The sequence below is a fragment of the Macaca thibetana genome, chromosome 3 (assembly GCF_024542745.1).
Source record: "Macaca thibetana thibetana isolate TM-01 chromosome 3, ASM2454274v1, whole genome shotgun sequence".
NCBI classification, from domain to species: domain Eukaryota; kingdom Metazoa; phylum Chordata; class Mammalia; order Primates; family Cercopithecidae; genus Macaca; species Macaca thibetana.
The window spans coordinates 60,783,204-60,927,382 of NC_065580.1; the positions used below are offsets into that span (position 1 = coordinate 60,783,204).

At 35.9% G+C, this 144,179-nt stretch overlaps 2 protein-coding genes and 2 long non-coding RNA genes across 5 annotated transcripts in view; all 4 read right to left on the reverse strand.

Moving 5' to 3' along the window:
- Positions 1 to 23,104: 23,104 nt before the first annotated feature.
- LOC126951247 (uncharacterized) lies at positions 23,105 to 88,902 on the reverse strand. 2 transcript variants are annotated; one of them, XR_007724403.1, is made up of 8 exons: positions 88,797 to 88,902; positions 87,821 to 88,042; positions 87,208 to 87,353; positions 54,234 to 54,393; positions 41,426 to 41,567; positions 40,993 to 41,246; positions 24,932 to 25,062; positions 23,105 to 23,201 (listed from the first exon to the last, which is right to left on the reverse strand). It is a non-coding gene; the product is annotated as an uncharacterized LOC126951247 (long non-coding RNA). The 2 variants fall into 2 exon arrangements; XR_007724402.1 differs by lacking the exons at positions 54,234 to 54,393; positions 87,208 to 87,353; positions 87,821 to 88,042; positions 88,797 to 88,902 and adding an exon at positions 42,022 to 42,326.
- A 16,944-nt stretch (positions 88,903 to 105,846) lies between these two features.
- On the reverse strand, positions 105,847 to 110,702 carry LOC126951248 (keratin, type I cytoskeletal 18-like). Its single transcript, XM_050785239.1, has 2 exons — positions 110,525 to 110,702; positions 105,847 to 107,218 (listed from the first exon to the last, which is right to left on the reverse strand). Exons 1-2 carry the CDS (start codon positions 110,611 to 110,613, stop codon positions 105,925 to 105,927), a joined length of 1,383 nt encoding a protein of 460 aa, XP_050641196.1. The 5' UTR covers positions 110,614 to 110,702; the 3' UTR covers positions 105,847 to 105,924.
- An 11,751-nt stretch (positions 110,703 to 122,453) lies between these two features.
- On the reverse strand, positions 122,454 to 127,265 carry LOC126949903 (uncharacterized). The gene is made up of 3 exons (XR_007723992.1): positions 127,169 to 127,265; positions 124,606 to 124,751; positions 122,454 to 122,871 (listed from the first exon to the last, which is right to left on the reverse strand). It is a non-coding gene; the product is annotated as an uncharacterized LOC126949903 (long non-coding RNA).
- Positions 127,266 to 128,998: 1,733 nt separating this feature from the next.
- Positions 128,999 to 144,179, reverse strand: part of LOC126949901 (protocadherin Fat 2-like) — a 19,963-nt gene continuing 4,782 nt past the window's right edge. Inside the window, exons 3-5 of the mRNA XM_050782813.1 lie at positions 137,827 to 137,994; positions 131,147 to 131,241; positions 128,999 to 129,196 (exon numbers count right to left, since the gene is read on the reverse strand). Of these exons, the coding sequence (XP_050638770.1) occupies positions 129,014 to 129,196; positions 131,147 to 131,241; positions 137,827 to 137,994 (446 nt within the window). The 3' untranslated portion in view covers positions 128,999 to 129,013. The remainder of the gene's footprint in view (positions 129,197 to 131,146; positions 131,242 to 137,826; positions 137,995 to 144,179) is intronic.

Genomic DNA, 144,179 nt, shown 5'->3' on the forward strand with positions numbered 1-144,179 from the left:
AAATAGTTTCCTCTATGACCTCTTCCCACATCTTAGTCCCTCATGGCCTTACTTCCCTGATTCCTATACTTCTGTGTTAGAGGATAGTATAATCTCCCAGTGGCTATGGCTATAGCCCCTGACCAGTATAGTTAAACACTTTGGTCTATGCGCTTGAGGAGTAAAAATGTACTTGGACTCAACTAATAGATTTAGGAAAATTGCAGTGGAAAAGGAAAATTAAAGCGACCTCAGGGAGGGGAGGGGGCAGCCTTTGGGGCTATTCAATGTACGTTGTAGTTTCCACTATTGGATGTATAATTGGAATTAATGTGCTATGTGCTTGTACTGTAAGTGCTCATAAAATCTAGAGTTAATTTTTCTATGCAGGTACTGTGCCATGTAGAGTGGTGATTCCTGTTTCCCCCTATGTGGTCCAACAAAAACAAAATAGAATCTAGGAGGGAGAAGAAAAGAGGAAAATCACAGCCTTCATGATCATTTAGCTGACAGTTGCTGTGGGAACACTAGGAGTGGCAATTTCTCAGTACAAGGGCGCCACCTGCTTGAAGCAAGTAAATTCCTTCTAAATAGAAGAGAGCGTTTGTCCTAATGAAACTGAGCAGCAGCAAGCTGGAGGGGCTGAGCCCTCCCATATTAGGGTGGATCAATCAGACTCCATGACTGACAAGAAAAGAGACCAGCAATCCTTGCTAATCAAATGTAAATGATATAGCTGGCTTGGCCCTCGTGGCATCTCGGTTTTACATGAAGTGGTTGCACCTACCCTTTTAGGGGAAATTTCATTTCTCATCCTGCTGTCTGGATCAAAGCTGCAAGCTCAATGGGGGCCTTGATTTATGGAGTTTCCTTTAAAGGCTTGGACCTGATTCCTTGATGATTCAGCTGAGTTAATAGCTGATGGTGTCCACTTGGCGGCATCCCCAGTCTTTCCCCAACAATAACTCTGGAAGACCAACTGCAGTAAGTTTCAGAACGCAGGACTGAATTGAAAGCCATCACATCACCCTTGCCTTAGATAATACTTTTAAAGACTATATAATACTTTAAAATAATAATTTTAAAGTCAAAATGTTTGATTTTGACTTTCTCTTAGACAATTGCCAATAGCATACCCATCTCCACTGCCACTTGGAGAACTGGCGAACTATGGCAATAAACCACAGCTGCCTATCGGATGTATGAGTTAGTTAAATACCCATATTAATAACCTGTTCTCTGATAAGACCAGCTGAAATCCAGCTCCTAATCAAACCTGCACTGCCTAGACTACCGTGACTGCCAACTAAGCATTAAACTGCAGCATTAAACAGCACATGACAATTCATCCAACATTAGAGACTGGGCACAAAAGAAGACTTTATGTTTTGATATGTTACTGTTGCTTATCAGACTTCCGACTCCTGCTGAAAGATAGCCATTGGTCCAGTGGTAAAGAAGGCCACAGGATGTACAGCCTACAGTGACCCCACCTGCTCCTGACAGATTGACTACATTGGACTTTGACCTCCTCTCAGGGTTATCAATGATGCCTCACTCATTGCTGTTGACACTTTATCAAGTTACATTATTGTTCTTCTAGTCCAATTGGCCAATTCCAGCCACACTACTACGGCCCTTGAAACTAATCTGTGTCACCTTTTCAGGTTTCTGGGCCATTTGCATCAGAAAATACAGTGTATTTTATCATAAAAGCCAGTTAACAATGGACCAGTGGTCAAGAAATGTCACAGATATTCCATATTCCCTACCTTCCATAGACATCTGATATTACCAGGTGTGGAAACAGCCTCCTCAAAATCCAGCTCAAAAATTTCTGACTCTATCTCCTTCTTCCCCTATGAGTCCATATACTTAGTAAGGCAGTTTGGGCATAAAATAGTCATCTTTTTCAATGGATCATCTCCTCTTAGCTATTTCGTGAGTAATGCTCAGGACAAATGGGGTGGACGGTTATACAGACCTATATTAAAGATTCAGGTTCTGCACTGACAGTACTTGGGTTTGATGCCTTCTTCATTCCCTTGACAACCACCTCTTAAGGTTGGTAAATCTCTGGGTGGGAGCTGAGCCAAAACGGGGTTTGAGCACTCAAACTTAATTCTAATTGAGCTATTTCGATTCTTGGAACAAAATAAATATCATGACCACTTTCGTGAGCAACCTCGTCTTCCTGCATTCAGTCTCCCTTAGTGACCCATGCAGGCCAATGTGGGAGATAAAATAGATACAATGCCCTTGTCCTTTATGTGCCTGACCCTTCTAGATAAAGATCTGGGTGTGAATAGGAGATGACTGGAGAAAAGTTGAATGTATAGCCATTGAAATGGGCCATGTGGATTTTTTAGTAGTGGAGGAAGAAAAATCCTGGCACATAGGGAACACCTGAGCTCCAGGAGATTCAGGAAACAGCAGAACAATTAATGGTCCCTTTTCCCCATAGGTCTACCACCACCGTGTGGTTAATCAAGAGGCAACTACACCTGACAATCTGACTCACTTCTGTGTTTGTCCGGGGCATCCATGTGCTCTGAAAACAGAAAAACTCACGTGTATATGGTTTGTCCTCTACCACTCTGCTGTTCTTGATGCCCTAATAGCAGCTCTGGAGCATGGAGCCTCATTATCTATACACAAACCTATGGATCTGCACAAACTTGCCTTAATCTGAATGCTACAAAACCGTATGTTTCTCCTGAGGCCCAACCAGCCCTGCATAACACCATGTATGATCATCAAGACTGAAGCTTCTTGGTGATTCTGCCTATTTACTTACCCAAATCAAGGTTATGTGATCCAAGTCAAGTTTAACAACAAATCCTGAAATGGAATAACCAGTGTCCCTTTATGGCCCATCTATTGCTTGCTGTAACTATTGACAATGACAGCAAAGATCAACAAGTCAATCTTAAGTCCCCTGCAGGGCTCTCCATGTGTTGAAATTTATATCATATTCTGTAACCCTTCTTCTAAGGCTTTACAGTATGAGCCTTTTTGTTTCCAGGTGTAACCTTTGTATCAAAAAAAAAAAAAATGATACAAGTTCAAATCTACTCTTTTCAGAAATCTAATTTGAAAATCATAGTTGAACATTTAATTTTTTGTTCTATCACAGTATTCCCTGTCCTGGGAAATTAAGCAAACCTTTCAAGAAGTAAATTAGTGCATCACATCACTGATTCATTGATGGAGCACTGCAGGGCAAAATGATTTACAGAGATTTTTGTTTTAAGGCGTGAGTTTTCTCCCTTCTGTCAGTATTGCTGATTAGATTTTCAGAGGGAACCTCTCCTTCAGAACAACTGAGACAGGCTTTTTGAGCCACTGCTATCTTCAAGCAACCCATTAAAAGGATTAGGGGAGATAACTGTAGGGATCTGGGGACTGGGTAATAGGATAACACTCAGGGTATATGTGCCCAGAAGCACAACTACCAAGGTGCTGGTGTCCTGGACCCTGCCCCAGCAGTAAAAATGGAGCACAGTATCCACTCTGTGCAGCATAACAAATCAAATTCAGTAGATAAAATTACTTTGGGAAAACTGATTAACAATATGATGACAAATAAAGTTGCTTGTTTACCCTCTTACCTTTGAGAAAGTTATTCCAAGATTGTTTAAAATCAAATGAGAGATAAATGATAAGTAAAATAAATAAAAGAGGAAGTATTTTTTAAACATGTCAGAAACCACCAACCAGGCCAGGTGCGGTGGCTCACATCTGTAGTCCCAGCACTTTGGGAGGCCGAGGTAGGCAGATTGCTTGAGGCCAGGATTTCAAGAACAGCCTGGCAAAAAAAAAAAAAAAAAAAAAAAAAAAAAACTGTATATATATATATATAAATTAGCTGGGCATGGTGATGTGTGCCTGTAATCCCAGTTACCTGAGAGGCTGAGGCACGGGAATCACTTGAACCCGGGAGGCGGAGGTTGCAGTGAGCCAAGACTGTGCCACTGCACTCCAGCCCAGAGGACAGAGTGAGACTCTGTCTCAAAAAAAAAAAAAAAAAAGATTATTGCCAGAATCGAGTTAATTCAACACGGGTATCTAGCATATAAGGTGAAGTACTGAAAATCAATATAAAAATTTAAAAACCTATTTGGAAAAATATAGATAAAAATATAAATCTATTTTTCATGGAAGAGAAAATAAGGATTGCCAAGAAGTATGTTTAGGGTGCTCAACTTCACTGGTAATGATAAAAATGAAAGTAAAGAAACAAGGAAAAATCACCTGACACACATTATGTAGGCAAAGAATACAATACTGGTTAAGCCAATGTTTATGAGGATGAAGTGTAAACTTGGGAACATTCTAGAGTGCAGTCTTGAACTAAAGTTGTGTATATCCCATGGTCCTATAATATCTCTTCTAAAAAAGATTTCACCAGAGAAATATTTGGATAGATGCATTAAAAGACATGTATAGACACTTTATTCAGTATGGTGTGTGTTTAATTGCAGGATCTGTTGCTGTCTATTGCCAGGCATTTATGAATACAATTTGGTGAATGCATAAGAAAGAATATTATATAGCCACAATATTAAAAGCATCAATGTGGGTATACATAAAGCAATATGGATGGCTCTCAGAAGAATTTTGAGTCTGAAAATAGCAACAGAATATGATTCATAACTATTTATGGAAATTGAAACATATACACAATACATCATTGTTTCTTTTTCAGGGTAAGTACTATATCAATCACATTATAATGAGCCCCTATTGCAGGAAGAAGAGAAGGCATGAGCAATGGGAGGAAATGAAATAATATAAAATAAGAAAAAGGCCCAGTACAGACCAACAATAATTGCTTTTTATGAACCAATGAGTTGTGAACTAAATTCAACTCTACTTGAGACCCAGATATGGGTGGCGATAGGTCCCCATCCAAAAGCCTCTCCAAAATTCTTAAATTTTTAAGAGATATGTTAACAGAAGCATTCAATGAGTTAATTCAAATGGTTGACTAATTTGGGGACTTTAGGATACTAAAGTGAACCAAGCGAGGAAGTCTTTTTGTTTGTTTGTTTGTTTGTTGAGACAGAGTCTCGCTCTGTTGCCCAGGCTGGAGTGCAGTGGTGCCATCTTGGCTCACTGCAACCTCTGCCTCCCGGGTTCAAGCCATTCTCCTGCCTCAGTTTCTTGAGTAGCTGGTATCACAGGCATCCACCACTATGCTTGGCTAATTTTTGTATTTTTAGTAGAGACAGGATTTCACCAAGTTGTCCAGGTTGGTCTCGAACTCCTGACCTCTGGTCATCCACCCACTTCTGCTTCCCAAAGTGCTGGGATTACAGGCGTGAGCCACCACGCCTGGCCAGGAGGAAATTTTTTAGTGTTTTCAAGCATATAACTCTCTCAGAGCTGACAAATCAATACTCATTAAGTGGCAAGTTCTGTTCCAGTGAGCTCTGGAATATTTTAAAAGATGCCTTAGAGGCTAAGTGAATGAAGCTTTGGTCTCCTCTTTCAAGAAGGCAATTTTTTATATATTTGCTTTAGTAACATTTAATTTGGCACAAGAATCTATCATAAAAAATTATTTCCATTTTATATTTCATTAAAAACAACCTTGAACCATAACTGAATTTAATACTCTGACTGGATTACATATAATGCTTTTGCTATACATAAATGTTACCTTTATAATATCTTCCTATTTTATTTCATCAAGAAAATAATGGCAGATGTAAGCAGTTATTCTTTGATTTGTGCTAAAAATGGAACACAACTTAGTACTACTTATTTTAAAAAGCAAAGAATTATGCAAGGAAGTTATGTTTGAATATTATGATAATTTTGTTTTAATGTTTTAGCATTTCATGCAGAAATATGAATCATCTGATCTGATTAAAAACATAGTTAAAATCATTACATTTTAAAATCATTTTTAGATTTTTAATATGGCAAATAACAAATTTAGATAGTAATTCAATTTTATTACATTATTTCCTTTTAGTACATGTACTATAACTCTTATCATGTCTTTCTTTTCTTTGATGATAATACTGAAATTGGAAAAGTTGTTTCAATAGAAATATAGTGAAAGATATATAAAAACTTTAAAAATTAAATTATTAAATTTAAGATATAGATGGTGGGGATGATCAATTTTATCATTGAGAATGGTGAGTATTCATTAAACTGACCCAGCAAAATTCTTGCTAAAACTGGACTAAGTGTGCCAAGGACAGAGGCCAAGGTTGAAACCTCGTTGAGAAGAGGGCTCAGAGGAACCTGACTCGAGTTTGGTCAAGGATAGAATCTTTGTCAGTGATAAGCGATTAGAAACTGATTTGTTTTATGGTGTCCAGGTAAAATGGAACAGTGACTCATTCATGCAAAGAAAGTTTTCTGCTTAGAAAACAGAAACTTAATGCTGCAGTCTTCGCAAGACAGTCTTGGTGCCAGCATGGTCAAGCGTGAGGACCCTTTTCTGGGTTGCGGACTGCCAGCTTCTTGTTCCTCGTGTGGTGGGCAGCAGAGCACATCAAGCTCTTTCCTGACTCTAATGTGGGCATAATACCATTTCTGGCGTGTCTGCCCTCAAGATCTCATCTAATACTAACGATCATCCAAAGGCCCTACCTCCTAATAGCATCACATTGGGAGAAGAGTTTGAACTATGAATTTTAGGGAGACACAAATATTCAGTCCATAACAGAAATGAAATATACTGTAGCTCCTACAACACAGGTCCTGCTGCTTTGGATAAAATAGTCCTCATATATTAATTCCTTTTCTGGTTCTGGCAAATCACTTCTATGTTCATCTATCAAAAAGACAATTTCCATTGAGGTTTTTTTTAGCTAAAAAAATTTAGGTAGAAAACATTAGATTGAACCCTATGAAGTTTCCAGTAATTGACACATTTTGGCCTATATATAACAAGAAATTTTATAGGTTTCAATTTAATACACATGTCCATTGTATAAAACTGGGAAAATAAGGACATGTGGACAACAATATTGTTCAGTAATTTTATCTTTTGGTTATAATCACTAAAAATATTTAAGTATATCTCTTCAGACTCTTTTTATAGATTTGAGATTATAAGTTACATTATAAACTACTTTTTCTAGTTCATAAATATCTTACATATCTTTTTAAAAGTGTCCCTGAATGCTTCTAGATAGTGAGAAAATATTCCACTGATAGATGTAATTTTGGAGGTTTAGGTTGTTTCCAATATTTTTGCCATTGTCAATGATGCTTCTATAAATCATTTTTATATAAACTGCTTAATGATTATCCATATTATTGATCAAATTACTTTTTATATGGTGTCAATTTAAGCTCTCAGGAACAAGATTTCAGAAAATTCAACTTATTGTACTTATACAACATGAAATGCTACTTGTAACTTGGTAAAATGTTAAGTGATATTAGAACCTAATTGATGCTTGAATATGCATTGTCATAATTTCTAATGAAAATAAACTTTTGCCGGGAATGGTGGCTCACGCCTGTAATCCCAGCACTTTGAGAGGCAAGGCTGAGGTGGGTGGATCATGAAGTCAGGAGATTGAGACTATTCTGTCCAACATAGTGAAACCCTGCCTCTCCTGAAAATACAAAAATTAGCTGGGCATGGTGACACAAGCCTGTAGTCCCAGCTACTTGGGAGGCTGAGGCAGGAGAATCACATGAACCCAGGAGGTGGAGGTTACAGTGAGCCGAGATTGTGCCACTGCACTCCAGCTTGGTGACAGAGTGAGACTCCATCTCAAAAAATAAAAAATAAAGAGCAATATGGTATAGTAGAGGGAAAGAAAATAGATTTTGGAATTAAACTGGCCTATGTTTAAACTGGTCGTATGACCTCAAGTAAGTTAATGAAGGTCTTTAAGACTCAATTTTATGTATCTATAAAATCCTGTCTCCAGGATTGTTATGAAAATTTTTAGAACAATGTAAACTTTATACCAATAATTATTAATTAAAGAAGTTCAAGCCTTTCTATGTAAATATCCTGCTCACTTTATCCTAGAGTGCTCACAGCAACATTTTTCCCCCAGTTTATGCTTGTTCAAAGTGTTAAGGTGTCCAAGTGCGTGCTGAAGTTAGAAAGACAAAAGCATGAAGATACAGTGGGTGAACCTAGGGGAAGACTGCCAAGACTGTGCTGGCTTCATGTTATCCCACGCTCTGAGATCTGGCCCTTGGCCTCCCAGTCCAGCAATAACTTCATTGCAACACTCAGAAATGGGGAGACATGTAGTAATGAACTCCTATGAAGTTCACATGCAACTGAGACATGAAGTGAATGTCAATGTGTTTTTTTCTTGAAGGTGGGTATAGATCTCCAGCTGGAACTATTTACATCCTTAAACCAAGGCAACTCATTCTCAATATCAGAGGGTTCAAGAAACTGCAGACATCTCATTTGGCCTCCCTTGTGCTACATCTGGTTGATTATAGTTTTTACTTGCTTTAAATTTTTAAAAAATATATGTATACCTTTGTGAAGGAAAAAATAAAAACAAGAAGAAAAAAATAAAAATAAATAAAAAATAAACTTCAAACAATGTGCTTACATTTACTGAAATCTTTGAACATTTATGTTTTCGGTTATGATTTTTAAATATCCAAATGGTAAAACAGGACATTTTTATCAGTTTCTGTATTCTGTGTTTTAAAATTATATTCGTTAAAATAATAATTCATATCATCCAAGTCCAAATTTATTTCTTTAATTGCTAACAAAAATACAAGAAATATCTGTACAAGTCCATTATAGTGTGGTAGAAAACACTGTTTTGGCTTTTCCTAAATGCTGTCTTCTCTGACACTGTCATTTGGTTCTGGTTATAATCAGCAACCATTCCTTGAGTGTCTGCTACCTGCAAAGCACATCTTCTGACTGCAGCTCCATGAGATAAATGTAGGGTAAATGGACAACAAAATTTCAACTGCAATTCCAATTTTGAAGTATCACAAAATAAGCATACCTCTAACTACCTATTAAAAAGTAATTGAGGGACTGAGTGCAGTGGCTCATGCTTGTAATCCCAGAACTTTGGGAGGCTGAGGTGGGTGGATCACCTTGAGTCCAGGAATTAGACAGCCTGGGCAACATGGTGAAACCCATCTCTACAAAAATACAAAAACTAGCTGGGTGTGGTGGCGGGCACCTGTAATCCCAGCTACTCAGGAGGCTGAGGCAGGAGAATCACTTCAACGGGGTAGGCAGAGGTTGCAGTGAGCCGAGATCGTGCCACTGCACTACATCCTGGGTGACAGAGTGAGACTCCATCTCAAAAAAAACAAAACAAAACAAAACAAAAAACAAAACAAAAAACGTAGGGGTTGCTTCCAAGATGGCTGAACAGGAACAGCTCTGATCTACAGCTCCCAGCAAGATGGACACAGAAGACGGGTGATTTCTGCATTTCCAACTGAAACTGAGGTACCTGGTTCATCTGAGGTACCTGGTTTTCCAAACTGAGGTACCTGGTTCATCTCATTGGGACTGGTTGGACAGTGGGTGCAGCCCACAGAAGGCAAGCCAAAGCAGGGCAGGGTGTCGCCTCACCCAGGAAGCACAACAGGCCAGGGGATTTCCCTTTCCTAGCCAAAGGAAGCTGTGAGTCACTGTACCTGGAAGAATGGTACACTGCTGCCCAAATATTACACTATTCCCACAGCCTTCGCAACCAGTAGACCAGGAGATTCCCTCCCGTGCTTGGCTCCACAGGTCCCACGCATATGGAGCCTTGCTTGCTGCTAGTTCAGCAGTCTGAGATAGACCTGGGAAGTTGGAGCTTGGCGGGGCGAGGGACTTCTGCCATTGCTGAGGCTTGAGTAGGTGGTTCTATGCTCACAGTGTAAACAAAGCGGCAGGGAAGCTTGAACTGAGCAGAACCCACGGCAGCTCAGCAAGGCCTACTGCCTCTCTACATTCCACCCCTGGGGGCAGGGCATATCTGAACAAAAGGCAGCAGACAGCTTCTGTAGACTTAAACGCCTCTGCCTGACAGCTCTGAAGAGAGCAGTGGTTCTCCCAGCACAGTGTTTGAGCTCTGATAACGGACGGACTGCCTCCTCAAGTGGATCCCTGATCCCCATGTAGCCTGACTGGGAGACACCTCCCAGTAGCTTCCAGAAAGAAGTAAGCTTCCAGAGGAAGGATCAGGCAGCAATAACTGCTGTTCTACAGTCTCTGCTGGTGATACCCAGGCAAACAAGGTCTGGAGTGGACCTCCAGCAAACTCCAACAGATCTCCAGCTGCTCCTGAATGACTACTGGCTAAATAACGAAATGAAGGCAGAAATAAAGACGTTCTTTGAAACCAATGAGAACAAAGATGTAACGTACTAAATATCTCTAGGACACATGTAAAGCAGTGTATAGAGGGAAATTTATAGCACTAAATGCCCACAAGAGAAAGCAGGAAAAATCTAAAATCGACACCCTAATATGACAATTAAAAGAACTACAGAAGCAAGAGCAAACAAATTCAAAAGCTATGAGAAGACAAGAAATAACTAAGATCAGAGCAGAAATGGAGGAGATAGAGGCACATGCAAAAAAAGTAAATCACAAATTCACAATTTCTTTTTTCTTTTCTTTATTTTTTGGCTAACTACAAGCTCCGCCTCCCAGGTTCACGCCCTCCTTTCTTCTGCCTCAGCCTCCCGAGTAGCTGGGACTACAGGTGCCCGCCACCACGCCCTGCTAATGTTTTGTATTTTTAGTAGAGACGAGGTTTCACCATGTTAACCAAGATAGTTTTGATCTCCTGACCTTGTGATCCGCCTGCCTTGGCCTCCCAACACAATTTCTTTAGCACCAGTCTTTAGAAATGACTGTGGGAATAGTACAATTTATTGAGAAGTACCTTTACCCTCTTGCTTTATTTGGTGTTGTAACTCCTTCTTCTACTTTAGTTATTTCTATGCGGAGGTAATTTTCTAGTTGTAGAGTTAGTGACTGATGGATGCCACCTGATAATAGCAAGGGAAGGACTAGAATCATCATGTTCACTAGCACGAGGTTCTGGTGTCAGAGCACAGGACCAGGTTTCTGGAGGCTTCTATTCTGCCAGCAGAGCACAACATTTTCAGTCACCAATGTGAGGTACAAAGAACGGGGATAATCAATGCCTTAATTCAAAGGTGTGATACATGTTAGGCAATTAACAATGTATAGGTTGGAAAAAAAAAGACGTGGCAAGAAGTTCCATGTAATGAAACCTGAAAGCTTTTAAACATGCTACTTTATAAAAACAGAAACATGAATCATGTATAAACTGAACTAGTTTTAGATATTTCTTAATATAAAATTTTCAAGATAATGTATTTAGTGCATCAGTCTAAGTGTATATTTACATTAACATATAGAAAAAAGGGGATCGGGCTTGATCATCTTGTAAAGACTTATGTTGGTGGTTGGAGGCGTGGAATTCAGACAAATGGATTACATTACGATTTAATAACAACTTGTTACTTTTCTGATGACACTTTATGCATAAAAATATGCATTATAAAAAATGTATGAAAAACCAGGGGACTTCATTTCAACAGAATTTCTCCCTTAGGGTGGCATATATAAAGATTCATAAGCATAAACAAAAGTATAGTATACTAAGAAATGGAGAATGTTATGAAGTTGTAAGTGAAGTTTCTTTAGTGCCACGAGATGGCATATGTTAGCTGTAAATCTCACTTGAATAAAGTTTAAGATTTAACGTGACTTGTTTCCTCAGAGTATCCAACACATTTTATTTTAAATATTAATGGATTTTTATATGTTTTCCCAAATATATAAAACTCAATACAATTAATAAATAATTGGAAAAATATCACATTTTTCATATCAACTTAAAATAAAGAAGAATTATGTCATTTGCAAACAGTTTTGTGTCTTCCTTTCTAATTTGAATGTATTTTAGTTCTTTTTCTTGCCTAATGGTTCTAGCTAGGATTTCCAGGACTATGCTGAATAGAGGTGGTGTGAAGAAGCATTTTTGTTTTGTTTCTGGTGGTAGAGGAAAAGCTTTCAATTTTTAACCATTGAGTATGATGTTAGCTATGGGTTTGTCACATATAGCCTTTATTAGGTTGAGGCAAATTCCTTCTATACCTAGTCTGTTAAGGGTTTTTATCATCATGAGGATGGCTGTAATATGGTGGAGTAAAGTCTCTACTACACACACTCCCCCAACCCCTTGAAAGTTTATCTAGCAACTATCCATAGACAAGAACATCTTCTTCAAAAGCCCAATATTGGAAACGAGCCTGAGACACCATGTGGTATATATACCTGAGTGAAAACTGAGTGAGAAGGGTCAGAAGAATGGTCTCCCCCTCCCCCCTACACACCAAGTTGGCGCAACACTGGTTGAAGAGCACTACCCTGGACCCACAGTTTCTACAGTGATGAAAGAGAACTGGAGGCAGTCATTCAGCTTCCCTAGCATTTTGAGATGCTTTCTTTTCAGGAATCTCACCTGTCTCACCTCATGGGGAAAGAAAAGGGTAAAGGCATGGCTAGACCACCTGTGGTCAAGTAGAAACAAAGAAAGAAGGCAGAGCCCAAGTGACTAGCATATGGATCTGTGTGGTACCTCTGTGTTCACACCAGATGCGGTGCCCAATCAGAGTTACCAGTCAACTTCATAGCCCACCCACAAAGCTGAACTGATCTTTTTCAGAAGCACAGTTGGAAGTTCAACCTGGCTTGAGTCCCTAGATGTCTAGTCTCCATGCCCAGGCACACAGCCTACTCCAGAAACCCCGCCCTCATAGGGCAATGCCCACCTCTGCCCATTTTGAGAATCACAGGGGCTAGATATCTTGGGTCAAGCAGCGGCTCCACTCAGCCAAAAAGCTTGCCTTATAATCCTGTTGAGGCAGGGAGACATCCACCTGCATACATTTCTGAGAGGCACAAGGGTTAGACTTGTAAGACCTAGCAGTCCAAAGACTAAGTAGCTTAGCTCAGCCAAAAAGCCTGCCCAACAACCTGCCATGTGCATTTTGCAGAAGTGTAGGGACTAAACCTGCTTGACCTCGGAGGTCAAGTAGTGTCTTGACTCAGGCAAAAGTCCACCCTACAGCTCTGACCTAACGGAGGCAACCCTTAATCATACATTTTTAAGGAGCATAGCCTCTTGTCTTGCCCATCCCAAGCAGCAACTTTCAGAGCCCAGCCTGAAGCCCTGCCCCAGTGCAGATTCCGAATAGCAAAACTGCCCAGCCAGGGAATACATCACGTGACTAGCCTGACCAGAGAGCATCACAGTACCAAGCCTTCAACACTTCCTAATAGTGGAGCCCAACCAGTAGCTTCCTCTAATAGCAGAGCCCAACCATTGGTCTCTCTGGACAGCAGAGCCCAGCCATCAGAGCAAAGGCAGTGTGGCCCAACCAACTAGAGAAACCACAGCAAGTTCTCCCTGGAGCTGTCAGCCCTTTCAGAATCACAGGCTAGACTATTAGTGAAGGTCTGTTCCTACAATGAACACCTGAAAGGCTGAAAGAGTGAACCATTTCTTCAAATGCACAGAAAATGCAAGGACACAAGTATTATAAAGAATCAAGGAAACATGACAACTCTACAGAAACTAATAAAACTGCAACAGCCAGAGGTCAGAAAAAGCTAAGCTCGAGTCCAGGACATGTAAGTATAGTGGAGCTCCATTGAAAATTTAATTCTCATGCAGGTCAGCTCCACCATGGTCAGGACCTTCATTACAAAGAAGTAAATCCTGGAATCGAGACATCTGAAATGACACACTTGATAAACTTGAAACTCAGACTTCTCTGAACTTTGTGGGCCTACAGAAGTGGCCTATTCCTCCCTGTTAAGAACTAGTGCTACCCACTGGCTTGAAGACAATCTCTTGCAATTTTACTTTCAGGTCATTCAGGATGAACCTCCAACTCCTCTCCTGGATATCAGACCAATAACTCGGATCAAGTCAAAACATAACCCAACTGACAAAGAGCTGATTCTATGGGGGAAGGAGAGCTGTCCACCAAAGAAGCTGCAAAACTTAGCTAGGGTGTACCAGCAGAAGCTGGGAGAGTACATATGGGACTAAATCCTAAGGGTGTCCAGGTTGTGGGATCTAGAGTTCTGGAACATAAAATTAATAAGGAAGAGTTTATCAATATGAATATTGATTAATACCCTAGCACTAACCACAAGAAACACTGGAATCTTGGAAAAACGAAAAGGCCACACTAAATGAAGAATTATAGAATTTTCATAGCAGGTGGTCAAGAAGAGATCAAACAGCTCACAAAAAATGAGATGCTAGAGTAAATACACCATATAAGGGTAGAATACCCACCTCCAAGCTGTGCTCCCCAAGAGGACCCAGGGAACACTGCACTTACTAAATCAATAAGAAATTCATTGGTGAGAGTGGCATCACCATTGAGAACCTCAGTGGTCGCTGTTTTCTGTAGGCCAGGGCTGATAGTAGGAGGGGTCATTATAGAAACTGGGCACAATGATTGCAATGGGGATATTAAGATGCTAAAATGAGAGAAGCCATGCACTTAAGAGTCATAAATAAGAAACATCATAATGAGAAACATGGTCAGAGTAGCAGGTGGAAGTGCCTGATCCAGAGTTATGGAGATTGTTACTAGGACATGTTGTTCTGTGTACGAGATTGATGGACATCCAGTTAGCATATTTCATAATTATTACAACCAAAAAGTAACTCAAAGATTCATGCTCTAAAGTTTTAGGACAGCCACTCCAATAAAAAGCCATACCCAATAAAATCCCATGCCCAGTACCCACAGCTGAGATAATTTGCAGACCAAGAGCCCACTAACCGAATGAGCAACTTCCTCGTGAGGAAGAAAAATATCCTTCACCATCACAGCGTGTGTATAAAGCAGTAATTGCCCCAGTGTTTCTTTCTTTCTCCAAGGGAATCAGAGGCCATTTAATTCTATAAGCGATCAGTGTAAAAGGGGAATACCAAACATTTTAAGAACTATTGGACACAGTGCTCAAATTGACATTGATTCCTATGGTCTGAAGTATCACCCTGGCCTCAGATTTAGGGCTCATGGAAGCCAGGTAAAATAAACGGAGTCCCAGCCCAAATCTAGTTCACTGCTGGCCTGCTCAGCTCATTCCCCATCTGATGAATATCTCCGTAGTGCCCAGATGTGTAATTACATATGTGCATGTGGATATACTTGATTGTTGGCAAAATCATGTTAACTCCTTGGCCTGTGGCAAAGATCAAATGTACATCTTCAAAACTGCCCCCTCCATGGAAAAGATAGTACATCTAATACAATATCACATTCTGGGGGTAGGTGGTGCATAACAGAGATTTGTGCTGCCTGTAGTATGTAAAGAATGATGGTGGTGCCCGTTCAAGCCCCATTTAAACTGCAAGTCTTTCCTCTACAAAAATTAAATGGCTCCTAGTGGATGAGAGTGCACTACCTCTCACTCAACCAAAAGGTAGCCCAAATTTTAGTTGTTGAGCAGAGTATAGGAACTCTGCTAGAGATAGCATCAATATCAATATTGATGAAGTTGCTATCGATATCAATACTGCCTCAGGTAAATGGTATAACTATGGACATTGATTTTGTGAGTGCATTATTTTTATCCATGTGAAAAATGCATTCACATTCATGGAATAAACAATAATATATATTTGTGATCTTGCTCAAGTTTGGGGTTAATTCTCTCACCTTCTGTCACAATGTAGTCCAAAGGGACCATGATTGGACATAACATCACATTGTTCCATTATATCTATGCCATCAAATTAATTGTAGAGATGAGCAAAAGGTAATAAGAAAGTTGGAGGCTTTGGTAAGACATACGGACATCAGAGGGTGGGAGATGAATCCTACAAATATTCAGGGGTCTGCCACCTTCGGATGCTTCTTATTGTCATTCCCATAGTTTGGAATATGCTGTGTGACATACCCTCTATAGTAAAGGAAATTTTTACTTTATACTTCCCACCCACTAAGATGGAAACATGACACCTTGTAATCTTACACTGTATTTGTCTGTTCTCACACTGCTATAAAGATACTGAGACGAAGTAATTTATAATGGAAAGAGTTTTAATTGACTCACAGTTCTACATGGCTGGGGAGGCCTCAGGAAACTTATAATCATGGTGGAAGGGGAAGCAGGCACTTCTTACATGATGGCAGGCAAGAGAGAAGTGAACGAAGGAGGAACTTGCCAAACACTTATAAAACAATCAGATTTCCTGAGAACTCACTCACTATCACAAGAACAGCATGGGGGAAACTGTCCCCATGATCCAATCACATCCCACTATGTTCCTCCCTCAACACGTGGGGATTACAATTCAAGATGAGATTTGGGTAGGGACACAAAGCCAAACTATATCATGCACTCATCTATTTACCAGGTGACATTAAAAGCTAACAACTTTGAGCAGGGCTTAGAGCAAGAAAGGGCTCTGTACTAGGTCTAGACTGTAGAGTACGCATTCCTACCTCCTGGACCATATGACCCAGCAGGATTCTATACCACTATACGAATCCACGGCAAAAAAAAGAATTGTGAAGTTTACAAAAAACCTTAATAAAAGAATGACCATGTAAACCCATAAAGCTTAAAGGTAATGGCAAGTCCATGCAATCTGCAGCAGAAAGCCCTCCACCACTGAAAATAAATTTTAATGTTTTTTTAAATCCCAGTGTGCTAAAAATAAGGAATTTAATCTTATCATAGAATATTAAGTGACCATCTGGCCACAGCTACCTATCATGAGCTGCATTCTATCAGAACAACTAAGTCAAAAGTTGGGTGAAGCCAACAACAACTCATGGTAAAACAGAAGTACATCTGGGATCAGGCCTGAGCAGAGCCAGAGGGCACACGCCAGCTGCATGCTCTTATGGCTCACACCTCCAGGTTTGCACTAACACCTCTCCCTCAACCTAAGGTTACATTGGGTGTCCCAGCTAACAGAGGAGGGAAAAGACTGAGTCTGTTTAATGGGTGAGCTAGCTCAGTATATGGAATACAAACATAAAAAGGACTTTTGCTGCTATAGCTACGCTGGAAAATCACGACAACTATTTAGTATCTCCCTCCATTAGTCTGCTTTGGATTACTTATACTCTAGGCTAGAACCTCTGATAAGTCCTCTTTGCCACTATACCACAGTTCTACTTCTGCCCAATCCTGCTTCTCTCACAGCCTAGATGTTATTATACCAAACAGACTTCCAGTAAACCTCCTGCAAGCAAGTGTCTGCCTAAGCACTGCATTTTCAGAGACGCTGACTTAAGATACTATCTGACTTGAGATGTACACTTAGGAAAAATTTGAGCAAGTTTGTTCTTTTTTTTCAATATTGCTACTCAAAGTAGCACCAATTTTGCAGCAGAACTCTAAAGTTTCTGAGGTATGTTGGGAAATTGGAATTAAGTAAGCACATGATAGTTTCAAAATTTATCAAAGGTCATCATTAAAATGGTACAGAATTGTTTATCACTGACTGTGCCTTTTGAAAATGAGAATCAAATCCAGTTTCTGAGTGGTCTAATAAAAAAATCAATCATTTTATATCATATTTTTATTTTATAAACTATTTTATATGACTATCTATTTAAATACCTTAATTTAATATTAGTTATTGAAATACAATCACAATCTAAACACAGTTGGAATCCTCAACTTATTTTCTGTTGGTGATTGTCTAGCACTGTAAATGTTTTAACCAAAACAAGAACATCTCTGCGGCATATAAACCTTAGCATAATTGCAGCAGTAAAATTCAGACCCATCAAAATATGTGACATATTACACAAAAATATTCAGCTATGTGAAAAAAATTGATATAGTTTTATTGTTAAAAGCTGTGGTTTTAAAAGACCTTTTCAAAGAAAGCAAGTGACATGAAGATATGGTGACCTTTATGCTGCTTAAAGTCAAATGTCTTCCATTGGCATCACATTCTTTTCTTAATTGTTCAACATCTTGACTTCTCCTGTCTTACTGTTAAACAGCTATTGTATTTCTGTCACTGAAGAAAAAAATATAATTTTTTCTATGTTATAAAATTTATTAAAACATATTTATTAAAAGTTAAAATGTTTAAAATATTTTAAAACTGTCAAAATTTAAATATTTAAAGTTAAATATTTTTATAAATATGAAATATTTATAAATTAATGTAATTAATTATATTAAATTAAAATATTTATAACAACTTGAATGTCTGTTAAGTATTAGAAGTATAAAGTTCACCAATAAAAAGTAACCGAAGTTAAAATATTTCATAATGGTAATATTTTGGGCAGATAAATTTTATACTTAATCATTAAGTGTAAAAGCAGTATATATGCTTCAAAGAAACCTGATTATGATAAAAACCAGAATAAATCTTTGGCACCACTTTCATCAATAATTAACAATATCACAAATTCTTTATAACACATGAACAAGGAGAGAGGGTGCTTATCATTCTACTGTACTAATGAATTTTCTTGACTCTCCCCCAAGAAATCTGACAAAGTTACCCCATGCTCTTGAAGGTGTAGCTTATTATTATTATTGTTATTATTATTATTTTTTGAGAAATTCCTCTCTACTGTCAGTAGCATCTGCCGACTCCATCTCCCAAGACCTTGCAGAATTTTCTCATTCAAAGATTAGGAAAGAGGTGAAATCTTCAAGATGATACAAAGCATACACATAGTAGATACACCCAAACAATGTGATGAATCATTAAAAATAGCTTAATCCCTGTTCACTCATTCATTCAACATATAGCTATTGAAAACATTCAACATATCCAACAATCTCTGAGTAGCTGGGATTTCAAAGTTCTGGAGTCAAACTACTGGAATTTGAATTGTCTCTATATTTGCCATCCAGGTAACCTCATTCAAGTTACTAGACTTTGCTCTGTCTCAAATCCTTACAGGCAAAATGGTACTGGTAAATACATTACTTATCTCCCAGGATGGAAGTGATCATTAAATGAGTTTATGCATATGCCTAGCAAGTTAAATTTGCTCAGTAGTCGAGAAATGTTTGTCAACTGCTGATAGAAGAGAAGGAGAGAACTTGTGTATAATGCCTCTCGGGTATAATGCAACATGAAAAAATATTATGTAGGAATGGAATTGACATTTTGATGAATTTTCTGTGGCATACATGATGTTTCTCTAGGTTTGTTTGGTAGCATGTAATAATAGTAAGATGATGTTTTTAATTATACATATTTATATTCAAAGTATACCATAAATAATGAGCAGATATACTTTATGTGCTTTATTTTGTTTTATTTACATTTTATTTCTAAACTCATCCAATGTAATGCTTCTCTTCATCTACATAATAAACTTTTTGATGTTTTACTTCAGCTATCTTTCCACTCAAGGAACAAAAAACTCATTCTTCCTATTGGATCCTTCACCCTCATCCTTTCTATTAGCTCCTGCTTCACTAATTTTATCTGTACCTTTTAGAGTTCCTCTTACTTGTACCTTCTGATGGGTTCCATCTATGCCAATGATAAACCTATTATCGGCACTTGAAAAGGAAGGACATTAACAGAGTCAATCCCTCTGCATAGTGCAGTGTTTCTCAAGCCTGCTTGCATATTAGAGTCACCTGCAGGGAAAATGGTCTTTTTAACACATCCCAGTCCCACTCAATAAATACGTCTGTTAGTAGTACACAGGCATCAGTATTTCTTAATAACACTCATACATCCCATTTACATATGAGGAAACTGAGGTTCAGTCAGACTAAATGGATACCTCATGATTATGTAGAAATTAAAGGATGAGCTATGACTCCAATTGAGCTCTATCTTATTCTTAAACCCTAATTGTTACCTCTGCACGTTTATGCCTAAAACAAACCTTATCTATTGTTTACTTCATCTACGGTTCCAGTAAAATTTTCCCCTTAGCTTATTGTACACACATGTGCACACACTCACACATGTACGTGCGAGAGATACCACATCTCTCCTCTACTCTAGAGCAAAAAATATTTTTAGAACTACTGCTTAAAATTATATTGTATCATCCTACTGTCCCGTATCTTCCTTCCCTTCTGCAAGAAACTCTCTGGAAAGGACAACTTACACCTGATTACTTATTTCCATTAAGTCATTAATCCCTTGTACCATGATATTTACCTTCTTAAAGGTTATTAGCAAGCTCTTAAACAGCAAGTCCTCTCTTAAATAAACATGATTTGAGTGCCTAGTATTTTCTTTGCACTGGAGCTAAACATTCAATTAATATATCTTACTGTCTTCCAAGAAGTTTACAGTAAGAATGACAAAGAGGCCAATGATATTACAGATGGTGATAAGTGTTTGAGGAGTACAGTGGAGACATGCCCATTCAAGTAAGCTTATACAGGGGATGTGATGTCTGAGGCACCTTGCTTTGCAAGTAGAAGTTAGCTATTTAAAGAAGAGTGAAAGAGGTCAGAGACGATATAAAGAAAACATATGCAATAAAGTTCTATGCAAAAGAATAAAGGCATGGCATTGTGACAAGCTTTGTAAGCTACAAATGGTGCTATATTCCCAGGATTAACGTATCTGTGATTGTATAGGTCTTAGGGATAATAAAGAACATGCTTGTTTTCATCAGCTAAGAATTTGGAATTTGGGCAATGGGAAGTTGGCCCAACTATCTATTTTCTTATAGGTAAAAATTGGAATAATATTACCTTCCTCCTCATGGTTTCATGAGTATTACATGTTAGGGTGCTTTTTGCTCATGGGCACTTAGCACCTACTCACACAGTGTGGCTCATAAATATTTTGTGTCATTACATAGGAGCAGTGTAGGCACTATTTGAAGCTTTTTAAGAAAATGTAGAACAGAAACCCTGAGGTCAATTAGGAGCCTACTGCCTTGGCAGGCAAAAGTGATTAATGAGGGCTATTCAAGTGGTAATGGAGATTAATGGGAGATAACAGAATGCAGTTAAATCTACTTAGGAGGGGGTTTGTGAACTTTCAGAATATAGTTTCAAGAAAAAGTATTTCAAGAATTTATGAATTATTGTGATTAAGAAAAATTAAATAATGGATTTTTGAATAGTAGAACTTATTAGACCTTTAAATGAAAGTATTTATAATTCCTTTAATTGGGCATCTTTCATGTAACTAAAACTGAACAATACATTAATTAATCACACCATAATTCTTCTCTCAGTATGGTGAAACTTTTTCCATGCTTTGGGGATACTTTTTTAGACATAAGAACATTGATATTATAATGTGCTTCTTACCAGGGTCAGTTGTGCATCCATCACGAACTAGTCATGGCTAGAGGAAATACTTTACAATTATTATTCCATTTTAAATTGGTTTTCCTATATAGAGAGGCTGACATTATCAATGACTTTACAATTCCTAATAGGATTACCACTTTGATATTCACAGGCCCACTATACTAGAATCATTTACATAACAAGAAATCTGACAACTGATCCAAATGATTGTCTTGTTTACTCCCATTACTCATGTTTTAAGTAAATACACTTACAACATAGAGGATGTTTCCTTATAGTTTCATAGCAATTTACTTGTTGATATTAAAGCTTTACTCACGCCATATCCAAGACACTCGTCACTATTATACTATGTCTCCAGGGCAGCTAAGAAACATGCGCACTGTTACCTTTTTATTGACTCCATAAAAATAGATTTAGAGAAATCAGGCTTGGGCCACATCTCCCCTAAATTGTAGGTCATTGCAGATATGGATAAGGTCTTTTCAATGAAATGTTGGAGCATAACCCCCTTTGGAGTGGGATGAATAGCTATTAGAAGGCAAAACAAATTGTATATAACTAGTCTAGACAATTCTTTTAAAGGGTATTTGCTACAAAAATAACAGAAATGGGTTGGTTGCTGAAGGAAGGAATGGGACAGAGAAGGTATTTTGAAAGTAGGATATTTTAAGTCATGTCAAGCAATGTGAATAATCCCGTAGAGAGAGTAGAATTTTCCATGAGAAGATCAGAGGGATGGGTGCCCAAAGCATAACCAGAGAGAACAACCTTAGAAAGGAGCAAGGAGTCTTCTGGAATGAGAAAGGTCAGGCTTTGTAGTACTGATGCAGACATGTTTGTAGAGTTGGTTTTAGGAGTCAGGGAGAGTTTGTGAAGCCAACTGTGTCTTTTTTGTTTAGGAAATGTGTGGAGATACCGCAGATCAGAGTGAGAAGAGATGGAAGTGTTAGAAAGCTGTGAAATTGTTATTACTGTAAGGGGTAAAGTGAATTTATGAAGGACATAAGGTTAGGTGTGTCTGTATTGAGCTGCCAGTTGAAGCCATGGTCATCAATCTGAAATGAGTTCAGAAGGCATAACCATGTTATGTTCAACAGGAACACACTGATGCTTGGGTGCAGTCATAGAGCAGACTGCACCTAGCTGGATTTCATCAGGATTGAGATTTTTTTCTTAAGTTTTAAGGAGGCTGTTGGGACAAACTAGTTAAGTGTTTGCAGAGAGTAATTGTGCTGGACAATGGAATCCAAACCATGTAAGAAAGGTGACACATGAAAGAAGTAATGGATAAAGAAAAAGTAATAGGGTCATCAGCTTAGATCCTTAAATAAGCACAGAAATATTTTGGATTTAGTTGGGTAATAGAGAATGGGCTCCTTTGTAATCTAGATTTGTTGACAGTGTTGCAATTACTGATGATGACAAAGTCTTGAGTGAGACCATGCAAATGGATGTTTGGAATAGGGAGAAGGACCAAAGAGTAGGAACAAAGGAGTTAAAAGAACTGATCGGCCATTATATTGGCAGGAGCAGATCTGTTGTCTGGTGAGGGCCTGCTTCCTCACAGACAGAGCCTTCTTACTACAACCTCACATGCTGAAGGGGCCATTATATTGGTTGGTAGTTTTTGTGGAGGTTCAACATGCCAAAAAAAACATGCCAGGAAAAGTAGTAGCAAAAAATCCCTGTGAGCCAGAAATTAAAGTTATTGATGATTTTGAGGATAACAGTAATAGCAATTAATGGCTGTTAAAATCTGAGCCCTTGTGAATGGAATTAGTGTCCCTTATAAAGGAGGTCCCTGAGAAACCTCTCGCCCCTTCTTTCCTTAAAGCATCAGCCCTACTTTTACCTTGGTACCAGTCCAGTCCCTTTGGGTGTGAGACTTGGTTGACTCTGGTGATGTTTGTGACAGTGGGGAAATAATCTTGAACAAACGGGAGAACTACAGTAAAAGAACAAAAAACAGGGGTGCAGTATGTTTGAAAAAAGAAACTGAATGCTTATTTTTTGATCAAAATTGTCAAAATTTATCAAAATCAGCTCCCTGCTTTGATCTTAACCAAATAGCCTTAAACTTCTAGTTAACCCTCCACATGCAAAAAATAAAACAGTTGCACATAATGCCAATAATATTTCTTTTGAATGTGAAAGTAAAAATAATGTCCTTAAACTGTTTTAACAAAATCAAATAAAAACACCAGCTCCTTCAACATAAAAATATTTCAGATTACTCTGCCATTTCTACATTCAGAAAAAAAAGTATGAACATGGTAGATGACATTGAAATATCTGGGGAGAAGTTTCCAGTGTAATAGATTCCATTCTAGTGGAATATCTGGGAAGAAGTTTCTAGTGTATATGGTAGCACTATTATTCTGTTATATTCTTCCATGATACATCTGAATCAGATTTCATTCAGGAGTTAGTTATAGGGAAAAGGAGGAAATGGGTGCAACACTTACTTTTAAACCTACTTATTACACTTTAATTCACTGTATTTTTTGGACAATTGGTTCCTTTTTAAAATTCAGTAATAAATTGCTTATTTATTCAGGCACTTGATATCACCATTATAAATCCAAATATTGTGCTAAGGTATATATCACCTTCAAAACAAAAATTCAAATTTACTATACTATCTCCATTTTACATAAAAGTGGTAGCTTCTCAGTTGTCCTTAATACATTTTTACTTTCATGCTAATACAACTATTATCTTTAGGTTTTATTACTTTACCTTGTAGAATCTATACTCCATATTCCAGGATAAAAGTCAGACTTTTGTTAGTGAGGAAATATAGTAGTGTTCATATAATCCTGTTTCCATTTTTATGCCTCTCAAAAGAAAAATCACCCTTAAATATAAACTAAACTATATTTTATGTATTTCCTTTATATTTTCCTCCATTCATTCTTCTACTGCCAGTTTCAGTGGCATGTTCTCTGTGAAACATTCCCTGCCCAATCTCTCCGAGTCAGAGTTAAGTATGCCATAGAAAGATATTTAAATTTCAATTACCCTCTCTTTTTACTCTCTCTTTTAATCTATTGCAACCATTCATTCTCCTGAGCCCTTTCTAGTCAAGGCTGTGCTCCTGGAGGGCGGGTACTGCTTGTTATCATCTCTGTATTCTGCTCACCTGGCACAATCTGAGCTGTGAAAGCTCAGGAGATATTTCCTGAATTAATTCACTCCTTCTATAATTACTGTTGAAATTCTTTCATCTTACCTTTTTGAGACTTCTGTCTATCCTTTGACAGGAAAATACAGGCAGAGGACTTGATCTTATTTAAATATGTACCAACTAAATTTCATCTGTTCCTTTTCTATGGGAAATTTAAAAATCTCATTTCCTTTTTTTTTTTTCAGACGAATGGTTTTAGCTTGAATCATTTGATTGATCACTTAGCGAAAGAACAGTAGCTTTAGAACCAAAAGATCTTGGTTAAAATCATTTATGTAAATCTAAAACACTGATGCTGTTACCTATCTCTCAGCATTGTTGTGATTATCAGCAAGGATAACATCTGTAAAGCACTTAAAGTAATAGATGCTCAATGACATTTTCTCCAATTTCTTCTTTCTACTTTCATCCTGCTCTTTTTAAGCCATTGCTGATGGACTTTATGAGCAATGAACAAATTCAAATAGAAACAGCAATTAAAATCTTACTCTTTAAAGAGGCACCATGCAACAGCGTAGAGGCACATCACAAAAAGAGCTCCTGTTAGAGTTAATAACGCAGGAATCCAGTTATCAGGGATCCAATAATACGAAATCTTTATTAAGACAGAAGTAGTAATCTGAGAAATATAATAAATATGAAGTATTAATAGCAGTTCAATGGACAAAACTATAAAGATGTATATGCTGTGTAGAATATCTCACACATTTCACTTTACTTCTTCTCTTTGAATAATTAAAAATAAATATAGCAAGTAACAAGGCATAATAACATCTCTTAATGCCACAAAAAACAAATATCATTTTTTCTAGAAACAAATGTCTTTGTTTATAATATTTCTTCTGGCCAGAATTCTTTCTCCCGTCTTGCCTTCTTGGTGAATATTTGTTCATTATCATGGTTATCCTCTACCATCGCTCTTGCAAAAAGCCTGACTTTGGGGTAGAAATTACCATACCCACACCCTCTTTTCTCATGTTTCTACTGTAATATCTAGAATACTTTGCCACATTTACTTCCTTTGTGATTCTTCCTACTAGGAAATAAACTCCTATTAAACAGAACCATTTCTTGCTCATCTTTGTGGATTCTCTGTAGTTCTTGGCACAGAAGACAATAATTAGTGTTGGCTAAATGACAGATAGAATGAATCAGCAAGTTTTTTATAGGGCAAAGCATTATTTCAAAAATGGGTCAGATCACTGTTGCCCTTTCCTGCTTCCTATTGTAAAAGCACAAAAAGTTTTTACCCAAGTAATTTTCCATTACTATCTAAAGTATGACCATTTAAGAAGCTAGCAATACAAAGTTCAACACAGATTTTAATGTAAAGTCCATGACCAAGCAACATTACCTTCCCAGCAGATGGCAGCATATGACAGGATAAGTTTTGTGAACACTCAAGTATTAAGGTGTCTTTTTTTCTTCTTCTTCTTCTTCTTTTTTTTTTTTTTTGTTGAGACGAAGTCTCGTTCTGTCACCCAGGCTGGAGTTCAGTGGCAGGATCTCTGCTCACTGCAACCTCCGCCTCCCGGGTTCAAGCGATTCTCCTGCCTCAGCCTCCCGAGTAGCTGGGATTACAGGCATATACCTCCACACTCAGCTAATTTTTTGTATTTTTGGTAGAGACGGAGTTTCACCATGTTGGCCAGCCTGGTCTAGAACTCCAGACCTCAGGTGATCCGCCCACCTCAGCCTCCCAAAGCTTTGTCATTTCTTAAGGCAATATAATTCATGAGGCTGATTTCACAGAAATAATAAAAGGAGAAAGCAGACCTCTGCAAAGAAGATCAGTCCACAATGGTAGTAACAGAAATAACACTACTTATACAATTGAGTGAGAGGACTCCTGGTTACTTTGTTGAATTTCGATAGTTGCAGAGATCAAGTATTATAGGACTGAACATTCTGCTTTATACAACAACAACAAGGGCATGTCTGGACAAAGAAAGAACAAGAAAGGTTCCAGTAGTGTCAGCTGAAGTATTGTGGCATTGTTTTCTTAAATAAATACTATGCTGTATTTCCAGATCATAGACTAAAAGAATGACAGACAATTTGATTACCACACTTAATCACCTAGCTCTATTTACAACTCGTTAAGAAATAATACCTGTGCTAAGCACCGGTATGGGGAAGAATGTCGCAACTAATGTAAGTAAAGATACCACAGCCCACACCTGTTTAACTTGCTTTCTCATTCCTTCTTCCATCCTTCCTTATCTCCCTCCCGACTTCCTTCCTTCCTTTTTTTCCTTCTTCCCTTCCTTTCTCTTTAACAAATGTTTATTGAGCAGTTACCATATTTCAAGAATCGCCATATGAAGGAAATATAGAGCCTGACAAAAGTGTTTGTGAGAAAACATTGAAAACATATTCTTAGAACATGTTTCTTTCTTTATTGGGCACATTTGGTGACAGCATGGCAGATTAAAACAAAAAGGGTAGGGGTAGCATTAATTTAAAAGCAACTGTTTGTCATGGTTGGTGCTGAGCCTTTTAGCTATATTATTTAGTTATATTATTAGCATAGCCTTTAAAAACTATATTACTTGCCCATTCTAAGAGAGATGTGTTCAGAACCACCAATTTATGAAGGAGGAACTAAAGCTCTGTATGTTAACAAAAGTTCCATAGCTACTAAGTGGCAGAATTTGTATTCAGATAAAAATTCATGTGTCTCCACTAAGTGGCAGAATTGGTATTCAGATAAAAATTCATATATCTCCAAGACCATGTTCTTTTCAATGGACTAGGCAACGTCCCCCAAAATGAGGATATGAGAGCTCTGAGAAAACAATCCAATTCCTATACCAAGGCGTGTAGGCATCATTTTGTAAATCACAATTATATTCATATAAAAGTAATTACAAATTTTCATCCATGAGAACTTAACTGTATAGAGCCAGTTCGAGGCATCTGAAAATTGTGTAGAGGTTAGTTGAAGGAATCATCCTAACTTTCTACACTTTCCTGGCCTGACAAAAAAGAGTAGATTTCCTGATTTCTGTTTTCTCTGTCTTTTATTTCCCCCTCTCTCTCATATATGCACACAAAGAAACTACTAAAGCTTTTATATTAAATAATTCACATTTTTTCATATTTCAAAATCTAAGATAAGTAGGAATATTACTTTTTTCACTAGCAATGTAAAAGCAAAATCTTTGTATAGGGATTAAATATAATAGTAATGGTTTATATATACATAACATTTATTACAAGAGCTTTCATATCCCTTGTTTCATTTAATCCTCACAAAATTCTTTGTACAATACATATAGCTATTCTAATCTAATAGCCATAGTAATCCATGTACACAGAGTAAATATTGAAGTGTATATTATGTGCAAGCTGGACCCTGTCAGCAATATACTTTTTCAATTGGTGAGTCAAAACATTTTTAAAGAGCCAAATTTGGGGATTAGTATTTGATCCTCTCAGCACTTCCATAGCTTATTCCTTTATCCCCTTATGTTTTCATTGTTTGTAAACTCTTTGGAGGCCCCAGTAGGTAGTAACCATGAGGGTAAAGGCAAATGCCTGGTCTTATTTCTGGCAATTGCATTCTGCCTGAACCTGCTGCCTCCAGTCTTCTCTTCTGCATTCTATCTTTCACTCGGCTGGTTTAGTTTCAATGATTCATTTGCACTTCCTAGGAATCTAACATGGCTTTGTATTAACTACAAAACAAAGTCTAAAACCCATAGCATTGACTCTAGGCCTTTGTCAGTCTCCCTACTATCTACCTTTCTGGCCTTGCCTCTGGCCAGTGCTCCTCACATGCTCCAGACATGCTTGGTTTCTCTCCTTTCAAGAAAAGACTGTGCAATCCCATATCCATACTCCTCAATTTCCACCATTTTGAAATGTCTTTGCTTCTCATTCTATCCATCAAAGACCTACATAAAATACAAATATCTCTTCTGGGAGTTTCTCAATATTCTTCAAGTCAGAATTTGCCATGTTATCTGTCCTCCATTTATTTACACTTCCTTTATAGCACTTGTCAAAATAACTTGTAATTTGATTAATTGGAAATCAATCTCTATACTTACTATGGCTTTTAAGTCTTTGCATAATACGATCCCTGTCAATCTCTTCACCTCATTTCATTATCTTTTGTCCAAGTCACTTGCCTTACAAGCCAGGAGATTCCTCAAGCCTTGACCATTTCTCTCTTTGCCAGTCTTTCTGGTTCTACCACTCACTATGTCTCTGACCTTGATAAAGTTATTTAAACTTCTGGTGTCTTCATTTTCCCCTTTCTAACATGTACAAAAACAGCTGACACTAAATATGATTTAATCAAATGATTTTTTTATGTGGAAATTTTACATATAAATAGATTATAAAGATCCTTTCCATGACTAGGAAGTTTTTGTCAGATATTAATTAAATTAAAATAATAAAATTTGATTTGATTATTGCATCTTAAAATTTCTGAAAATTATTTTAGATTATGTATATATAATTGTGCAAAGTGTACCTTTTTATATTTACTTTTAAAATGTAACTTAAAACTTTTTTTCCACAGTTTACAGTTTTGCCTAAGCAGAAAATATGAAGATACTTATACTTGGACAATTGACCAGTTACTCCTCCCTGTCAGGAACATGATGAGTGATGAAATAAATGGCTAAGGATTGACAGGACCCTGGTTTTTGTATGTCATCGGACATTTATCTCACCATTAGATCACGAGTGAAAACAAAAGAATTTCTCATCTGTCATGTGGTCATGCACTAAGCTTCTTACAGCTGTGCACAGTTAATTTGGTTTGATTCATAACCTTAATTACTTAACTTGTTATATTTTACAGAAAAGACAATAATAATAATCTTCCCTATCATGAAATCTTTCGTCAATGGGCATTATAGTCTCAGCAGATGTGCAAGGCTATGACCTAGATGAGTAAAATTTATACTATTTCTACTGGCTTTCAAATTATTTCATTTAATGCTCACTGGAAGAAGATTATTTAAAAGGTTGCAATTCAGAAATTCTCATTCAGTGTGTCTAATGGATGCTTCTTATGATCTGTTTCAAATAGTGGTAAAACTTCCAATTTAAGAAGAAATGCTGGTCCTGCCCATTTGCTAAGAAAATTACTATAAAATTTAATAAATATTAGAAAATACTTTTTAAAATATCAGTATAAATAATATATAAATATAAAGTAAATAAGTAAAATAATAAAATAAATACAATTATAAAATAAAATATAACATTTTTTTTCCTTAAGGAGAACTGTAAATGAGAACTGGCGGTTTGGTAACTATATCGGCAATCACTTACACTTGATGTTTGCAAACAATCTTTCTGTGTTTATAATCAATTAATACACATTTATAAAATAATTAATAAACATTAATATAATGCTACTAGCTATTAATGACTTTCTATATTCCAGGCACTGCACCAGGAGAGGCTTCTAAAATAATTTAATAATTTCTATTGAAAATTGGAAATGGGGGTTCAAAGGTGGTAAATAACTCAACCCAGTTTTACAGGATGATCTAGTCAAAGAGCTGGAATTCAAACCAAAACCTGTCTTATTCCTAAGGCCATACTCTTTCTATTGCACTATTTGGACCTTAGGATTGCTTACTATAAATGTAAAAACTGTTTGGATACAATCTATGTGAAATTATGTTGTTTACATTTAATTTCAAAATTTCATTTGAAAACTTTACTTCCCTTTGATGAGAAGGCCTGGTCATATTATAAATTATTGAATATGATTAAAATTTAAAAATTAGTGTTGTCAAAATTGTTTTCTGAGCCTTGTTAGTATAAAAAAGTTAAGTGCTTTTTTCTTTTACTATAATATTACTTCTTGAGCTTCTTATTCATTCTTAATCCTAGGTACTAATTCAATTAATATATGTCATACAAATTAGAATGCATGAAAAGAAAAAAAGGAAAAAGGATTTAAAAATATAAAGACAGAAATTTTAAGGGATTGACTGCACAACTATTATTTTTCTTGAGTGAAAGGTCATTATTTAGGAGATCAAAACAAAATGATCCAAACCTAAAAAATTGTTTAAATCTCTTTAATCAGTGACTTGTCTCACTTTGACTATCCATATCATTACACAGGAATGCCATGTGGCTTCCTTTATATTGTGTAAAATATTAAGTACAATATTAGCTTCTAGCTCATAGGTAATCTTTAAAAATAAGTCAACTATGCTAATAAAAACTAGCATATGTAGTGTTCTCTTTTTAATAAGGTAAGACATTATTTTCCTTAAAAATAAACTTTAGCTCTTATGTTGAATGGCCTAGGAAGACTTCATTGAGCATCTTTAGGCAGCAGAGTCATCAAGTGGAATCAGAAAAGGAAATGTATATCAATTGTACAGGATGTAATCTGCTTATGGAATAACAGGCAGATATATGTCATGCTGGTTTTCCTTAACTGTGTCTACACCCTTTTAAATTGCTCCTTCCACAACTTTTCTCATTTTTTTGTTTCCTTTTGAGAGTCAGATGGACACAAAGACCAATAAATAAATTAATGTAAAATGTGATTCTCACTATTTATTCATGCAGTTTGTTTTTTTATAGAGTGATTAAATGTGAAATAATACATACAGAAATAGTAAAACAGTTGCATAACTTATGTCCCTTATCGAATAGCAGAAAGTGAAATGTTTTGAGGGTCACCAAGAGACTTTGCTCCAAATCCACAAATAGAAGGGTGACTGAGCCCCTTAGTTCCCATATTCATAATTTAAGAAGAATAATTACATAGTTTGTAGGTTGACTATCAGAGTGTTCCAAGATAAGCAGCAAAAATTTCCCCAGTAGGTCTAAGGGATCTTTTATTGTTGTTTCACACAGGGGTAAATACATACATTGTATCTCATCATGCATCTGTCCTGTATGCTTGGCCAGACCAGATAAAAATGGGCATGCTTTCTTTTTAATATGTTTTGCCACAGCCTCTCCAATTTCTGGCATACCATAAAGGTATTATTTTCATCGTCATCAACTCATTACATCAATGCTTCTTTACTAGTTCTTTCTTAGAAACAATTTGAGGTAAGAAATGCAGATTTGTTATCATTCTCCCACTGCATTTAAAGGTATATAATCTAATAGATATATTTTTGTCCCTCTTACAAAAATAATATAAATCAATATTGGATGTCTAGGGGATTCATTTTTATTTAAAAAGCATGCATAAATTAATCAAATTTGAAAAATATAGCAATACTAGTATAATGGAGCAAACACGTTCTCTGGAAATAGACATATCTGGGCTAAAATTATTACTTTCACTTAATTTGAGCAAGTTAATTTTTTTGTTTGGAACAATGTTGCCTAGTTTGTAGAGTTTCTATGGGGAAGAAAATACCTTATGGAAGTTTATAGCATTCAGTAGGCAAACAATTTGTGACCATTATTACCACTACTATTATTTTGCAATTTAAGTCTTCATATTAGGAGAAGACAAAGAACAAGAAAACCTTAGTTGATGGGTTAGAGACATCAGGTGATCATTGAAATATCACAGTGAGCTCCACTTCCTAGGATGATAAGGCAGGGTGGATATTAAAGCATAGTTGACAGCAAGTAATATATATCTCTAATCTCTACAGGCATTTTGGATAGAGTCTAGTGAATATTAGACTCAGGCTAGCAGGTAGTGCTGGTGGCTTCCTTGGGTACTCTGGCTTCAAAAAAATATCCATATCATATACAAACATTGCTAATTTCTCTTAAACTTTCTTCCTATTCACCATAAATTTTTCTGCCTTTCTATGTCTACTAAAGAATAAAATAGGTCCAATAATGTGCTGGTAAACCAACTTTTAAAAGGTAAAACAAAACCAAAAACATGGTATGCATTTGCCAATTTTTGTGATATAAATATTCCCACCATTACCTATTTCAGGCTACCAAATGCTTAGCAACAAGACTACAAAATTTCTGCATGCTTAACAATGGGCTGTCTCAGCTGGGATAAGCCAGCTCCAGCATATGACTGTTTCAAACTATCAGCTGAAAACAAAGTTCCAAGAGTATTTGGTTGTAAATTATCTTATGAGGTGTATGTAGTAAGGGTTTGGTCTTTGACGAGTCAAATCAGCCTTGGAAAAGTAATGTGCCTGTGCAATGAGCACAATAGAAGAAAAAACACATGAGATTACAAAGATATAAGTCTCCGGTGTGTCTAAGCAGCCATAATATCCCCAGGATTCATCTTTAATGTCCAAATTAAGTGAAAAGCACTGAAAAATTCCAGTTTTGTCACTCTATGCAGCTCTTAAATTTTTTTTAGTTCTTCACTGATTGTTTAAAACATTTTCATTACTGATTTGCATCATGAAATATGAATGGTTGAAATGATGAAAATATTGGACAGAGTTATTTATAGACCTTCTCCTTCCTAGTCTTCTGTTTATACACTGTTTATGTTGAAATCAGATTAAATAACATAGTTATAAATTTTGATGATTTAAATCTACCTTTCTTTCATTTTGTCAAAGTAGACATTAGTTCTGGAATTTTTATTATGGGCTCAATTTGCTACATGCAGATAGTTTCAGAAATTTTGATTCATAATTCCTTGGGGATCAGATTTGCAGGAAATGGTGTCTAGCCAGTTACCTCATTGTCTCTTTAGCCAATCTGGACTCAAATTGGAAGGGTTTAATTCAGTTCATGAAACATGGCTTAATGTCTTCTCTACCTGCCCTGAGAGAGACCTCTGAATAATCAGGTATGGGTTCAAAGACTAAGGTGAATCAGAAGACAATATACAACAATTTTGTTTATTTTATTTAATTTAGGGTTGGGTTTATTTATCATTACCTTATTTAACTAAGTTATTCTACACTTAAGATAAAAGGATTTCTTTCTATTCTCCTTCCTAAGTTTCAAGGTATTATTTTACTCATTCTAATGTCTATAAGTGCACACCAAATATTGATATATTTAAGGAATATATTATGTAAAATTTCCCTGTAGCTATGTTAGTGACTTCCACTGTATACTAATAGAAACATATTTTGCTCATGAAAACATTTTTTTTTACAAATTAAAAAGCACAGATAAACTCTTGTTTTTAGTATTTTGTAACCTGGATTCCATGGATGGGTTTTACAGGCTCTAAAACTGAATATAAAATTGTGTACACACATGTATATATGTATGTGTTATTCTGGAGAGAGGAGCCATAAGATTTCATCAGATTCTAACATGGTTCATGAACCTCCCCTCCTCCCAATTATGAACTATCACATACCTTTCTGATAACGTATGGCATTGGTCTTTGATTTATCAAGTACCATATTTGGCACTGTAAAAGATGCAAAGATCTTTATTGAATGCTTTCAGTAGATTACAGTTTATGGGATGTTCTAATTTTTTTCTAAAGAACATAGAATGAAGTTTTCCTTTAAAAATCTGCATTTATAATGAATTTCATGCTGAAAGGGTCTCCTATAATATTTGTAATGTAATTGAATTTGTTCTTAATTACTTTGAACTTTTTATCATTAGGCCTTTTTGTTCCTCTAAAATTCATAGACATTGTTAGCAATCTGGCTTTAAGAATGTTCTATTTCTGAAATAGACTTTTATAGTTACATTTTAGAAGCAGATAAAATTCTGGCATTATATTCTAACCACTTAGAAATGTTTTTAAGTTTTCATATCTCATCCAATATTCTAAATAGAAAGATCTGCTTTGTATTAATAATAATAAAATATATAGTCTATAATAATAATGGCTAGGTCCTAAGAGAAATTCTCTTTCCCATGATATATCATAATATATATATTCTAATGCACAAACTTTAAATACAATAGATGGTGAATTCTACTAATTATGTATATTTTAGATGTAGCGGTTCATCTTCACATAAAGTACTATTGCCTTGGTTTAGAGCCTAAGTCTTTCATCTGGATTATTAAAAGAAGCTTCTAGCTGGTTTTGTGAGTACTTTATCTGCATCCACCAATCTTCCTTTCATATTTTCGCATCCTTAGTCTAAAATCATTCATACTTAGAAATATCTGATACCGTCACGGTATCTTTCTTTAGATCCTCTATGATTGGAAGACAAAGTGCATCTTCCTTAGGATGTTGTACAGGTATCTTCAAATTTACGCTGTAATAATCCTCCACTTTCTGAACATGAATGTTTATTATTTAAACCAGTTATAGTTTTATATTCCACCATTTATAGTAAAAAGGATTTCTCTGACTTTCTTAACTTTGTTCACCAATACCTGGCACAAGGTTTGACCATACAGTTGGGAAATAGACAGATAGTTGGCAATACAGGTGACCTTTATAACATACTGATATGGTTTGGCGGTGTCCCCACCCAAATCTCAACTTCATATGTTTTGTATCTCCCAGAAGTCCCACATATTGTGGGGAGGACCCAGGGAGTGCTAACTGAATCTTGGGGTCCCGTCTTTCCCGTACTATTCCCCTGATAGTGAATAAGTCTCACGAAATCTGATGGGTTTATCAGGGGTTTCCACTTTTGCTTCTTCCTTGTTTTCTCTTGCCACTGCCATGTAAGAAGTGGCCATGACTCTGAGGCCTCTCCAGTCATGTGGAACTGTAAGTCCAACTAAAACCCTTTTTCTTCCCAGTCTAGGGTATGTCTTTATACCCTAGCAGCATGGAAACGGACTAATAGAGTAAATTGGTACCACTAGAGTAGGGCATTGCTGATAAATACCCGAAAATGTGGAAGCGACTTTTGAAGTGGGTAATAGGGCAGAGGTTGGAACAGTTTGGAGGGCTCAGAAGAAAACAGGTAAATGAGGGAAGGTTTGGAACTTCATAGAGACTTGGTGAATGGCTTTGCCCAAAATGCTGATAGTGATATGGACAATAAGGTCCAGGCTGAGGTGGTCTCAGATGGAGATGAGGAACTTGTTGGTAAATGGAGTAAAGGTGACTCTTGTTATGTGTTAGCAAAGAGACTGGCGTCATTTTGCCCCTGCCCTAACAATTTGTGGAACTTTGAACTTGAGAAAGATGATTTAGGGTATAAGGCGGAAGAAATTTCTAAGCAGAAACGCATCCAAGGGGTGACTTAGGTACTGTTAAAGGCATTCAGTTTTATAAGGGAAGCAGAGCATAAAAGTTTGGAAAATTTGCAGCCTGACTATGCCATGGAAAAGAAAATCCCATTTTCTGGGGAGAGATTCAAGCTGGCTACAGAAATTTGCATAAGTAGCAAGGAGCCTAATGTTAACCTCCAAGACCAAGGGGGAAAAAAGCTCCAGGCCTTGTTGGAGACATTCACGGCAGCCCCTCCCATCACAGGCCAGGAGGCCCAGGAAGAAAACGTGGTTTTGTGGGCTGTGCCCAGGGATCCTGTGCTGTGTGCAGCCTAGGGATCCGGTGCCCTGTGTCCCAGCTGCTGCAGCCGTGGCAGAAAGGGGTCAATATAGAGCTCGGACTGTGGCTTCCGTGGGTGGAAGCCCCAAGCCTTGGCAGCTTTCACCTGTTGTTGAGCCTGCAGGTACACAGAAGTCAAAAATCGAGATTTGAGAGCCTTTGCCTAGATTTCAGAAAATGTATGGAAATGCCTGGATGCCTAGGCAAAAGTTTGCTGCAGTGGCAGGGCCCTCACGGAGAACCTCTGCTAAGGCAGTGCAGAAGGAAAATGTGGAGTCAGAGCCCCCACACAGAGTCTCTGCTGGGGCACTGCCTAGTGGAGCTGTGAGAAGAGGGCCACCATCCTCCAGACCCCAGAATGTTAGATCCACAGACAACTTGCACTGTGCACCTGGAAAAGGCACAGACACTCAATACCAGCCCGTGAAAACAGCCAGGAGGGAGGCTGTACCCAGCAAAATCACAGGGGTGGAGCTGCCAAAGACCATGAGAACCCACCTCTTGGATCAGTGTGACTTGGACGTGAGACCTGGAGTCAAAAGAGATCATTTTGGAGCTTTAAAATTTGACTGCCCCAAGGCCGGGCGCAGTGGCTCACGCCTGTAATCCCAGTACTTTGGGAGGCCGAGGCAGGCGGATCATGAGGTCAGGAGATGGAGACCACTCTGGCTAACACGGTGAAACCCCGTCTCTACTAAAAATACAAACAATTAGCGGGGGCGTGGTGGTGGGCGCCTGTAGTCCAAGCTACTCGGGAGGCTGAGGCAGGAGAATGGCATGAACCCAGGAGGCGGAGCTTGCAGTGAGCTGGGATCGCGTCACTGCACTCCAGCCTGGGTGACAGAACGAGACTCTGTCCCCCCTCCAAAAAAAAAAATTGACTGCCCCACTGGATTTCGGACTTGGATGGGCCTTGTAACCCCTTTGTTTTGGCCAATTTCTCCCATGTGGAATGGCTGTATTTACCCAGTACCTATACCCCCATTATATCTAGGAAGTAACTAGCTTGCTTTTGATTTTACAGGCTCATAGGCTGAAAGGGACTTGCTTTGTCTCAGATGAGACTTTGGACTATGGAATTTTGGATTAATGCTGAAATGAGCTAAGACTTTAGGGGACAGTTGGGAAGGCATGATTGGTTTTGAAATGTGAAAAGATGAGATTTGGTGGGTCCAGGGGCAGAATTATATGGTTTGGCTCTGTTGCCACCCAAATCTCAACTTGAATTGTATCTCCCAGAATTCCCACTTGTTGTGGGAGGAGCCCAGGGGGAGATAATTGAATCATGGGGCCTGGTCTTTCCTGTGCTATTCTTGTGATAGTGAATAATTCTCACGATATCTGATGGGTTTATCAGGGGCTTCCGCTTTTGCTGCCCACACGTAAGAAGTGCCTTTCACCTCCTGCCATGATTCTGAGACCTCCACAGCCACGCGGAACTGTAAGTCCATTAAACCTCTTTTTCTTCCCAGTCTGCGGTATGTCTTTATCAGCAGCATGAAAACAGACTAATACACATACCCAAATATAAATAATGGCTAGTCAGTGCTGCATTTAACAAATGTTTAGAAATATTAGTTTTTTAAAGGCTATTATAAAATATACAGGTGTGTTTGTATATTTACTCACTCTCAAGCAAATGTAAGTGACAACCTATCTGCATATCATTTTCCCTTCTTACACAATGAATTAGTTGAAACACAGAATTTCGAAGGTTACTTCTGGTTTGGTTACACGTTTTGCACATATGTCTCCCTGCAGAGATGTGTGTATTACATTAGTACACATATAAATATAAAAGCTGATACTGGTTATGGAGAAAAGATGGACCATTTGCTACAGTCTGTGGCAATAAATTCATAAGTCACAGGTTGGTAATCATTTGAGGACAGTATTAATTGGTTTGCCTCTTTTAGCAAGCCTAATGTAGATTACCAAAGGAAGTACATAGATTAGAATACCCCTTAGCTCAACTACAAATTTTAAAATCCTTTCCCACCTTGCTGCAAAATTTGTCTGTTACGTTTTATTACAATGTCTTCTGCTTTGCTAGATTTTGCTTTACTAATTGGGAAACTGAATGGTGGAAAGCCATGTGTTAACATAAATTAGGAGCTTTTTTTTCTTTGATGATACAGGCTAAATATGATCTCTCCCAAAGAAGCAAGATTTTAGCAGAGAAAATTGACTCAGAATTAAAGAGGTGAGTTTCATGTTGAGCCAGAAATGAAAAACAACACTTTTTAACTGTTTGAAATTCTACCATAATACCTTGCAATATCACTGACAATATAACTTAGTCTTAGGCAATATTTACCTGACTTATCAAACAATTTTAATATATATTTGTGGAATATGAAAGAAAGTTCTATTGTCATATGCCATGGAGTGGGGAGAGGGACTCAGAAGCAATTTGCTGATGACCAGGAGAATATTCATGATTTAAATAATAAATTATAGAGTTTATATAAAATATATGACTAAAAGCTCTAAAGCAGATAACAAAGTTTTAATGAAGCGCTAAATAAGTGAGAGTATTTTATCTGTGAGGGTAATTTGAGGAGCACTTTGCCATGTTAAATACTAATAGTTTAGCAAAATTCATGGGCATCTCAGATTATTTTCCTTTCCATTATTTTACAGCTACTTTATATGATACTTAACACATACACAAAAGTATAAAAATATTACAATAATCCACCAGGTACCCATCATACAATACCAATAATTGTCAATGTATACTGTTTTATTTAATCTTTTTTCTTTCTTACTTCTCTCCATCCCAACTTATTTTAATCCAAAAGTTAGACATCCTATCCTTTCATCTATAAGAAGTTCCTAATTCTAAAGTATTCAATTTTCTCAATTTTTTTCTTATTCTAGTTTTGTTTTATTTATGAAATCTTTCCCTATTACAAAGTTAATAAGGTAGTCTCTTAAATTCTTTCTAAAGTATAGTTATTTTATTTATTATTGCCATTTTATGTCTATAATGCATTTAGACTTGATTTATAGGGGATTGTTTCTACTCCGTCTATATGCATATCAGTTGCCCAGTATAATTTCTTGAAACTGTCATCCTTTTACTATTGCCTTGTAGTTTTATTTTGATAAACATCATATGACCACATGAACATTTACAAAACTGGATCATATATCAGACTGTAAAGCAATTCCCCATCTATTTCAGTTGACTGAAGTCAAGAAGGTTATAATCTCTGATCCTAAATAATTATACTACAAATTGAAACAGATAACTAGAAAATTCTCCATATCTTTAGAAGTTAAGGGAATAGAGAATATTTTGGAATGAATGAATAAAAATACTATGAGATCCAGTTAAAGACAAATTGAAAGCTTATATATTTGACCCTAAATGTATTTTTTGCTGGGTATAGAATTCTAGGTGGAGTTATTTTCTTTTGGTTACTCGAACATTTCAATTTTTCTAGCTTCCATTATTTTTATCATAAAGCCAGCTGTCTTGTGAACACTCATTTGAAGGAAATCTTTCTTTTTTTTCACAACTGATTTTAATATTTCTTATTATATTTGGATTTTATGTAGATTTTCCATGTTCTGTTTAAGTATAAATTTCTTTTCATTTTTTCCTCTAGGGAATCATGAGACTTCTTCAATTTACTATCTTTAATCAATTTTGAAAATATTTAGACACTGCTTCTTTTCCTTTCCCTGTCTCATCTCTCAAGTTAAAATAAACCAGCTCTTCTCTTTCTCATTTTTATGTCCTTCCTCTCCCTTAGTAATTCCCATCATTTTTGTCTTTCCATATCTCATTCTAGATAGTTTCTTCTGACATATCTTCCGTTCTTAATTGTCTCTTTGGCTGTTTCTAACCAGCCATTAAATCCATCTGTCAAGTTGTAATTCGTTATTGTATTTCAATTTCTAGATATATTTGAACTATTTTAACATATTCTATTACCTTTATAGTCTCCAACACCCTAACCAAATTTCATACTTGGTTTACATTTCATGAACTTAATAATAATTGAGTTTATGTTTGATAATCCATTACTTATAGCTACTGTGTTTCTGCTTTTTGTGGTTCTGTTGCTTCTCAGTTGGTTATAGTATCTTATCTTCTCATGTGCCTGGTTATATTTAATCATGTGGTGTGTCAGTTGGATTGAAAAATGATTAGACTAATTGGAAGGCTAGACTACTGTTACTGTGTCACAGGGAAAATTTTAATTTGCTTCTTTGAGACACTTGGTAGAATGACCAGTCCTATACCACCCCAATCAATTTTTTTCCCCGTGGATCAAGAATATTCAAATTTATATTATAGTGATTTTGTATAACTAATGCAAAACTTCTTGACTCTTAAGCAATGGGAAGACTTTTCTGTAACTTCTTAAATAAATGTGTTATGGACAAAATGTTTGTGTTCCCTCAAAATTAACATGTTGAAATCCTTACCCCTCAATATGATGGTATCAGGAGGTGGGACATTTTTGAGGTGAATAGGTCACGAGGGTGGGGCCCTCATGAATGACATTAGAGTCCTTATAAAAAAGACCCCAGAGAGTTGTCTATCCCTCTTTCCACTGTATGGGAACATAGTGAGAAGACAGCCATCTATGAACTAGAAAAAGCACTAAATGTGCTGATACCTTAACATTGGACTTCCCAGCTTCCAGAACCATGAGAAATATGTGTCTGTTGTTTATACCACCCAGTCTATGGCATTTTTTAAAAGCAGCTTGAACTGACTCAGCCAAAGTGTATATCTTGTTTTTCCGTCAGACTGCATATTTTTCAAAAAAACAAGCTTGTTAAATATTTTATGAGCTCAATATGGTGTTATTTACATTAAAAACCTTTATAAGTTCTAATTTAAATAGAGCAAAGTACACTGTGATGAGACTCAACAGAATTACTAAGACTTCTAAACTAAATCTTGAAAGGGCCCATAAAAATGATTACCATTGATGTGTTTACTTTGTTTCAAAAGTAGTGTTTAACAGCCTCAATAATTTCTCCTTACATTGATGAGGAGAATCCAAATGTATTAAAATAACTGTTTTATTGATGTCTTTCATTGCCAAAACACAAGGTTAACTCCTGTGAGACTTTCCAGGCACTTTCTATGTTTATGACTAATTCAGATGACTTTAGAATTATATTTCATCACTAAGTACTTACTGTAGTTGTAGTTGTTTTTGTGGAAGAAGTTGGCTGTGTTGTGGTCCAGGGAAGGACATGAATTATGACTGTTGTAGTGGCTGACAGCTGACTAGGCTTATTCCCACCTAATTCATCAGTGACTTCAATAAGTAGCTGGAAAGTCACAGGGCTCTGAACCCCTTGAAATACATCATACTGGAAATTCTGCGTGATGGCCAGAGAAGGAGGATCACCACCTAGTCTCTGAAGTGTGAATTGATTATTTGTATTTCCTGAGAATGATTAGGTAATAAAAAGGAAATAAAATTACATTATGTATTGTGATTTATATTGTCTTACATTTTTATTTTAAAATATGTTTCATAATATATTTCCAATGGTTACAAAATATCTCATATGAGTATCTTGTAAAACAGCAGAGAAATAACATTTTTGAAATTATACGTCTTACCTCCTACAATTGTATAGCTCAGATGTTCCTGTGGAGAATCTTTGTCTGAACCGTGGAGCTGAATGAAAGGACTCTTAACAGTGGAATAAATTTGAGTTTCCAAATGTGGTGGATTGCATACAGGAGGCTCATCATTTATATTCTATAAAACATAAATATATTCTATTTCAGGTTATGTCTTAACAATCTTGCTGTATTTCATAAATTATTTGCCTAATTTTTAGATGCATTATTTTCAGCTTTATAACTGCTCATTATTGCTCATCATTTACCATTCATCCTGAATAATCTATTTTAGTGTTTCATCACAGATACTTTCTAGTTTGGGGTTACTGAGAAGTAAATTCTACATCTTATTTTTAATTTTATGAATGAGGAATTAATTTTTATTTAATAGATGTCTATTTCCTATGTAATAAGGCTAGGACGGATAATCATGACATTCACGAGATTATTGAATTTTAAAGTTAGATTGGAAATTCAATGGTATAGACATTATTCATCTTTTAATTATTATAGACAATATTAATAATTTCCCTTTATTCCAGAAGATATATGACATCAAGTCTCTTAAACAATACCTCAGGAGCACTCACCACCTAAAAGGGAGCATATTTCACTATTAGACAATCTTGTTTGTTAGAAACATTCACTTTTAATGATTTCAAGTACTTTTTTTTGCGTGTAAACTCAGGATAGATTCTGTTGTAAAGAAATTCACAATCTAGTAGATCATGTGACTTGTTTCAAACATGCTGATGATTTCAGCAATTAGATTGACAGGGGAATTATATTATCTTTGGGAATGTTTAAATTATTTGACTCTAGATTATAGAGTCAAAGAGCCTAAGCTTTGACTTTGATACAAACTGTCTGATAAGCTACTTGCCACCATCTTTCTTCCTCCCTGTAACGGATATTCTAGTCTATTAAAGTAACGGTTTTATTGATATCTGTCATTGCCAAAACATATGGATAACTCCGTGAGTGTTCCCAGGCATTTTTATGCTTACAACTAATTCAGACTATCTAGAATTATGGTTCATTCCTAAATTCTTACTGTAGTTATGGATCCTGAAGAATATACACAGTCTCCGAGTTATTTTCAAAGTAATACTCAAGGAAGACACTACTAATGTTTCAGAATGAAACGTAAAAGCAATCCAATTTATGCCCTTGATTTAAGAAAATGAAGTGCCTACTTCAACTTATACTTTCCTTATTTTCCTTAGTAATACTTGAGCATCTTCCTCGTCTTTGAGCAGTTAGTTTCTTAGAAGCCCACCTGAGAGTGCAGAGCAAATTCCACTATATTTTTCTCTCCACTGCAGATGCAGCTTGGTTTGCTGGATTGTCTGCTGGAGGCCATAAAGGACATTTGCTAATATTTAAACTCAATTTCACTATTGAAGTACTGATTCCTTTAAAATTAAGCCATTGTTAACCATATTTCCCAGGAAATGACACATCGTTAGTCTCCCTCTCTCCTTCCAAGTATAGCTTAAAAAAGGGAAAGATAGCATGTGTTCATTCACAATATTTTTCACAGCTGCTGTAGTAATAGTACATAATAATAAAACAACTAATATTTATTGAATATCTACCTACATTAATACATACACCACACAATAACCCCGTGTAAAATATACTGTAATAGAAAGTGAAAACAGGCAAAATAAAATGTTCAAGCTCACATATAAATAAACTGAGAGAACCTGAGCTCAAAACACATAACTCCACGGTCCAAATTTTAACTGGTATGCCATACTGCCTCTCTACTTAATATTGCTTTCTATTTCACCATTATCAGAGTTTAAACTATTACCAAATGTCCTGCTTCTGTTATGTGCTCTCAGAAAAAGTCTCTTTTATATCTTAAAAGATATTCTGAATTGTGTCAATTCATTGAAAGAGGGGCATATCTCAGTCTTTTAAATGATAGATCAGTTTCCATGCTCTCAAAGCTGTTTCACATCTAACAAACTATGGTTTTTCTGTTTTATAATTTATGTTTAATTTTTTTTTTTTTGAGACAGAGTCTTACTCTGCCATCCAGGCTGGAGTGCAGTGGTGTGACCACTGCTTACTGCAATCTGGACCTCCTGGGCTCAAGTTGTTCTCCCACCTCAGCCTCCCAAGCAGCTGGCAGCATGCTGTATACCCAATCAATTAAAAAAGCTAAAATTTGTAGAGATGAGGTCTATATTGCCAAGGCTAGTCTTGAACTCCTAGGCTCAAATGATCCACCTCCCTTGGTCTTCCAAAGTCCTGGGATTACAGGCATGAGTCGCCATGCCAGGCCGTAAGTGTACATTTTAAATAGAATTCTAAACACTTTCCCCTTGCTGATCAAATATTTCTTAAATCAACCGGCCATACTTACAACATTTTAAACGGAAATGTTGGTTATAAAACACTTTCAAATCAAACACAGGTATCTAGGTTTGTCTATGAAAAGAAAAATTATTGCTCAGTATTTAAACTTTCATTTCTTCCTATTTGTTTCTTTCCATTTTATAAGAAAGGAAAAATATGTACATATATATTTCAAGAAAATGCCTGTATAAAACCAGATGTAGAAAAGTTATTGAGCGCACAAACAGAAAAACATTGCAGAAATCAATGATCAACAGCTATAAGAAGATGGAGGTGGAAGTTATTGTTAAAATATATTTGTTTATTATATGATCTTATATTCTGATTTTCCCTGGAGTAAAATAAAAATTTCAGAAACACTGTTTTCCTTTGAGTTAGAGAAAATTTCCTATTAATATGAACACACACTGAAATCCACTCCACTACTTAAATAACTCTCATGTCCTATAATACTGTTATTTAATTTTATATTATCCTTAAGATGCCCCTCCCCATTAAGAAAATGATATTTCTTCCATGTAAGGAATGCTTAGTAACCTTTTCTGGAGTAAGTTGAGAGTTCTTCAGGGAACTATTTTTTTTTTTTTTTTTGATCTACTGATGTGATCTACACAGCTCTCTTGCTTTGCAGAGTGTGTGTGTGCTAAGTTATAGAGTTTTATGCTATAGATACGTTCATACAAACTACAGATACATTTCAGATACATACACACACACACATCTATACATTTCACATACATACACACACACACATCTATCTAATGGCTGAGATCCTATCATTACAGAATAATCAGGCTGTTTTAAATCCTCAAAACTGGACATTGGCAGAGTTCCTCACCTCTACAACTTTGCATGATGTGTCTCTTCACAGAAAATTCATTTTACCACTTATTTGCCCACTGGACTTACTCATTCCTTTACCTTTTCCTCTCTCCTCAAGTATTCATTTGTGAAATAAAGCAGATATACTGTATTAGTAAATACTACTGATTGGAATATGCAGCAGGTCTTCCATAAACAATATATAAGACAATATATTATTTCAATTTCAATTGTCTCACTAAAAAGTCATCGAATAGCACCTATGACCTCTAATGGCTTTATTATAGAGGTTCTAGCATAGTACCATCACTGTAAGCATAGTGTCAATTTATAAAGAAGCAATGAGAATTGTTTAAGAGCAAGCACTTTATGGTTATAAGAACAAGAATTATTAAATGGGAAGAGCATGAGTTAGTTAATTGAATTGAAATTATCCATGGATTTTCTTATGAAGCTTGTTACCTTTAAAACTGAATCCATATCAATACTATGCAGACATAAAAAAGAATGAGTTAATGTCCTTTGCAGAAACATCGTTGTAGCTGGAAGCCATCATTCTCAGCAAACTAACACAGGAAGAGAAAACCAAACACTGCACGTTCTCACTCATAAGTGGAAGTTGAACAGTGAGAACACATGGACACAGGGAGGGCAACATCACATACCCGGGCCTGTTGGGGGTTGGGGAGCTATGGGAGCGAGAGCATTAAGACACATACCTAATGCATGCAGGGCTTAAAACCTAGATGACGAGTTGATAGGTGCAGCAAACCACCGTGGCACATGTATACCTATGTAACGAACCTGCATGTTCTGCACATGTATCTCAGACCTTAAAGTAAATTTTTTAAAAAAAGGGAATCCATATCTTTAATGAGGAATTAACAAGCCTAAATAGAGTAAAAACATTATTAAAAAGGATAAAGTATAAGGACAATATCCTTAGTGAGTATAATAATATTCATTATCCAGAAATTGTCAAAAGACTTCCAAAAATATTTATATGATTATTTATGGCTTTTATTTATTGGTGGCTTCCAAGTTCATCTCGTGACCTAATTTTCTAGAGCTGTAATTTTTCAACAATCTTTTTGCCATCTCCTCTATATTTTTGGACTCTGAGAACATGTTGGAAGGAAGAATTATTCCTTTTCCAATATCATTATGACTAGCCTTTAAGCTAGTTCTTAACATTAAGCACTAGGAGACTGCCAATCTTGAATCCTCAGTTCCCATTTCTGAGGTGCTGTTTCTATGACATGGGTTTTAATATATTATTCCAGTGTTGCTTGCCAGAATTAATCTTGGAAAAAGACCGTGATTTCTCTAACTGAATCTCCAGTTACAACACAATATAGCACACCCATGTTTCTAAATGTTCCCAATTAAAATATTAGAACTATTGGTCTATGTAAAATTGTTCGATACAAAATCTATGAGAGAGAGAGAAACTAAAGTTTTTTTTAGGTATTTACAACCTTTAAATAATTGGAATTATTAAACTTCTGGAATGCTCATACTCTATAATTTTGTTACATATATTTATTAAGTAAATTTCAATAACTAAAATAAATAGCCAATTTATCTGGGACTTTTTTAAAACCTGTTCCCAATTAAAGAGAAATAAATTAAGTTGGAATTATCTTTAATAAGAAAAAGACATTTTAATTTCTGTATTGTTATATACTTAGATAATATATTATAAATTTTTAAATATAAATAAATCAAAGCTATCTATATTTTCTGTATCTCAATATAGAAATTATAATTTTAACATTATTTCTTATTATTTTCTTCTTGTATTCTGGAGATAGGATAGACCTTTTAACTGTAAAATTTGTGTCAATTATTAGAATACAAATAAGAAACTTCTGGACAATTTGGACAGCTAAGAGCCATTTCCTTAATATAAATTTCAGTTAAATGAATTATTTTACATGAACACTGAGTAAAGTTGAGCCAATTTTTAAATAATAACATACCAAGTGAAAATGGACACTATATACTCTTTCCTATTACCTAAAGGAGAGAAGTAGTCATAAAATTATGAAGCTGAGAACTCACTCTACAAGAGGAAATTAAGAGCCTGAGTACCTGTAAATAAGGCATTCTTTTGCAGAAATGTTTAGAGAAAGTGTGAAATTTTTGTATCTCTTTTAACATGATAGCTAATTATTTGTACGAATATTAATGCCTATTGGGAATTCATGGACTGTTTAAACAGGTTTATATATTACCCTTAGTGTTTTAAAATTTTGGTTCTCATAGATTAATAGACTAAATGGTGATAATTTTGGCAAAACTCTTTGAATGTAATATTCTTTTTTTTATATCACATATAAGTTGGTGACAAGTTCTTGAAGTTTTTATTTTGGTCTCTACCTATATATTTACCAACCATAAAAAACAAAATGGAATTCTAAATTTCCCAAATCAGGTAAAATTAGTAAATTTTTCAGTTCATAAAATAATCAACTCTATTAAAGAATCCCATTGTATTTCATGTTATTTTTAATTATATTTGACACAAAATCTCTCAAAAACAAACCCATCTTCAAAAATGAAGAATACTTATTATATATTATAAAGATTACAAACACCATCACTTTTAAATTTATACATTACTAATTTTACATAAAATGATTCTTTACATTCTTATTAACATAAACTAGTTTGCTTATATTCTTGTTGAAATTAGTACTTAACCTGGGCAACTTCTATTATTTAAAGTGATACAATGTTTTAGTTTTAACTAGAACTTTAATAATCAACATTAGTGTATACCATAGTGGTTAAACTCAAGGAGCTTGTTTCTATTTGATAAGATAGAACTGGAAACATGAAACAAAAACGATGTGCTAACCCCAATGTTACTGTTAAAGTTCAGAAGACACAGTGATAACAGTTAAGAAACAGTTTATGGAAGACTAACAGGAAGGAACATTCAGAAATTTACTATAATCTCATATAAATATTTTTGGCTTGTTTACGTTTTGAATAATCAGATAAAATTCTCTAAATTTAGGATTTTATTATACATATTTAAGAATAAATGTAATGTAGTTATTAATTAATGTAAACTCAAATTATTTTATTGACTTTGAAAGTTAGAAGAAATTTAGAGATTATCTAGATTAGAAGTCATCAACTGGTCTGTACAACAAAATTTGAGGGGCTTTTAAAAACGTAGGTACTCAAATCTTTTCTAACTATTCATGTCTTCTTCCCTACTAAATTTATATATATGGAATTAAAGCCTCATCATTTCCAAACACAGTTCAAGTAAATGTGTTTAACACCGAAAGACGTTTCTTTTTCTATTGGCATTTATGCTCTTGCACCTATAGATGTCTCTCTCTATCTTTTGGTACGTATATATGCATATATATGTATTTATATACATATCTATGTATATATATTGTACCTGTTATATTCAGATATATATTTGTATGTCTATATTTATATGTTTATTTATACTTATACAAATATATATTTGCACATATATAATTGTATATATTTATAATTGTGTGTGTGTTTGTGGTTATAGATACATATGCACATGGGGGGATACTTGGGGATACCAGAGAATAAAATACTAATTATAAAAAGCTAATTATGTATTTTTAAGACATGGACAGAAGAGTGATAGTAATAAATGTACTATATTGTTCTCCATTTGTTTTGAAACAAATGGAGAACAATATAGTACATTTATTATTCCTATAAATGAGAATAGCTATGATCTCTGGTGAAGAGCATAAGCTGTGACTTGGAAAGGAAGGAGATCCCAGAAGGCATTTCTGGTACAGTGGTGCACAATCAATCAAACCAAAGAATTCCCAAGTTCCTAAACTGGACAATAGTAGCTTGATTGTTTTTGTTCGTAAATGTAACATGCTCTCTGCTAAATAAAAAAATCATATTTAAATATAATTGCAGTATTACATATGTAAGTAATTGTACATATAATCCATAATATAAAACTACTGTACATTAATAATGTGTTTGTACACTTTTTAAATATTGTTCTAGAAATTGTGGAAAAACAATACCATATGGCAATATGCCTGACTCCAAAAAGTGAACATTCTAGTTGTGAGATAAAACATTTATATATTAAATCTTTAAAAAATTCTGTATGCTAAATCAATCACCTGAGTGTTTTTAGAGCACAGAAAGAGACAGCAGTTAGAAATTAATTCTTACAGGAAGTAGGGGAGAAATACAGTACAGAAATTCATCTTCAGCTAGAAACAAATTACCATTTATTATTCTTTGCTTTTTTGCCATTATAAATGGCCAAATGAGAAATCCTCAAATCCTTTCAATAATTATGTTTCTATTTTAATTTTACTAAATAAATATATGTCCAATTGTTGGTTAATGTAAGATCCAATTTATTTCACATAATTTGAGTATAAGAATTAAGTTAGAGATTATCTAGTCTACTGTTTTTGAATTGTCTGTTCTGGAATTTTCTTACATTCTTAAAAATTAAAAATACCAGCTTTCCAAGGATTCTAATTTTATAGGCCTATGATGGGTTCCAACAATTTGTTTTGAGCAAGCTACTCATCTGATTGTGATGTGCAGGATGTGTAAGGTCACTGTTTCAATGAATTGTCCAATAAATACTAGAAAATATGGTTGAGGATTTGATGGAAAATTCTAAGTCTTTGCAGTAGAATTCAAGATGCAAAATGATAGTTATGGATTCCTAAATTGCTCCAATTTCCCAATTAGATTTTTGTTCAAGTATTTCTATTTGTTATATGAATTTTGTATTTGCCTTTTGTAAAGTGACAGATTTTTCACTCTAAGTATATTTTGTGAGTGCTTTATGGCTTTATTTTTTCTAACACTAGTATGATGGATAATGTATGATACATAATATGATACAAGTCATGATTCAACTTTGCAGACTAATAATCTAAATCAACAAGAGCTATATTAGCACTACTATTCATATGATAAGTTTCATTTAGTTTACATGAAATTTCAGTAGAGGTCTAAAGTCAACAATTTATTGTCCACATCAATGTAGCTCTTGGATTTGGGTTCCCATTTTTACTAAGTTAGTGAGAACAAAATTTTTTATCTGCATGGAGAAAATATTTAGGTAGCAATTAAAACAAATCATCTGGAACATGCACTCAAGTATCTCTTTAAATTTTATATATCAATATTTTTTTAAGAAAAACCTTTAAAAATCTCAAATGGAAACTCAGAAAAAAATGATGATGCTCATCAGATAAAAAGTTAAGAAGAGTGGGGGATAATTCTTTAAAATTTGTAATCAAAATACATAATTTTCACTCTAAAATATTCTTAAGTACGTTGACTGTGTTCACCAATGATTTCCAAACAGCAGGTTGTAGTACTATCACCAGTATATATTAATTGAATTAAAGTAATCAAAAAGTCTATTTGAGAATTTTGCTTTTGATGGTAATCAGATCAGCAGCTCTGAATGGCTGTACTGCTACAAATAAAGAGGTTCTAGATAAAATATAATGATTAATGCATACCATGGGATATATAGTATTGATATTTTATGGTCAGGTGGAATTTTTTTAAAAAGAGAGAGAGAGAAATTGCAACTCAAATTTGTAAGTAAATGATAAAGCTGGCCAGTGACTTTATCAGCACTTCGATCCTGAGGTTCAGATTTGAAGCAGCAGGAAATGAGAGAGCTGAAAACCAGGTACAGAAGGCTTCTTGAAGAAGATTACAGTAGTTTTTAATGGGTAGTGAGCCCTGTTTCAAAACAGAAGCAAAAAGTAAGCTCTTTTTGGAAGAAAGCATCCTTAACTTTCACTCCAGGATTCCCATTAGATCACTCATATATGAATCAAAACAAAAGATCTCATAGAGGAGAATGTCCCATTAAATGAGCATTTGCTAACACAACCAATAGGATTTTAGGCCTCTAAGTGCTTCATATATTTAAATTATTAAGAGATAAATATAAAATTATTAAAAGGTAAAACATAGACTATCAGGAAAATGAAGCAGAGACTATAAAAAATGATCCAAGCATATTTAAAAAGAAATGTAACTTTTGGAAATTAAAAAAATGGTTTAACACAATGAATAGGTTAACAGTAGACAAAACATAGTCAATGAAATAATCATTACATTGAAATGTAAATGTAAAGAAATTGCAGAGAATGCAGTACAAAGGAAATACAAATAAAGAGGAATGATTAAGAGAAATGGAGAGCCAAATGAGAGTGTCTCATATCTAACTGGTATCCAAGTTCTACAGAACAAAAAGGAAGGAAAATATGTACTGTTCGAAAGCATGGTGACCATATATTTTTAAGAACAGATAAATTCACAGATATAGAAAGCAGAAGGTAGTTGAAGCAGTATATCTAAAAAAGAATCGATATCAGGATACATCATAAAACTAACACTAAAGAAGAAAAGATATTAACAGAAGTAGTATTTGCAGACTTCTCAATGATTGCTACTATTAATTTGTGTTAATTACATTATCTTTCAAGAATATTTAAAATGAAATGAAAAAAGTTTATCATACTATTCCTACATTCTAAAGGCATTTATAAATATTTATTTGAAGAAAAGAAAAAATCATCACAGAAGGAATGTCTGAACTTGAAGAAAGAATGAAAAGCAAAGAAACGGGGCAATGTGTTGGTACATCTAAACATACAACTTTCCATTTCTGCTTACAATCAATGATAATAAAAATAAGTAAATAGTGTTACTAAAACTACAAACATTGAAATACATATTAATCATATGTATATCAAAGAGACAAATGTAATTTAACTATTGTAAGATTTTGAAGTTGACCGGGAGAAGTTTTCAATATTTAATACGAATGTTTGTTAAGCTTTTATACCAGTTTTCCAATTATTGTCTTTCAGCTTCAAATCACTCTTTTTGCCCTAATTGTGAAGCTGGAGCGCTCTAACTTTTGAACATTTCTCTTTACTAACTGATATAGTTCTAGGCTTTGTGAAAAGAGAGTTCTGGAGTTACAGTACCAAGAAAAACCCTTAGAAGTATGCCTCTCTTCCCAGTTAAAATCCTCCATTTATTATAATCATATATATATATATATATATATATTTATTTATTTTTTATCATGGGATTCCAGTAATCCTCAGACTGTGTCCTACCCACTATCAGCTCACATTCTCCACCTAGCAGCTTCCAAGCAACTCCAGGAAATGACTTCCACTGGTAGTTTGACCTACAACCTCAGGCATGGTCTCAGAGCAGCATTGGTGGACTACTTTCCTGGCAATGCCAGCTGTGTCTTCAAGGTACTCTGTCTGTTTCTAAAGATCAGTTTGGGCCAGAACCTTCTGGCAGTTTTCTTTACCATTAAGAGGCTGCGTGTTCTTGTAGTAGCTACACCCTCCTCCAGAGGTAATATTCTCAGCGTTAGAGAGGGAGGCCCTCTCCTAATCTTTTAGTGCTTTCACTGTCGTTTCTTCCTGAGCCTAGAGTTAGTAGCTATTCTTTTATACTTGCTATTTTTGAAACACTTAGTGTTTTCTTATAGCACCTTTGTAATTAACTACCATTTATTAGTTAAAACATCTTTATATTGAATTTTAAACTGTATATTATTTTATGGTCTGCATTTTTAAATTGGCAAGTTTCATTTATTTACATTCATTGTGGTTCTCAATATATTTGAATTGACTTGTATAATCTTACTTGTACTTTTTATGTAAAATTCTTTATATTAAATTTTGCCTGTTCAAATGAGTAAGGTTTTTATCTATTCAATGGATTCATTCTGACTGGTTCAAGAAAATTTTTCAGGGTGGCCACTAACTGATAAAAATATAATGTATTATTTTGAAACCAGTGGAGGGAAAAAACAGAAAAGAATTCAGTGTACCAAAAAGGGAAAAAAATAAGAAAAGGAACCAAAGACGAACGTTTTAGAAAGTACAACTAAGATCATAAAAGTCAAATTCGGATATATCAACAACTACAATAAATGTAGATGTACTCAGTTGCCAATGAAAAAAATACAGACCACAATATTGAGTTTAAAAATTAGACTACAGAGTTACACAAAGACCTTTTTACATAGCAAAAATATGAGGACACAGAGAGGTTGAAAGTTAAATGAAGAAGGACAGATAGGTTGATAAATACAAATGGCAGGTCAGTATTAGGTATAAACAGCATTCATACATTAAAGAATAAAAGAAATGTGGTCATTTAAGCAAATAAGCATAGTTTAAGCAAATAAGCATAGGAAGAGATGCTCAACATTTTATTAGTCACTAAGGAAATGCAAATTAAAACCATAATGAGATACCACTACACATTTATCAGAATGACTAAAATAAAAATAGTGACAACACCAAATGCAGGTGAGGATGTTGTGGAACTGAATCACTCACACTTTGTTGATGGGTACGTAAAATGGTCTAGCAGATGGACCGAGCTTGACAGTCTTCTTATTTTTAGTTTGTTTTTGGTTTTCTAGTTTCTTGACATAGTAATTTAGATTATTAATTTGAAACTTTACTCATTTTTAGCATTTACTGATATAAATTTAATTTTATGTACTGTTTTAGTTGTATTCCATACTGATACTTAATGTGTATTTATACATTGAAGTATATTGATGACAAATGTTTTAAAATCCTTCTCAGACAATTTCAAAATCTGATTCAACTCAGTGCTGAAGTCAATTGATTGCTTTTTCTCATTCCATTTGTGATTTTCTTACTTCTTTGTATTACAGGTGATTTTCTATTGTATCTTGAATATTTTGTCTCTTATATAAAAAGATTCTGGGTCCTAGTTAAATTGTTTTGTAGCAACAGCTGTCATGTTTAGGTTTAACACACAGGGCATTGCTCACTTTTGTGAGCTCTGTTCCCAAAGACTAGTTTAATTATCAGATGCTTTGCAATATTATTTCAGTCTAGTTTGTATATCTGGTGCCACTGGGACTTTTGCTGTTCACTTTTGGTCCTTTCTGAGGTGGTAAAAAGGATTTTCCCAATCCAGCCCACTGGGTGTCGCTCCATCAAGAGGTGGATCTGAAGCCCACAGGGACAAAGTGTCTTCCAAGTCTGATGCCTCTGTCTGCATCTTTCTAGTTACTCCCACTTGCCCCAGTGTTTGCTGGTGGAAGAGAGGAGTCACAGGCATACATGAAGATGCTCCTTTGACTAGGCACTTTTTATGTTGAAAAGCATTGCTTTTGCCTTTAGGAGACACAGACCATTTTCTGGGCCAGGTTCTTGTTGTACTGAGAATTCCCCCTTGCAGTGTCTTCTGCTGTCCCGGTGTCCCTAGGAGGGGGAGGAGAGTCTCAGTCCTATGAGGTTGAAAGGTGTCCCAGGGCTGGCCACTTATAGTGGTTGGGTGTCTTTTGCTGGTTCAGTTTACCTGCATTGGTGTCTGTTTGTAAGAGATCTAGCCTCAAGAGAGCGCTTCTAACAGCTGCTTATTGTTGGTGAAAATCCTGATTAATCCTCGATTATTTTTGGACATCCCTGACATTGTCAGAAGGATTCCCATTCCCTCCTGAGGAGAAATGAGTTTAAGTAGGCTGCCTTCTGCTCCTAGATTTGGGCTCAGGAAATAAAGTCTGGTTTACCTTCTCCTGTTGGGTGGGAAGACGTGAGGTGCTATGCCAATTATTGAGGAACAATTATTATTCTTCAAATCCTGGGGTTCCAAAAAGGAACATATTCTTCCCGTCTTTCAAAGCTCTTCCTAGTTGCTTCCTGTGTTATTTCCAGGGTTCACAGTTTCGTCTGGCAGGGAAGCAGGGAGAAAATGGACTATGTGATCTTGACTGGAAGTTAACCTGCTTTTATTGAAAAGGTATTTAATAATTAGTCTATTCCTAAAAACTCCAAGACCAGGGAGAAGGCAGAGGTCACAGAACATTCTGGACCTTAGGGAGAGAATATTAATTTGTAATTGGTTCCAGGGTTCTTTTTATCCATTTAACTATCTTACCTTTTACAGACATTCACCAAATATTCAATAATCTTTCCTTTCTCTGGAGAAAAGGGAATTTAAAAATCCTTGTTAATTATATTTTTCTTTAAATCACAATAAGATTTTCCTTCAAAAATTTAATTATCCATTATTGTGACAAGTGGCATATGCTGTGGTTACGAAATTTTTGTGAGACATCTTTATCTCAATATTGTCAGTTCATTTTTGTATGGTACCATAAAATATCTGCTCTAACCAGTGTATCTGTCTCAAATGAAATAATGGAGCTATGAATTAATCTCATCATTACTGGTTATTTCTGTCATAATGAGCCTATAAAAGGGACATTAATACCTCCTTAGCTTGAAGCAGACACCTTTGTGTGCAATCTCACAAATGGTATATACTCCTGAACTGCTTGGGGCTGCAAAGTAAAAAGAACTTCCAAAGAGGGCTGAAAGCAGTGTGGTAATATTTAAATTTTACATAATGTTGCTTGAGTTGAAAATAAAGAGGTTACGAAACACTGCTCAAAGACATCGGAGATAACACAAACATATAAAAACATTCCATGCTCATGGATAGGAAGAATAATACTATTAAAATGCAAAAGCAATTTAAAGACTCAGTGCTGTTCCTATTAAACTACCAATGACATTCTTCACAAAACTAGAAAAAACTATTTTCAAATTTATATGGGACCAAAATAGAGCCCAAATAGCCAAGGCAATCCTAAGCAAAAAGAAAAAAGCTGGAGGCATCATGCTACCTGACTTCAAACTATACTGCAGGACTACAGTAACCAAAACAGCATGGTACTGGTATAAAAATAGACACATAGACTGATGGAACAGAATAGAGAGCTCATAAATAAGGACATACAACTACAACCATCTGATCTTTCACGAAGGTGACAAAAGCAAGCAATGAAAAAAGACTCCCTATTCAATAAATGGTGCTGGGATAACTGGCTAGCCATATGCAGAAGAGTGAATCTGGATCCCTTCCTTATACTGTATACAAAAATCAACTCAAGATGGATTAAAGACTTAAATGTAAAGCCCATAACTATAAAAACCTGGAAGACAACCTAGGCAGTATTATACTGGACACAGGAAAGAACAAATATTTTGTGATAAAGATATCAAAAGCAATTTCAACAAAAGCAAAAATTGAAAAATATGATCTAATTAAACTAAAAATCTTCCACACAGCAAAATAAACTATCAACAGAGTACACAGGCAGCCTACAGAATGGGAGAAAATATTTGCAAAGTATGCATCTGACAAAGGTCTAATATCCAGCCCCTATAAGAAACTTAAATAAATTTATAAGCAAAAGATAAACAACTCTATTAAGAAGTGCATAAAGGACATGAACAGACACTTCTCAAAAGAAGACATACAAGCATCCAACAAACACTGCAAAACTGCTCAACATCATTGATCATTAGATGAATGCAAATCAAAACCACAGATATCATCTCCCACCAGTCAGAATGGCTATTATTAAAAGTCAAAAAAATAACAGATGCTGATGAGATTCCCGAGAAAAGGGAACATTTATATACTATTGGTAGGAGTGTAAATTAGTTCAGCCATTGTGGAAATAAGTGGAGCAATTTCTCAAGGAACTTAAAACAGAATTACCATTTAACCCAGCAATCCCATTACTGGGTATATACCGAAAATAATATAAATCATTCTACCATAAAGATACATGCACACATATGTTTACTGCAGCACTAATCACAATAGCAAAGACATGGAATCAACCTAAATGCCCTTCAATGGTAGACTGGATAAATAAATGTGGTACATATATATCATAGAATACTATGCAGCTATAAAACAGAATGAGATTATGTCTTTTGCAGCAACATGGATAGAGGAGGAGGCCATCATTCTAAGCAAACTAACACAGGAACAGAAAACTAAGTAACACATGTCATCACTTATGAGTGGAAGCTGAACAATGAGAACACAATAATACTGGGAGAAGAAGAACAGACACTGGGGCTTACTTGAGGATGGAGTGTAGGAGAAGGGAGATGATCAGGAAAAAAATAAGCCATCAGGTACTATGCTTATTACTTGGGTGACAAAATTATATGTGTGCCAAACCCCCATGACACACAGTTTACCTATTATAACAAATTTGCTCCTATACCCTTAACCTAAAATAAAGGGTTAAAAAACAAAAAAAAAAAAGAAAGGAGTTTGAAAATAATATATGCCTAATTATGAGGTTTGTCCTGCCCCCATTGTTTCATTCTTCTACCTGCCTTCAAGATATCATTATCATACCCTAAAATCCTTGACTTACACACACTGCATAAATTTGCACAAATTTAAAATAATACCATCATCAAATACAACCCTCATCCTGCAACTAGTATTCAATATTGTCTTGCTTTGTTTTAACTTTATAACTTTACAAAGTGTGTATGTTTGCAATCTTTTGGTGCTTGAATTATTAGCCTAATCTTCCCCTTTAATTAAGTCATTAAAAAAAAACCAAAGAGCATATTGCTAGGTTCCATGCATATTGCTGGGTATTACTACTGATCATTTCACCATAATTTCTTCATTTTGACAACTGCATTGCTGTTTACCATTGTTTTTACACAACATCAAGATCTTGGGTATTATTTTGTATGGTAGGTACTAATTTTTAATAAAAATGCCTTATCTAATGAAGGAAGGCCATAGCATAACAATGATGACAGTGAGTCATGAATGTCCAATTTTGTGTACTTGAAGTCAACTTTATGAATTAAATGAAAATGTCCTTTCGGGCTTTCGTTTCCAAAAATCTGACAGAAGCCTCTTTACATTATTCAGAATTTTACAGAGAAACAGAACCAATAGGAGATGGGTAGGTGGATGGATAGATAGATAGATAGATAGATAGATAGATAGATAGATAGATAGATAGAGAATTGGCCTACATAATTATGAGAGGCTGAAAAGTCCCACCATCTGTTGCCTGTAAGCTGGAGAACTAGGAAAATCAGTGATATAAGTCAGCCCCCTACCAAAAGCATGAGAACCAGGGTTGAGGGGGTGGGGTGGAAATCTGCTGGTACAAGTCTCAGAGTCTGAACGTCTAAGAATCAGGGGATGTGATGTCCAAGGTCAGGAGAAGATGGATGCCCCAGCTCAAGAAAAGAGCAAGATTTACCCTTTCTCTACCTTTTTTTCTGCTCAGGCCCTCAGTGAATTAGATGACATTTACCCACATCAACAAAGGCAGACCTTTACTCAATCTACAGATTCAAATGCTAATCTATTCCAGAAACACCTTCACAAACACACCCAAAAATAATATTTTACCAGCTATCTGGGCATCTCTTAGACCAGTTAAGTTGACAGATAAAAATAATTATCACAATCTTCTATTACAAAATACCTGAAATGATAAATCTGAGCATATGGAATTGAATTTACAGGTTAGAAGGGGAAGCTTATAGATGTCACCCATGGAGAAGAAACTGAAAGCCAGAGCAAACTCACTTTGCATGGACACTGGAGGCTCAATTTGGGCAGCTTTGCACATGGCCCAAATGGTAAAAAGGCTTGGCATTTATGGTTTGCTCAGGGATCATGGGACACTAGGCACTGAGACTGTGTGAGACAAGAAGTTAAGACTGGAAAGTCTGTGCAGAGTCAAAACTCATGAAAGCTGGTACTCTCACTGGGACTAGAACTACATACATTCCACAGCGAGAAAGATTTCTCAGCCCAGAGATCTACTAAGGAAAATAAAAAGTTCATTTGATAAATTAAAGTCACAAACCTGTGTTTGTTCTGGTACAGAGTTCAAATTTACCTTATTTTCATACTGTGGGAATCCTGATGAAAAGATTAATACAAAATTTGATTCAGAGTACATGGTATTCACAGAGTACAAGACAGAAATAAAGGCAAATGTGTTCTAGAGGGATAATTTTATGAGCTAAAAACAATGGGCTTTTTATTTTTAAAAATCCCTGCAAAAGGTAAGTGCACAAAATGGTAAAACGTAAATAATTTTCCAGGAAATAATAGGACTACCTAAAATAGACAATAAATATAAGTATATTTGAATTATACTTATTTTATATTAAGTAAAATTTTAAATATTATAAACCATAAGCAAAGCATAAAGCCATATGAAAAATATAAGATTTGATCAAATGTCATTATTCCTGCCTTATAATTTGGAAATTATAGTAAACACCATGTAACAAATACTTTTATGTAAGAACAGACTTAATGTTAATTATAGTTTATGATCTCACCATTGAACTCTATTCTGCCTTAATAATTGTAAACAAATGCAATAAGTAATTTCCCAAATACAGACAATATGGCCTCTCAAGTATCCCTACACAGTGGGAAGCTCTCTACAACTTAGGCAAGATAAATTTGCTACCATTCAATAGCTCTATTTGAAGGAAAACAAACACTAGTCTGAACTACCATATAATACAGGAAACCAATGAAAGTAATGATCTCTTTCTCTCTGTTTTGAAAAAGGATTTAGTTTGCAAGTAACAAGTCAGAGTAGCCATTTGTACAAAGGTTTGCTAAGAAAACCAGAAATGGTACTTGAATTATTACTCAAATCCTCCCTTTTAATTTGGTTGTACTTTTTGGAAATTAGGTTGAAAGACTGGAATATATCCCTTAACTGGCATAATGGGATTTAAAAATCATTCCTTTATTATGTTTTCTTCTTAGTTTATGGGATCAATTTTCCATATGGTATTTGTAGTACTTACAGGAAAGTTTGTATTTTGGCTTTCTCCCTTGTAAAACACATGTTCTTGAGTTCTTAGAATCTGATTGAACATCCTCTGTCTCAGAGGATGCCCAAAGGCTGTTTTTATGCTACCTCTGGGGTTTATACATACACAGCCTCCAGCTCGACTTTAATTACTTTAACTTAGGAGAGCTTTCCAGTTGAGGAACTGTGGGTGGGCATCGACATAATTTCCCTTTTGTCTCTTTTTCCCCCTCATACAGACTCTTTTAAAAAAACGAAAACAAAAACAAAATAACAACAAAGTAATAATAATGCTTCCCACCCTTGCTTTCATCCTGGCTTCTAAGATTTGCTGCATTAGAAAAACACAAGTAAAGTAGTAAGGATTAAACAACATCATTAAAAATGGAAGCAAATTCATATTCAGGTTGAAACAAATCACAAAAATAAATCTAACATCCCTCTAGCTTTATTTCTACATTTTCTTGTTTGGGCCAAAGAAGAAAAGAGAAAACTGAGAAAGAAAACTTTCATGTGTATATGTATCCAATGTTGTTGTCATCCTAATGTTCAGAATCTCATGAGAAATCTGTTTCCCTTGCAAGTGCAATTTGATGTCTGACACACAGCACTGATATATTAAGATGGTATGAATGTTGACAGAAAGCAAAATGGCACTGAAGCCAACAGAAAAGTCTCCGCTAAATCATAATCTGGAATTTCCTTTGTTATAGTCTGGCAAATTTCCCATTATCAAACTGGAGTAAAAATATAATACTACTGGGGATTATCCAGTATTAATTTGTCCAAATCTTTTCCATGCCCCTTAAGTTTCCAATACAATTTATTTATATTCAGCACATGGCCTTGTCTACTTTAATGGATTAATGCAGGGCATTCCAGATTAAATCCCTTAATTTTTATCCCCTAAAATAAAATTTCAATGACCGTTTGTCCATTTTTAACAAAAATACACCACATGTCTATCATACTTTACTTTTTACAGGCACAGTTTCTCAAGTAAGCCTCATAATAGCTCGAGAAGTTAGATGGGAAACAAAACATTGTTCCTATTTGATGCGTAAGGGACCAGAGACTCTGAGTAGTAAATGGCTTGGCTAAGTCACCAGCCTGGTGAATGAGCAAACAGCTGCCAGCCACAGGCTTCTGCCTACCAGCCTACACATTTTTGAGTCAGAATTTGGGGTTCAAACTTTGTCTCCATGGCAGTTCCTAGACAAGGAACCTCCCAGTTACTTTCTTGTAAAATAGAAATGAAACCTTTTTATCTTTTATATTTTTGTAAGAATTAAAGGATATGTTCTATACAAAGTATTTAGAACAGCAACTAGATGGTGTGTTCTTAATAATTGTTTTTATTTTTTCCTAAGAAATAATTTTTTCATCCCTTTGTAACCTTAGTACCCCTACTTATATTCTTTTTCTCATTATAGTCTATAAATATTCTTCCTCCTTTAAATATTCTAACTTACTCTCTACCTCAGATCTTTTCCGTCTACCAACATTTTCAGGATTCTTTCTTATACATGCAAAAATGAACATTGTTACTCTAAGTATTATGTTTTTTTTTTTTTTTTTTTTTTTTTTATCCTCTACTTACTCAATTTTTTTCTCTCAAAGAACCATGCATGAATCATGTAACTTTCCAGCTGGAAATGACCTTCCAATTCATCACCTTTGTTTCACTGATTAGGCACATAGATCACAGAGAAGTTACCTTTTTTCTTTGTGCAAGAAAAAAGGCACCACCTAAGAAGCAGAATGAAGCCTTGAAACCCAGTCAGGTCCCCTGATGGGAGGGAACAGTGCACTCTTTCACACTCCCACACTCGTTCTGCTTCCACTTACACACCCAATTATCCATCAGTTTGTGCCTTTTGACTTTTAGCTTTACTACTCTTCTAAGAAAAAAAAAAAAAAAGTAACTTTTGGCCCACTCTCTTCAGAATACAAAACCCTTGACTCCCTTTTACACCTCCAGTTTGCAACAGAACACACAAAGTTGAATTTACATTTTAGTTCTGATATGCACAGGAGGCAAGAGGGTGGGGTCCCTGGTGAGGGCTCCACCCTCAAGCCTGGAAACCCATGGCCCTAAATAAGAACAGGCATTCCTGTTTTCACGTCCAAATGTTGCCTTTTCCAAGACCACTCTGGCCCACCACACCCCTATCCTGTACCCATATAAACCCCAAGTTCCACTGGCAGAACAGCAGAGCGGCACAGCAGAGAAGGAGAGGAAAGGCAAACAGCTGAAAGTGGAGAGAAGAGGCAACTGAGCGTCAGAGACTACAGATAGACGTGGTTTAACTTCAGACAGCATGATTTTGGACAGAAGCCCAGCCAGAGGCAACCAGGCTTCAGGAGAAGATTATCTTCCCACTCCATCCCCTTTCCTGCTCCCCATCCCACTGAGAGCCACCTCCATCACTCAATAAAACCTCAGCATTCACTTTCCTTCAAGTCGGAGTGACCTGATTCATCCTGGATCGTGGACAAGGACCCAGGTACCAAGAGGGTAGGGTGAAAAAGGCTGTCACCCTGACTCTCCACTGAGCTGGTTAACACTTAGCTGTCCACGGATGGCAAATGCTAAAAGAGCACCGTATCACCCCTAGACACTGACATGGGGCTGGAGCCCAAAAGTGCTTGCCCTGGCTCCTGCACCTGCTCAGCTGCGTGCTCTCCCTCCCATAAGGGGTTTGAGTTAGAAGCAGCTGAGCAAATGAGCCACACCCCTGTCACAAGTCCCGCGAGGAGGGGGTTAGGGAACTCTCCCATTTCAGTTCTTCTGTTAAAATGTGCCAAATTTTTAATTCTTATCTTACCTACCAGAAATGCTCTACCAAACTCTCATTTCACCCTCTTTTCTCAAATGCACTTCCACCTTTGGTTCTCTCATTTGGCTTCAATCATAACATCACTGTAAATCACTTTATAAAACTGATTAATCAATTTAACATACATTTCTGAACTCCAACTATGTGACAGGCCCTATGCCACAACAGAAACTTCAAAGGCTAGTGGGATTGATTCACTGGTGTGTTCGTACTTAACAACTGACTCAACCCCCTCTCCAAAGAAAAAGAAGTCTCTAATTCATAGAGTTTGCAAATTTCATGATGTAAATATTTTAAAAATATTTAAGCTACCAATGTGTTACTAAATGAAACGTTGAGAAGAGACACTAATAACAAACACAATCCAGTATGAGCTCATTCCAACATGCCAGTGAACTTGTGAATATTCCATGGAAAAATCCAAATAAACATATATTTATAAACTTCATAACTGCTGAGTCTAACTTTGACTTTTCATAAGTATTTGCAAAGAACCTAGGTTAATTTTCCATTACAGACCCCCAAATCCTCACAATATTCATCATACATTTGTTTTTTCCCTTTGCAGAAAAAAACGCTCTAAAAATGTTACAACAGATATTACTGAAAATAAGCCATTCTTTGATCTGTGTGCACCTTTAAAAAATTATTAAACTTCATTCTTTAGAGCAGTTTTGGGTTCACTGAGCAGAAAGTAGAGAGTTACCATATACTTCCTCTTCCATACATGGACAACCTCCCCACTACGGATATACTGCACCACAATGGTACATTTGTTGTAATCAATGAACTACATTGACACATCATTACCAACTAAAGTCTATAATTTACATTAGGGTTTACTCTTGGTGGTGTATATTGTATGGTTTTGGGCAAAAATTTGACATGTATCCATCACTGTAGTATCATACAAAATCCGCTGCCTAAAAAATCCCTTGTGTTCTCCCAAGCTAAATCATTCCTTCTTCTCTCAAACCCCAGAAACCACTGATATTTTTACTATATTTATAGTTTTGAATTTTTCAGAACATTATATAATTGGAATCATATAGTATGTGGCCTTTTCAGACAGGCTCTTTTCACTTAATAATATGCTTTTAGGTTTCCTCCTTGTCTTTTCATGACTTGACGACTCATTTTCTTTCAGCACTGAATAAAATTCCAATGTCTAGATGTACCACAGTATATTTATATATTCACCTACTTAAGGCCATTTTGGCTGCTTCCTCCTGTTGGCAGTTATGAATACAGTGGAGCAAACATTTGTATACAGGTGTTGTATTGACATACATTTTAAATACCAAGGAGCACGGTTGCCAGATCATACAGTAAGAGTATGTAAGAAACTACTGCACTCTTCCAAAGTGGCTGCATTGGTTTGCATTTCCAGAGCAATGAATAAGGGTTCCTGCTGCTCCACATACTCACTAGCATTTGGTGTTGTCAGTGTATTAGAATACTTTTCATCATTCTAATAGGTTTGTCATATTTTATTACTGCTTCAACTTGTAATTCCCTAAAGATACATGATATTGAACATCTTTGCATATGGTTACTTGCCATCTGTCTATCTTCTTTGGTGAATTATCTGTTCAGTCCTTTCCTCATTTTTTAATCTGGTTGCTTGTTTTCTTATTGTTGATTTTTAAAAGTTCTTTATTTATTTTGAATAACAGTCTTTTGTCAGGCATGTCTTTTAGAAATATTTTCTCTCAGTGTGATTTTTCTTCACATACTCTTGATATTGTAATTCATAATAAAGGGAAATTTGATTTTAATGAAGTCCAGATGATCAATTCTTTATTTTCATGTATCATGCCTTTCATGTTGTATAGTATCTAAAATGTCATTCCCATCCCAAAGTCCTCTACTTCTATGTTATCTTCTAGGAGTTTTACAGTTTTGCATTATATATTTAGAGCTATGATCCATTCTTAGTTAATTTTTTGAGGAAAGGCATGAGGTCATTGTCTAGGTTCATTCCTTTGCATGTGAATTTCTGGTTGTTCCAGCATCATTTGTTAAAAAGGCTATCTTTGTATGGCTTTTGTCAAACATCAGTTGATTATATTATGTGGGTCTATTTCTGGACTCTGTTCTGTTATTCTGTTTTATATTCTTTCACCAGTACCACACTGTCTTGATTACTGTAGATTTATAGTAAATTTTGAAGTCCCATAGTAGTTTCAGTCTTTTTTCTCCTCCAACAGTGTGTTGACAATTCTGGGCCTTTTTCCTCTCCAAATAAACTGTAGAATCAGTTTGTCAATATCCACAAGATAAATTGCTGGGCTTTTGACTGAGATACCATTGAATCTGTAGATCAAGTTGAGAAGAATTGGCATCTTAAAAATATTGAGTCTTCTATCAATGAACATGGAATAACTCTCCATTTATTTAGTTTCTCTTTGATTTTTTAGAGTCAGTTTTGTAGTTTTTCTCAATATATCTTATACATATTTTGATAGATTTATACCTAAGTATTTCATTTTTAAGGGTGCCAATGTAAATGGTATTGTAGTTTTAATGTCAATTTCTACCTGTTTGCTGCTGATACATAAAATAAAGCAATTGACTTTAATATATTAAACTAGTATCCTGCAATCTTGCTATAATGGTTTATTAGTTCCAAAAGTTTTTTTGTCTATTCTTTTGAGTTTTTTTTTTTTACGTAGAAAAGCATGGCATCTGCAAACAAGAGAGTTTTATTTCTTATTTCCCAATCAGTATACTTTTTAATTCTCTTTCTTATCCTATTGCATTATCAATGATACTGAAAGCAGTAGTATAAGAACAAATCCTTGCTTTATTCCTGATCTTAGCAGGAAATCCTAGTTTTCCACCATTAAATATGATATTATTTGTAGTTTTCTGTAGATTTATAAAACCAGTTCAAAGAAGCACTCCTCTATTCTTGGTTTGCTTAGAGATTTTATCATGAATTAGGGTGGATTTTATCAAATGCTTTTACTGCATCTATTGATATGCTCCTGGTATTTTTCTACTTCAGCCTGGGATATGATGGATTACATTCATTGATTTATATATTTTGAACTAGCATTGTATACTTTGGATAAACACCAGGTCATGATGTATAATTATTTCTATAGATTTTTGAATTTGATTTGCGAATAATTTTTTGAGGATATCTGCATCTACATTCATAAGAAATATTGGTCTGTAGTTTTCTGAATAGTGTCTTAGTCTAGGTTTGATATTAGACTAATTCTGGCCACATGACACCTTTTTAAAATAAATAGATAATTGTGACTTTTCACAAATAAAACACAAAATTCTTACAAAGTACTTCTGATAGCTTAGTCCAGAAATGGAACCAGCTTGTACTGTTTGTGGTTAAAAACAAGAGAGGTGACTGCAATATTAACATGACTCAAAATAAGCAATACGTTTATGGTTCTATAGAATTACTGCCAATTATTTTTGCCCCAGTGAGGTTTCAGCAAGGGTCAGAAAACTTCTATTTACAAGGAGGCATATGGTTGTGCATACAATACTTTGGGACTATATCTTCAAAGTTTGACAAAAAATAGTTCTTATCATAAAAGAAAAAAACTTTGTCATTTATTTTATCAGTAGATTCTGAATGTTTCATAATATTGTTTTGGGTAGAAAACAAAGAAATGCAAAGCAATCATTTATCTGTTGTTTTTTTTTTTTTTCTCTTTTTTTGGTGGGGGGAGAATTAAAATTTGGGGTCTTAAAAGTAAGACCATGTTCCTTACTTTAAAAGATCTTAATGTTAGTCCTGTATTAACAAGACATTCATCCTGATTTTGGTGATGATCCTAATTCATAAAGATCCAACCTATTTCTATTTCCTTTTATCTATCTTCAAATGGGTTCCCTTTCAGTACTCGAAGCCTGAATCATAATTTCACCTAGGTCCTATTCTGTACTTACATAATCAAGTTCAAAACCTCATATTGATTTTAACAGTTCTTCCTTTTTTTTTTTTTTTTTTTTTTTTTTTGAGATGGAGTCTCGCTCTGTCACCCAGGCTGGAGTGCAGTGGCCGGATCTCGGCTCACTGCAAGCTCCGTCCCCCAGGGTTCACACCATTCTCCTGCCTCAGCCTCCCCAGTAGCTGGGACTACAGGCGCCCGCCACCACGCCCGGCTAATTTTTTGTATTTTTAGTAGAGACGGGGTTTCACTGTGTTAGCCAGGATGGTCTCGATCTCCTGACCTCGTGATCTGCCCGCCTCAGCCTCCCAAAGTGCTGGGATTACAGGTGTGAGCCACCGTGCTCGGCCTCTTACTTTTTTTTTTTTTTTTTTTTTAACATCAGGATTCATTTAGTTACAAGTTCCACAAACCTTGCCTCTTTAAAATAATTTTTTTCTATCCTCCAGAGCATTTTGCTTGTGACTCCTTTATGGCCCATTTGCTTCGTACTATAGTTATGTGTACTGGAATATTAACTTCTCCAATAGATTGTACCTTGAGAGCATATACTTTGGGAATGTTATGTCTATTAAATTCTAGCCATTGTATTTTTCCTCTTTAACTTGTTGAACTAAAATATGACATATAAAATAGATACATGTTGTTTTGAAAGTAAATACCTTTTTGTCTTGAAAAAGACCAATTGAGTGTTAATGTCAATGTAAAAAAATACAAAACAATTTAAAAAGTCAGGTAGATATTGATGGTCTTAATAAGATAAAAAAAGAGGAATCAAGAAGTGTCAACCAAAACATTTTGTTTGTTTTAGTTCAAATAATTTCAGCTTTAGGGATTAAAACTAATCCCTAAAGCTGCCATCCAGAACACTGCAACAGATTATTTTTCCAAAATGTTTTATCCGGGCTGGGAGCGGTAGCTCATGCCTGTAATCCCAGCACTTGGGGAGGCCAAGGCGGGTGGATCACGAGGTCAGGACTTTTAGACCAGCCTGGCCAACATGGTGAAACCCCGTTTTTACTAAAAATACAAAAATTAGCCGGGCATGGTGGCGGGCACCTGTAATCCCAGCTACTCAGGAGGCTAAGGCAGAAGAATTGCTTGGACCTGGGAGGTGGAGGTTGCAGTGAGCCAAGATCACACACCATTGCACTACAGCCTGGGCAATAAGAGCAAAACTCCATCTCAATCAATCAGTCAATCAATCAATCAAGCAATGTTTTACCTGTAAAAGTGTATGTCTAAGTGGTTAGACTGCTCATTAGTACTTGGATAATCTAAGCCATGTTGTTATATTCACAGTTCTCGCTCTTATTTTTCATTTCAGTTATCTAATTTTTGTACATTATTTCTCAATGCCTGTTGTAAGGAGCATTGCTTTCCCAAGATATGCCATAAAAGTTATTCCATGGGCAATGAGTTTGGAAACTATTATAAACTATTACTCCCAATCTTCTCAGAGGAATTCATAGGGCATAAATATTAAACACCCTGATAATTTGAGCAGTGGATTTAAAAATTTGAAATTATTGATCTCATACTTTCCTATATATACCTACATATATCTATCTATCTACCTGCTTACCTACCTACCTACCAGTCTGCCTGTCTACATTATAATCTAGTTCTACTTTGATTAATGTTACTGATTTCTGGCCAAATTTCCCAAATAAACTTTACAAAAAAGTATGCTTATCATATTAAGTAGGTAAATGCACACGATAATGTAAAAATGAGAGAGAATTTCAGTCTCTCTATGAAACCATTCAACGTCGAGTAAAACTCAACTAGTGATTGTAACAGCTAAAACAATAATAAACACTAAAATGTATTCACTATGTCTCTGGCACTGTGAGGGATTCACATTTTTATTTAATCATCTGCCAAACCCTTTGAGCAAGTATTGTTAGCAGATGTCACTTGTGAGTAAACTGAGGCCCACAGAGTTAAGTAACTTTCTTAAGATATCCAGTCCATAAGGAAAAAAATGGGAGTGTCTGCCAGGTTTACCTAATGCCAGAATCCATGCTTCTAACCATTATTTTAAACTTGCTTTCCAAAATAGAAATTGACTAAGATGACATACGTGATTGCTATGATTTGAATTGCACTTCAAAAATATATGTTCGAGTTTTATCCCTTGATACCTATGAATTTAATATTTTTTGGAAATATACTATTTGTGTATGTAATCAAGTTTAGATGAATCATATTAGTGTGTACTCTTAACCCAGTACAATATCCTTATAAGAAGGGGAGAATCAACATAGACAGAGATACACAGGGAGGGCATCATATGACAACCAAGGCAGAGATGACAACAAAGACAGAGATGGAAATAATGTGTCTGCAAGCTAAGGAATGCCAAGTCCTTCTAGCGACAGAAGATGCTAAGAGGAAGGCATGGAACAGATTACTCCCTAGAGTGTTCAGAGAGAACATGGCTCTGCTGACACCTTGATTTTAGACTGACACCTTGATTTTAGACTTCTAGCTTGCAGAACTAGAAGGGAATACATTTTTGCTGTTGTAAGCCACTCCTAGTTTGTGTTACTTTGTTACAGCAACCCTAGGAAATAAATAACAATAATCAAGGACACTCAGCATTTAAAGCTAATAGGATGCACATATTTCTCATATTTTCAGAAATGTTTATAGATCATTAGGAAAGTATTGTTATAGAATATAAATCCCATCCCCACGATTATAATGCCACGTAAGTAATTAAAATTATTTTCAAGTTCATGCATCTGAAATAATAACAATAATACTATGTGAATTATTGTTTAAGAAATAAATATACATGCTTTTATTTAAAGATGTGTTATATATGCTTACTTTTTATTAATTTTGCTAAAATTTAAATTAAATAAAATATTCTGTATTTAGGGTTAATGTATTATGGGGAATAAGTCCTGTGATTTCTTTTTTCCCCACTTAATAATGGAATAATTTACAGAAGAATTTGAAATTGTCAAGACAGGAAATGCCATTTTATGTCCATTTTTGTGTCTTGGTTTTGTTTAATTATCAAATTCTCTCTCTGTATATACATATATGTATATTATATATATAAATATGCACACATGCAGATACAAACATATATCTATATGTGAGTATATATTTGTGTGTGTTTTCCAAGAAATACACTGGTTTCTTGTAATGTTATATAATACCCTCATATAACATTAAGTCATTAGCCCCAGGACAATTGTATTCCAGTAAAAATAAAAGATGAGGACAAATCAGAGACAATGTTCATCTCAAGTAGTTGATTTAATAAATCACTTAATACTGGAATAAAAATGCCAATACAGATAAATTTCAGATTGCACAGATATTTCAATACCATTTTCTGTGATTTTCAAAACACAGTATTATCTTTTATTATTGTCAAAGCTGAAATATATATTTGTTAAGTAAGTATTAAACTTTACCAAGAAGCCTCTGGGTTTCCTTATATTTTATCATTTACCAATACTGCAAAAAATATCAAACAATTAGAAAAGCACATAGTTTCAAAGAATATTAGCTGGTAAAATTGAAACCTATAATTTTTCCCCAAACCAGTTGCTTATATAATTTTTTACATAATCTTATAACCTAAATAAAACCATGAGAGCATAAAACAAGTGTCTTGATACTAGAAAGATTGCTGTTGTCGGGTGTGGTGGCTCATGCGTATGATCCCAGCACTTTGGGAGGCCAAGGCAGGCAGATCACAAGGTCAGGAGTTAGAAACCAGCCTCACCAATATGAAATCCCGTCTCTACTAAAAAAAATTAGCCAGGCATGGTGGTCTGTGCCTGTAATCCCAGCTACTCGGGAGGTTGAGGCAGGACAATTTGTTGAACCCGGGAGATGGAGGTTGCAGATCACACTACTGCATTCTAGCCTGGGCAACAGAGCAAGACTTTGTCTCAGAAAAAAAAAAAAAAAAAAAAAGGATTGTTGTTTGCTATAAAAGCATGAAACATAAAGATGGGAAACTTGTGGAAATTCCAACTATTTGGGAAAATCTGACTATCCAGGAAATTCTGCATTAGGCAAAATAGATTATACCATGTTGCAGTAACAACTAAAACATGAAATCTGATTCACTTAACTTGGAACAAGGTTAATTCTTCCCTATCACAATAAGACATGTTAAGAAGCTCACCTTGGAAATTTTTTCTCAAGGAGTGACTTAGAGATCCAAGTTCCTTTCATCTCGTAATGTTTCTGTCTTTAAAAGATGACCTAAAATCACCTTGCAAAGGCAAAGTGGACTTTACACTTGGGTTTTTATTGCAGGCTTGGGAAAGAGCATCTGCTATATGTGAGTCACGTGGCCCCAATCTCACTGAAAAGAAGTCAGAAAATGTAGTATCCCTCTGTACCCATAAAATAAAACAGGATCTGATGAGCACAAAATAATTTATCTGTCATGACTTCAACTACATGACTGCAAAGCTGCACGTTTGAGAAACCATCAGTAGTCACATTGCTTTTGAAAATCAGTAAGGCAAGTCTAAGTTTCTTGTGTGTAAAATGATAGAGAAATATAGGTTTCTCTTAGGTTTTCTCCAGCTCTAGAATTCTCATACTCAGTGACAATAAGTACTTAGGCCATAATGCATTTTTTTCTACTCAGATTCCCTAAGAAATTTATAGATAGATAGACAGATGGATAGATTTACAGACAGTAATTATGTACTTAATTATTTACTGAATATATACATATATATATGAAAGAAAGTCTATGCTTATTTCATAGAGGTAAAAGATAATAAGAAAGAATCCTGCCTTCAAGGGCTTAACTACTTCATAAAATAATGTTTATTATTATATAAGCCAGAAAGATTTCTGTGACAAAATATAGATATAAAAAAGTTGCTGGGACACTGAAAAAGAACGATTAATTTCCAATTTAAATATCTACTAGAACTGTGATGGGTTTTTCCTTCTTCTTTTGTTTCCTTCAGCTTGCATTTTTAAATTTTTTTTTCTCAAACTGTGATCTCATATCTTATAAATAAAATCTGTAGAAGGTTAGTTCTTTACGCTATATTTTTAAAATTTTTAAGTTATGCCATATTTAGTGCATGCAAGAAATTGATTTACAGTTTCGGTTTTATATTAATATAAACAAGCTAAGAAACATTATGCTTTTAAAAAATATCCAAGCTTAGTGATTTTTATGCTGAGGCTTTTATTCTATAATCTCAAAAAAATAGAACATTTTTGAAGCATTTATCAGTCACACTTAAGTGGTTTCTAGTTTTTGTTTTGATGAGGCAATGACAAAAATCCAATCTTAACTATGTACACACAAAAGAACAACAATTTTCATCACTTTCCTCTCCAGTTATGGAAATGTTTCTAGTTTATTCATTTATAGAACACTTGTATAGTGCTTATTACTAGGAGCCACTCAATACTTTATAAATATTTGCTTTTAAAAACCTCATATCTACCTTCAGAGGTAGGCACTATTATTATCACCATTTTACAATGAGGAATCAAGTTAAGAAAGGTTCAGTAACTTGCCTACCTTCCCAAAAAAACGTAAGTGGTGAACTTGGGATTCTTAACCAAGCATTCTGGCTGAAGAACCTGTGCTCTAAACATCATGCAATGGTATAAAAGAAATGTTGCAATGTCGTTGTCACTAAATACGTGTGCGTATACTTAATGGCTCTTGTGGTTAGTAGGCATCCAGGTTAAAGATAAATAGATTCAGTATCCATTTATTTTTATTTTTATTTTTTATTTTTATTTTTTTGCCACAAAAAGCTTTCCAAGAGAAAAATAGCCACAGACAGACATTCAGCTCTTGATAATGCCTTCAGGCTTCAGATGGTCATTTCTGAATTTTCTAACATCTCTCTGTTAGAAAGCAAAATTTTTAAAATTTCTTTTCCAAAGAGGCAATTTTCTTATAAAACTAGATAAATTTAATGTGGATGTTGCCATGTACTTTCAGACTAGTTCCTTAAAACAGTAGTCAGTAGTCAGAGTTTGATTATTCATAAACACATTCAAAGAAAGAGAAACAATAATTTATGTCCTTGACTCTATTCGCATTTTTAGAGGTAAAGGAAATAGCTTATATTTGTACGTGTCCAGTTTAAAGCACTATACTCCAGGTCACAAACAAAGGGCATGTGTTTGGTAACAATTTCTGTAAAAGAATCACTGAAGAGACAGTGAGTATTTAGAAAACACGTTCTAAGGAAATTTGTCATGCTCTTTGCAGGAGACAAAATAGCCTTCAAATTTTTTTATCCAAATTCTTGTCAGCAAGTACATGATGGGTAATAGACAATATACGATCATGCTATTTTTTATATATCAGTAAAGATATTCTTAATTTTTCTTCAGATCTAGGCAGGAGCATTATTGGTGAATATTGATTTACTTACCTTGTGTGTTATAGATACAAAAATTTTGTCTCTGACCAGATACATGTACATTTCCTTGTAGTTATCTGCTTTATTTCACAGGAAAGGCCTCTTTCTATGTGCTTTTCCTAATTTACATAAGGTACAACACTAATAGCCAAGAGACGCCACCAAGGTCACACCCATTTAAAAGGACAAGTTTTTGTAACATTGTAAAAACTTGTTTCAGATATCAGGACTCAACTCACAAATTATGATTTGATAAGAAAATCTGTTGAAACTTCTTCAGCTTATCTGGTCTCAGAACTATTTTTCAATTTTCCAATAAATTATTTTTCTCGCTTTTTACGAATGACGTGAGGCTCCTTGTCTTGTAACAATGCAACTTGGCTGGATGCTTCTAGTACAACTTCTCAACCGACACAATATAAATGACCTACAGCTTATTTTATTACAATAAATAGTGCCCTTCTAAACATCAGGACCACATCTAATTTTCACTAATGAGCACTTTGTTGAAATATTCAGAATGCCTTGATGATTTGAAACTAGGTACAATGTAAACATTGTAGTCATTAATTTCTAACCATTGTCATTGCAAAAATGATCTATTAAAAATATAGTTATTTTTATATATTTCTTTTACAAAAGGTATACTCAAATATGCCAATACTACCTGGAGCTGCTGTGCAGATTTATTGTGAAGTAAACACTATAACATATGTTGATAATTAGCATCTCAGTAACAATTAGCACCTCACTAATATAAAATAAAGCCACAACACTGTCATATCATCATCTGTGCTGAAGTCAGAAACAAATCCCACAACAGGAGGAAGTAAATAATTCCTTTTCATCAAGTCAATTTACAAAAGTACACCAGCCTGTGCATTGCACCCAGGTTTAAAGCCACTTATCCTCAGGCATTTCGGGTTACAGCCAGGGAAATGGGCGTGAAATAGCTGTGCACTGGTCTATAAGTTATGGCTGTTTTCTAAGAGTTCGTAATTTTAGATTCTGAGCCTATATTCAGCCAAATATTTTTCTTTAGGAATTTTCTGCAGCTTAGGTGGATGTTAGGCCTCTCTAGGGAAGTTTTGCATTTGTTTCTGCCAGGAATTCCTCAGAATAAAACACTAAGACCCCTTTTCTTCTAATGTCTTGTCTGGGTTTTCCAATACTTTGCAGTGTGCATAATTCAAACCCAATATATTTCCTTTACATTTTGGAGGATGCTTTTTCCGCTTAATTCAGAGCCTAGTCCTAGATGGGCAAACTTTCTTATTGTCTTCCCAGGCTAGCGTGTGAAGGTGTCCTTTCCAGGTTTTCGTCCTGAAGGACCTCTTATTTTATGAGGTTCCAACTGCCTGCCCTTATTGCTCCCAAAGTTTTACTTGCTGTTTCCAAGTGGCTGTGAAAACCTAAGCCTCTTCTTTACAGAGAAGATGCTTTCAGGGCACATGGCATCTTTGAGGAGGCTCTGTTTTTGGCCCCTGAGATGTGCCCTAATTATTTTTTAGGTCAAATTTCCACATTAAAGGATAGTTATATTCCATCATACATTTCTAAGTGTTTTCTGCCAGGAAATTCTTTGGAATATTTACCTTCTACATGAAAATGGAAAAAAATTGTAAATTGTAATACTGCTGATTAGGGTGCTCCTGGTGAGGCAGGAAAATAGGGTCTGGAGGCAGGGAACATAAGGCCAATTCACGCTTCAGCTATGACAGGAAATATTCTCTCCATAGGGCGAAGGCCAAGTAAATGACTTTGTAAGTTTACTTCATCCTCTTCATTTACATAGGGCATACCCGAAGTAGAGGGTACTTAAACTCCCCAAAATTCTGTAACAAGGCCTTTGAACTCCTGTGCTCAGGCCTGGTCCCACACTGTGGAGTGTACTTTCTTTTTTTTTTTTTTTTGAGACAGAGTCTCACTTTGTCGCCAGGCTAGAGTGCTGTGGTGCAATCTCGGCTCACTGCAACCTCCAACTACCTGGTTCAAGGGATTCTCCTACCTCTGCCTCCCGAGTAGCTGGGATTATAGGCATGTGCCACCATGCCTGGCTAATTTTTGTATTTTTAGTAGAGATGGGATTTCACTATGTTGGCTGGGATGGTCTCAATCTCCTGACCTCATGATCGGCCCGTGCTGGGATTACAGGCTTGAGCCACCACGCCCAGCCTGGAGTATACTTTCATTTTCAATAAAACCTTTCATTCCTTCTTTGCTCTGTTTGTGCATTCTGTTCAATTCTTTGCTCAAGAAACCAGGAATCTGGACACCCTCCACTGTTAACGTATTTTGGAGAGCCAGCCAGGAGGAAGAGGTTAGCCCAAAGTTTGGGATTTTTCTCCTTTCTCCTTTTCCTTTCTGCTCCAAAAGGGGAAGGACTTTTTAAAATATCTTTTCTGCAGGTGTTCCTTGATCCCTGCGTGTGGTGCACCTCAGAGCAAACACACATGTTTCAGGGAACTTAAACCTTCTTTTCTTATGCTAAATTCTTCCCTTATCATACTAAACTGGCTAAGGACAAAAAGGCCCACCTGGAATCCAGTTCTCATTATGAGAGGTGACAAGGTGCTAGTAGCCCTCTCTCGCTCTCGGTGCCACCTTGGCCTTGGCATCCACTCTGCCCACGTTTGAGGAGCCCTTCAGCCCATGGCTTCACTGTGGGAGCCCCTCTCTGGGCCGGCCGAGGCTGGAGCCAACTCCCTCTGCTTGTAGGGAGGGGTGGAGGGAGAGGCGCCAGTGGGAACCCTAGCCGCACCCGACCCTCGCGGGCTAGCGTGAGTTCCGGGTGGGCGCTGGCTCTGCAGGCCCCGCACTTGGAGTGGCCGGCCAACACCACTGGCCCTGGGCAGTGAGGGGCTTAGCACCTGGGCCAGCAGCTGCCAAGGGTGTGCCAGATCCCCCAGCACTGACAGCCTGCCCGCACTGCACTGGAATTCTCTCTGGGCCTCAGCCTCCTCCCAGCAGGGCAGGGCTCAGGACCTGCAGCCCACCATGCCCGAGCAACCCCCTCAACCAGCTCCCACGTGGCCCGAGCCTCCCTGATTGGCGCCTCCCCCTGCTCCGCAGTGCCCAGTCCCATCAACTGCCCAAGGGCTGAGGAGTGCGGGTACCTGGCGCTGGCACAGGATCCACTAGGCGAAGCAAGCTGGCCTCCTGAGTCTGGTGGGGACTTGGACAACTTTTACCTCTAGCTAGAGGATTGTAAATGCACCAATCAGCACTTTGTGGCTAGCTTGGGATTCGTGGATGCACCAATCAGCACTCCCTGTCTAGCTGAAGGTTTGTAAAGGTACCAATGGATGCTCTGTGTCTAGCTAATCTAGTGGGGACTTGGAGAACTTTTGTGTCTAAAGGATTGTAAATGTACCAACCAGCACTCTGTGTGTAGCTCAAGGTTCGTAGATGCACCAATCAGCAACCTGTCAAAATGGACCAATCAGCTTTCTGTAAAATGAACCAATCGGCAGGAGGGGTGTGGGGTCAGAAAAGGGAATAAAAGCAGGCTGCCCCAGCCAGCAGCTGGGAACTGTTTGAGTCCTTTTCTGGGCTGTGGAAGGTTTGTTCTTTTGCTCTTTGCAATAAATCTTGATGCTTCTCACTTTTTGTGTCCGCGCTGCGTTTATGAGCTGTAATACTCACTATGAAGATCTGCAGGTTTGCTCCTGAGGCCAGCCAAACCATGAACCCACCGGGAGGGATGTACAACTCCCAGCGGGAAGAACGAACAACTCCAGACCCGCCACCTTAAGAGCTGTAACACTCACCATGAAGGTATGCAGCTTCACTCCTGAAGCCAGTGAGACCACAAACCCACCAGAAGGAAGAAACTCTGAACACGTTCAAACATCAAAAGGAACAAACTCGGGACACACCATTTTTAAAAACTGTAACACTCACTGTGAGGGTCCGTGGCTTCATTCTTGAAGTCAGTGAGACCAAGAACCCAGCAATTCTGGACACAGTTACAGTTCATGGCTGTTCTTACGAAGCTCATAGTATGCTCTGGAGGGGAAAACCGGCATGCGCCACTGGTGCCCACCTAAGGTCAGATTGGACCCCACAGGAGGATGCTGCAGGATTCCTGCAGACCTTAACCTGCCCCAAGGGGATGCTCTCTGTTCTCCGCAGAGGTTCTGAGGTCTAGTACTAAGCCCTTCTTAGAATTTTCTCTCACAGTTGCAATGCTGTTTGGCCCCAACATTGTTTGGAATCTGGAGTTTACTGTTGACTGGGGAAGCAGAATGGCATTGCATGTATTCAGGCTTTTGTTCTGAGGTTCTAAGCATGAGGACTGATTGTGTGATACCCTCCTTTGGTACTGTTTGGTACCAGGGCTCTTTGGAGTCTGGGGAGGTTTGGCCTTTAAAGATCAAACTGCCAGGCTGGGCGCAGTGGCTCACTCCTGTCATCCCAGCACTTTGGGAGGCCAAGGCGGTTGGATCATGAGGTCAGGAGTTCAAGACCAGCCTGGTCAACATGGTGAAATCCCACCTCTACTACAAATTGAGGAGCCCTTCGGCCCGCTGCTGCGCTGTGGGACTCCCTCTCTGGGTTGGCCCAGGCCGGAGCCGTCTCCCTCTGCTTGCGGGGAGGTGTGGAGGGAGAGGCATGGGCGGGAACTGGGGCTGTGCACGGCGCTCACGGGCCAGCGTGAGTTCTGGGTGTGCGTGGACTCAGCAGGCCGTGCACTCGGAATTGTTTGAACCGGGATTGGGATGTGGAGGTTGCAGTGAACCAAGATTGTGCCACTGCACTCCAGCCTGGGATACTACAGTCCAGCCAGAGCGAGACTTCATCTCAAAAAAAAAAAAAAAAAAAAAAAAGAAAAGAAAAAGAAAAATCAAACTGCCATGGAGAATGCTTTACCCGAAAGTTTGGTTCACAGCCTTTATTGGATTATCTACTGGGGCAAAGTAAAACCAGCAAGCTTGTATTGCTATCCCATGGCTAAGGTTCCAAGCTACTAGATCTTCATTTGTGTGCGTATACATGTCAAGATGTGTTTGTTTGTATGTACACTTATTGTTATATGTTTTACCAAAATTATCTTATCAGTAAAAGAGTACTCATAAGTAAATAAGTGTAAGCAATTTTCAAGTTCACGTGATGCAAAGTGTAACTTTACTAAACAAGCTAGCTTTAAAATTATTGGTGAAATAAAAATAGAAATGCCGTCAGAATTGTCAGCATACATTTTTGTCTGAATTTTATGTTTGTCTCTGCTAGATATTTTAAAATGTCAGTGTTAATTCAAGCTGGGAGCTGCTTGGGGAAAGCCTGCCTCCCATTCTATTCAAACTTTCACTGCGATAAATACATATCTGATTGTTTCCTCTGGAAAGGCTAATCAGAAACTCCGAAGAATGCAACCATTCCTCTCACACCTACCTGTGACCTGGAAGCCCCAACTCCCCTCCCACTTCGAGTTGTCCTGCCTTTCAGGACCAAACCAAGGTTCATTTTACATATGTTGATTAATATCTCATGTCTCCCTTATGAAAAGTAAAAAATTAAATACAGTGATTGGGATAAATGTTTGAGGTAAACTTTTTGCGTAAATTAAAATCTTAAAGTTATTCTTAATGCTTATTTAATATCTGGGTCATTTCCAATTAAGAAAGTGTTGTAATATGGGCAAGTATGCTACTAAAATTGTGGAGTTGTTCTTATCTATAAATGCCCATATCTACTAGTTCAGGATTTCTTGCTTTTAGGGTTTCACTAAAGTTTTAGTTTACTAAGGATAAAATTCTGGTTAACACGTAATTCTGTATACAAAATGTGCCAGAAAGAGTTTTGTTATCGGTGGAAAAAGAATAATTTTGTCTAATTCAAAAGTTATTTAAAAGTTAAATTACAGATTTATAAAGGTTATTTATGAAACAATATAGTAAGGAATCATTAAGTGAGAAAGATGTGGAAAAAGTTTATGTAATAAAATATTCTTAAGAACCTGATAAAGAATTAGGGACATTTTGATAACTAACATGTTCATAGTTGGCCGGGCGCGGTGGCTGAAGCCTGTAATCCCAGCACTTTGGGAGGCCGAGACGGGTGGATCACGAGATCAGGAGATCGAGACCATCCTGCCTAACATGGTGAAACCCCGTCTCTACTAAAAACAATACGAAAAACTAGCCGGGCGAGGTGGCGGGCGCCTGTAGTCCCAGCTACTCGGGAGGCTGAGGCAGGAGAATGGCATAAACACGGGAGGCGGAGCTTGCAGCGAGCTGAGATCTGGCCACTGCACTCCAGCCTGGGCGACAGAGTGAGACTCTGTCTCAAAAAAAAAAAAAAAAAAAAAAAAAAAGTATCATAAAAAATGCATCAACAGTTTGGCAATTCTTTTTTTAATATAGTTAAGCATGAAGCTGGATTTAGCATAGAGCCAAATTTCACATACATGCTTGCTTTGCTTCACACTATGTTTACTGTTTTGCATGGATAGTGCTAGAGTACTTATTGGTCATGTGTCTAAAGTGGATTTCTTGATTGCACAGAATGTATAATGATGTTGGTGAACTTAAGGATACTGAATTATGTGTCAGGAATGAAATATTCATTATGTGGGTTTTGGGGGCCCTAGGTAACACTATAGCCTCCAGGGTAAATTAAGTAGGAAAATTTAGGGTTGGTTTCCTGTTTGTTTTTGCTTCTAGTTTTCATTTGTTTGCTGTTTATTCTCCTCTGGCTTTGCTTGTGTATCCTTATATATAAAAGCATGATGCTTTTTAGTTTCTAGTGGAAGGCTTGTATTTGGTTCTGTGAATAGTTATTTTGTTTCCTATGCATTTCTAGCGAGTCATCATTCATTCCATTTATCTGGAATTCCTAAGGTACCTTGGTCAGGCCGCAGTAATTAATGGAGCACACCAGCTTTTTATCCTTACAAACTAACTTTTTGGGTTTAAGGCTTTCTAATAATTTAAGCGTGTTGAATATACTTTCATAAATAGAATTGGAGTCATACTTCTGTCTCTCTGCTTAATTTCTCCAAAATTTGTAAACCATTTGTGAATATTCTTAATTCATGGCAATATATTTGTTTGCATACAGTCAAGCAGGGTCACTAAGGCTGCTCGGGGAGAGAGAACTCAGAACCCCGGCATGCCAGCAAAGGATAAAAGTTTCTTACCAATCTCTGATCTCTTTTTTTCTGTGCAAACTGGTTAATCTCCTCTGTAAAGTTTTAAATTAATTGATTTAATAATTATAAGAGCTTAAATCAAATATTTTACCAAAAAAGTAGAAAACGTACTGCTTCTTAGTTTACATGACTTTAGCAGTCTTTGGGAAATAAAGACGGTTTTACAGATTATTGGTAAAATACAGTGTATTCAAAATATAAATATACGGTCTAAATTATGTTCAAATATTAGGTTTTCTAAATGTTTTCAGGTCATAAACTGCTTCTTTGGCTTTTGAAAATTGTTTCACTTGCCTACTTTTCAACTAGATAAGGCCAGGAGAAATGTGGAGTTGGCCACACCCCTAACTATGCTGGAAATAGTCAAACCTTAGAACACAACTTACCAGGTTTTACACTAAAGTTAAAATTGCTAAGAGTTGCCACTGTAACTTGCAATTAAGACAACTAGAAACAGTTTTACATGCGAGGTGTGTAAAAACAGTAGAATGTATTTATTTTTTTGTAAAAGGTTATAAAAGATTTTTGCTTCTTTAAAATTTCTGCGTCATCATTTTGACAAAATAAGTACTTTATGGCAATATTGAATTCAAAAATCAAACTTCAGTTTCAAATTTGTCTTTCTTAATGCCTGGTTTTCTGGATGGATCAGAGGGCCCCTGAAAAATCCAGAAATGAGGTAAGCAGGGGTATTTGTCATGTTTAGGTACATGGAATTGCCAAAATGAAGTTCAGTCTTCTTTAGGTTATATTTTTGTGAATAATACTAATATATGTTCCGAAATAGTATGGGATTTCTAAAATAGTATATGCTATCAATTATAATTATGGTTATTATGCTAAGTTATTGTAAACCACAGACATAACCAAATTTCCTTGTATAAAGCTACTGACCCAAGTAGAACAAAAATTAACTAAACACCAAGAAAATACTTTGTCAGATTTTCATGTTAAACCAGCTGATACTGAAATTGTTTAAATAGTTTATAACCAGTGCTTGATCCCATATTCCTGGGCAGATAATTAAAGCTTCATGTACATTTGGTCACTTGGTAGGCCATTTAAACAGTTTGTAAAGGGATTTCATTCAGTTGTCACTGTCAATGCATGTTTTCTGGTTGTATAAAAGTTTTCCCATGCAAGAGGGCTGATGTTATAACAGATTATTATGCTATACTGTATTTTCACCAGGTAAAAAAAACTTTTCATGGTCTGGATCCTCTGAGAACATTGGAGAAAGACTGTCCTTGCCATCCACACTACAGCAAAACTTCAGGAACTTGGGCTTTGGGTTCATAGTTTCACAACTGAGATCCCACCACACTTTTGGAACTGTGTACCCATTGGATTGTATTTTACCAATAATCTGTAAAATCTTAACAAGGGTAAAGTTAACCCGGGACATTTCTCCTCAGAAGAACATGGCATCCTTGATGTGAACAGCCTTTCCCAAGTTCACAGGTTAAGACTTTTACTATCATGAAACTCTTTTCTTTGAATTTTTTTTTCTTGCTTATGCCTCTACAGATAAAAAAAAGCATTCTATTACGTGCACTTATGGGGTTATAGTTTTATTTGTGAAGGAGTTGGTCACCAGCCTTATACATAGATAACCTTATCTTTGATAGATAAAGATGAAGGCCCAATGTAGGTAAGAAACTTTAATGGCACATACATTGCCTCATAATCAGTCAAAAACAAAACATTAGTTTCCTCTTAATCCACATCGTGGGTTAAAGAGTATCCTGACAGGACGCCTTTACTCTTCTAGAAGGGCATCATTTGTTAGGTCCTTTTTCCATGGTTTAAGGTAAAAGAAGCAATGATTAGAAATGTATACCTCATGATAGGCTCTATAGCTAATTCTAGTTTAAAGGTTATCGTCACACAACAGACTTTGAATTCTCTTGTGAAAGTTATGCTAAATAATAGAATTTAGTAAACAGAAAAGTACCTGTGCAGCTGCTGACACTTGTGGCCTATGAAGAAATACATCAAATGCAGATTATAAAAATTCAGTTGTAGAGGATTAATGAAAAGACCACGTAGTCAAGAGAGTAAACTCTTCATTTAGCTCATTCTTTAATCTATTTAATTTTAGGTGGTTTGGTTTATGGGGACCCTGGGTAAGGAGCATACACTGAACTGTTGGTATTATCCTCCCAATAGTCATAATAATAGTCTCCCTGGTGAGCTGTATTCTCTTAAAGGTTTTAAATGCATGCAAGCAGCCACCTCTAGAATGTCATATGGTCTCTCTTCAACAGGAATGACAAGAGCTGAAAGAAATGTGCAACAATAAGGACACTGTAACCTATAAGTGACGTGCTGAGACCAGAAACCCAAAATGATGGTAACTGAGAGTGGTGCTAAGGCCTTAAGTTTTAGTCACACTCTCACCTAAGTGAGAACCTGACCAAAAAGGGGGAATATTTAAAACAAAATTCTGGGAGGCCATTGTTTTGGACTCAGCTCATGCACTAGGCCCCAACAGACCAAACCAAACCAAAATGGAATCTTTGTGCTAAGACTCTAAGGAAACACATGGATTCGAGAAAACACCAAGTTTTGTTTTTTCTTCTGCAAATCTTTATAACAAACATTTCTGACAGCATAGGTATCCACTCCCTGAAGTTCCCATTAAATATTTTAACCAAATTCATTTCCTCTCCCCTAGAGACTATCCTCCTTCAGATGATCATGCAACAAAGGTTCCAGCCAGTTCCAGGCGAAGACACCAGCCCTGGCTATCAAGAAGCTACCCTGCTTCCACTAGATAGAGCAGGATGAGTTCTGTGATCCCCAACAGATAGGGACTATGCCTCAACCAGTATGAGCAGTTACAGAAAAAAGATCATCGGTCCCTCTGCCTCCCACAAAGATTTATGGGGATCACATCTCTCAGGCGGGAGATGAGGCAGGAAAATAGGGTCTGGAGGCAGGGAACGTAAGCCGATTTATGCTTCAGATATGACAGGAAATATCCTCTTCATAGGTCGGTAGGCCAAGTAAATGTAACTTTACTTCATCCTCTTCATTTACATAGGGTGTACCCCAAGTAGTGGATGTTTAAATGCCCCAAAATTCTGTAACGGGGCCTTTGAGCCCCTCTGCTCAGGTCCGCTCCCACACGGTGGAGTGTACTTTTGTTTTCAGTAAAAGCCATCATTTCTTCCTTGCTTTGTGTGTTTTGTCCAATGCTGTTTTCAAGAGGCCAAGAACCTGAACACCCTCCACCGTTAACACTGGAATCAGCAACAGCAAGAGGCAGCAGCAATTTGTTCTTTCATAGCTTAATTTGAGTTATCTGTAATTTACATTTGAAACAAATTTGTAGATCTTACAACCCCAAATGGAGCATCTTAGTGGGTGACACGCAACCTGGATAAGAATAACTATACCAGGCTGCAAGCTTTTTGAAAGCAGATAAGTTAGTTCTCAGAATGACCAGAGGCACTACCATACAGTTTGGCCCAACGTTTGCACTGTATTTAAAAAGTGAAGCTTCATGTAAAGTGAATGCATTGGGCCTTGAAGGATAAGAAGAATACTAAGATGTACAGGAGGGAGTAAAGGATGCATTAAATTGAATTCAAAATCCAGAGTTCTTAAAGCTGGTGCTATGATCCAAGGAGAAAGCAGATGTGTAGACGTCATTAGGTAACGACAGTAGCCAAGAGAGATTTCAAATATCCTTGAAAGTCACAGTAGTTAGGAATTGCCTTTATTATAAAACACATGATATGGCCAGGTGCGGTGGCTCAGGCCTGTTATCCCAGCACTTTGGGAGGCGGAGGCAGGCGGATCATGATGTCAAGAGATTGAGACCATCCTGACCAACATGGTGAAACCCCATCTCTACTAAAAATACAAAATTTAACTGGGCGTGGTGGTGCATGCCTGTAATCCCAGCTATTCGGGAGGCTGAGGAAGGAGAATCGCTTGAACCTGGGAGGCGGAGGTTGCAGTGAGCTGAGATCATGCCACTGCCTTTCAGCCTAGGTGACAGAGCGAGACTCCGTCTCAAAAACAAACAAACAACAACAACAAAAAAACTGGTGATAATTATTTGTAGGGTGAAAGTGGGATGTGTGCTGAACTTCCCTTCCTTTTAAAATATTACTTGAAAATCTAGTGCCTGATTTTGTCAAAACAAAGACGTGTGCCACCCAATTCCTGCTTCTGTGAAATATGCATTTTCTAGCAACCAGTTTATCATAATGCAGTTTATTATCATGACCTGAGTTTTCTTAGAAACATGAGCTTCAGATCAATATATCAATTGGCAATAACCAATTTGAAGTTGGCAATAGCTAATGGCATCTGTAAAATTTATCTCATTAAGACGTGCTAACTAACATACATTTGGAAATTAGTTTATCTGGGAGGACATAGCAGAATTGTGTATATGTGGTTTTTTGGGTGCTATATTAGGAGTCTTTTGTTGTTGTTTTAGAAACAAAAGGTAGACACTCTGTACCAGAATTGCTTCAATTAAAATTTTCAAGACATAGAGATCATGTGGAGAAAAATATTTAATCACATGAAAAACCATCTATGAAAGATTTCCAGATGTTTATAAAATAATGATTGCTATGATTTCAGATACTTTATCACCACAGGAATCATGAGAGTAGTCTTTGTGGTTATGTTTTTGTCAAAAAATAGAAGAGTATTGTGACTAAAGGGCTGGGACTAAGGTCTGGCTCTAGTTTCAATAACCATGCTAGGTTCATTATTTAACTGTAAACAAGAGCTTCTTCACACATAAAATGTGAATATTAATTTGCATGTGTTGCCCAAAACCTTCAGAAAAACCTAGTGCCAATTCAATTTGAATTCCCAGAGAAATGAGCTGTCAATTCCCCATACCATTTCCGACAAAAAATATCATCTGCTTTATTTTATAATTCAATACAAAAATAGAAATTAGATTGTTTCATTTTCCTTTCTTTACTTGCTAGTAAAGTTGGTAATATTTTTCATATATTAACTTTCAATTCCTGTTGAGAATTTTTCTTTCTGATTTATAAAAAGCTCTTTATTGACTAAAATATTAATATTTGAAATTACTTTATAAATGCTTCAAATATATTTGTGCTAATGTTTTGTTTCCTTTTTAATTTCCTTTATGCTATTTTTGAACTGAAGACAGGTTAACTGTCTCTGTAGTTAGACCTACCAATCTTGTCCTACATGAGGTCTCAACTCGCTTAGATGCCACACAGGTTAATTTGCATATAATAACAATTGATGCTTGCCTTGTGATGACCCTTCCTAAATTAACATTTCATAATTATTTTCATGTTTCTTCATATTAAAGATTATATTACATATTAATTTTTTTATATTTTTAAAGTAGGAAATGGTGTTCATTGTTTTCCAAAATGGGTTCTTACTCTAACACATTTATGTAATAATTTATCATTAACCTACTATTTTATCACTTGGATCCTAGACTTACTATTATTTTCCATTGAGATATATATATGTATCTATCATTTACTAGAAATATATGTTTTAATACTATAACTTTCTAACATTTTTGCTAAACCAAAATTAGTATTTCTCTTAGGATACTTTGAACAGCCATTACAAAATACCATACACAGCATGGCTTAAACAAAAGAAATTATTTTCTCACGGTTCTAGAGGTTGGAAAGTCCAAGATAAAGATCTGGCAGTGTTCAGTTTCTGGTGAGGGTTCCCTTCCTGGTTTGCAGGTAGCCACCTTCTCATTGTGTCCTCACATGGCAGAGAGGGAGACCAAGCTCTCTGATGTCTTTTCTTACAAGGACACGAATACCATCACACCATGTTCTCACCTTTATTTCTTCATCTAATCCTAATTACCTCCAAATACAAGTACGAGTAGTTTCCAAATGCAGTCACACTGGGAGTTACGGCTTCAATGTGTGAACTGAGAGGGGAGGTATAATCATTCAGTCTATAACAGTATTAAACTTCCATTTATAAATAACATAAATTTTTGTTATTTGTTTATTCTTATAGATAAAATTCATCCATCTGCCCTGGCTTTATATAATAATATTCTATTGTGTGTAACTTCATATGTCAGCTTCAGTCTTTTTTTGAACAAAGTGTAGTATAATAAACTTTATTGTGCTAGAGAATTTTGGCTTCAACTTATTTTTTCTAAATGATGCATTTTGATAACTTCTACCTAAAGTTTGGTTGAAAGTATTTTTAGAGAAAAGGTATTTAAATTTAGTAACAGTATCTTCAGCAATGTTAAGTTAACCCATCTGATGGTGGGAAATGTATAGCCTTTTGCCTACTCTCAAGAAATCAAGTATTCTTTCCTGAACCAATCCTTCTAGTCCCATTAGAGAACAAATTTGAATGATTTTACAGATGAAGAACAGAGATTGTTTATTCTCATACTTATTGGAATGTAGGAATTCACACACAAAATGAAAGTGACACTAGTAAGTTTGCAGAAGTGCAACTATGAAGGACATCTACTGAGAAACTGTACCTTAGAGTGTATTGGGATGTATTATTGAAAGCTGGCATAAGGAGAGTAGGTTCATTAGCTTATGACATCCTCTGAGTCATTGCTGAAGCCATGCAAGTCACTTTATTAAATTTCTCCCTACAAAGATTTTTGGCCTGGTTTATTGTGTTTTCCAGACATAATAAGCCTAAAGTGGGGATTGTAACACTGAGTCATGACCACCGCTAACTATTTTAGCTCACTAAGAACACATATGCAAGTGTTCACCATGCAAGAGTACGCACAGGCTTTAAACAATGTTTGTGGTTTTAAATATTTTCATGAGAAGTTATTGTCTTTTCCATAGGATCCAGTGTTAGAATTCTTACTGTTCTCAAGCACCAAAAAGAGTGTAAACAAAATCATAAGATAAAAAAATTGGCACTACCTATAAAGGCAAATTTTTCTTTCTATATGCGTCTGCCAATGAAAGTAATGTACAGAATTTTATTGATGTAAGCCTTGAACAAGCCAAGTAAAATATATTCTTGCATTAATTAAAAAAAAAAAACTTAGAATTTTTTGCCTCTATACTTCATGTTTGTGAGACTCTGAGGCTGATCTCTCAGAATCTTTATTAGTAAAAAATATTAAGATATTTCTTCCTTGAAAACCAGAGAGGGTGAGAAGAGGCAGGCAAACCACTGAAATGGATTAAAATGTATCAAAGTAACTTCTTAAAGCTCTAGGACATATGTTTGCTTGCTTATGGAAATATGTTTAACCACAAAATAATCCCTCCAACAACTTCTGAAATACAACCAGAGGTATCAGCACCTTTCATCCAAGTTCAGATTTGTAAGACAATCAAATTAGTTTAGAAGTCACACAGGTTAATTTGCATATAATGACAATTGTATCAATGTATGTTACAATTAGAATATTTTTGGACCAATATGCTACTCTCTCAATTTAGATCCATACCAAGGACTCTGAAATATAACCATTTACAACTTCCCCTCATTTTTATTTCTCCAGAATGTGCTTTCAAAGGGATAACAATGTCACAAGCAGTGACTCATTCTTACCAGAACATTGATGGTCACCTGAGCAGTACCACTTCTCTGTCTGAGGGGATCAGGGATGGCATCGTTGTCCAAGTCTGTTACTTTCACAGCTATCTTGTACTGTGATTCAATTTCTCTGTCTAGTGAATCTAATAGCTTTATCACTCCTGATGCAAAAATAAAGGGAGACCTGTTATCCCAGGATTAGTAAATACTTGCAATATATTCTAAAATGTTAATTCTATAAATGAAATTATTACAATAATGAATAGAAATTAACTAATACAAATAAATTCATTATATATTCATACCCCTAAAGTGTAATTATAACAGGTATTAAACTATGCACTATTTTATTCACCTGTTAAGTCACGTTCTTGGATACATGGAAAAGCACAAGTGCATAGGCTTTATATAAAAGATCAATATAGCAAAGATCAAAGCTTTAGTGCTTTGCCTTAGGTAAGTAAGAATTTATGGATACAGCTAACAAATCCAGGCGAACATTAAATAGTTCAAGAGAAAGTTTTTAAGATGTTCTCATGATCACAGTTTCTAAATAAAATACATTTCCAATGAGTGTATATGAGATCTTTACTTTTATGATTAATTGGTATCAGCGTTTTTACAATACCTGTATCTGGTTCAATGTAAAATTTGGGAGGTGTTCCCAAATTGCCTCCAACAATGGTATATTTCATATTATTAAATGGCCAGTCTGCATCAGTAAATGTAACTTTTCCAACTAGCGTATCAACTGGACTATTTTCAAATACACTGAAGGCAAATGCTGATGCAGTTCCAATTGGATTCAGTTCATTTATGCGACTCACGCTTACAATGACTGTAATAATTGCTATGGAAAAGAAAGCACATAAAAATATAGCTGAGGTAATAATGTGTTTTCTTCAATAATCCTTTTTATCTTTTTAATTAACACCTCCTATTATATTACATTTATTATATTTTATACTAAAATCTCAGGGCATAAATTATACATTTATACTGATAAGTTTTATTAAATTATTACCTTTTCAATCATAGAGCATTTGGAAATAAGTTTAGGAGTAAAACATTCCATTGATTCTTTTTGAACACCTGTCAAAGCAATTGTTTTTTATAGTGTGTTTATATATAAATGCTACTATTCTGAATTAAAGACCATAGTTTCCAAAATCTGACAAACTATTCATCAAATTGAAATATAATCAAAATACTTCAGCATAATAATGAAAGAAATGCAATTTACTATGAGAATCTGAATATTAGTATTTTCTCTAAAGTAGAATAAACAAATAATTCCTTGAGAAGTATTTTAAATACACAAGTATTCTAAAAATGTTTATTTTTTGACATTGTATTTTAATAACTGTAATGTGCTGTATTAAACATTTGGGTTTCATTCTCTAGTTTGTTTTTATGTAGACTCAGTTTTTAAATAGCTGTGCATGAGCACTAAATAAGTTAATATAATAATATATTGCATACGTTATTATAACAGATTATTTGAATACTTATAAATATGACAAACTTCTGAGACACAATTTTTAAATGCACTGGGTGCTTTCTATGTCAAACTATTTTAATATTTCAAATTAGAAATTTCTTACTTGATAGTACAGGACTTCCTTCATCAGACACTTTCACAAACAATGTATGTTTGAAATGCATTCCTGCAAAAATAGCGTTATCAAAATCCAGATGTCTAGGTCCAATCTGTAGATGAAAAACAGTGTATCAATGGTTCACTTTGTTTTCTTTGGTTAAACATCTCTTTTGTTATTTGCATGAATCCAAAATGAAGACATACGAAACTTATATTGGTAACAAATTAGTGAAAGTGATATTCTAGAACAGCATTGTCCAATAGGAATATGAGTCATAAATGTGTGCCACATATGAAATTTAAACCTTTCTAGTAGCCATATTTTGAAATAATACAAATAAGCAGGTAATATTAATTTTAATAAAGTATTTTATTTAGTCAAACATATCCCAAATGCTAGCATTTTAAATTACAATCAATATCAAAAATATTGATGAGATGTTTACATGTTTGTTCATTCTAATTCTATGAAATTCTTTGCTTAATTGAAAACTATAGCATATCTCAATTTGGACAAAACACATTTCATGAGCTCAAAGGTATATGTAGCTAGTGGATTCTGTACTGCAAAATTTTATAACATACAACTATAAATTTATTGCAAAACTAAGATGATATTACTTCATATTCTGGCACTTTGTAATTATTACCATACATTGTAAAAGTATGCTAAGAGCAAAAGTAGGGTATCATATTTATGTGCATTTGTTCGCACTGATTCATTTGTCATAGATTGCCATTTTCTTATGCATTATCTTCATAAATAGTTACTATGATGTGGAAAAAAGTAGTCATGAATTTGTGTTCTTTCAAAATGAGTTAGATCTGGGTATTAGTGGAAATAATCTGTAGGCAGCAAGCTTCGAATTGCAAGCTTCAAAATTACACAAAAACAGAACTTGAGATCCATTCTGCTGGGAGGGGTCAAAGCATCTCATATTTTTGCTCTTTCACTTTACTCTCCTGGGAAGAATGTGCATGGCAGGCATGATGCTTTCAGGATCTTTAATAACATTAAATACAAAGGGAAGTGGCAAGAGTCTTGCCCTTCACAATCCTCAGGGTGGTTGTAGCCTAGAGTATGTCTGGGGCCATCCAAGGGGAGGAGTGGAAAGAATGTGATCGCGTGCTGTGTCTTCAGTTCTTCTGAAGATCTTTTTTGTGCCTCAGCCACATTCACATTAACTATTTTTTCTCAACAAACAGCCAATACCTAGTAAGGAGGGAAGTTATGTGTAGCAACTGGATACTGAGTTTGTGCAAAAAGGATAGGTGAATAAAACTGTTTTCTCAAAATTCTACAGTGTTCCCAGAATTATAGAAATCAGAGTCCGTAAATGAAACAGTCAAATGGGGCAAAATAGTTTTTCGTGAATGAAGTAGCATATTAAGTAATCTCTAAGGTGCTTTTCAATATTAGAATTCTGTAGTCTATATTCTAAATAGATAAAGTAACAAAGAGAACAATGGCACTGAATCATATATGAGTCAGGAAGTTAACAATTTACACCAGTAATTATTTTGTAAATTTATTGTATGCCTTTTCTATCGATATTAAGAGAATATGAAAATACAGACATAAATTTAACAATGAAAAGAACTACAACTACAATAAGGAAATAGCCAGAGGCAGACACAGCATCTATGGAAATCCTATATGTTTCAGAGATAGCATTAGAAGTCTCTGTAGAAATATCACTGTGAGAGTAGGTGCTCTAAATAGTGAAAAATAATTAATTGCATTCCTACTTTACTGCAGACCACAAAATAAGTTCTTTTAATTTAGAAAAACTTAAATATGAAATGCCACTTGTAAAAATATTTACAAGAAAATATAGGATATTTTCCAAAATATCAGAGTATATCACACCAATAATAACAAAACAGAATGGATAAAGACATGATTATGCTTTTCACACAAAGGAAACACAAATATTTAATGTTTATTCACATATTTGGTGAATATATGGAATGATGTGCGATCTCATTATCAGTTAGGCAAAAACATGTTAAACGATGTGACAGTAGCAGTTATTATAAGAATATTGCTCAAAAGCAATGCATATCCATTTCAGGTGACAGTATAAGCTGGTACAACCTCTTTGGAAAGCAACTTGGCACTAACTCATACAGCTGAACGTTTAAATACATTATAACATAGCAGTTCTGATCTGGGGGGCACTAAGAGAAACACACAAGAATGCTCATTACAATGATATACATAACACAGAAAAACCAGGAGGAAATTCAAATCTCTACCAATGGGAGAATGGTTATAGTCATACAATGGAATATTAAGATATATAATGGAACATTACAGCAACTAAGTGACTGATAGACAGATAGATAGATGATAAATAGACAGACAGATGATAGATATGATAAACAAGTACTCCCTAAACAATAATGACTCAAACACATAATGAATCAAGTATCAAGTTACAGAAGACTGCATAGGTATACCACTTTTTTAAAGGTCAAGAACTAAGCAAACATAACAAGGTTATCTAGTAATATGTACATTGATGACAAAACTATAAAATCCCCAAGTCAATGACAAACACAAAATTCAGGATGAGGGATGGCAAAGGGTAGCAGCACAGCTCTTAGTAATATTCAATTTCTGAAGTGAGATGATAGGCTCAGGGGTTCATTTTATTGCTATGCTTTATTACTTGCAAATATGTTACTTATGTTATCTAATATCAAATATTACATCATAAAATAATAATTTAAAAAATGAATTGACTAGTAAAAATATATTGGGGTGATTTTTCAGGTCAATGCTCATTAAAGAGAAATAACCTCATAAAATACATGATTAGTAATACTGACTTAAAGAAATATTCCTTTTTATTATTTTATTAATAAGTTCAATATATTGCATATGAAATCATTTGGATTCATTAAATAGTAATTCATTGTTAAACATTACAATTACATGGCTATCACTGGCACCCTGGTGAATATCATTCCTCCATGAGTAAAGGTAAATTTAAAGTTAATATCTAATAGTTTACTAGAGCTATAATCATTATTTTAACATAACATTGTTGGTGCTTATTATAAATCATAGTTTTGAGTGATTGCTAATCTCATTTTATCTCATTAATATAATACATATGCCAATGTATGGCATCTAAGAACAAATGTTTTATTTTTAATTTAAAAAAATTATATTTTAATTATGCCCTTTTATGAGTTTAAAACTCAAACATCATTGGAGAGCCAAACACATGTTCTTTCTATGTTCTTCCAGTAAATGTTTTATTCCCTAAGCATTAAAATTGTGTCAGTTTATTTTTTTACACACTAGCTTCTTTTCTCTAGCTTCTTTAAGATAAGGATGTTGCCACTTTATGACTTTTTCTGAACTTAATCACCCTTTGAGAAAAATACTATTGTTCTCCTTCCAATAATAGTTGGAAAAAAGAAAAAGAGGTTATACCATATGCCAGGGAATTTAATAAAGATTACTTTTTCATAATTTTCAGGCAAAGGTAGAAAGCCATCATAAAATACTCTGTGTCAATGGTTTTGCTTCTAGGACATTTATGTGGCCGGTTTTATGGTTTTAGTCAAATTAGAACAGGTCCACTACAAAAATTTTGTTGTTGTTTACTCATGTATTTTGTATGCTTGTTTTATTTGTTTTATTCTTGTTAGAGTTGCATGAATAAGGGAGATTCAAAGAAATGTTTTTCATGCCATGATCTTCGTATTCCTAATTGAGGATATTTTTGATATTGTATTATTTTCCATCATTATCAGGATACAAATGTAACATATGTAGTTTACAAGTATCTGTTTTGATATTCTAGTCATATCAACAATATATTCTAATTGCAAGGAATTATGAAAATGTGGCATTGATGCATCTGGCAATAATGTTATTAAATCCTATCAATGTCTTACAAAAACGACTTTTACAGTATAATTTTGTTCATTTTATTTACTCATTCAGCATTTTTAGTTTATTTTTTATTGATACATAATGTACATATTTTGGGGTACATGCAACAATATATTTGTATAATTTGTAAAGATCAAATCAGTGTAATTGGGATATCCATCACCTTAAATATTTGTCTTTTCTTTACACTAGAAATATCTATATTATTTTCTTCTATTTTGAATTATACAATGGATTGTTGCAAACTACAGTCACCCTACTGATCAAACACGAGGTCTTATTTCTTCTATCAATTGGTAAATTTATATCCATTCATTGTTCATTAATCAATATATATATCTCTAAAAACATATGTCAGAAACTAGTTTAATAACAGATTTTTTTCTTTTACCATCTAACGGGAGAAACAGATGGAACGTGTAATTAGTGCTATGGTGGGAGAGATACAAAATGTTGCAAGAACCCAATGAGATGTGCCTAATCCAGACAAGAGGGAGAAGAAATATCAGGGATGGCTCTTAAAAGAAACAATCTCAAACAAAGCCATGAGGGCTATGCAGAAGTGTGTGAGTACTGGGGACACAACATAACTGAGGAAGAATTTCTAACAGTATGAATAGCATGAACAGCAGAACTAAAAGCGAGGTGAAGGCCATCCATTGTTTTAAGATTGTGAAAGTGGTTCTGTGCATCTCAGCCACAAAGTATAAGACAGAGAATGATAATGTTAGGGGTTTGTATGGAATGCAACTTGGATAGAGGTCCATTTGCAATGAATTCAGTATCAAAATAAGGTAAAAAAGAAGTGCTTGTTACCTGTGTCTACTCATACAAACCGTGTTTTGTTTCTTATCTGTTAATGAAAACAAACTCAACATGGGTTTGAACAACTTTTATGATAGCAATGTTCAGCCATTACCCAGGAATCTTTGTTGAACACAATGTCTAATCTAACCCCACCTATTCTTTTAAAAATATGTGAGTATAACAACATATAGCCTGACTTAGGTCTCAACATTTATTGGAAATAAAGTTCTAGATTTCTTTAATTGGTAAAATATTTGAGCTATGGCACATCCCAGAATACAGTAAAAAAGTATGCACATTAATTATCTTCATATACCATATTTGATAGTTATTGAATATATTTATTAAAAGTAACTATGGCAGTGATATGGACAGGAGGCAAGGAAATAATGGGTAGAAGAGGGTGGTCCCCAGCTAAGGCCACACCCCCAAGCCTAGGACTATGGCCCAAAGTGAGAACATGTATTCCTGCTTTCCCATCCAAATGTTGCCTTTTCCAAAACCATCTTGGCCTGCCCCACCCCACATCCTGTACCCATAATCCCAGGCTCCACTGGCAGAGGGGCAGCAGAGCAGCAGAGTGGCTGAGCAGCAGAGAAGGAGAGAAGAAAAGCAGCAGCTGGACATCAGAGAGAGCAGCTTGACAGTGGGACTTCAGAGAAGAGTTCGATTGGAGCCAAATTCCAGAGGAAGACCACCTTCCCACTCCATCCCCTGTCCAGCTCCCCATCACACTGAGAGTCACTTCCACCACTCAATAAAATATTCTACATTCACCACTCTTCAGTTCATTTGTGCGGCCTGATTCTTCCTGGATGCTGGACAAGAACTTAGGTACCAAGAGGATGGGTGTGAAAGGCTGTCACCCTGACCCTCCACTGAGCTGTTAAACACTTAAGCTGTACATGGATGGACATAAAAGCTAAAAGAGCACACTGTAACACATGCCCTCTGGGGCTCCAGGGTCACAGGTACCCCCTTAGACGCCATGGTGAAGCACAGAGCTGTACTCCTGCCAGTGCCCAGAGGTATGAGTCCCAGCCCCCGCACCCGCTCACCTGTGAGCTCCCCATCCTGTGAGGGGTTTAGAGCTGAGGGCTGAGTAAATGAGCCACCCCCTTCACAAGTCCTGCATAGGGGTCAAGGGAATTAACCCGTTTCAGTAGTTTTGACACATTCCAAAGAAATAGACAGTATTTTATTACAGAGCCATTTGTTTTAGGAAATTTATAACCTTCCTAGTTCAGTTCCAAAGATCAAAATTGCATTCCAGCATTCATCTCAAAGTAAGATATGTTGTTGGTAATTTAAGGTTCAATTAAAAATCCAGGAACAAATTCTGCCATCAGCTATTTGAATTACTGTAGTTCATTAAGAATTTTATAATCATGAAAATAAAATATTTTTCTATCTAAGGTTAATCACAGGGACACAATCAGAGAGCAACTTAAAAATACTCACTCTCAGTTCATTGTTTGTGAGGGTAAATGTTCCATTTGAAAAGGCATCCATAATCAAATGATATGTTATATTGTTATTGGGAGCACTTCCATCCTTATCTGTACAAGTTAGAGAGACTAAAAGAGTTTCAACTGGGATATTTTCAGGACATTCAATTCTGAAATGAGTAGAATATGAGAAAAATGTGGTATAACATGTTAATCTAGATTTATGCAGATGATAATATTTAATAGATGTTTAAGAATGTGATACTTTAAATAATCACTTCTGCCAATAAGAAAAGTACAACATTGATGAAAAATTGTGTAAGATAAGAAATTATTTGGCATCCTTGCTGACGCTAAGGGAATTGAATTGCTATTATGCTAGATGAATAAGCAGCAACTTTAGTATTATGCACACATATTATCATTAAACAAAATGGAAATTAGTATCTCAGATTCATAATTTTATATTTATAAATCCTAGATCTCTATGTGATCTCTTGAAATTAAATGTCCCATGCTTTTTCTTTACAGATAATATATACTTGTCTCCCATTTAAAAATAAGAAAACAGAGCTATTGACTATTAAATTTGATAGCTAGCAGGGACTGTTTATTCTTACCAATATTCCTATGTCCCTCTATATATCCCAGTTTCCCTATAGCTACTGCAGTAGGCTATGTGGGATGTGCTAGCAAATGAAATGCAAGTGGAAATGCATTATATCAGTTCTCAGTATGATGATTAAAATTTGGGGGTACCTTCTACATGCTGTCTTTCTCACTTCTCTTCATGTGGTTGGGAGCACAAGGCAACACACTGCAAAGCCAAACAGTTGAGTAGTATAGGATCCCTGAGTCACAGCACAGAGTGCCACACAGTAGAGCCCACCAACCTGCACCACTCTTTGCATAAGGGGCAAAGAAATACTTATTGGGTTTAGCCAGTGATATATATGTACGTTATTTTTTAAAACAGCAATCACTGGTATCTTGACTAGTACACAAAATTATAATGATATTTTTCTCTTTTCTAAAAGAAAATATCTAATGTTAAGCATTTAAAATACACTACAATTAAAATAATAGAGGAATAAAAGGTGAGTTGTCTAATTTGTTAACATGAAAAATGTTTTAGAAACAAAAATTCTAATACCCTCCAACATGAATCTGTAGACTACTAGCTGGAATAGAAAGGAAAAGCAAACAACTATTGGAGAGGCTACAGAATTCTTCTTTGTTCTTTGGCCTTTTGGTTTTCAGCAGAACATCTCTGACAAAAAGTTTACAAATAAACTAAAAGCTGATTTTTTTTTTATTATTATACTTTAAGTTCTAGGGTACATGTGCATAATGTGCAGGTTTGTTACATATGTATACTTGTGCCATGTTGCTGTGCTGCACCCATCAACACGTCAGCACCCATCAACTTGTCATTTACATCAGGTATAACTCCCAATGCAATCCCTCCCTCCTGACCCCTCCATGTGATAGGCCCTGGTGTGTGATGTTCCCCTTCCAGAGTCCAGGTTATCTCATTGTTCAGTTCCCACCTATGAGTGAGAACATGCGGTGTTTGGTTTTCTGTTCTTGTGATAGTTGGCTGAGAATGATGGTTTCCAGCTGCATCCATGTCCCAACAAAGGACACAAACTCATCCTTTTTGATGGCTGCATAGTATTCCATGGTGTGTATGTGCCACATTTTCTTAATCCAGTCTGTCAGTGATGGATATTTGGGTTGATTCCAAGTCTTTGCTATTGTGAATAGTGCCACAATGAACATACATGTGCGTGTGTCCTTATAGCAGCATGATTTATAATCCTTTGGGTATATACCCAGTAATGGGATGGCTGGGTCATATGGTACTTCTAGTTCTAGATCCTTGAGGAATCGCCATACTGTTTTCCATAATGGTTGAACTAGTTTACAATCCCACCAACAGTGTAAAAGTGTTCCTATTTCTCCACATCCTCTCCAGCATCTGTTGTTTCCTGACTTTTTAGTGATTGCCATTCTAACTGGTGTGAGATGGTATCTCATTGTGGTTTTGATTTGCATTTCTCTGATGGCCAGTGATGATGAGCATTTTTTCATGTGTCTGTTGGCTGTATGAATGTCCTCTTTTGAGAAATGTCTATTCATATCCTTTGCCCACTTTTTGATGGGGTTGTTTGTTTTTTTCTTGTAAATTTGTTTGAGTTCTTTGTAGGTTCTGGATATTAGCCCTTTGATGAGTAGATTGCAAAAATTTTCTCCCATTCTGTAGGTTGCCTGTTCACTCTGATGGTAGTTTCTTTTGCTGTGCAGAAGCTCTTTAGTTTAATGAGATCCCATTTGTCAATTTTGGCTTTTGTTGCTGTTGCTTTTGGTGTTTCAGACAAGAAGTCCTTGCCCATGCCTATGTCCTGAATGGCATTACCTAGGTTTTCTTCTAGGGTTTTTATGGTATTAGGTCTAACATTTAAGTCTCTAATCCATCTTGAATTAATTTTCATATAAGGAGTAAGGAAAGGATCCAGTTTCAGCTTTCTACTTATGACTAGCCAATTATCCCAGCACCATTTATTAAATAGGGAATCCTTTCCCCATTTCTTGTTCTCAGGTTTATCAAAGATCAGATGGTTGTAGATGTGTGGTATTATTTCTGGGGACTCTGTTCTGTTCCATTGATCTATATCTCTGTTTTGGTACCAGTACCATGCTGTTTTGGTTACTGTAGCCTTGTAGTATAGTTGGAAATCAGGTAGTGTGATGCCTCCAGCTTTGTTCTTTTGACTTAGGATTGTCTTGGAGATGCGGGCTCTTTTTTGGTTCCATATGAACTTTACAGCAGTTTTTCCAATTCTGTGAAGAAACTCATTGGTAGCTTGATGGGGATGGCATTGAGTCTATAAATTACCTTGGGCAGTATGGCCATTTTCATGATATTGATTCTTCCTATCCATGAGTATGGTATGTTCTTCCATTTGTTTATGTCCTCTTTTATTTCACTGAGCAGTGGTTTGTAGTTCTCCTTGAAGAGGTCCTTTACATCCCTTGTAAGTTGGATTCCTAGGTATTTTATTCTCTTTGAAGCAATTGTGAATGGAAGTTTATTCCTGATTTGGCTCTCTGTTTGTCTGTTACTGGTGTATAAGAATGCTTGTGATTTTTGCACATTAATTTTGTATCCTGAGACTTTGCTGAAGTTGCTTATCAGCTTAAGGAGATTTTGGGCTGAGACAATGGGGTTTTGTAAATATACAATCATGTCATCTGCAAACAGGGACAATTTGACTTCTTCTTTTCCTAACTGAATACCCTTGATTTCTTTCTCTTGCCTGATTGCCCTAGCCAGAACTTCCAACACTATGTTGAATAGGAGTGGTGAGAGAGGGCATCCCTGTCTTGTGCCAGTTTTCGAAGGGAATTTTTCCAGTTTTTGCCCATTCAGTATGATATTGGCTGTGGGTTTGTCATAAATAGCTCTTATTATTTTGAGATACGTTCCATCAATACCAAATTTATTGAGAGTTTTTAGCATGAAGGGCTGTTGAATTTTGTCAAAGGCCTTTTCTGCATCTATTGAGATAATCATGTGGTTTTTGTCTTTGGTTCTGTTTCTATGCTGGATTACGTTTATTGATTTGCGTGTGTTGAACCAGCCTTGCATCCCAGGGATGAAGCCCACTTGATCGTGGTGGATAAGCTTTTTGGTGTGCTGCTGAATCCGGTTTGCCAGTATTTTATTGAGGATTTTTGCATCGATGTTCATCAGGGATATTGGTCTAAAATTCTCTTTTTTTGTTGTGTCTCTGCCAGGCTTTGGTAGCAGGATGATGTTGGCCTCATAAAATGAGTTAGGGAGGATTCCCTCTTTTTCTATTGATTGGTATAGTTTCAGAAGGAATGGTGCCAGCTCCTACTTGTACCTCTGGTAGAATTCAACTGTGAATCCATCTGGTCCTGGACTTTTTTTGGTTGGTAGGCTATTAATTATTGCCTCAATTTCAGAGCCTGCTATTGGTCTATTCAGGGATTCAGCTTCTTCCTTGTTTAGTCTTGGGAGAGTGTAAGTGTCCAGGAAATTATCCATTTCTTCTCGATTTTCTAATTTGCGTAGAGGTGTTTATAGTATTCTCTGATGGTAGTTTGTATTTCTGTGGGGTCGGTGGTGATATCCCCCTAAAAGCTGATTTTTGAGTATAATGGAGCAATGGCACCATTTTTGTATGTGTATTTTGGTCATTTTTCTTATAAAGTGATCAAATATATCCCTGCATTTGTATTCATAAAATATTGTTTTCAGTGGGAGAAAGTAATTCAAGGGCAGACCACAAAAAACCTTTTATAATGTATTATAAAATATCATTTCTGCTATGAAAGTGAACATTTTAAGTAAGCAGGAGCTTTTATTGTTGAACTTGCAGGACTATCAAAATTCTACTGCATAGAATTTATTTTAGGTCCATCTAGATAGTCTTTTGTTGCTGGAAGCACAGATTACTATGGTTTTCCTCAAATTTTCTATATGATATATGATAGTGTAATATCAATATTACTTAATTGATCATCATTGGTGATCGTTAATTATTTACAGATCATGTGATCTATCATTAATTCTGTAATTGCACACTGTTGGAATGAGATATGTTACTAGAATATCAAAGAAGAATATGTTATCAGGTTACTCCTAGACTAAGTTAAAAAGTCAAAAAGACCTAGAAGTCAAAAAGACCTCTTGTATTCTGTAGAGAGCAATACACTAAGGATCAGAAAATCGAGGTTTCAGGATCCAGCCCACTATTTATTAACTTTGTAATCTTTGTGAGTAAATTAACTCCATTTTAATAATAGAAATAACATATCATACATGCATTTTAAATTTCTACATAGTTTAAAAGCTAGAACAAAGAAAGTAAGTTTGTATGTGGCTTTAGAGTTATCATTAATGTCAGTAAAATATAAAACAAACTATAATCTTGCATTTATACAAATACATGATTTCTCATATAATAGCTCTTTTAACTCCCTGAAAGCATGAAACTAAACAAAATAATCCTTTGGCTTTCTAGCTTTAATTTTTATACTTTTTAAATAATTAATAAAGCAGATCCACTTGTACCAGGGAGGAAATGGAAAGAGAAGCTTCACAGTGTCTGAAAATAAAGGAAAGAATGAAAGGCTTCGGCTTCATTCCAGGGATGGTACGATGCTTATCCATTTGTTTTTCTCCTGCTTTCTCTGTGCCAAAATCTGAAGACCAAAAATTGCTATCATAACTTACATGTAAATATCCTGTGAGCATTGAGGTGGATTGTCATTTACATCTTGTAGAAACACTGTGACTGTCCCAGTTGTTGAATGTATTCGTTCATTGTCACAAGCTCTAAAATATAATACCCAAGACTTTGGGGTGGCTATGTCTTCATAATCCAAAGGATAGGCAAGTGTGACCTCTCCTGAATCTAAAAGGCAGGCAGATGCAAATTTTTTCATTACTCATAAAATGAATAAGTTATGAATTAAAAATAGTGGCATGGTTAGTTCTAAGGATAAAATAAAGGTCAGTCATTGATCTGATGAAATCCACGCTAGTCACAACTGTGGATCTGTAAGGAATGGTGGTTGCATAAGTGACAGGGAAAGAGAGAAGCCTTCTTAACTGTGCATTTTGGAACATATTTCATGGGAGGGTCATGGTGGGTGGGGTAGGAAGCGCAGAGTGCAGGCTAGGCTGAGTGTTGAAAAATGAGTACAGGAAATCTAGGCAGAGACGACTGAGGTGGAGTAGGGGTGGTGAAGAGGGTTTAGGTGGAGTGGGGGACAGTAGGCAACGAGAAAAACAACAGAAATCAACAAAAAGAAAAACATAAGTTTTCATTGGGAATTACTTTTTAAATAATTTTATCTCATCTATGTTTGCAGAGCGTGTAACCCTTATGTGAAATGTGCTCTCTCCTTTATAACCTTGATTTTTAATCTAGAGGTAAAAAAATAATTTATGTTCATTCTCATTTCTCACATTCTTACCTTTCTAGGTATTTTGGTTGTCTAGAATGCATTCTCCAGTGGATACATCAGGAAGAACGAATAGGAGATATTGTTTCCCATGTTCTCAAATATTTATATGCTGTCTTTTATATATGAGGTCATTTTGCTGAATGCAAACTTGTTAAATCACATTTTGTGTCCTCTCAGGTTTCCTAAATATGTTACTCTGTTAACTTATAGAAAAATCTTCTAACAATTTATTAATATTACTCCCTTGTAATGACCTACTCTTTTTGCCTAAAGGCCCAAATACTTTTCTAAAAAATTAACATCTAATAGTTTATTAAAATCTGGCTCAGATTCAGCCATTATGGATTAGTTTTTCCAAGAACCTCGTTTGCCTTTTCAAATCTTTTGTTTTAGGAATTTTTTTTGGATGATACCTCTGAGTATTTGTCAGAGGTTTGCTTCTTCAGGAATTTTTAGAACATGATTTAAAGTGTTGGCTCTTCTCTGCCTATCTTCTATAGCTATCATTCTTTTCTCTTTCATTTCTATTTTACTATAATTATTAAATTTTAAAAATAATTACAAGTTCATGTAAGAGTTTTGTTTTTTTCAGAACAATTTGAGAATAAGTAGCTGACCTGATGCCTCAATATACATTTCCTAAAAGCAAGGGTATTCTTCAAACAGCCATGGTACATCAAAATCGGAAAGTTAACATCAATACATCTAACACCAAGACCTCCACTTAAATTTCAGTTTATGTCTCAACATATTTTATAGCAAAAGATCCAATTCCGAATTGCATGTTGTCATGTGTCTTTAGTCTCCTTCAGTATGGAAAAGGTCTTTAATCTTCCCTTGAGTTTCATGACTTTGAACTTTTTGAAGATTACAGACTAGTAATTTTGGAGAACGTCTTTCAAGTTGGGTTTGCCTAATGTGAGCTCATGATTAGATTCAGGTTATGTAACTTTTGATTAAATATCATAGAAATTATACTGTATTCTTATTGAATGTTATCAGTTTGTCTCATTACTGATGAAGTCCATTTTAATTACTTGACTCAGTGAGTGTGTGCCAGTTTTCTCTACTCCAAAGTTGCTATTTTGCCCTTTGCAAATGGTAAGTATTTTGTGGGCTGGGTGCAGTGACTCACGCCTGTAATCCCAGCACTGTGGGAGGCCAATGAGAGTGTATCACAAGGTCAGGAGTTCAAGACTAGCCTGGCCAGCACGGTGAAATCCTGTCTCAACTAAAAATACAAAAAAAAAAAAAAATTAGCTGGGCATGGTGGTGGGCACCTTTAGTCCCAGCTACTTGGGAGGCTGCAGTAGGAGAATAGCTAGAGGTTGCAGTGCTGAGATCATGCCACTGAACTCCAGCCTGGGTGACACAGTGAGACTCTGTCTCAAATAATAACAATCATAATCATAATTTGAAGAGATATTTTGAAACTATGTAAGCATCTTGTTTTTCATCAAACTGTCCATTTATCTTTGTATTTATATCCAATGGACTCATGGAGTCTCATTTTATGATTTATAAACTGTATTATTTATTTTGATGTTCAGATTGCTCTAGAATTGGGAAGGGGGAACAATTCAAGCTGATTTCTGGCATTTTTGTTTGTTTTTGACATACCTTCATCATTATTTGAGCATGTTCTTGCTTTCTTGCTCATTTTATACTTTAACTACTGTGGCCTCAAAAAGAGCCATTCCTCTAAAAAGCTTCTATGGGGAAAAATGGTATTTAGAACGCATTATCTGAGTAATAGCTGTACTTGTGGCCATTCTTTTATTATGCTCCTAAGTTCTTTCACTCCTTAAGTAGGGATTCAAAAATGTATGCATTTATGTTTGTGTGTCTCTGCATATATGTACAGTTACATCAATGTTAACCACACACACATGCACACATATACATGTACAAATATATATATATATATATGGAAAAATATAAGTTCATTCTGATACCTTCAATTATAATTTATCCCCACAGGGTTCATTACAGTTTTCTCATTTTCTACAATTGTTACTCACATCTCTGACCGGAGCAACCATCCCTCATTTATCTTTAGTTTTTTATCAATTCCTTGGTATGTAATTAATCACCCTTCTCTGCTACCATCCCCTTTTCACTGCCAGTTCTGGCAACCTTCTCTCTCTTTCTTTATATATGTATGTGTGTGTGTGTGAGATATATATATATATATATTCCCCCCTTAACTTGTGACACACCGAACCTTCTCTCCACAAGTCATCTTCCCTGTCCCTCTCAGATTCTGGCTCTCTACCAGGAGCTCTTTTGGCTGATATGATAGATGGTTTGTGTTTAACCCAGCTCTTTTCATGTGTGAAAATGTACATCACTTCTTAAAAAGAGAAGACATCTTTCTTTTCTTCCTCTTCTTGTTTTATATTTATGTCGTTAGGGCTAGAAACTCCAAACTTTTGGCCATGTGGAAGGTAGTTAGAGTTACAAACGTCAAAATCCAGCAGATTGAATTTAAGTGCGGGTTCTGCCACAGAAATTGGCTGCATGAGCTTGGATAAATTAAAATATTTCCCAGGCATCATGTTATGTGAGAATTAGGATAGTAAAAACCCAAAGGGGTTATTATGTATGCAAAGTTATTATATATATGATATATAATATTCATTTTATGTTTACGACTGCTCTGGTTTCCATAGGAAAACTTAGTCCTCAAGAAAACAAATAATCATACAATAAAATCCCAGGGAATGCTATTGTGAGTTTGAATTGTTTGGGAGCTTCCTGTAGCAGCCAGATTATACCAACCATTTCCATACTTCTGAGAAGGAAGAAATAATCATTTCTACCTCATGAAAATATGCTAAATATGCTGCTAAATATTTTAAAGATTGTTTCATCTTAATAATCAGGTTTATTTTTCACTAGTTAAAAAACACTGTTTAATATATTTTATAAAATCATTCTCCATAAAATTATTATTTACCTTCATTTATAGAAAATTCTTTTTGTGTCCCTATAAGCTCATAATGTACTGAGTCCCCTATGTCTCGATCAGTCGCTGTCAACATGACCAGCTTTGTTCCAACAGAGAGATTTTCATAAATATTTATAGGTGCATCTGGTACAGATCTGTGGGACCAAATGATGTTTTTTATCAATCACTATAAACAAATGTCTCTTCATCTATGTTACACAGCAAATATTTTAAATTTCATATAATATGTATCATGTAACAGTTCCAGGTCTGGCCTTCTTAATGTTTTTTCATTTTACATTATTAAATCTATTAGAGAATGTTTACATTTTATGAAAAGAACCTAAAAGTTTCTTTTACCTGTATCATTTTTCAAGTCCTTCTACTGATTGGTAAATTGTACTTTATTCCAGATTACAAAATACTACAAATGTTTTTGCAATGATTTTCATTATCTTTGTGTTTGGGCATATGTCCATATCAGCAAGTGCTTATTGCACAAATTCTCTTGAATACCTACATTGACTTTGCAATATGAACATATCAATGTACATTTTCTCTAATATTTTTATTATTAAAAATAAATACCAGAAAAATATGAAGCTTTGGATTATTCCACCAAAAAAATACTGATTCTCTTCTGTAGTTTCAAGGGCAAAATATCAATGAGTTGGCTTCCAGTGCATGTAAAAAGAATAATAAAATACAACTTATCGAGGTTTACTTTCTAGATCATTTAAAACATTTTAAAAAAATTAACAGTGGAAACAATAGCCAAACACTGGTCTTTATCCTGCTATGAGAAAAATTTCTGTGGCTTAATCTTATCACTTAAATATTTAGATTACTCATTGTTTACGCAAGAACAGGACTCTCATCATTGACATTCTGGACGTTGATACTGATGGTGCCAATGCATAACTCCAAAGACCGGTTTTCGCTATTTCTCACAGCAATCACTAAATGGAAATGCTAAAGTAAATAAGAGAAGATAGAATGTGGGTTTTTATAAAGTGCTTAAAATATGCAGTTTTGGCTGGGTGCAGTGGCTCATGCCTGTAATCCCAGCACTTTGGGAAGCTGAGGCGGGCAGATCACCGGGGGTCAGGAGTTCGAGAACAGACTGGCCAACATGGTGAAACCCCGTCTCTACTAAAAATACAAAAATTAGCCAGGTGTGGTGGTGGGTGACTGTAGTCCCAGCTCCTCAGGAGGCTGAGACAGGAGAATCACTTGAATCTGGGAGGCAGAAGTTGCAGTGAGCCGAGATCACGCCACTGCACTCCAGCCTGGGCAATAAAGAGTGAAACTCCATCTCAAAAAAAAAAAAAAAAAATGCAATTAATTTCCCTTTACATAAAAAATACTTTAAAAATAAAATTGAAAAATACTTTAGAAAATTGGAAGCATAAGAATGTAGACCCACTCCCCAAACACTATAAGGCCATTTGTCAAAAAGAGTATCTTTTGTACCTTTGTACAGATTTCTGCAATTATGCTTCTAATTTTCATGTAACTTAGATCATATTTTCCAATGTTCGTTTTGGGCATACATATCAGATTTAAATTTGTAGAAGTACCAACATAAAAGAGTAAGTTTTATTGTTTAGGAAAAACTAGTCCGTGCAACTAAAGAACTATCTTACTTTTGGAAAAATTAGAAAGAACACAAATACTTTAGAACCCTTAAAAAATCTAACGCTTCATTTGAAGAGATGATATGACAATGCCTCAAATAATGAAGAAATGTGGTCTAACAAGGTAATCACGAATAAGTGTGATGAAGTCAAATAATGATTTTAATTTTGTTTTATTAAATGTAATTTTATGGCCAATAAGATCATATTTATAAAGAAAAATAACTCCAAATTATATTTAATCCTATGAGATTATACATTATTGAAACTTCTATTTTGCGTATATTTTATTTTATTTATTTATTTATTTATTTTTTAACTCTGAACTTTTTATTGGCCTCCTGCTCCCCAAAGGGTATCCTGCTTCTGCTGGCTTAATGCCTCAGAACTTTGGTGTCGTTGGTCTCAGACACCACTTTGCCATCCACTATCCGGCGGGTGGTGGTCTTTCGGATGGTTTGCATGGAGTTGCTGCTGTCCAAGGCATCACCAAGATTGAATTCCTCACCATCTTCCAGCAGGCGGCGGTAGGTGGCGATCTCAGCTTCCAGCTTGACCTTGATGTTCAGCAGGGCCTCATACTCCTGGGCCTGTCGCTGTCCCTCTGCCCGGGTCTGTGCCAGCTCTGACTCCAGGTGCAGCAGGATCCCATTGAGCTGCTCCATCTGTAGGGCGTAGCGGGCCTCCACCTCCCTCAGGCTGTTCTCCAAGCTGGCCTTCAGATTTCTCATGGAGTCCAGGTCGATCTCCAAGGACTGGACTGTACGTCTCAGCTCTGTGAGCGTCATCTCAGCAGCTCCAACCTTGGCAGACTGTGTGGTGACCACTGTGGTGCTCTCCTCAATCTGCTGAGACCAGTACTTGTCTAGCTCCTCTCGGTTCTTCCGAGCCAGCTCATCATATTGGGCCCGGATGTCTGCCATGATCTTGGCGAGGTCCTGAGATTTGGGGGCATCTACCTCCACGGTCAACCCAGAGCTGGCAATCTGGGCTTGTAGGCCTTTTACTTCCTCCTCATGGTTCTTCTTCATGAAGAGCAGCTCCTCCTTGAGAGCCTCGATCTCTGTCTCCAGCTGCAGTCGAGTGACATTGGTGTCATCAATGACCTTGCGGAGCCCATGGATGTCGTTCTCCACAGACTGGCGCATGGCCAGCTCTGTCTCATACTTGACTCTAATGTCATCAGCAGCAAGAGGGGCATTGTCAATCTGCAGAACGATGCGGGCATTGTCCACAGTATTTGCGAAGATCTGAGCCCTCAGGTCCTCGATGATCTTAAAGTAATGGCTCCAGTCTCTGACCTGGGGTCCCTTCTTCTCCAAGTGCTCCCGGATTTTGCTCTCCAGCCTCCGGTTCTCGGTCTTCAGGCTCCTCACTCTGTCCAGGTAAGAGGCCAGGCGGTCGTTGAGGCTTTGCATGGTCTCCTTCTCGTTCTGGATGCCTCCCATTCCTGCCAGACCCCCAGCCATCCCTGAGGCCAGGCCCCCGGACCCCATGCCGCCCCGGAAGCTGGTGGAGCGGGACACAGAGATCCGGGAACCAGAGCCCCCGGCGCCTGCATAGACACCAGCCGCGCTGCTGACCTGCCGGGCGCTGTAGCTGGGCGCCTGGACAGAGCCCAGGGACCGGTAGTTGGTAGAGAAGGTGGAGCGAGTGGTGAAGCTCATGCTGTATGGGAGGAAGGCGAGACGACAGGACTCAGGCTTTGCCGACCTTTTGCGTATATTTTAAGTAGCTGAAAAAAAGTCTGAAGATCACAAGGAATATTTAACTAAAATCTGGCACAACCAACAACATATTACCATTTAATTAAAGTGTTGTCCAGAAAAAATAAAATGTATTAACTATTTGTTCAGTAAAATAGGAGAAAAATGTATAAATTGCTTGTTTTGAAAAAAGTATGGGAGAAAAATGAAGTGTGTGGTGGCGTAGTAGTTGGGATAAGAGTATAAACACAGCATTTTGCATACAGAAGGTATTAAATACAAAGTTTTTGAACCAATGAATTTATTGTTTCTTGGTGTTTTACATTTTACAAAGCACTTAAAATTGGTAGCTAGAGTTCATGCTTTTATTCAAGAAACACTTCTTGGCCACTACTGATGCACTGTGCAGAATAGTAGAGAAAAGATCTGAATTATAAATAGTCTTACCATGGGTGAAGTCACATTTTAGTGGGGAAGATTGACATGTAAACCAAAAAAAAAAAAGGTGAAATTTTACCAGTGAACATTTGCTTTTGTTTGCTTTTAGAAGAGGTTGTTGTAAGTGTAAAACAATTTGCCACAATCCTAGGATACCACTGAAATAAAATTATATGAGGGACACACACACACACATGGGTTCAGAAAGAAATTCGTAATCAAGATTATACTAATTATACTACCAATACATACATATTTGGTGCCAGAATTGTCAAGGCATGAAATTAACATGTAAGCTTGCTGAGGCCAGTGATGCCCTATTGAGGCCCAGCAGACAATTTCTCAATTGTCCAAATAGATTTTGTATACCTTCTAAAGGTGACTTCATGGGTGGGGAGCAAAGAAATAAATAAGTTTAAAAAAAGCACCATGAACTTTAGTCAGAGAAGAGGTAAAAAATCAGGACTCAAATATCAAAATTAAATGATTGGTAAATTGAATTCAGCATTATATATTGAAGACTATCTCATATGGGATTGGTTACAGGTCAGAACATAAGGATGCTATAAAAATAAAAAAAGTAGGCCGGGCGCGGTGGCTCAAGCCTGTAATCCCAGCACTTTGGGAGGCCGAGACGGGCGGATCACGAGGTCAGGAGATCGAGACCATTCTGGCTGACACGGTGAAACCCCGTCTCTACTAAAAAAAATACAAAAACTTAGCCGGGCAAGGTGGCGGGCGCCTGTAGTCCCAGCTACTCAGGAGGCTGAGGCAGGGGAATGGCGTAAACCCGGGAGGCGGAGCTTGCAGTGAGCTGAGATCCGGCCAGTGCACTCCAGCCTGGGCGACAGAGCGAGACTCCGTCTCAAAAAAAAAAAAAAAAAAAAAAAAAGTATTAAAGTATCTCAAAACATTGATAAATTAAGGGAAAATAAGCAATATAATCATCTGAGTAGATGAAGAAAAATTATAAAAGTCAACATCGAATTTCTGATAAAACCTCTAAACAAACTAGGAATAAAGAAAAAATTTCTTTACTTAAGGAAGATTACCCACCAAAATTCTACTGTAAAAATCACTGTTGTTTGAAACAATTAAACAATGTCTTTTAAAATCATGACAAGACAAAGATGCCTGCTATTACCATTTCTAAGAAACGTTGTTCTGGAAGTCCTCATCAGAAAAATAAGATAGATAATATACATAAAATTTTATAAAGATTAGAGAGAAAGGAACTGCAATTTTCCACAGATGTTTTATGAATGTTAACACAGAAAAATAAAAGATCACTTCAAAATTATTAGAATCAATGTAAAATTTTAGCAAGTTTGCTGTTTTTAAGAGTAAGATACAAGATCAATAGTTTTTTATAAAACCACAAATAACAATTAGAAAACAAGTATTTGCAATAAAACTCAAGGAATGTTAAACATATGATGTGTAAGAACTTTATAGAGAAAATACAAAATGTTATTGAAGGATTCAAATAAAATTGTTAAATAAATACATGAATTTGCTAGGTTTATGATGATAAAAATGTCAATTCTCTCTAGTATAATTTATGAATTAAGTACAATTAAAATCAAAGTGTTGGCTGGGCACGGTGGCTCACACCTGTAATCATAGCACTTTGGGAGGCTGAGGTGGGTGGATCACCTGTGGTTAGGAGTTCGAGACCAGCCTGACCAACATGGCGAAACCCTGTCTCTACAAAATTAGCCATGCCTGACGGCAGGTGCCTATAGTCCCACTAACTCAGGAGGCTGAGGCAGGAGAATCACTTGAACCTGGGGGGCGGAGGTTGCAGTAAGCAGAGATTGCCCCATTGTACTCCAGCCTGGGCAACAAGAGTGAAACTCCATCCCAAAATAAATACATAAAAATAAATAAATAAAATCAAAATGTCAATATGCACCTTCTAAATAAAGTTAATCCTGAACTTTGTATGAGAGAACAAAGAAACAAAAAGAAAAAAGGCAATTTGTTTAGGAGTGAATGGAAAACAACAAAATTGACTATATGAGAAACGATCCTATAACACCAGGGTGAAAAGTATTCTTACAAGCAACTAGCCAAATATCGTGGAAAAATAGCTGTTGCTTTTATTTCTTTAACTCTCACATAGTGAGATAAGTTCTGGTCAAAATATTTGCAGTTTAGAAAGTCATGTTTTAGTTAAGATGATGTTAAACAAACAAACAAATAAAAAACACAACAACAACAATAGCCTGATAAGTCTACTACTGGAAATGTCCAGAATTGCTTTAAAAAACTGGAAAACATTTGAAATTTAAATGGTCGCATTTTCCAGGATGATTTGGTAGGAAAAAATGATATGTTACGTGTTTTCTTCTCCTTATACCTCACTCTTCTTTCCAATTATTCACAAATTTCAAATTTGATCAGGACATTGCAGGGAAAAAAGGCCACACCAGGTCTCCACAATCACATAAAGCCAAAGAGAGAGGCACTTTTTCAGATAATTCAAGACCAAAGAAGTGTACTTTTAGTTAATTACCCAGAACATTGCCTCTGTTCCATGCTGTTGAATATGGAGACAATCCCTTCTCCAACTTTTGTACATACCCACAGAAACACACACAACGATTGAAATGATATTTAACTAAGGTCTAATGAAAAAGTACACATAATGAATCACATAAGCGCCTAAATTTATTTTCTTTTAAAATGAATTTCTGCTTGATCTGGGTGACTATGAAAATGCAATTATATAAATTTGATAACTTTTTATTTCAACTTAGATAAGTTTTTAAAAATTATTTTATTGAAGGGTATTTAAAGGTATTCATTGTTTGATATTTAGTCTTACCTTAAGATTTGTTTCATAGTCCAAAAGAGGTTCAGTGGTTTTAGAAATGACACCATTACGTGAATCCAAAGCAAAGTAGGCAGTGGCATTAACTGAAAAATTTAATATTAAAAACTGCAACACACACAAACATGGTTAATACATTATTAAGCATGAATCCTGAACTGACAGCTTTGATGAAATGATTTGGCAAGGTGTAAACCAAAATAAATTTTGTGAAGACAGTGCCTATAAATTAAAATCTGAACTCACTTTCAGTTCCAGACTTCAAAAATAATCTACATATTATTTCACATTTTAGTTGTATTTTTTTCCAATGCATTTTATACTAAAATATTAGAGCATTTTTGGTGAATAGTTTTCAATAATTTCATAGTTTACTTTCAAGTGTTGCATTTATAGATTTTTCCAATATAAAAAAAAAGCTGTTCCCTCTTGAATATATCTAAAAGAGGATATCTAAAGGAGGAAGTATATCTAAAGGAGGAAGTATATCTAAAGGAGGCACCAAATTATTTGGAAAAAGCCATTTGATTTCATCTCTGAATTGATTTTCTGTATGGCAAAAATAAAATATTGCCTTGCACAAAGCTATTACTTTTATGGGCATCAGCATGTTTCTCTCCATTGTTATCAAAACAAATATTAAAGATTTTGAAAAGGATTTCATAAAGAAATTATACTGTAAACACTTACATCCAGATTCCAGCCCATAAAAAACCCCAATAAAACCTGGGAGATCTGATACCCAATGCCATTTCCAAAAAATGCATAATAGCCATTTTGATGGTCATATTAACCATCTTTCATTTGCCTGTAAGCGAACAACCAAAGTTGGCTTATATTAGACTAAAATCCTCTTAAATATCCTTATGAAAATAATCTCTTTGTTTTTCCCATTATGGTTAATCATCATTTTCCAAATTTTTGTTTTCTCTTTCCTAATGACTTTTACAATAAAATCTAGATATTACATTAATTTTTGGTAATGGAAGCTATACACATAGACACATAAATATAACTGATACTATTGTAGACACCCATCCACCACACATATGGACATATTCTAGTTTAAATGCACACATCCACATACCCCAATATCCTGACTCTATCCTCCCAACACACACACTAACACATTCACACAAATAGATGAGCTGAGCCTGGTATACCAGGAATTACATTGTTCCTGTGTTGTCGTCGGTCCTCAGTCTGAAATTCACATGAGCAAAAAATGTAATCAAGTGTATTAATCAATATCTCATTATAATCAGGTAACCAGAAAAATTATATATAGACTAAATTCTCCACAGAGCTTTCTCCCAAACTTTTTAGTTTCAACCATATTCCCAAGTGATATTTGTAAGTGTATCACTATAGCAAGCATGAACAAACAGAAAAAAAGTTAGTCTCTTCTATGGAGAATTTGACTCACTAAATTTAGGGCAGAGTATTGCAGTGTATTAATCAGATTTATGATATATTGCACCATCAATAAACAATTTTTTTCTTACAAATATAATTAGATTATAGGTCATATGTATACCAGAAATATTTCTGAGAAAGTATACAGTGATGAATAACCTTAAATTTCTTCTTTACCCCCACTTAAGCTGTAACCATTTTATCATCTAAAATTTATTCTCTCCTCTTTATGAATTATTGCTAAAACCAGAATTAATATGAAGATATCCTTTACTCACATTGTATGTATAGTAAAGAAAATATGCCTGATTGGGATGAATAAAAGGCAATGAACAATGAAAGAACATTCTATTTATGCTCGTAAATGTCATCAGATAAATGCCAATAGATGTAAGCTCTAGTTTTTCACAATGCTTTCAGACCATTTGATATCTGTTGCTTTCATTTTAAAGCCAGAGCATTTTAATTCTATGTTACTACATCAAAAGGTTTAAGTCTCCTCTCTCACTTCAGTGACTACCATACATATGAAGAACACTTTAATTAACAGCCTGGCAATATAATATTTTGTACATTAAAAATTGAGCACTCTTTTGGGTTTTTTTTTTTTCATCCAAGTTGGGCAAAAATAAATAGATGAAAATTTTAAAAAAAACTTACTTCAACTTCCTGTCCTAGATCTGGATCTCTTGAAAGAATCAAATATATAAAAGTAGATGCAGGAATATTTTCCGGAACAGACACTGAAACACCTATACAATTACACAATCATAAACAATAATTTAAATTCAAATGTCTTTCTTTCACTTCTTGCTTCATGATGGTACCATAAATTACCATGCTGTATTTTCCTTAAAACGGTCTTCTTCATATTTGTTTCAGAGAAACAAAAAACCCCTACAAATACTTACTCCCATTAACATCAACATTTAAAAGAGCCATCATAATTCAGGTTCATATTCCTGCATTTGAACTTTGGGCTACTATATGGAATGGGATATAATTGCTCAAAGTCAATGGTCACTAAGATACGATTTCTACTTTTATTATTTTATATTAGGATATTGAAGCTTTTTGTCTCCTTTCACAATCGTGTACAAAAAAATAGAGCACAGCTTGTGAAGACAAGAAGAAATGCACTTGAATTCCTGCTCCATCACTATTCTCACCTGTACAATGGGGATAAAGTACATCTCCAATCTTAGAGTAGTTCTGGAGATTAAAATACTATACATAACACATCTCGCAAATGCTCAACAAATGCTACTTGCCTTTTTCCAACCACAGCCCCTCATCCTCCTTCCAATGTTACCATGATTCTGTGTAATCCCAAAATCAAATAACATAAATGCACATTTAGACGACTGAGAGTTTCTTTACCTGTTACGTGATTCTACAAATACTTCTTTTAAAAGAAAAAAGGCTGTTTACTGTGCAGCTAAATCTTGGATACCAAATCCAGTGAATATTGTATCACAATCTAGTCTGGGTAGTCCTGTAAAGGTCTCATATTATTCTATAATATCCTTAGAAAGGATTGGTGTGACTAGGAGTTGCTTATTTTGAACCTTTGTTTCAAACTGAACACGTGTAGGCAGATTCTCTAATTTAGTGATTTGTTCTGGTTAATTATAGCAACTGGATAATTAAACCCAGTAAATGATTTGAATATGTGTGTGCCAAATCAGCAGCTTGAAAATCATGGCAATGTCTTCTCTTTGGTAATTGTTTGTCACAGAGACCCACAGAGTTGCCCTACTTTAAACAGAAAGTGACTTCTTGTCCTCTCTTCTCTTATGTCCCAAGACCCACAGCCCAGATGATGGAAGAGAAAGACATCCCGATCTTGATGCTTCCCTAGCAGTTTATGCTGGTTTAGCCAAACTTGTGGTAGAAATCGGGTCAAAATGACCTTCTTGAGATCCATGTGTATCTTTTTAAAGTTTACTAAAATTTTGGAAGACTGAAAGGAAATTACAAAGAACATCAACTAAATTGTTTCAAAGTGGTCCAAAAGATCATATCTTCACAAACACCAAACCCATTCATTGGTACATTGCCAAGGCTCACCTAGGAGACTTTTCTTGGTTAAATTTATTTTCTGTGAACAAATTTCTTTAATATAAACTTCTATTTTTAGATAAGTTTGTTATTATGTATATCAGAAGATATGTTCTGATTCAAACTAAGAAATCTGTGTGTTGTGCGTTTTGGAACTTTTGGGTTTCCAAAAAGATGATGTTTCTGAAGATTGAGAAGAGATAATTCTGGTGGTAAGACATAGATAGAGCAGCAATGAATGGGCATTCAGGAAAAACAAAACAAAAAAGAGACTATTTTAATGAAGTTTGCCTTGTTCCACTTGCCCTCAACTTCTTTTTTGTCTTATTGCCTCCCAATTAGTTGGGTAGTTTCTTTTAATAGAAATAGAGAAGGAAAAGCAGTAAAACAAAGAAGGTGGAAGGAGTAAAGTCTTTATGGTAGATGAGCAAATAAAGTTAGAAATAAATGGAGAGAAAATAATGAAAAGACTAACTAATAGAGCAGATATAATTGTTGAGATCCAGTGGAACCAGCCAAAATTAAATCAAGCCAATCTATGTTTTCTGAGATCCAATCACGTGCAAGGTCTCAAGTATATTCAAATGTTTTAAAGATTGTGTTTTTAGGTCCTCATGAAAAACACAAATACACATAAGAGTGAGGTTAGGGAACAGTATATGAGGTTATGATTGGTTTGACACAAAGTATAATAGCATATTTTATCATTTTATACACAAAGACACACTGATTCCAATAGATGATGCATGCTTTCTTTCATGAGGTAAGTAAAAGAATAAAATTTGATTTACAAAAACTTAATTTATCAAACTTTTCAGGACTATGTCTATTGTAATCATACTGAAAGCTACCTCTATATATTACTTTAAATCTATTATAGTTTGTACAAATGAAAACTTATTTTAAGCAAGTATTTTTGGAGGCAAGTATAGCAGATGAAATAACTACATACTACTAGGAGTAATGATGACACTTAAGAGGCTGAAATTTAATAAATACAGGTAGAATTTTTGATTTAAGAAACATTAAAAATTAATAGTGGAGCATGTTTACTAAAATCTTGGAAAAGAATAATTTATTATAATCATACAAAAATAAATAATGATTATATACAAATGGTATATGTGTTTATAATTTATATGTGGTATATACATTATTGTATACACCAAATTAAAGGAAATGCGTTTATAGTTTGTTATCATGTATCATTTCATGCTTATTATTTTTTGAAGATAATCTTTAATGGTTAGATAGCAATTCATCAAATGGACATAGTGTCTTTTAATCAATTTCTTATTCTTAGACATTTTGGTTATTTCAAACCTTATGCTATTACAAACTTTGAACATAAATCTTCATTATATCTCCAATATGTCTCTAAAGAAGAATTCAGGGAGAAATACTCAGGTACAGATTATAATCATTTTTAAAATAACTGTTTATGAAATAGTATTCTAGGTGGTTATTCTAAAATCCCACTTTATGAAAGTGATAATTTCTGTATATCCTAGCCAATGCTGAATTTTTTCCTATTATTTTCATATTTTGGCCAATTTAGTAGGTGAAAATTATATTTTACTGTTTAGATTTTTATGTGTTTGATAAATTGTGAGCCTACATATCAATCCATATGTTACAGATACACTCAGAATAATTTTGTCATTACTCCTATCCCTATCTACCACACACAGAAATGATAATTTGAATTCAAATTTGAATTATAGTAACTTTATTTTTTTTTCTTTGTAGGAACATGCTATGTCTCTAACTTTATTTGCTTTTATTTACTTCCCATTTATAAAACTAGAAAGCTTAAACTATAATTCCAAGTTATATTTTTAAATTTTATTATTGTCTCATGAATTTTATCAATAAAATTGACTTGTATTATACCTGCTCCTGTAGAAAAACTTGGATCACAGGAAATAGGATCATCTACATTCTCCACAAAAACTAAACATATAGCTGCTGGTATTATTCCCATTATCTGTTGCCTCAATTTCCAAAGAGTAGATTTTGGAGTTACTTGGGTTGTCAAGATTCAAAGGCTGAAGAAGAGTGATTGTTCCTGTGGCTAATAAAAAATAAATAAAATGAAGAAAAATGACCAAACTTGATAATTAAGTCTATGTTAACTTATTTATATTAACGATGTTTTAATTCACTTAACAGTATACTTTTTTCATACACGAGAAAAGCAATATTTAGCAATTCTACGTCCATTGGAAATACTTTCTTAAAAGCTTCTGTTGGGTGAGGTGGCTCACACCTGTAATCCTAGCACCTTGGGAGGCTAAGGCGGGCAGATCATGAGGTCAGGAGTTCAAGACCAGCCTGACCAGCATGGTGAAACCCATCTCTACTAAAAATACAAAAATTAGCAGGGCATGGTGGCACATGCCTGTAGTCCCAGTTACTTGGGAGACTGAGGCAAGAGAATTGCTTGAACCGGGAGGCGGAGGTAGCAGTGAGCCAAGATTGCACCACTGCACTCTAGCCTGAGTGACAGAGCGAGATTCTGTCTCAAAAAATAAAATAAAATTAAAAAAGCTTCTGTTTATGTTTACATTGTAAATATAATTAAATATTAAAAATGGTTGCATCATATTTTTCTTCAAGTTTCTAAATGATCATTCATTGACTAAGCATAGATAGCATTCCTACTTAAAAAATATCAAACACAAACCAGAATATTTTACTTTAATTACAACAATAAATGATGTTTTTTGTTTTTTATTTATTTATTTATTTATTATTATTATACTTTAAGTTGTAGGGTACATGTGCATAACGTGCAGGTTTGTTACATATGTATACTTGTGCCATGTTGGTGTGCTGCACCCATCAACTCGTCATTTACATCAGGTATAACTCCCAATGCAATCCCTCCCCCCCCCCCTCCCCATGATAGGCCCCGGTGTGTGATGTCCCCCTTCCTGAGTCCAAGTGATCTCATTGTTCAGTTCCCACCTATGAGTGAGAACATGCGGTGTTTGGTTTTCTGTTCTTGTGATAGTTTCCTGAGAATGATGGTTTCCAGCTGCATCCATGTCCCTACAAAGGACACAAACTCATCCTTTTTTATGGCTGCATAGTATTCCATGGTGTATATGTGCCACATTTTCTTAATCCAATCTGTCACTGATGGACATTTGGGTTGATTCCAAGTCTTTGCTATTGTGAATAGTGCCGCAATAAACATACGTGTGCATGTGTCTTTATAGCAGCATAATTTATAATCCTTTGGGTATATACCCAGTAATGGGATGGCTGGGTCATATGGTACATCTAGTTCTAGATCCTTGAGGAATCGCCATACTGTTTTCCATAATGGTTGAACTAGTTTACAATCCCACCAACAGTGTAAAAGTGTTCCTATTTCTCCACATCCTCTCCAGCACCTGTTGTTTCCTGACTTTTTAATGATCGCCATTCTAACTGGTGTGAGATGGTATCTCATTGTGGTTTTGATTTGCATTTCTCTGATGGCCAGTGATAATGAGCATTTTTTCATGTATCTGTTGGCTGTATGAATGTCTTCTTCTGAGAAATGTCTGTTCATATCCTTTGCCCACTTTTTGATGGGGTTGTTTTTTTCTTGTAAATTTGTTTGAGTTCTTTGTAGGTTCTGGATATTAGCCCTTTGTCAGATGAGTAGATTGCAAAAATTTTCTCCCATTCTGTAGGTTGCCTGTTCACTCTGATGGTAGTTTCTTTTGCTGTGCAGAAGCTCTTTAGTTTAATGAGATCCCATTTGTCAATTTTGGCTTTTGCTGCCGTTGCCTTTGGTGTTTTAGACATGAAGTCTTTGCCCATGCCTATGTCCTGAATGGTACTACCTAGGTTTTCCTCTAGGATTTTTATGGTATTAGGTCTAACATTTAAGTCTCTAATCCATCTTGAAGTAATTTTCGTATAAGGAGTAAGGAAAGGATCCAGTTTCAGCTTTCTACTTATGGCTAGCCAATTTTCCAAGCACCATTTATTAAATAGGGAATCCTTTCCCCATTTCTTGTTTCTCTCAGGTTTGTCAAAGATCAGATGGCTGTAGATGTGTGGTATTATTTCTGAGGACTCTGTTCTGTTCCATTGGTCTAGATCTCTGTTTTGGTACCAGTACCATGCTGTTTTGGTTACTGTAGCCTTGTAGTATAGTTTGAAGTCAGGTAGTGTGATGCCTCCAGCTTTGTTCTTTTGACTTAGGATTGTCTTGGAGACACAGGCTCTTTTTTGGTTCCATATGAACTTTAAAGCAGTTTTTTCCAATTCTGTGAAGAAACTCATTGGTAGCTTGATGGGGATGGCATTGAATCTATAAATTACCTTGGGCAGTATGGCCATTTTCACGATATTGATTCTTCCTATCCATGAGCATGGTATGTTCTTCCATTTGTTTGTGTCCTCTTTTATTTCACTGAGCAGTGGTTTGTAGTTCTCCTTGAAGAGGTCCTTTACATCCCTTGTAAGTTGGATTCCTAGGTATTTTATTCTCTTTGAAGCAATTGTGAATGGAAGTTCATTCTTGATTTGGCTCTCTGTTTGTCTGTTACTGGTGTATAAGAATGCTTGTGATTTTTGCACATTAATTTTGTATCCTGAGACTTTGCTGAAGTTGCTTATCAGCTTAAGGAGATTTTGGGCTGAGACAATGGGGTTTTGTAAATATACGATCATGTCATCTTCAAACAGGGACAATTTGACTTCTTCTTTTCCTAACTGAATACCTTGATTTCTTTCTCTTGCCTGATTGCCCTAGCCAGAACTTCCAACACTATGTTGAATAGGAGTGGTGAGAGAGGGCATCCCTGTCTTGTGCCAGTTTTCGAAGGGAATTTTTCCAGTTTTTGCCCATTCAGTATGATATTGGCTGTGGGTTTGTCATAAATAGCTCTTATTATTTTGAGGTATGTTCCGTCAATACCGAATTTATTGAGCGTTTTTAGCATGAAGGGCTGTTGAATTTTGTCAAAAGCCTTTTCTGCATCTATTGAGATAATCATGTGGTTCTTTGGTTCTGTTTATATGCTGGATTATGTTTATTGATTTGCGAATGTTGAACCAGCCTTGCATCCCAGGGATGAAGCCCACTTGATCATGGTGGATAAGCTTTTTGATGTGTTGCTGAATCCGGTTTGCCAGTATTTTATTGAGGATTTTTGCATCGATGTTCATCAGGGATATTGGTCTAAAATTCTCTTTTTTTGTTGTGTCTCTGCCAGGCTTTGGTATCAGGATGATGTTGGCCTCATAAAATGAGTTAGGGAGGATTCCCTCTTTTTCTATTGATTGGAATAGTTTCAGAAGGAATGGTACCAACTCCTCCTTGTACCTCTGGTAGAATTCAGCTGTGAATCCATCTGGTCCTGGACTTTTTTTGGTTGGTAGGCTATTAATTATTGCCTCAATTTCAGAGCCTGCTATTGGTCTATTCAGGGATTCAACTTCTTCCTGGTTTAGTCTTGGAAGAGTGTAAGTATCCAGGAAATTATCCATTTCTTCTAGATTTTCCAGTTTATTTGCGTAGAGGTGTTTATAGTATTCTCTGATGGTAGTTTGTATTTCTGTGGGGTCGGTGGTGATATCCCCTTTATCATTTTTAATTGCGTCGATTTGATTCTTCTCTCTTTTCTTCTTTATTATTCTTGCTAGCGGTCTGTCAATTTTGTTGATCTTTTCAAAAAACCAACTCCTGGATTCATTGATTTTTTGGAGAGTTTTTTGTGTCTCTATCTCCTTCAGTTCTGCTCTGATCTTAGTTATTTCTTGCCTTCTGCTAGCTTTCGAATGTGTTTGCTCTTGCTTCTCTAGTTCTTTTAATTGCGATGTTAGAGTGTCAATCTTAAATCTTTCCTGCTTTGTCTTGTGGGCATTTAGTGCTATAAATTTCCCTCTACACACTGCTTTAAATGTGTCCCAGAGATTCTGGTATGTTGTATCTTTGTTCTCATTGGTTTCAAAGAACATCTTTATTTCTGCCTTCATTTCGTTATGTACCCAGTAGTCATTCAGGAGCAGGTTGTTCAGTTTCCATGTAGTTGAGCGGTTTTGATTGAGTTTCTTAGTCCTGAGTTCTAGTTTGATTGCACTGTGGTCTGAGAGACAGTTTGTTATAATTTCTGTTCTTGTACATTTGCTGAGGAGTGCTTTACTTCCAATTACGTGGTCGATTTTGGAGTAAGTATGATGTGGTGCTGAGAAGAATGTACATTCTGTTGATTTGGGGTGGAGAGTTCTATAGATGTCTATTAGGTCTGCTTGCTGCAGAGATGAGTTCAATTCCTGGATATCCTTGTTAACTTTTTGTCTCGTTGATCTGTCTAATGTTGACAGTGGAGTGTTGAAGTCTCCCATTATTATTGTATGGGAGTCTAAGTCTCTTTGTAAGTCTCTAAGGACTTGCTTGATGAATCTGGGTGCTCCTGTATTGGGTGCATATATATTTAGGATAGTTAGCTCTTCCTGTTGAATTGATCCCTTTACCATTATGTAATGGCCTTCTTTGTCTCTTTTGATCTTTGATGGTTTAAAGTCTGTTTTATCAGAGACTAGTATTGCAACCCCCGCTTTTTTTTGTTCTCCATTTGCTTTGTAAATCTTCCTCCATCCCTTTATTTTGAGCCTATGTATGTCTCTGCGTGTGAGATGGGTCTCCTGAATACAGCAGACTGATGGGTCTTGACTCTTTATCCAGTTTGCCAGTCTGTGTCTTTTAATTGGAGCATTTAGTCCATTTACATTTAAGGTTAAGATCGTTATGTGTGAACTTGATCCTGCCATTATGATATTAACTGGTTATTTTGCTCATTAGTTGATGCAGTTTCTTCCTAGCCTCGATGGTCTTTACATTTTGGCATGTTTTTGCAATGGCTGGTACCGGTTGTTCCTTTCCATGTTTAGTGCTTCCTTCAGGGTCTCTTGTAAGGCAGGCCTAGTGGTGACAAAATCTCTAAGCATTTGCTTATCTGTAAAGGATTTTATTTCTCCTTCACTTATGAAACTTAGTTTGGCTGGATATGAAATTCTGGGTTTAAAATTCTTTTCTTTAAGAATGTTGAATATTGGCCCCCACTCTCTTCTGGCTTGGAGAGTTTCTGCCGAGAGATCTGCTGTTAGTCTGATGGGCTTCCCTTTGTGGGTAACCCGACCTTTCTCTCTGGCTGCCCTTAACATTTTTTCCTTCATTTCAACTTTGGTGAATCTGGCAATTATGTGTCTTGGAGTTGCTCTTCTCGAGGAGTATCTTTGTGGCGTTCTCTGTATTTCCTGGATTTGAATGTTGGCCTGCCCTACTAGGTTGGGGAAGTTCTCCTGGATGATATCCTGAAGAGTGTTTTCCAACTTGGTTCCATTTTCCCCCTCACTTTCAGGCACCCCAATCAGACGTAGATTTGGTCTTTTTACATAATCCCATACTTCTTGCAGGCTTTGTTCATTTCTTTTTCTTCTTTTTTCTTTTGGTTTCTCTTCTCGCTTCATTTCATTCATTTGATCCTCCATCGCAGATACTCTTTCTTCCAGTTGATCGAGGTTACTGAAGCTTGTGCATTTGTCACGTATTTCTCGTGTCATGGTTTTCATCTCTTTCATTCCGTTTATGACCTTCTCTGCATTAATTACTCTAGCCATCAATTCTTCCACTTTTTTTTCAAGATTTTTAGTTTCTTTGCGCTGGGTACGTAATTCCTCCTTTAGCTCTGAGACATTTGATGGACTGAAGCCTTCTTCTCTCATCTCGTCAAAGTCATTCTCCATCCAGCTTTGATCCGTTGATGATGCGCTCCTTTGCCGGGGGAGATGTCTTATTTTTTGAATTTCCAGCTTTTCTGGGTGGTTTTATCTGCCTCTGGTCATTGATGATGGTGTAGGGGGTTTTGGTGTAGGTGTCCTTCCTGTTTGATAGTTTTCCTTCTAACAGTCAGGACCCTCAGCTGTAGGTCTGTTGGAGATTGCTTGAGGTCCACTCCAGACCCTGTTTGCCTGGGTATCAGCAGCAGAGGCTGCAGAAGATAGAATATTTCTGAACAGCGAGTGTACCTGTCTGATTCTTGCTTTGGAAGCTTCCTCTCAGGGGTGTACTCCACCCTGTGAGGTGTGGGGTGTCTGACTGCCCCTAGTGGGGGATGTCTCCCAGTTAGGCTACTCTGGGGTCAGGGACCCACTTGAGCAGGGAGTCTGTCCCTTCTCAGATCTCAACCTCCCTGTTGGGAGATCCACTACTCTCTTCAAAGCTGTCAGACAGAGTCGTTTGCGTCTGCAGAGGTTTCGGCTGCGTTTTGTTATTGTTTACTGTGCCCTGTCCCCAGAGGTGGAGTCTACAGAGACAGGCAGGTTTCCTTGAGCTGCTGTGAGCTCCACCCAGTTCGAGCTTCCCAGCAGCTTTGTTTACCTACTTAAGCCTCAGCAATGGCGGGCGCCCCTCCCCCAGCCTTGCTGCCGCCTTGCTGGTAGATCACAGACTGCTGTGCTAGCAATGAGGGAGGCTCCGTGGGTGTGGGACCCTCCCGGCCAGGTGTGGGATATGATCTCCTGGTGTGCCTGTTTGCTTAAAGCGCAGTATTGGGGTGGGAGTTACCCGATTTTCCAGGTGTTGTGTGTCTCAGTTCCCCTGGCTAGGAAAAGGGATTCCCTTCCCCCTTGCGCTTCCCAGGTGAGGCAATGCCTCGCCCTGCTTCAGCTCTCGCTGGTCGGGCTGCAGCAGCTGACCAGCACCGATCATCTGGCACTCCCCAGTGAGATGAACCCAGTACCTCAGTTGAAAATGCAGAAATCACCGGTCTTCTGTGTCGCTCGCGCTGGGAGTTGGAGACTGGAGCTGTTCCTATTCGGCCATCTTGCTCCGTCTACCATAAATGATGTTTTTGAGCCTGAAAAATTAGTCAAACCATATTAAAATCTTAATCGTTCATTGCTTCTGCCTTCTATCTTAACTCAATCTTATTGTGTTCAAAAATGAAAAATGAGCTAAAACATCAAACTTATAAAAAAAAAAATGACAGCAACAGAAGTGGCTCTTTATTTCTGGTACCATCACCTATCTTCCCTTCCAGAATTTCTTCTTTCTTGTTCAAAAATCTTCTACCTTGACCCTATCCTGAATATCTTCATAATTTCCACAAGGCCTTATGGAATCTCTTCTAAATTTTCTCTAGCTAGTACATCATTATTTAATAATGGACTTCTTCTCCCACTGGTATTTGGATCTTGAAGTTAAATGCATAAGTTGCCAACAAGTTTCAGGATTCAAATAAATTTTCTCAAATATTGAATGATTAGTATGATGGCTTTGTAATGTGCCACATTTGCTAAGCCAAACTGTATTTCTCAGAATTCTATTTTGTGCGTGTGTCAGTTTGGTGAGACACAGGGAAATTCTGGGCCAACTTGGAGGGTAGAAGGGTAGCAGCAGCCATTTTGTTTGTTATGCATGTTTTTGTTGATCTGCTGTGTTATTGTTGGTGTGAAGTAGCTTCAGCTAAATCTGAAACTACTTGACCTACTGCTGGATCTTCTTTCAGCTTCTCTGACTCCTAGAACAGGTCTGTATACTCAGCCCTGTGATGAAAGGCTCAGTTTCTTCAGAACACCCACACAAGCAAGGTCAGAAGCACAAAGAACTAACATGGGTTTCAATTCATTCTTATGGGGCCCAGCACATGCTTGTGTGTTCCAGACTACCCTTAACCTCCCCAACTCTGTATGCATCTTCTCTTCCTTACTTCCTGCTTGAGGGGTGAAAGCTTCAGCATCAGACACAAAGTCTTACAGAGACTACTTAACTCACCGCTACAGTGTACTTTTTTTTTTTTTTTCTTTTTTCTATGAGATGAAGTCTCATTCTGTCACCCAGGCTGGAGTGCAATGGCGCAATCTCGGCTCACTGCAACCTCCACCTTCCGGGTTCAAGTGATTCTCCTGTCTCAGCCTCCTGAGTAGCTGGGACTACAGGCGCCCACCAGCATGCCCAGCTAATTTTTGTGTTTTTAGTACAGACGGGGTTTCATCATGTTGGCCAGGATGGTCTCAATTTCTTGACCTCGTGATCCACCCGCTCGGCCTACCAAAATGCTGGGATGACAGGCATAAGCCACTGCGCCCAGCCTACAGTGTACTCTTAGTGGTTATTTTTCTCTGGTTGTACCCTGATTGATAAAACCAGCTAGTGTGACAACCCATAAGAGAGAAATATTTCAGAACAGCAATCCTATTCACACAGGCAGAAATCTGTTCGTAACAAATATCCAAAACCTAGGCATTCTGGAAAAGTACCAATTTTCTCAAATCAAATTGAAAAGATAGACATGACATTTCATCCTATAATTTATAAGGATGCACAGAGCATTTGTATTGAGTGCCTCTGAAAAATGATAGCCAGTTATAAAAGCAAGGTATTACATCACCCATTATTTCACAAGAATGTCATTTTCAGAAACAGGAAAACAGCAACTGTGAAATACCACATGTTTGGGGAATGTTTTATTCTTCATATTTAATTTAATTTTGAAAGGGCAGTTTTACCAGCCTAAGATCTAATGGAAGTGTAGAGATTAGATAGTGAATGTTTAGCCAACGCAGGCTAAAAGTATTTATTTAAAACTTACAGGGGTCCAAACCAAACATTTTCTGCTGAGTCTTAAAGGAATAAATGATACTGCTATCTTCCTCTCAATCTGTTGCTTTTACTCTTGCTATAATTTCTCCAACAGATTTCTTCTCAGTCACATTAATAGAATCCAAAGGAAATGGCCTTAAGAAAAAATGGCAATAAAAAATTTTGAGGATGCAAATTTGAGAATTCTTACACACATAATTGCCAAGTTACGATAACCTGGAAATAATCTTTTGGATTTATCATATCACCTTTCTCTTGTCAAGAATTTAACAAGTCCCAAAGCTATTCAAATGTTGAACAAATCCATTTGTGGCACAAAGTTATTTAGCTTTTTGCAAAAGCATTATTTTTTAATCATATAGTCTCTAGCACTATGCACGTCAAAGACATGGCATAAAAGAGATGGAAAATGAAAAACAATTGGAACAGTGCACCTCCATTATTCCAGATATTCAATGCATGGAATAATTGGCAACTGAACATAAAGGACTAAATATATTCGTTTGCATCTTGTTATCTGATATGATGAAATTCTGTCCAAAGTCACCACCTACTAGGGCAAGTTTCCAGAAAGTTCTTGTAAATATATCGCTTAACCTCTTCAAGTTGTATGTAAAAGTCCTTGATCAATTTCCAAAACATTTCTGAAAGTTACATTCAGTTCTTATTCAGCCTTTCATTCAGGCATCAGACATTTATTGATAACCTACCATGTGTCACTCCAGTTAATGCACATATGACTAAGTGTTAGCCCTTGTTCAGATCTCACTGCTAACGGGAAACGCAAGGATAAACAGCTATAATACTAGGTAATAGATGCTGTCAATTTGCTGCAAACTTAAAAAAGAGAGAAAACTAATTCTGGGGATAGAAGAGAGGTTCAAGGAAGTCCTCAAAGGAATGTAAATTCAAAGGAAAAGTGAGTGATGCCATCCCTTGAGCAACCTTCTTGATCGCAGTAATCTAATGTGGTTTCTTCTCTACAGAGTGTTTTCTCGTTTGTGCCACAATATAATGTAAATTATAATATTTATATTCTGGACCACATTAAATATTTCTCTTCATTAATTGTTACTTAACATGCAATTTCACTTGAGAGATGGAAAAAGGTAGTTGAGGGCAGTATTTTGATAATTTTTGTATTGTTTATAATATCTAGCATTAAATTCTACTAAAAAGTAAAATCAATAAGTTCATGCTTATTGAAGACATGAAGGCAGCAGAAAATTTTTCCAAAAAGTTGATGGTGACTCTACTACAAACACAGTCAGGAAAGTGATTCATACAAATAAAGGATAAACTAAGCTCCAAATTACCTTAAGTTGTTCAGATAATATAACTTAAAATGAATTTGGGGAATCAAACAATGAATTATTCTCCTTAGTCATCTGTAGAGATATAACTTAGTGATATAAGGAAAGTAACTTGAAAACTATTTTTCTTTTTCCCTTTCATAATCTAAGAAGTATTTGATTCCTCTTAGATTGCAGTAATACATTTCATTACTACATCTTGAAGTATAGAAAAACATCTAATATTCATTGCGTTCATTATCTGCAAACAGTTTTGAATGCTACAACTATGCTTCCAGAGTATGAAAGTAAAATATTTTAAATTAAAGGCTGTAAGCTTAAGGTCTACCTTTCTTTTTATTTAAAATTAATGTAATTATTAAAAAGCAACATAGCAACTATGAATAATCTTCAGGAAAGGAAAAGAAGATACACCAAGATCTTTTACCATATTACAATGTTGGTAACTTCTAAATTTGCTTTCCAGTATTTTCTAATACATATTTTACTTATTATCAGTGTATACCTTAATCATTGATACATAGTCATATGTTTTAACAACATCAAAAAAATTTGTGTAGCTACATAATCTTTATTATCATTATTTATAACACGGTCGTCCTTGGTATCCATGGGTTTTATATTCATAGATTTAACCAACCATGGGGACAAAAATATTCCCTAAATACGGTATAACAACTACTTACACAGCATTTATACTACATTAGTTATTATAAGTAATATAGAGATGATTTAAAGTATACAAGAGGATGTGCATAGGTTATATGAAAATAAAACTACCGGCATGGTGGCTCACACCTATAATCCCAGCACTTTGGGAGGCCGAGGTGGGTGGATTGGATCATTTGAAGTCAGGAGTTCAAGACCAGCCTGGCCAACATGGTGAAACCCCAGCTCTACTAAAAATACAAAAATTAGCTGGGCGTGGTGGCGCACACCTGTAGTCCCAGCTACTCCACTCAGGAGGCTGAGGCAATTGCTTAAACCCAGGGGTGGAGGTTGCAGTAAGCCAAGATTGCGTCACTGCAATCCAGCCTGGGCGACAGAGTGAGACTGTCTTTAAAAAAAAAAAAAAAGAAAATAATACAACATTATAAAAGATTCTTGAGCATCGATAGCTTTTGGTATTCAGGGGAGTCCTGGAATGCATGCCCCACAGACACCAAGGGCCGACTGTATATGTGAAAAGTTTATTTTAACCATTCTCCTATATATATACCTTGAAATAAATATGCTTACTCAAATTGAGGCTTCTCATCATTTATGTTTCAATCAAGATAATTAGTGTTCCTTGACAGAACAGACATGTTGTATCTGTTGCTTTCAGTACAAGTTGGAAAACCTGGAAAAGAGTTTTTTAAAACTTTACAAAATGCTACTTTGTAATACATATATAGTTTCACAATATGCATCCCGTTAGGTTTTTGTTTTGTTTTCTCCAACTAGATTCTTATTTTTCTTCTCATTAGCTAAAAGAAATACAAGCGATTTCTTACTTGCATTTACTTATCTTTCTTAGATTCATTATAAGTTGCTTCATTTCATATGCCATTAAATTTCACTCAAAAGTCTGTGTAGCTTGGTTATATGCCTCATCCAGTGCACCGAAACTATTAACAAAGCAAGCTGTTTGATGCTAAACCCCAGAAATAGGAAGATGGGCTACTCTTTGGGATCTATGACACAAGGAATTTCTGAACAGTTGAGAATGTCATCAAACATTGAATATTCTTCTCCTCAGCCTGTCACCCATCTCACCCCTTAGAAACCATTTACTCATATCAGGAAATGCCCTTTTGAAAACAAAAACAAAAACCAAACACCACTGAGGCAGTAAGTATCCACTAAAAACCCTTTTTGAGCAGATATTCAGTAAAACTCTACAGTGTATAAGACTCCATGCTGAGGAAAGGGCTGACAATGATTGTACCAAACTTCAGTCCCTTGGATAGGTAATTACATGTCAGATGTCATATAATGAATCGATGAGTTATGCAGTGGAAAGATGAAAGTGATCTTAAAGGACTTAGTAGGAGATAGGTTGAATGTTGGTCAAGGTAGGAAGTGAAGAGGCCCAGAAAGAATCAGAGATGTGGAGCTGAACGGTTTATATGCATGATGTCCATTTATCTTCCATCTAACCTATCTCATATTGTAGTCCTAATACTCAAGCTGCTTAAAAGGTATGTATCATTGGCCTCTCCACCATCCTCGGACATACAACACATCAAATTGAAATTTAAATAGAATTCATTGACTTTCTTATGTTCTTTCAGGCCAGAAAGTTAAGATTTTTAACTATTAACTCTTACCTCAAATTATCTTATCAGCAGCAAATTCTGTATTTTTACTCTAATCTCTCGCATTTTTCCCTTCTTCCTATTTTCTCAATTACCTATTTTCTCAATTTACTATTTCAATAGAAATAGTAAATTTGAAGACACTTCTGAAAATAGAAATTTTTTTACAGTGTTGTAAAACATTATTTTATGATCACAATAATACCAACCTTTATTTATCGAACTACCCACTTCATTTCCATGTGGACAGACTATCTCCAGTAGCTGGTTTCTTTCCAGTCAGTTGTTCATACTTACATATCATTCATTTTCCACTCAGAAAAATCATTCCTGAATACTTTCCTTAAATTATATTTCTCATGTAAATACCATATACTATTCTTTCTTACCATGTTAGTTTCAAATTCACCTATAAGGTTTATGCCCAACCTTACCTTGGCTACTTAAGTGAGTTAACACTCTAAATGGGGTAGGGTATATGAATCATAATAGTTTCAACATGAAAACTTGACTGATTTAAGTTTCTTTCATTTCTTTGATGTTCAGAAAGATTTACATTGTAATGATTTACTGATTTGGTTTTCCCGGATTAAAATGACACAATTGTTTTTTTCATAAACTTTTTTTGGTAGAACTAAAATGTTAAGACATAATCTCTATATTTCCAGTAACCATAAAGATTGAATGTAGGCTTTTGGTTAACTGCAGAAATCCTCACAAATGAATGACACAAAATATTAATCTTCCTTCAAAATAACAAGGTGTCTAATTTTTCATGAAGAACTCAAAGTGATACAAATTCTCTTTCATTCTGCATGGAAAAATAAATACACATTTTAATTACATGATATCCAGCATCAAAATCCAGGGGATCTTCACCTCTTACACTAACAACACCACTTACAGGATCCACTCCAAAAGAGTTTGCTCCTTTCTTTGGTCCAGATAACTGTGTCTCAATGGTGTACTAGAAAAATAAAATATGTATTACTCAAGACTGAATAAATGAGAAGGCATGGAAGATCATTAAGACATGATACTGGGGCAAATATATAGAAAGTTATCTATTTTCACACTGATTAATTTCAGTTTTTCTTTATGATCTACTAGCATTAGAACCACTGACATTATCAGAATAAAGGAAAAACAATATGGTTGTTTAGCCTATGAACATAACCAAAATATTTGCTATTTTTTAAATAGAACTGAACAACCCTTTACAGTTTTCTAAGATAAGTTGTTAAAAGCTTTTTTTTTTTTTCTTTTAACGGAGTCTCACTTTGTCGCCCAGGCAGGAGTGCAGTGGTGTGATCTCAGCTCACTGCAAGCTCCGCCTCCCAGGTTCACACCATTCTCCTGCCTCAGCTTCCCAAGTAGCTGGAACTCCAGGCGCCTGCCACCATGCCCAGCTAATTTTTTGTATTTTTAGTGGAGACACAGTTTCACCGTGTTAGCCAGGATGGTCTCGATCTCCTGACCTTGTGATCCGCCTGCCTTGGCCTCCCAAAGTACTGGGATTACAGGCATGAGCCACCGTGCCCAGCCAAAAGCTTAATTTTTATTAAGTATTTAATATTAATTTAATTCTGCAAATTAATACAACGCTAAAAGAGTGTAGAATAAACTCACTATCACTATCATTAAAAGTATACAAAATAAACTCATTATCATTTTTAAGAAACAAAATAATTATAATGGTATAAACCCATTTCAAGTGTTACCATTTCAAATATTAATGCAGCTTATAATTTATCTTGCTGCCACTTCTTAGAATACATAAAAGTAGGTAAGTATAGCCTCGAAAGTATCTGAAAACTATTTAGTTTGGAAGGAGGTAAAATTTCGTTGAAGAAAAGTTTAATTACTTCTGTGTGCTTTTTTGTAATCTGATATGATTTCTAGCCTCTAAAAATAGAACTATTTCTCAAAACAATGAATTTTAAAACAATCACCTGTTTGGTTCCTATTATGTTTCTGAAAATGACACAAGTGGTAATAATTACTTTCAGCTGGACCACAGCATTTTAAAAAATTTATTGAAAAGACATCATGTAATGGGATAGGTCTTGTGTTTCTAAACAATTTCATATTGGCTGGTCCACAACAAAATATTTTTGGAGTATCCCACAGGGATTTTGAATACTTTGACTGACAACGGCACATCTATCACTGAAGGTTAATGGAAGGAAAAATTATCTCTTAAAATTGTGAAAATCAAACGCAAGGGGGATTAAGCGACTTCCCCAGTATTATAGCACTAGTTGGTGGTAAAGCCATATTTAGCCCAAGTCATCTGACAACCCCACCGCCATTTGGTGCTCCATTACTTTATACTGTGAGTTACTACATTAGAAGTAGTAAACTATTTCAATACATGTTCAAAAAGAACAGCTGCAGAGCAAGCATGCTGACTTTTGTAGTCCATTGCATCGCTAAAGTCTCCAAAACAAACTTTATAGGTTCTTTTCATTTTGCCAAATCTCTAAGAGACTTTACAACCATGAATCAATTAAGAGAAAAAGCAAGTCTCTTAGGGTTAAATACTTAGTAATTAGGATACTGAAACATCAAAAAATATATAATCACATTCATATGTGTCATTGAAATAGCTCGGAAAGAGAAATAGTTCTGATCAGCTTCCAAAAGGCAAAGCCACAGTTTTGCCTCAGCATTGACATCTTCCTCCCAGTCCTCCGCCTCAATTAGAAGTCATGTAACTTTCCTGTATGCCTCAAGAAAATAGCTTCTTCTAAAAATGCCATTTTCAATATTAACATGAGTATTGCATCCTGGTGGTTGTAAACTTCATACAGTCTTTAATTATCAAACTATATTAACTGTCCTTGAAAACTTTTTTAAAAGGATTGCACTTCACGCTGAAGTGATAAATGCATCTGGCACAATGATCACCACCTACATTCAGCCAATCACCATTTGCGAAGTCCTCATCTGTGGCCGTCACTCTATAAATGAACTGAAATAATGGATAGTTCTCATCAATTTCTAAGGTAGCTGTGAAGCAGAAATCAACAAGTTGCATCAGAAAATTAAAGTATACTAGGCATTCATTATCTCTTTATATAATAAAAACAGAACAACATTAATTTCGGATTGGATTCTGAGTCTGGGATAATATTTTAATATTTTAAGATAGTAATTTATATTTTTCTGACTTTTGTGTTTTTCCCTCTGGCTTCTGATCATCCTCCCTGCCCTTACAGAGTGCCTTTTCCTTACTTCCTGGCACTATTTGAGGAAACTATAGCTTAATGAGAAAGAACATGATATATGCGCTGACAAACTGTCCTGTGAGAAGCCAGAGTGGTAGCTTCATAAAATATTTCTGTACAACAATTTCTAGACCTGTTTGGGTCTTAAGGTGGGGAAACTCTGTTTCTTACAAAAGCACATGTGTGAACAGCTGATTAACATCCAGCTCTCACACACCTCCTAACATTTTCCCACAGCCTTGAGCATGGGTGAAAAGCCCAATCTACAATATAACATGGATGCAGTGACCTCAGGGAAGAAGTGGGTAAAATTGTTCCATTTGGAGTAATAAGACGTTTTAAAATTTCTTATTTCTTACACATAGAAATGTGTAGACCAAATTTATATGTTATTATAAACATAAATTTTAACAACTTGCTCAACTAAATTTAATTTTTTCAAATGTAGTTATGTTTAAAGTTAATGACTAGGTGGTTTTTGAGTAGCTAAAGATAATGGTGGTTACCCAGAACCGTGTCTCCCAGTATTTTCTCCAAAAACAATACAGAAAAAAGAAAAAACAATATTACACAAAAGCCATGCCCTCAGCATAAATTGAAGACAGAATATGACCAAACCTTATCATAACTTTAAGTAAATTTTAACATGTCGTGTTTCCATCCCACCATGAGCCCTCATGGCAAGCCAAGAATGGCCCAGAAAACTACAGGTATGAGAAAAAGAGAAAGCTGATATGATGTAAAATTATTTCCAGAAAGAGTAAGTCTATTCAAAGTGTAAAACAACAGGCCAGGCGCGGTGGCTCATGCCTGTAATCCCAGCACTTTGGGAGGCCAAGGCAGGTGGATCACCTGAGGTCAGGAGTTCAAGATCAGCCTGACCAACATGGCGAAACCCTGTGTCTACTAAAAATACAAAAATTAGCTGTGCGTGGTGGCACACACCCATAATCTCAGCTACTCAGGAGGCTGAGGCAGGAGAATTGCTTGAACCCAGGAGGTAGAGTTTGCAGTGAACCAAGATTGTGCCATTGCACTCCAGCCTGGGTGACAGAGTGAAATGTCATCTAAAAAATAATAATAATAAAACAAAAACAGAAAATTCTATTATGTTAAAAGTATTATCCATACTTAGTACTGTGGGGAGATACATAAATGAATAAAAGCAAGTTTCTCATAATCCAATTTGTATATTTCTTAAGGGCAAATAAATAATAACAAAATTGATTTTAAGATAAGCATTTTAAACAAAATAATAAGCTAAAACGTGTGTTAGAGAGATAAAAGCATCTAGAAAAGATTTTGAGTCAAATAATTAGAACAGTGAACTTAAATTTTAAAAAAAATTTCCAATAATTAGATAAATGTCAGATTTTGTGATACTTCATAAACATAGGCCTGAGCTATTGGTTGCAAAGAGAATTATTAGAGGAATAATTAGAATAACTCAGTGCCCTTAAGCAAGTCTCTGTTCTGTTACTCTTCAACTTCCTACAATAATTGTTTCAAATCTTGCCTTTTTGACCAAAACCTCTTACACCTACCCTTCCTTTCTATCTCACGCTTCATAGAGGATCTCCCATCTTAGTGCATAGAAAACAGAAACCATTAGATCAGTGGTAGCTCACTTTTTCTGATAGGATCTGCAAACTCACCTATGTTGGTACCTTCTTTACTATAAAAGGAAGGAACTTGTTACTAAAGATAATCCCTGTTCATTGGTTGGTGACTCACCTTATACTTTCTCAAGGACTTGTCTCTACTTCCTATCTTCAGTCACTGCCTCACTTCTGGGTACTTTCCATTAGCACTTAAACATGCTCAAGTCTCTTTCATTTTAAAAGAAACACGCTTGACCCTAAACTTAACCTAACAATGTCCCTATATCTCTCTCCTACCCTTCAGGGCCAGAGTTTGTACATTTCTTTACCGCCTGTTCAGTCCTTAGTTCACACTAGTAGAGGTTCTGCCTCTACTAACAGAAGCTATTTCCAATAAGTATCAAAGATTTCCATGCTGCCAGACTCACTGGACACTCAGTGTCCACCTTAACCTCCTTCAACATTTACACAGTTGACTCTTCCTTCTACTCTTGGCAGAAAAGGAGCACTGCACATCTATAGGAATCACTCCTAAACTTCTGAGTACCTTTGGAAAAACTGCTTGTGAAAATCAAAATTGGCAAGTTTCCCAAATAGCCATTAAGTTCCCCGATCAGGCAAAGTCCTTATTACAGCTTTCCAAATCTTAACTAACAATTTCTTAATAATCTGCAGTCCCCTCTAGCTACCACTCTATTCTCTCATCCTTGAATGTATTTTTTACCTTTTCATAGACTGGACAGGGTCAGCACTGGGAATGGAAAACGGGAAGCAGAAGCAGGTGGTTATAAGACTCAAGGGCCCTCAGTAACCCTTGAGGTTTGACAAAAGAAAGGGGCTAGGAACTCAGGAGAGCTCAGAAGAGATGACCTGGAGTCTAACCCCTTGACCAAGAGAGTAAGAAAAAAACATGAAGAGATTTCAGTTGCTTATTCATATTCATAGGTAATATCATTATTGAAAGTGGCTATGTGTGTGTCCACGTTCGTTTTGAAAAATAACTGCACATGGTTATCAGACAACACTGCCTTTCGCAGTGAAAATTTAATAATGAGTTTGTATCAACCAAATGGAGTAAACATTACATTTCTGAATGTAATCAATGTTCCTGCTGTAGCTTTTAAGGAGATAAATGTAATATATGAGCACAACGTAATAGAGATGTATTCACAAAAATCCTAGTTTATTTTATAATCTTAAAATGTTCTTAATATGACTCATTTAATGAAATAAATAATTGGTTTTTGTTAGTATGGTCCAAACTTAAAAATTATAAGTTTTTATTCATTTATATTTTCAAAAGAAATTGATAGTTTACATTCGTGATCTTTCAGAGCATGTTTTCGAGGATTTTATTTATATATTTAAGTATATATTTCAGTATATATTTTAACTGCAATGATAAAAAAAAAAATTCTTTCAAGCATACACTCAAACTGGGACTCCCAACTCACTAGTACTTTTCCAGAGATTCAGCTGCAAGTAAAATCTGAATAGAAAAATATGAACGCTTCAAGGCATTTCAAATTTGTTAAACATAAAAAATTGAAATCATAAATAGAGACATGGAAGTGTTTAGGAGATATATAGATGGGTAGACTAGATTGACAGATGATTGATTGACTGATTCCACCTGTGCTTTGTTCCCATTTCTCACCTACTTTCTTATTTATTTGTCTTCAGCCTCCTCATCAAATGGATTCTCTATGTTTGTAAAATTACTCATGTCTCCCTTTAAAAAGAAATATAGGAGACCCAACTCTTGCAATCCCATATAATTCTGCCTCTCCATCCTCTCCAACTTTATGTGCAAATTTTTTTTTTTTTTAAAAAGATGTTTTCTGTTTTTACAATCTCACTAATCAATCTGCTCCATTCTGGCTCCCATCCCTATAACAGCCATAAAATAGTTATCAAACTCATTAGTTATCACTTTCCCGATATTGTTAACTCAATGCATTTTACTTGTTGTGGAATATAAGACTACTAACCACTGGCACTCTTGAAACATTGTTCTTCTTTGCCATTCATGACATAATTCCCCTTTTTCTACCACCACTTTAGCAGCTCCTTCTTCGTCTCCTTGGCAGGCTGAGTTTCTTCCCCACGTCATTAAGTGTAGGAGTTCCTCAGGGTTGGCCCTCTGCCCTCCTTTCTTCTCATTCTCTACTCTCGGGTTAAGTAATCTCACCCAAGTCCATGGTTTCAATTACAAAACATTAATAGCCCTGGGGAAGACTTTCAAGCCCAACTGCTTACACAAATCTATCCTTATATTGACATAACAAAGGCATATCAAAGAGGACCTTCGCAAAAGTGAACTCTTGATTTTTCTCTCCAGATTTGGTATATTTCTTTCTTTTTTTTTTTAGACGGAGTCTCACCCTGTCACCCAGGCTGGAGTGCAGTGGTGCGATCTTGGTTCACTGCAACCTCCACCTCCCGGGTTCAAGCAGTTCTCTGCGTCATCCTCCCGAGTAGCTGGGATAACAGGTGCCCGCCACCACGCCCGGCTAATTTTTGTATTTTTAGTAGAGACGAGGGTTCACCATCTTGGGCAGGTTGGTCTTGAACTCATGACCTCGTGATCCACCCGCCTTGGTGTCCCAAAGTGTTGGGATTACAGGTGTGAGCCGCTGTGCTCGGCCAAATTTGGTATATTTCTAAGTTTTCCTATATTTCTTGAGGATTTCCACACCAGTTACACAAATTAGAAAACTCAAAGTCCTTTCTCTCTTTCATTCTACTAAATTCATCACCAGATATATTATATGTCCTAAGATTATCCTTTTCTCATCTCTATCATCTTCCTAGGCCAAACTATACCATTCCTTGCCTGGATTACTGAAATGAATGTCTTCTTTTTTCTTGAGCCAAATCTAGACTATTGCCTGGTTTTGTATGCTCTGTAAGCTTAGTTTTTTTACTTTAAATAAAAACGGTTTAAAAATAGTTTAAACAATCAAAATAAGTCTAATATTTTGTGACACGTTAAATTTATATGGAGCTCAAATTTCAGTATTTATAAAGTTTTAACAACACATATACACTCATTTATTTATAGACTATATATTTTTGCATTCTTGCTACTGAGTTGAGTGATGGAAATACATGGTGCTCTCATCACCTCAAATACCATAAATTCCAGTAATCCAGTTATAACAGCATTCTAGTACCATATTGTTTTTAATTATCATATCTACCCACCATTGCAAAATAAGAAAAGAAGAGAAAAGTAAACTGAATGACACACTTTTAAGGCATAATGCAGTGTGGATTATTTTGTTTTTAAGTTATGTGACCGAAAACTATTTTTATTATATAATGACACTATAACTTTGATATTAATAAAAGAATACAATACATGTCTGAAAAACAAGACTAAGAACTCATCCCAGTATTCCCACTTGACAGAAAAACAATGATGAGAAAAAGTAGAAAATGTAAAACAAAATATTTCATGAAGACAGATTTTATAAACAAAAATAATTAACAATGAAACTCAGTAAAAAAAGATTCTAAGCAGTTCATCAGTTAGCTAAGTAAGGAAAGAGATTTGCTGATGGTATTTAATGCCCCATCCCATAAAGAGAAACTCTATCCCCTCCCAAGTGAAGATTCACTCCTCTCATTAGCAGAGCTGTAGTACAAAATTATACCCAATTAGTACTGTTATTATCTTTTAAAACTTTTATCAATAAAAATTGTAGATATTTATTTCCTTGCTTATAAGTACTACCTAAATAATAGACTCAATTTATCTTTTAACTTGCAAGGCCTAAAATATTTATTTTCTGGCCTTTTACAATGCTTGCTGATACCTAGACTAACTTCGTCCCCTTCTAATATTTCTCTATACTGAACAAGATGGATACATTTGAAATATCTATTAGCTTAAAATACTTCATAGGATTCCCAGTACCCTTAGAACTAAGACTGGCATTCTTAAAATACTCTTCTTTACTTTTCAATTATCATTTTGTACCATATTACTTAGTGCTTGATTTCAATTATACTAGACTTCCAATTATTCTTAGTCAACATGTTCTATGCTGCCTCAGGGCATTTATACCTACAGTTCCTTCTGCATGAAATGCTATTTTCCCTCCTCTTACTTATTTACTATTATCAGAGTTTAGAGCTAAAGTAAACTGTCAATACTTTAGAGAAAATTTTTCTTATATCTCTGACTTGGTCAACTGCCCCACATTCATACACAGTATTTGATTGTGTAATACAAGTGTCTCGTATTTCTATGATCATATTATAATGAAAATTCACATTTATTTCTGTGCATTTTTGATTGATGGCTATCTCCCTTACTTCTTTGGAAAACTAAAACACAATTTGAACCTTAAGGGTACTAAAACTATTCTTTGTAGCATTTTCACAAGTGAAGGTTTAACTTTGTGTATTAAGTTATGAAAACCTTTTATTCATTTTTTTCTTTCCTGTCTTGCTTGTCTTACGGCAAGTCTTGTAGAATCTCTATTGCTGTTTTTAATGTATGTGCTCTCCTACCTCATAATTGTGGCATGAAAATTTTTATAGGGTAAACATGTTTTTCAAATTATTCCTTAGAGAGGTTATGTTTTCTTACAAACATGAAGGTCTGCACATAGTTTTGTATATTTATATAAACATACATTATATGCATGTTTTTTTTTAAAGAATCACTGAATCATCTCTAACTGAAGGAGTATGCCTGGCCTCTGTCATTATACATAGCTCTTAGAAGTAAACTATAGGAAGATAATGCATCATACCTGTGCCTGAAGAAAATTTGGGATCAGCAGTACAGTTTGGAGATTCAGGAACATCAATAATATTAATGGTCAAAACATGTCTAGACAGCCTAGTATCAACTATCAGAAGAAACCTTATTGGATCTGTTTCATAATTAAAAATTTTGGTAGCAGTGATGACACCAGAACCTATGAAACAGATAAGCCACAAATAATAATTACCATCAGTACATAGAAACATAACTTTTGTATCTTAAAAGATTTTGGCATTACAGATTTTAACTCCTTTAAAAAGAACTTAAATTGGAGATTATGTTGTCAACCCAAGGTCACACAATTAACAAGCATCATCTGAATCTTTAGCTGAAGGAAAGGAGGAAAAAAAAAAAGAAAGCTCTAAACATATTTCAGCTGCCTCACAAGGAAAAGATTCAAAATATACAAATGATAGAAAATATTAAATATTGACTTACTTTCTTTTCAAAATGTTTCAAGATTCAGACTTCCATTATTAGTAAACCATATATGTCTCTTGAAAGTTTTCATCGAAAATCATTTCCAGAGGTCACAGGACCATCAGTGACAGAGATAATATTATCATCACAGTACATGCCTACTTTTTATTAACAGAGGAAAAAAAGGTCATTTGTTTCTGTTCAATCTCATTAATTATTATGAGTTTATCCCAAAGTCATAAAATAGATTTGACATCATTTTTTGCTGGCACCTAGATAAACTGTATCACTGAGAATTCTGTTGTCAAAAGCAGCATACTGCCTTAAAAGGGATACTTTTATATGCTACTTATTGCAACAATAATCAATTCCCTACTAGGTTAGACTAAGACCTGGATGTAAAACAATTAGCTGATTTAAGTGAAGATAAGAAAAGAAAGTAAGGTTGTACCCCATTATCCATATAGAATATACTCCAAGACCCCCAGTAGATTTGTAAGACCAAAAGTATATATGTCAATATATATGTAAATAAATATATGTAATAAATGTAATAAAAATATATGTAAATATATATACGTAAATAAAATATATATGTAAAACCATAGTATATACAGAACCCTGTATATGCTATGTTTTTTCCTATACATATATACATACCTATAATAAAGTTAAATTTATAAATTAGGCATGGTAAGAGATTAACAACAATAATAAAATAGAAGAATTATAACCATATACCCTAATAAACATCATGAGAATGTGCTCTCTCTGAAAATATCTTATATTAATAAAAATAGGCCAGTCACAGTGGCTCATGCCTATAATACCAAAACTTTGAAAGGCTGAGGTGGAAGGATTGCTTGAGACCAGGAGTTCAATACCAGCCTGAGCAACATAGTATGACTCCATCTACACACACACACACACAAACAAACAAATAAAAAATCAGCTGGGCATGGTGGCATGTACCTGTAGTCCCAGCTACTTGGGAGGCTGAGGAGGGAGGATTGCTTGACACCAGGAGTTTGAGGCTGCAGTGAGCTACAATTGCACCACTGTACTCCAGCCTGGGCGACAGACTGTCTCAAAAAAATAAATAACCTACGTGATTGTCTATGGGTAACTAAAACTAGGAAAGTGAAACCATGGTAAAAGGGCAGTACTGTATAGATGAAGAAAATAAAAATACAGACACTAGTACACTTTTTAAAATTTTTGTTATTAGCAATAATAGGTCCACTTAATCTGAGCATTCTTTAAATAATTTATATCAAGTTTTTAGCAAAGAAACAAACGTAATCATTGAGTTTTTTTTTTTTTTTTTTTTTTTGAGATGACATTTAGCTCTTGTTGCCCAGGCTAGAGTGAAATGGTGTGATCTCAGCTCACCACAACGCCCCCCTCCTGAGTTCAAGTGATTCTCCTCAGTCTCCCCAGTAGCTGGGATTACACAGGCATGCACCACCATGTCCAGCTAATTTTGTATTTTTAGTAGAGATGGGATTTCTCCATGTTGGTCAGGCTGGTCTTGAACTCCCGACCTCAGGTGATCTACCCGCCTCAGCCTCCCAAAGTGCTGGGATTACAGACGTGAGCCACTGTGACTGACGAGATTTTTTCAGAAAGTCCTGAGTCACAAAAGCTACTGATTAGAAGAAGAATAAAAATATTCTTAATTTTGAGAAAGCCAGTAATATGCATAGGCAATACTTTATAAAACTATATATACTAACTTGTCTTAGCTAATGGATTTAATAGATACAAAATGTGAGTCTCACTGGAACAAATAAATTTCTTACACATTTTTGTAGAGTTTCCTTTTCAATCTTACAAAATAAGAATCAAGCAAAATCAAATCATAACAAAATGAATAACCCAATGCTGAATTTCTTCCAAACTGAAGTGCAGCTTATATGTCCCTTCTTAATAGCACAAGAAACAATCTCAAAATGCAACATTGGATCAAAGCTGGAGAAAACACAATAGGTTCAACCACTGAATGGTTATTGATTATGATGTCTTCTGTTAAGTCTCCTCCAGCCATATTAAAAGAACTAAAACTTGACTGAATAATCCTGTGGGCCTCCCTTCACTCCCAAGAAAGATTTTTTTACCCCTTATATTTGGTGTCAAGCATACTAATTTACTGACAACGTATCAAACAACTTGTAGCACAGCACAAACAGCTGGATTCATGTGGGGGCTAGAGGGATAGGCTAAGAAAGGAAGAATTTTCTACAATGTGATTGATATGATTTGTGTTCCCGCCCAAATCTCATGTCGAATTATAATCCCCAATGTTGACAGTGGAGCCTGGTGGGAGGTGATTGAATCATGGGGGCCGATTTTTCCTTTTGGTACTATTGTCATAATGGAGTTCTCAGAAGATCTGGTTGTTTAAAAGTGTGTGGCACCTCCCCCTCTCTCTTCCTCTTCCTCCCGCTCTGGCCAGGTAAGACGTGCCCGCTTCCCCTTCACCTTCTGCAGTGATTTTAAGTTTCCTGAGGCCTCCCCAGAAGCCAAGCAGATGCTGCTATGCTTCCTGTACAACCCGTGGAACCATGAGCCAATTAAACCTCTTTGATCTATCAATTACCCCGTCTCAGGTCTCTATTCATAGAAATGTGAGAATGGACTAATACAGTGATCCTAACTGGAACCTGTCTCTCCAGTGCTATATAGCACTACAACTTTGTAGATGAGTCACCGTAATAGCATCAGAAGGCTTTGGCATCTTAAAGAAACCAAAGATAGACTTCGGTTAATTTAAAGGACATTACTAGGCTAGGTTTCAGAGGTTAACGTAGACTTTCCATTGGAATAGACATGAACAAGCCTTTGGAATTCAGCCCTATGAATGAACTCAAGCAATAACAGTAGAATAATTACTCAGCCAACCCACAGAATTTTAAGAGACAAAACAGTATTGTTTGAAGTCACTATGTTTTGAGGTGGTTTGTTATGCAGCACCAGAAAACAGATACAGGAGGCATGCAGATCTGGAGTTGGGTGAAGAATTAGAAATACAACTAAGAATTTATTATCATAGGGGCATCCATGTGTATATTACATCAAGAGGACCAACAACTGAATCAGGCATAGTCCTTGTGCTCAAGGGATTCAATCAGGGAAATAAAACTATTAAAGAAAAATGGTTTAAAAACACATAACAGGAGCATTTTCCCTAATGTTGAGAACAGGGTTGATGCTGAACTAAGGAAACTATTTCTGAACTAATACAGGAAAGATGTGAATGAGTCGGTCAGGAGAAGGAGAATAGAGGAGGCAGAAGACATGATATGTGCAAAGGCTCAGGGGAGAAGAAAGTTTTGCATTGGGAGATGTATGTTTAGACTAAAACATAGAACATACAATGGGGAATAGTATCTTTTCAGTCTGCAAAGATAAACAGGAGCCACATTTTAAAAAGAATTGTGTGTCAGTTTTAAGAACTTGGATTTTACTTTGGGGGAAAATAGAAAGTTAGCAAAGAATTACAGGTGGTATCACCTATATATAAACAGCAAAAAATTGTGGGAATATGATCCTGTTTGTGCATTAGTAAAATTACTTTCAGTGAAAATTGTGAAGGAATTCTGAAAGGAAAGAATCAAGTGAGAACGTTGGTGCAAAAATCTAGAAGAGGGGTGCTATGGTTTGGATGTTGTTTGTTTGTTCCCACCAAATCTCAAGTTGAAATTGATCCCCAGTGTGGTGGTGTTGGAAGGTGGGGTCTAGTGGGAGGTACTGGGGTCATTGAGGTAGATCTCTCATGCATGGCTTGGTGCCTTCTGTGTGTGAGCTCTCCTTTTCATGAGACTGGATTAGTTATGAGGGAATGGATTAGTTTCCAGAGGGTGGGTTGTTATAAAGCCAGGATGCAACTCAGATTTTGTTCGTCTTCACACATGCCTGCTTCCCCTTTGACTTTCTCTGCCATGATGTGATGCAGCATAAAAGCCCTCAGCAGATACCAAGCAGATGCTGGTGTCATACCTCTTGCACAGCCTCCATAAGTATGAGCCAATCTAACCTCTTTTCTTTATGAATAACCTAACCTCAGGAGTTCCTTCACAGCAACACAAAATACACTAAGACAACAGCTTATAAGGATGTGACATGAGATAGTAATCATAGACATGCGATAAACATACCAAGGATTTAAAATCTATAGAATTTGGTGAATGACTGGAAGCAGAAGGTGTGATAGAAGGAGTCAGTAAGGCATGCCTGTCACAGAGTTTTCTGAAGGGTAGATGGCAGCAAGGCTACCATACATGATGGTGTTTATGATGTCCTGCAAAATAGTAGATGATGATTGGGGGCGAGAGTAGCTGAGGACTACATGCCTTAGTGTTTGACTGCATCTGCTCTGGAGAGAGCTGTTTTACATAATTCACACAGAGGTTATATTAGAAGCAGGTTTTTGGAGAAAATAATCTGTGCAGATTTGAAAAATTCAATTTAAAATATTTGAGAATATTCTGTAAAGTAGATATATTGGTCTGAAGTTAAGTCATAGTGTTTGAGCTTTGTGTGTGTGTGTGTCTGTGTGTGTGTGTGTATATATATATATAAAATTCAGATAATCAGAATATATATTTAATTGTAGTTAAGGGATACATAGATGGGTTTGTAGTCAAGGGATAAATGTAAGGTAAACTGTGTAGAATATGGAGAGAAGAAAACCTAAGTAGACCTGAATAACACAAACATGTACAGAATAAATGGAGGAAAAATTTAAGAGGAAGAAGAGGAGGGGAAGGACGAAGAGATATAAGGGGAAAACTAGCAGAGTATAGTGCCATAAGAATAACAAAATGAGCATGTTTCAAAACCTAAGGAGTGGTTTTCACCTCTAAATTTTAAAGAGAGGTTACATATAAGACGAAGACTTAAATATGGCATTGTTTTTAACAATAAAAATATTGCTATGTATGGTGGCATGTCTTGTTGAAGTGACCTGTCACAACTTTGTTCAAAAATAAATGGAAAGTGTAGGAGTAAGGAAAATGTAGAGAACTCTAAAAATATTTAACCAGTTAGATGAAATGCCAGATGTTCTATAAAATGTCAAAAATAAGCCAGTAAAAGAAAAGAGACAGAGGGCAAGAGTGAATTTTATTAAGATAGGGAAGACTTATAAGATTAGTTGAAAGTTATTGAAAATAATCAGTAGAGAAGAACATAAAATATAGGAAAAGGGGATAATCAGTATAGAAAGAAATATGAGGAGTGGGGATATGGAACTCAACCAAACTGAAAGGAATGAAAGTAGACAAAGGAAGGCATGAATCTTCTTTTGCAGCAGAAGAGCAAAAGGAAGGAAATCATTGCAAAGAACTAACTATATATAGGAAATAGCCTAAGGAATTTCCCTCTTGATTGTTTATAATTTTCCTCAAATTTGTTAGTTGATTTTATCCGCCAAGAGAAAAGGTTTTAGGTGAATAAGGGATTTGAGATGAGACTGGAGAAATTCTAATATAACCAACTTGGCAAATTAAAGAGAGATCTAACTAGAGAAATTTTGAAGAACTACCAAATAGCATTTAGGGCCAAGCAAAATCTAGAGTGAACAAGTTGGCTTATGTGATTTTTTCCCAACAATATCCATAAGCTTAGGCACATCAATAATTGGGTCTCGAATTGGAGTTTTCATGGGTAAAGTTTACAGAAGAAGTACAGGACAAATTATTTGAAGATATTGTCCAGGAAGGGTTGAAAGACGGATCATACTGCCAGATACAGAAGTAAAGAGAAGTAGTGATGATAGAGAGCAAAAGAATAAATCAATGTATTGTTGACTTCAGAGATGAAGCATCTATCCCTTGACTACAATTAAAATGTAGAGATGATAAAATGCATAGTAAGGATAACTGAATAAAAATACAAAGTAATATTGTTCTGGGTGCT

Bases quoted from the DNA above. Each gene is read 5' to 3' on its own strand.
- LOC126951248 (XM_050785239.1), bottom strand. From the start codon at position 110,613: ATGCCACTGCCTACTTTGCTTTGGATTCACGTAATGGTGTCATTTCTA. The intron at 107,219-110,524 runs GTAAGACTAAAT...CCTCCCATACAG, and splicing joins ACTATGAAACAAATCTTAAG to CATGAGCTTCACCACTCGCT.